This window comes from Erigeron canadensis, chromosome 6 (genome assembly GCF_010389155.1).
Source record: "Erigeron canadensis isolate Cc75 chromosome 6, C_canadensis_v1, whole genome shotgun sequence".
Classification (NCBI taxonomy): Eukaryota; Viridiplantae; Streptophyta; class Magnoliopsida; order Asterales; family Asteraceae; genus Erigeron; species Erigeron canadensis.
Genome location: NC_057766.1, coordinates 32,244,881 through 32,359,035, shown reverse-complemented (window position 1 = coordinate 32,359,035; position 114,155 = coordinate 32,244,881). Strand labels below are relative to the sequence as shown.

The 114,155-nt window shown below is 33.8% G+C and overlaps 14 protein-coding genes and 2 pseudogenes across 14 annotated transcripts; 9 read left to right on the top strand and 7 right to left on the bottom strand.

The window, feature by feature from the left end:
* The first annotated feature begins 3,951 nt into the window (after positions 1-3,951).
* LOC122604726 (extensin-like) lies at positions 3,952-5,481 on the top strand. Its single transcript, XM_043777596.1, has 2 exons — positions 3,952-4,102; positions 4,190-5,481. Exons 1-2 carry the CDS (start codon positions 3,952-3,954, stop codon positions 5,479-5,481), a joined length of 1,443 nt encoding a protein of 480 aa, XP_043633531.1.
* A 3,181-nt stretch (positions 5,482-8,662) lies between these two features.
* On the bottom strand, positions 8,663-10,668 carry LOC122605933 (annotated as a pseudogene).
* Positions 10,669-25,270: 14,602 nt separating this feature from the next.
* Positions 25,271-30,525, top strand: LOC122603390 (O-fucosyltransferase 27). The gene is made up of 10 exons (XM_043776075.1): positions 25,271-25,641; positions 25,945-26,029; positions 26,551-26,621; positions 26,703-26,791; positions 26,876-27,119; positions 27,221-27,333; positions 27,778-27,868; positions 27,991-28,119; positions 28,357-28,907; positions 29,821-30,525. The coding sequence occupies exons 1-10, from the start codon at positions 25,426-25,428 to the stop codon at positions 30,302-30,304; spliced, it is 2,073 nt and encodes a 690-aa protein (XP_043632010.1). The 5' UTR covers positions 25,271-25,425; the 3' UTR covers positions 30,305-30,525.
* Positions 30,526-34,352: 3,827 nt separating this feature from the next.
* LOC122604725 lies at positions 34,353-36,317 on the bottom strand (annotated as a pseudogene).
* Positions 36,318-36,422: 105 nt separating this feature from the next.
* On the bottom strand, positions 36,423-39,669 carry LOC122604724. The gene is made up of 9 exons (XM_043777595.1): positions 39,651-39,669; positions 39,504-39,568; positions 39,093-39,168; positions 38,560-38,998; positions 37,926-38,472; positions 37,532-37,859; positions 37,007-37,423; positions 36,854-36,914; positions 36,423-36,774 (listed from the first exon to the last, which is right to left on the bottom strand). The coding sequence occupies exons 1-9, from the start codon at positions 39,667-39,669 to the stop codon at positions 36,423-36,425; spliced, it is 2,304 nt and encodes a 767-aa protein (XP_043633530.1).
* Positions 39,670-43,440: 3,771 nt separating this feature from the next.
* LOC122604723 lies at positions 43,441-46,002 on the bottom strand. The gene is made up of 10 exons (XM_043777594.1): positions 45,982-46,002; positions 45,624-45,897; positions 45,427-45,523; positions 44,992-45,119; positions 44,827-44,911; positions 44,594-44,726; positions 44,306-44,523; positions 43,902-44,100; positions 43,720-43,794; positions 43,441-43,590 (listed from the first exon to the last, which is right to left on the bottom strand). Exons 1-10 carry the CDS (start codon positions 46,000-46,002, stop codon positions 43,441-43,443), a joined length of 1,380 nt encoding a protein of 459 aa, XP_043633529.1.
* Positions 46,003-46,758: 756 nt separating this feature from the next.
* LOC122606251 (F-box/kelch-repeat protein At3g06240-like) lies at positions 46,759-48,878 on the top strand. The gene is made up of 2 exons (XM_043779214.1): positions 46,759-47,831; positions 48,548-48,878. Exons 1-2 carry the CDS (start codon positions 46,803-46,805, stop codon positions 48,722-48,724), a joined length of 1,206 nt encoding a protein of 401 aa, XP_043635149.1. The 5' UTR covers positions 46,759-46,802; the 3' UTR covers positions 48,725-48,878.
* Positions 48,879-49,126: 248 nt separating this feature from the next.
* On the bottom strand, positions 49,127-50,852 carry LOC122605314 (F-box/kelch-repeat protein At5g15710-like). The gene has a single exon (XM_043778233.1). The coding sequence runs from the start codon at positions 50,669-50,671 to the stop codon at positions 49,580-49,582; it is 1,092 nt and encodes a 363-aa protein (XP_043634168.1). The 5' UTR covers positions 50,672-50,852; the 3' UTR covers positions 49,127-49,579.
* Positions 50,853-57,466: 6,614 nt separating this feature from the next.
* Positions 57,467-66,490, top strand: LOC122604722 (protein furry homolog-like). Its single transcript, XM_043777593.1, has 17 exons — positions 57,467-57,556; positions 58,331-58,449; positions 58,542-58,587; positions 58,957-59,029; positions 59,110-59,167; positions 59,241-59,336; positions 59,443-59,560; positions 59,657-59,923; positions 60,005-60,106; positions 60,176-60,533; positions 60,613-60,726; positions 60,796-61,406; positions 61,491-61,687; positions 61,770-61,989; positions 62,154-62,273; positions 62,352-63,113; positions 63,185-66,490. The coding sequence occupies exons 1-17, from the start codon at positions 57,467-57,469 to the stop codon at positions 66,128-66,130; spliced, it is 6,297 nt and encodes a 2,098-aa protein (XP_043633528.1). The 3' UTR covers positions 66,131-66,490.
* Positions 66,491-67,776: 1,286 nt separating this feature from the next.
* On the top strand, positions 67,777-73,639 carry LOC122604721 (WPP domain-interacting tail-anchored protein 2-like). The gene is made up of 5 exons (XM_043777591.1): positions 67,777-68,348; positions 68,473-69,089; positions 70,873-72,348; positions 72,481-72,621; positions 72,987-73,639. Exons 1-5 carry the CDS (start codon positions 67,787-67,789, stop codon positions 73,140-73,142), a joined length of 2,952 nt encoding a protein of 983 aa, XP_043633526.1. The 5' UTR covers positions 67,777-67,786; the 3' UTR covers positions 73,143-73,639.
* A 1,357-nt stretch (positions 73,640-74,996) lies between these two features.
* On the top strand, positions 74,997-77,313 carry LOC122605170 (probable galacturonosyltransferase 9). The gene is made up of 3 exons (XM_043778063.1): positions 74,997-75,293; positions 75,621-76,859; positions 76,989-77,313. The coding sequence occupies exons 1-3, from the start codon at positions 75,117-75,119 to the stop codon at positions 77,262-77,264; spliced, it is 1,692 nt and encodes a 563-aa protein (XP_043633998.1). The 5' UTR covers positions 74,997-75,116; the 3' UTR covers positions 77,265-77,313.
* Positions 77,314-78,717: 1,404 nt separating this feature from the next.
* Positions 78,718-81,479, top strand: LOC122603122 (6-phosphogluconate dehydrogenase, decarboxylating 2). Its single transcript, XM_043775742.1, has 2 exons — positions 78,718-78,773; positions 79,806-81,479. Exon 2 carries the CDS (start codon positions 79,813-79,815, stop codon positions 81,265-81,267), a length of 1,455 nt encoding a protein of 484 aa, XP_043631677.1. The 5' UTR covers positions 78,718-78,773; positions 79,806-79,812; the 3' UTR covers positions 81,268-81,479.
* Positions 81,480-82,972: 1,493 nt separating this feature from the next.
* On the bottom strand, positions 82,973-83,341 carry LOC122604720 (protein GLUTAMINE DUMPER 2-like). Its single transcript, XM_043777590.1, has one exon. The coding sequence runs from the start codon at positions 83,339-83,341 to the stop codon at positions 82,973-82,975; it is 369 nt and encodes a 122-aa protein (XP_043633525.1).
* Positions 83,342-87,606: 4,265 nt separating this feature from the next.
* LOC122604719 (serpin-Z1-like) lies at positions 87,607-87,936 on the top strand. Its single transcript, XM_043777589.1, has one exon. The coding sequence runs from the start codon at positions 87,607-87,609 to the stop codon at positions 87,934-87,936; it is 330 nt and encodes a 109-aa protein (XP_043633524.1).
* A 5,471-nt stretch (positions 87,937-93,407) lies between these two features.
* LOC122604717 (L-type lectin-domain containing receptor kinase IX.1-like) lies at positions 93,408-94,226 on the top strand. The gene has a single exon (XM_043777588.1). It carries the CDS (start codon positions 93,408-93,410, stop codon positions 94,224-94,226), a length of 819 nt encoding a protein of 272 aa, XP_043633523.1.
* Positions 94,227-94,466: 240 nt separating this feature from the next.
* On the bottom strand, positions 94,467-95,274 carry LOC122605562 (SKP1-like protein 1A). Its single transcript, XM_043778520.1, has one exon. It carries the CDS (start codon positions 95,077-95,079, stop codon positions 94,588-94,590), a length of 492 nt encoding a protein of 163 aa, XP_043634455.1. The 5' UTR covers positions 95,080-95,274; the 3' UTR covers positions 94,467-94,587.
* Positions 95,275-114,155: the final 18,881 nt, after the last annotated feature.

Genomic DNA, 114,155 nt, shown 5'->3' with positions numbered 1-114,155 from the left:
AAAAATAAAAGCAAATACTCCGTAACACAATAATAAATAATAACTCATCATCATCATTATATAAATTGGATATCCAGATCCATCCTTCAAACCCTTCTAAGCCCTTGTCCATCAAGTGTGATTATCGGAAGATCTGGGAGTTGCTGCAAAAAGTAAATTTAAAATAAAATTACAAATAAGTTTTTATAGAATAATAATAATAATTAATAAATAAATAAGAGAGAGAGAGAGAGAGAGATAGAAATCCTACCGGCCTGACTCTGACTATGAGAGATTTGCTACAAGAACCGACGCTCCATACCTGAACTGGCCACGCTCTTCATTCAGCTCTTCATCCAGCAGAGCCATTAGGCACGAAGCTTAGAGGCTTGTTCCTTCTTGTGACCATAACACTTCTTTTTATTCATTGCCTTAGCGACAGCAAGTGAAGCAGCTGCTTGAACTTGATTAGTCTTGGTCTTCTACTTATTCAGCTTATTCTTGAGACTCTGAACGACGCATCTATTACAACAAGGCAATTGAAAACTTAATAATGGAAAATTTAGATTAAAAAAAAACTTAATAATGTCCACTATAAGTTTTTATTAAAGATTGGTGTGGTGAACTTATATGATAATCTGATATATTTTTTGACCCATTTGATCAGAAGTTCGGCTTGCTCATAAACAATTTTTTGCTCTATTTTTAGTTTCTCTATAAATGATCAATGCATAAACTATGATTAGGAAACCAGTGGTGACATATTTAATAAAACAATATGAGGTTGTATGTAGTTAAACCATACATTTGGGAGACTTCCAAAAGCATTTAGACCATTTTGACATTTTCCTTTTACTTTCATTTGACCCATCTGACGTGTATCAAATAAAATACAACCCATGTTAACCCATTCATCGTAAACTGGTCGAAATTAGCTTTTTCTTAGTTTCCTAATCGTATTCCTCATCTATATTGTTTGTTTAATATGATTGACTTGGGTACTAAAGGTGAATACAAACTAATTGTATTAAAAATGTGTAGGTGTGTATGTGAGACCACATCAATACCATCAACAATCAGAGAGTGAACTTTCAAGTATTGTAAGCTTGTGAATTTTAGATTTCTGGTATGTGTCGAGACACGTAATTGTTGTTGCGGGTGGTGTTGGCGTGCACCACTTTTTGTCCAGAATCTATACTCTAAAAAATTAATTAGCGTGTCAAATATAATACAAATGCTACTTGGAGTGATTATATAGTACAATGGCAAAAGATTATGTTCTGTATGTATCCTTTACTCTTTTGCATCTAAAATGTATTTCTCTCCTCCCTCCAACCAATAGGATTCAAATGGGTGGCTGTGACGACTTGGGAGTACATTGCAGACTCTGTTGCAGACTTGGGTGGCTGGAACACAAAACAATTGAGTAAAGCCACACTTTGTATTCTAGATCTATATATGAGCTTGTTTAAACTTTTGTGATGACATTGGTAACGATTCTTATGCTTATTGTGCATTTCAGAAGCTGTTACAGCTTGGATGTTTTGTTATCTTGTGTAAGAAGCTGTAAAACTCTCGCTTGTTGCTACCAACCGATCTTACGAAAGGAAGGTGGTTCGAAGTCTCCCATAAATTTTTTTCAGAGACTATACTTGTGTTAGTTATTAATTTTAAAAAATGGACAGAAATGCATTTTGGGGTCAATCTGAACCGACTTGTTAAGATCCTTTAACAGATATGCCAATCTGTTCATTTAAGGGTTTTGTATATATGCATGCTTACACATGAAAATATATAAAAGTGATGTAATTAAAATTTGCTGATTGGGCATAGTCCTGAATTTAATTCAACATTGTCTACAGGATCTTCTGCGGTATTTAGGGTATCAGGTACTATGCTACTTGGCTTACTTAATCTGCTGCTTTCAGCAATGTGGTGACCCTCATGCTAGCACCTCCAATATGGTTTGGAAAAACAATGCAGCAGGTTGTTTTCTCATCACTGTTTTCCTATGAATTATATAATCATAAATCAATTTTGCTCGCCTTTACAATGGTTTTGATTGATGATATTTTATCATAACTTTATATACCCAATAATTAAATGACTCCTTTTTTATACCTGGTGCATTGTTAAAATTTATGCTACATGTAGTTCTACAATTTTTATAGGAATGACAGACATTTAACGAGTGAATAAGCTAGGCCGTGCATCGCACGGGCCTTCACTCTAGTTACTTTGTATTTTGTAATGACTTTGTGATGTGGTAGCTATTTGCTAGTACTTATATTTAATGAAATTTAGTCTTTTGAAAAAAAAAAAAAAAAACATTTGTAGGCGACTAGGTGTGACCATCATAGTTACCACATAGTTCATCACATCTTTAAAAACTAGTAAAATTTTATAAACCGAGTTAAATTATATTTTTAGTAGTATAAATAAATAATTTAGGTAACTTATAAAAGTAAATAAAAATTAAAAAAATATTGTGCGTCATTATGTATCTGGAACCACTTTAAACGGTTAAAATTGTGAAAAATGATGTGGTACTTAAGTGACGTTCTGAATGATTCTTTATACTTGAAAGTCCCTTTGCCACCGGATCAACGAGATTAAGTATCTAATGTATAAGTGCGGAAACTCTTATATACTAGCAATCAACACAAACATATGAATAAGAACACGAATGAATAAACTGGAACTGTATATTACTTCAGTAAATGCAATTACAAGTAATACACCAAATTCAAATATGAAATTATGCGAAACAAAACGACTGGAAGATTCACGAGTTGCAACCAATCTCTCTCTCTCTCTCTCTCTCTCTCTCTTTCGAAACCTAAACCTTACATCTATATATATAGGTTTAAACATGGACCGGACCGACGTTTGATCAGTCGACCTCGTGTAGGTCGAGCTCGACCAAGTCAACACAAGTTTGACCAATTCGAGCTCGTGTATGTCGAGCTCGACCAGTCAACACAAGTTGACCGGGTCAACACGAGTTTGACTGACACGAGTTCAACTTATTACATGTGAAAACTTAACGTTCATTACAAGTACATATTCAATAGACTCAAGACAAACTTCTATAATGATGTTGTCACCCAGAAATGCACCAATAATACTTGAACCAAACCAGATGCTTTTAGTGTTTTTTTTTGTAATATAAAATATTTTTGTTTTGTATATAAAAAAGGTAATGATAATTTTAATTGCACAAACCATCCTTGTGGTTTGTGCATTTTTGTGGTTTTCATCCATCGAAATCATTTTTAGTGAATTTCGTCATGCATTTTTACCTTTTTAAGCAATCTACATCTTTTGAGAGATGAAAATCACGAAAAGTGTGCAAACTTTTTTAACATATTATATCCCTCAAAGGAATGTAGTTCACTAAAAAAAGTTAAGATGAATGACGAAATCCATTTTAAATAACTTGGAGGGATGAAAACTATGAAAATGTGTAAAACTAGAAGGATGACTTGTGCAATTAACTCATGTTGTAACATGATGTTTCAAACATTTGGGTATTAGAAGAAAAAGAAAAGATGCACATTAAGATGGATTCATAACATCATGAATAAAATGTGCCCCCAAGCTACTCCCCTCATGTAAATTGTGGCTACCATCACAATCCTGTGAACCAACTAGGTCACAGCTGCCTTACGTTCTCAATTCCTTCATGTTGCATGATTCAGCAGCATTTGCATCTCTCTCGACACAAATGCTTACTAAAACACTCATACTCGTTTGAGTTTTCTTATAGCTTCATCTAAGTGTCTTTAAATCAGTACACTTGCGGTCGAGTAGCACCAAAATCAGTAAGAACTGTAGTTCATGAACTTATTATTCCCTTTTTCTATCATTGATAATAATAGAGCAAGGCGTTTCATGAGTTAATTTCCCCTCGAAAAACAACGTTTTGTTCTTCAATTCAATCTAAAGCATAGAGTGATGTTTATTTTAAGAATGAGGTCATGTGTTTGTTTAACTATAGCATTGATCATATGTTCGACATTATATCATGTATCCAATGCTAGTCAGGCCGCTCTCGTTGGTACTGTCTACTGTGACACTTGTTTCAATCGAGAGTTATCCGGGTCTATCCACTTCATTTCAGGTAGTACTGTGTACTCGTAAACTGATGTCAAAGTGCTGGTAGGATATGTTGTTTAATGGCGTCTTGGGCTTTTTTTTTCTTATCTAGGTGCATTGGTGGCGGTTGAATGTGGTGGTGATGGGAGTACGTCAAGTGTCTGGAACCCAAGATTCCGAGAGGAAGTGAAAACAAATGGAAAAGGCGAGTTCAAAGTTAAACTTCCGTTTTCACCTATCAAACATGTTAATGTAATCAAGGGGTGTTCTGTTAACTTGATAAGAAGCGGCGAGTCTGAATGTGCAATGGCTGTCACCAAAGCTTCAACACCTATTCGTCTCAAGATGAAAACCCCCGCATATCATGTTTTTTCGGCTGGATTCTTTACATTTCAGCCTCTTGTAAAGCCAAGACAATGTCATACAAGAACAAGAAACCAGAATTCCAATGATGAATTTAGCACTGTAACACCATCACCATCACCTGTTGATGGAATGCACATTCCTCCAATGGATCCTAGTCCCAGCACAATCCCAACTCCACCTGTTACAAACAGACAAATTACAACGGAATCATATCATTTAGAAAATGAAGACAATTTCGGATTCCCATACCTTCAACATCAGTTTCCGCCACAACTACAAGAGCCATCATTAAATTTCCAGTCACCACCGGGGTCCATGTCAAATCGTGGTTTCCAGCCACCACCAGATTCCATGTTCAATCTCGGTTTGCAGTCACCACCGGATTCCATGTTCAATCTCGGTTTGCAGCCACCACCAGATACCATGTTGAATCCCGGTTTCCTGCCACCACCAGGTTCCATGTCCAATACAGGTTTCCAACCACCACCAAATTCCATGTCCAATCTCGGTTGGCAGCCACCACCACATGCCATGTTGAATCCCGGTTTCTTGCCACCTCCAGATTCCATGTCCGGTACAGGTTTCCAGCCACCACGGAATTCCATGGCTAACCCTGTTTTCCAGCCACCAGCAGATTCCATGCTCAACCCAGGCTTCCAACCATCACCAGATTTCATGTCTAATCCCGGTCTACAGTCATCACCAGATTTGTCCATGTCCAATCCTGGTCTCCAACAGCCACCACCCGATTCCATCTTTAATCCGGATTTCCAGCCGCCACCGGATCCCATGTTAGATCCTACACTATTACAACCGCCACCAAATTCTACAATTGGCCCATTCCAAACATTATCACCGACATCGGCTCCTCAGGTGTCTACACCACCACCATCAGGGCCATTTTCACCACTAGATCCGCAACCTAATTCCACTCCATCAACCCCATTGGTATTCCTTCCACCATTCCCTTTTCTGCCAGGGTCAGGAAGGCCACCCGCAACCTTTTCCACTAATATAAAGAAAACATCTTCTCCTTGATTAAGCACGCAAGTGTATATCAACGTAATATCAAGTATTCTTGTTATCTTGTACAACTTTCAGGCAATAACTTTTAAGCTTAATCATTTTTCTAGCAAACATGTTCTCTTATCTTTCACTGTACCAAACTTACGAGGGACATGATTTTCCATATTACTAAGTAGGACTGTGACATATGATACAAACACATAGAACAATAGCATACATCACTGTGTGACCATCTATTTTCCACCCACACACAACTAAAGACATTCTCAATTAGACTCGCACGAACACCTCTTTTTTGAGTGCAAGTACTCGGAACTTGTATGGTCTCATGTGAAAGGCTTAGCAGATATGCACCATCTTTCTGCTAAATGGAATGATATTTACCCTTTCTAAGAAGAAATCGGTGCAAAGCATTGTTAGCAGATTATGTGTTGCAGCAACTACATACTTCTTATGGCAAGAAAGAAATAATAGGATGTTCTCAAATGATGGTCGGAATTACAATCAGTTGGGAGACATCATACTTAACACTGTTCGTTACAGGCTCGCTACCATCCGATTCAAGGACAATGTACGCGTAGCTAGGATGCTGGAGAAATGGAAGTGGCCTAAAGTTGGTTGGCTGATTGATTTGGGCGACTGTAGATGGATTGCATTACTCTACTTGTTAGATTTGTTGTTTATTGTAGTCTTGCTTTGCTATGATGTGAAGTGTGTCACAACCCTTATTTACTAGTTTAGCTTTGCTTCATATATATGGGTTGTCATATTGAATGTGACATGCAGTCACATTACTTGTACTTAAGTTTTTTTTCTTTATATTGGTATAAATCATCGGGGTATCCCATTACCAAAAAAGACATTCTCAAAAAAAACTCAAAAACCATCGGAAATAACTGAATTGCACATATGATAACACCTATAAATAACTAGAAACAGAAACAAAACCGAGAAATCCATCACTTACAAGGCTATTATATAAGAGTATTCTATGCTAGTCAGTGTGTATATATTAGGGTGTGGGGAGTGCAAAGGGAGGAAGGGAGGTACCACGCGGGAGGGAATGACAGCCATCCTCTCTCCTTTACCTACTTTCTCTGTTGTATTTATTTATATTTTATAAAAAAAAATGAAAAAAAGGGTATGAAATGGGAAGTGGGTGCGGGGAGGGGATTTGAGAAACAGGGATCTCCAAAAACGATAGTTATACTTTTATTATTTTAAATTAATATAATATGTCAGAAACAATAAACCAGTTAAATTGATACTCCTTAAAGATGCAATTACCCTACTGATGACAATGCAAATGGATGAGACCTTATTACTGATGTTAATGAACTTTTCTAGGCTTCCTTCCCCACCATTCCGGCCTACTATCGATAGGGATTGGCATCTGGCTTTGACCGCGACTTTGTTTGGTTTTCCTCTTTCCTTTGGCTACAAGAACTGATAACCAAATTCAAAATAGCAATGAAATTGAGCAAGAACCAAGAAACATAAATAAAATAAACAATAACTCAAAATACAAAACAGCCATGTGCAGATGATGAAAGCCATGTAAGTCGCAAAGGAAATACCCATATGCCTATATCAAGAAATCAATTCCAGTGGGTCGGTCGATGGGTATCCAATTGTGGTACCGGGGCTAGGTTCCCCCGTTACCCTTAAGAAATCAATTCCAGTTAAATTGACAAATTCTATGCACCCGACAAATCTCAAAGCACAAAACAGGTTATAACGGGTGTTGAAGTGTTGAACTAAATTCTTGAGGTCCTCATAAGGGAGGTGCCACTTGTCAAAGACCATGTCAGTGTTGAACTAGTTTATCAAAAAAAATTCATTTGCAAATGTCAAAAAACGGAAACAAGAAACAATCATCTGTTACCAAAATGAAAACTAAACTCAAAAGACCTAAACTAGTAGGCAAAATCCACAAAAGAACAAAGCTGCAACATGGGATGAATAGTATCACGCATACATCCAAGCAAGCAGCCACCAATGAGACATAGTAAACCTGACTGTAAGCTACAGTTTAAAGATCCATATCAAGAAATGTAGTCTCTTTTACATCAACGTCCTACTAACCTATTCATACACCCAATGAGCCTCAAAGAACAAAACAGGTTGAAATGGGAATTGAATAATGAAAAAAGGTTGATTTATTAATTATTATAACCCCTACTATCGTAATAGGATTAAGATCCTGATCAAGTGTACATAAACCCGAGTTGTATGTTAGATTTCCACTAGAACTGCTTCCCATCAACTCATTAAGTACACTTATTAAAAGTCAGCCATCTCCAACAAACAATGGTGTTCAGTTCCCAATGCCTTGTCACAAACCCATCGGATAGCTTCCACCGCGACATCATATGTTGCAGGGGATGGTATTCCGTGAAAGACGATATTAAAAGGAAATGACAAAGACTGCAGACTTGGCTGATATGTCACGGAAGATAAGGTGCATGAAACCACTGCCGTGGAAGTAAATGATGATCGGAGTTTTTGAGTTGATGGTGAGATGGGTTGAGTAGAATATCCATGGATTTGATACTGGTTTGCGGCAATGGAAATAATAAGGCGATGAAGGGGTGACAGGTCAAAGATCCATCAGAGTTTAGGGTGACATTTAGGATTTTGAAAGAATCTAATTGGATGGTTGAGGTTCAGAAGTCATTGTAGTTATGACATGGAAATGTGCACCACGGATACATGTATATACTGTATACACACATGTTCAGGATTCACCTGATGGGAAGTATATGCCAACTTTTCTAGTAGCAAGCAAATCAAATTGAATACAGATGTAATAATTTCTAATATACAGCTCATTGTTATATATCAATTCCTGAGAATTCAGCAAGAAGACGTGCAAAAGCATATTAGCCGGGCCGAATTCGTTATATACTACCCCACGATTTAGCCAATATTAATATAATCTTTATAAATATGTATGATGTTATGAAATATAAACATAAAATGATAAACACAAACAGATTTTGTAAAATATAGACATGTATTATGTGTGTCGTGTATAGACATGTGTAATGTATATCGGGTGTCTTTATATCTAAACACAGATATACAAGTCAACCCTAATTAACACGATATGAAAGGATTTTCAGGCAGTAAGCATGTTCAGATACCATCTAAGGTGTACTCAAAACATTTATTTGAGTAATTGTCGCAGTATACAGCAAATAAGAAACATGACCATAAACAAACGTTACCATGAAAACACAGAATATAATTGGCAAGTGTTTAGAAAGATAAACCTCTTTGCAAATTTGTGAAGCTTATTTTATTTATTGTTCTTATGATTCCTTCTTGATATCCTGGTATCTTAAAACTAGCATGAAGTTCCAAGCCTCTGCTTTTGCTTCAAACCTAAATTCTTCCACTTGCAGTAATAAAAAGCCGAGTGCAAGAGACCCTCAAAATGACCAAGGAAAACAGCCCACTCCTCTTCAGTCATATCTGAAACTCTTACAAAGCTCACACTTGTAGGCAGATGTCCCATCATATTCCTATTCCTAGATGGAGTGTAACTACCATTAACCGATCTCACATGATGCTTCCAGTTCTGTTCTTCGATGCCACAAGCTTTAAATGAATCTGATAGCTTCAAAACAGAATGCCCCAGCATCTTACCACCACCATGATCGTTTGGCTTTAAGTAGTCTTCTTCCTCTGTCACGATACTCTCCACAGAATCCGAAAGTATGTTTCCATAATCACTAGAAACTTCCTCATAGTCTATGTCAAACTGGAATATGTCCTTATTATTTGTTGTCTTCGATGAAGGGGACCACGTCTCACTTCCCTCCAATAACTTTCTTGCTTGGATGCATATCAACTCAAATTCACTTGGTTCCTCTTCATGACCACGAAAATCCCTAGTCATCATCTCACCAATCTCAGACAAACATAAACCAAAAGTAGCAGCTTCTTTAAGAAATAGTGTGCAAAGGACCAGGACACGAAGACAGGCCTCACGAATCATAGGAAGTTCCATGCGTAATAAGTCAGAGTCACGAACAGGGTCAAGATTGGAGATATATTTGAGTTCATCATCAGAGAAGGGAACCAATGCCTGTGGCCAGTGGATCCATTCAAAATAAGGGTCCTCCAAGCTCTCAGGAAGACATAAGCCATGGCCGATTGGGACAAGCTCTACTTGGCCAAATTTTCGTGAATCTTCAGGTTTCTTCACCAAAATATTTCCTGCATGTCTGTCAGTGTTCAAGATACGGATATCTAATATCCCAATCCTATGGACTGCGGACACAGGAAAGCTTGATGTCCCGTAATCACCAGCATCAACATCATGATGGACATACTGTTGCAGTGATGCAATCTTACAGACCTGCATCATATTTTGAAGCGTGTGTTCACACCCCTGATCATTGAGATTAAAAATTGAGTGTCTGATCTTCACAAGGGTGGTAGGTGGCACCTTAGCTGACTGGTCATGGTTAAGAAGGAAGGCAGCAACTTCTCAGAACCCCGTCTTGCCAACACGAACCGACGGTTTCAAACCTGGTTGCCCAAGCACTTTGCCGACAAACCCTTTTGGATTGTTAGGCGCAAACGGTTCCTCATCTGTTGGTTTTACAATAGCCACATTATTACCTTCACAATTTCTAAAATAGTAAGCACCCCCAAATCCACTTGAAATCGGGATGGGTTCCATGCCACTCTCTATTGCCTTTACGATATCTTGCACCAATTGTTGAGTTCTAGATTGTATTGATGACACTAGAATCTCCACAGGTTCACCATAATCATCACACTGAATGTCTTTACCGACTGGAGAGAGACATGGCGTAGATGAGCTTCTGTGAAGAAAATTTCTTGTAAGAAGCACAGGAGAGCCATTTCTCACGGTGCTGAGATCATTATTCAAGACGTTATCTCCATATACCAGCAACCACTCCTCTGTAGGTACATTAAGAGCAATCTGCAATCTCTTTTTTACCGTGTAGGCATCATCAGTCCGGTCCAACTCTATACCCAATGCACATCCAGTCTCGGTCTGCACAAAAATACGTCTTTTTCTAGAAGCATTACAATCAATCCTTTCTCCGTGGTTGTCCTTACAAACGGGTATTCTGTAAGGAGCAGCTGCCATCTGATTCCACATACTGGGTGAAGGTCAGGAATTGTGTAACAGCAGCGTCAACAGAGAGGATTTCTCTCAAGCAGACACCAAACTCAAACACCTGTACCAATTGAAAGAAAAAAAGCTTTTTTCCCCGAACAAACATATCAGACCCTGGAGACGTTCAGATTCTCTTTGTAGATCTCACATCATAATACATTGTCAGTAAATACAGCCGGCAAATAATATCACATTGTTACACCTGCAGGGACTGAAATCAGTACTCCTATACAACCATCATTTTAAAGAAAGAACGACAGTAGAAAAAGATCAGCGCGATCATTGATCAGCAGCGGGTTTGAGCATTTTATTAAGGAAGAAAATAAAGATGCCTACCCAACTTGGATTCTACCAAATCCTCCTTCATTCCATTTATACAATCAGATTTGACATTTTATTGCTAAACCTCCATTTCTTTCTTATCAAACACTCTGCTTTTTTATCTTCACTTATTATCATACACGGTAGTATAACAATTTCTACCATCAGAACTGAAACAAGATTCATAAGATTAAAATTAAAAAATCTATTTGGCCGTCGTGAATAAAAAAGGGGACACTAAATTGGGACAAAGAAGATTTTATCAGAAATTTAACAAGTCGAGAAAGGAACCAAATTTATGCCATCTATTTCCAGAAAATTGGCGATATGAAGGCAGACCATCTCAGCATCTCTCTCTCTCTCTCTTTAAACTGATGCCAAATTTTTAAAAATCATTATCTCCCACAAAAGAATCATTAAGCAGTAAAAGACTTTAAATGGCCTTGTTATAAGTTTCGGTTGTTCGAATTATCGATTTCTCATATAAACATTACAATTAATCTATACTTATGATTAAATATATTGGAAAAGTGAGTATGGGGTTGTCCCCCATCTAAGCTTAAATGGGGAACCCCTCACACACAAATACTTTAATAATATTCGTATTTTAAACAAATGATGGGCCCCCCATGATATTTATGGATTCAAAAACCAAATTGTGAGGGGTTCCCCATCTAAGCTTAGATGGGGGACAACCACATACTCATTTTTCCCTATATATATATATATATATATTAGAATTGAGATTAATTACCAAATGATCGATCGTAAAAGAAAGCCGGAGACGAATAGGATTGGAACCGACGGTCACCACCGCCTCCGGCAGATGAATATCAGTGAAATGATACTAGTACGGCGGATCTGATTGGCGGTTCTATTGATAGTGTGGCTGGGGGAATGTCTATTTCCTTTTCCCCCGCTTTTGCATAGAGGCGTTTTTTTAACTTCGGAATCTCATAAATTTATATGAGTTCTGACTTCTGAGTATGGTAAATCTGCTTTCTTAAACTTTTACCAAGCACGAGTTGAGTCAATTTACGGTTAAATGATTCGACTCGTTAAGTAACTCGTTTTTGTCCAATCCTTTTATGAATTGTTGTGTGAATTTGGACTGAGTCATGACTCATGAGTTATAAACTTATAATTATTATGGTTTGATAATATGATTATATATTGTACTTATTGTTACATTGTTTTGTGTTATCTATGTAGTTTTGATCCTTTTATTACGAAATGGAGACAAATTGCAAGATTATGACTCATGTCTACTCACATAATGAACTTATATTTTGTTTATCAAAATGTCACATATATATAACTATACTATATTATGTAATATTTAAATATGTTCAAGCTTTTACAACTCCTAAGAGTCTAATTACGGGTCAAAAAGTCATGTTTTCAATCGAGTCAAAACTTACGAGTCGATAACTATGCTTGCGACCATTTTATAGTCATTGATTACTGTATTTATATTTTTACTTTATGTAACTATTTAGTGACCAGTTAATTCGAGCTAAAATTTTTTGATTTGATCTTAAATTCATCTAGTTCAAAGTATTATATAATTATATTTGATTAATACTAATTATGTATTAATAAAATATATAAGTAACTATTACTTAGGCAAATAGTTGATGTTATACCCATATTAAAAGTGATGATATATTTGACAAGACATGATAAGAGGTTGATTTTGTTTAAACGCTTAATTTAGTAAAAAACTTCACACACTTATCATTTCAATTATCATAAAAATATTCTCATAATTTCAGACATATATATATATCAAGTCATCAATATATAGATAGAGTGGTACTCATTACCAATACAACTTGGACTCACATGTGAAGGTGATAAATTTCTTAAGGATGTCCAAATCATATGGTTATTAAGTGAATGTATTTTACCGACATCATAACTGTTATGGGTGAGATAATGAGAATCCAATGTTGATTTTCAGTTAAACGAACTTACGAACATCCCAATAGAGTTGCATTTAAATCTGCTTCCAAACTTCTTGAATTGTTGTTACCTCATCTGTCCATCGAAAGATAGAATATTTTTTTAACAAAAAGTTTTCAAGGAATACTAAGAAAAGAATATTTTTACTAGCCCGGTGCCCGCGCGTTGCGGCGGCTTTACGGTGATCACATACGAAACATTCAAGAAAAACAAAAAAAGGACACCGGTGGGGATCTGATTCCGACGCCGGAGGCATCAGAAGAAAAATAAAGAAAGACACCGGTGGATTTTTTGTTTGTGTGGATATGTATTTCTAGGAAGTGTGGGTTTTTTTTGTGGAAATGTAAGTTTGAAACTTTAGAAATAAAGTGGAGGTATTTTGTTGGGAACAAAAATTATGCTGAATTTATTAAACTCAATCATCTTTTAAAGGATTAGAGCATCAAATATGGTTCAAGGATACAGAACCGTTCAGAATGTCACTTCAACGCCACATCAGCTTACACCGTTTTATCAGTTTTAGGGCGTTATGGACGCAGAACCATGCAGAACGCATAACACTATTATCTTATTTTTATAAACAACACCAAATATTTTTTAAACTCCTTTTATTTTTAATCTACATATTTCTTAGTGTCCATTCATGCTCTGTTGTAACCCCTTTATATTTTTGTTTTATCTATATATATATTTTCAGTTTTAGCAGTCCTATATATCTGTTTCTTGATTTTTAGTAACAAGTTGAAGTTAACATAACATAAATATTTTAAAATATTTATACTCCTTTATAAAGATTATGCACCTCCCTCAAAATAGAAATAGTTACTCATATGTCACATACGAAATTACTAAATTGCCCCTTAATAAAAACCCACTATGGAAAGAGTTTTATAAATTATCAACTTTGCTCTTAATGAATTAATTTACACCATAAACCCTTTATTTTAATACTTAACACTTTAAGCCCTTATCTTCTAAAAATTTCCACCTACACCACTTGACACTACCACCACCACCAATAGTACCATCACCGACACCACTAAACCGTCTTTTCCACCACCACCGCCGCATTGCACGGGTATTATGCTCGTAGATAATTATACTTATAATAAATATGTCTTGTCATATCACCATCATCGTACTTTTAAAACCATCCACCCACAACTCAAAAGTAATAAACATAGTAAAAAAATTGATCTTTTTTTATTCATCATCATCATCGCCAGGGACGGATTTAGCATGGGGGCAATGGGGGCCCCAGTCCAATTTTGCTAAAATCTAATTATTATTTTTTTTAATTTTAAAGTATACTTGGATCTTATATCTAAAAAAGAATGAAAAAACTAAATAGGTGATAACGGAACCAGGCTTTATACGATTAAGAGCTTATTATTGTAGTAACAATGGATAAATCAATAGGTAAAGCATTTTGTGTTTTAATGGTGCTGTAACTTTGTTGTTGCAGAGACCAAGGGAGGAAGACAACATATATGCAAAAGTTACCTTGCTTTTTAGATTTTTTCCTTTTAAAACTCAAAACTTTATTGAGATTGTTATGTTAACCCTTTTACTTTAAAGAAAACCCTTTTAACCCTTATATTTTATATATAGGTTTTTAATTTATGGACAAATATTAAAGTAATAGAAATTTTCAAAACATTTAACCTTTCTGTTATTTTTAGAATAAACATAATCTTAAATTTGTTAAATGAAGCTAAACATTTATTTTTAAAGGATTTCTTAGTTAATATTAACATTTACTAGCCTCATTTTTTAAATATCAATTGTTTTTTTAAAAATACAAAGTTGAAGTGAGTTTCTACTTTTACATAATTTAGTAGATGTATTTGCGAGTGACTAGTTTAAGACATCAAAAAGCTTAAGATCCTAAGTATGACATACGACTTTTAAATTTACCCCCTCACAGTGAAAGTTCTGGCTCCGTTCCTGATCATCGCATAACCATTTCCTTCTCTGGCTGCAAAACCATGGAGACATGGAGTTCGAACGCCGATATATTTTGGATGAAGAAGATGACCTTTTTGCAAGAGTAGGGTGGTGCCGCCTAGTGGTTTTTTTTTTATGGTCATTGATCTTAGATGATGTTACTGCAATAATATTTGAAGCACGTCTAGAAGCAATAGAGTTCGATGGTTAGAAGAAACTCTTTCTTTTTTTAATTTATTATCAATCAACATATCATCTTGTGATCCTTTTCTGCTATAAACTTGGAAAGTTGAAAGAAATGGATGACATGAACAAAAGCAAGTCATGGCAAACCGTAAAAGATAAACTTTTGTTTTAATAGATAAAATAATGATTAAATAAAGAAAAGTAAAAACGCCGACCATCGGCAAGGACATCAAGAATCTTGATGAAATGTCCGGCTCCGAAATGGGAGGGAATGGGAACATGTTCGGTGCCGACTGTCAAGTAATCAATCGGGGTCGGGATATTTCTTCCATACCTGATGCTCTTATAGAAAAAGTAACATATGTTTTCTTGTATATTTCCTTAATTAATATTTTATGCCTATCTCCATCTCCAATATGACAATATGCTTTACATGTGTTTATAGCGAATTTTAGACACTTAATAATTTTCACACATTGATAAAGATCACAGCAAAATGAGATTAGTGTGAATGACAAAATCCAATTCATTTTTTGGAACGCAAGTTGCCTTCTAAACAATTTGAAGAATACGCGTTTTGGTAGAAATCACGTATATCAATATAACATGTCACCCAGCAATCCAGCATGCATCCTTTTAATATGCCTTAATGTGTAACTTTCTTTGTGTAGTTATAAATTTTATATGGATGGATTGTAAACAAGTTAACATAAAATTAACGTATTTACACGATTTGGATATCAGACCGACCAATTTGACTTGACCACACTAGCTAGAGGACTGATCCGTTTTTGTTAATGCTTTGAAAATTTGTTTGACCTTGAGAAATCCACCAGCCGGGTTCGAATCTCACTTCCTACATTTATAGTAGTGGATTATTATGGGGGTTTTCGAGAGTCTTGGTTTTCATCCCAGATTCCCAGCCAAGCGTAGTTCGAGCACCGCATACTGCCCAATTGAATGTTACTGTGGTGTTTCAAATGCTAACTACTAACTCATTGTTAAAAAAAATAAAAAATCTAGTACCCAAATGATCGGCCGGTTTACCCAAGTCTAGTTTAGTAAAAGGGTAAATTACAATAATCATACCTGAGGTTTATTCGAAACTACATTTGTCATACCTACAATTTAAAAATTACGTGAGACATACCTATCGTTGTCAAAAACTTACACTGATCATACCTATCGTTGACGGTCGTCTATTTGGTCGTTAAGTCAAGCCACATGCCGTCCATGTGAGGTATCAAAATTGTAATTTCGTGTATACTTCAGGTATCATTTGTGTAATTTACCATAATAAAAAAATATTAAGAATTTTAGAGATTTATTTACACTTCAATTATTAAGTTGGGTAGATATTAAAAAAAAAAAAGCTAAGATTTATTATGAAAAAATAATTTTTTTTAAGAGAAATGTATTGAGAAATATAATTGATACAAGAATACATATGCCATTATTATTTTTATATGTGTATAATATATATAACATGGATGAAAACCATGAAAACCACTAAAGTTTTCAATTATATCATTATTATTATTATTATTATTATTATTATTATTATTATTATTATTATTTACGTTTTGATGACATCTTTTTATAAATTTTTTATTTTTTAAATTTTAAATAGTTATATATGTGTGTGTGAATATCAATATAGAATATCTACCCACTTGAATAAATGAAATAATTATAAATATTATAATATTTTTATTAGGATACATTACAAAGATGATACCTGAAGTATACACGAAATTACGATTTTGATACCTCACATGCACCACACGTGACTTGACTTAACGGTCAAATAGACGACCGTCAATGATAGGTATGGTCAGTGTAAGTTTTTGACAACGATTGGTATGTCTCACGTAATTTTTAAATTGTAAATATGACCAGTGTAGTTTCAATAAACATCAGATATGATTTTTGTAATTTATCTTTAGTAAAATTAAACGCACAATTCAACATTCACAACAAAGCTGCCTTGTCTTTGTGTTTTGAACTATTTCTAGACTTCTAGTATCGGGTCTTTGGTTATTGGGGTTGGACTTCAGTTTCAAGTGTTATTTTTCTTTTACCATTTTTTGTGTTGCGTACTTGCGTGCGTAGGGAGGGAGTGGGCCTCTAGACAAATAACACTCGTGTCCATCTTTAAATATATATAAAAAAGAAACTTTAATTTATAATTAGAGAAGTATGTATTTTTAGATAAAGTTTAACTTTTAATCAAAGTTTTTAAATTAAATAATGATGTCATATATCTTATTTAACTTTTTTAAATTTAACTTTATTTTAATAAATTTAAACTATTATTATATCCTTATTTAAGTTTGTAGACATTAATAAATAATGTTTTTAATTATATAATTATGGAAACTAAGATTTTTATATTTTACATCATTTATTATCTTTAAAATTAATTTTTAATTTTTTTACAATAATTTTTTTTAATATGATACGTGTTTATTAAATTATATTTTTGTATAAGATTTTTATCAATAATGAGTATAATTTGGTTATAAGGATTTTGTATAGGATTTCTATTATATGACGTTTTTACTAAATCAATGTTTTGAAACCGTATGTCAAACCGACCTTCTTAATAAAAGAACTACAAAATAAATATAGAGTCTATAGTAAGTTATCACAATTATATATCAGAAAAATAATAGTATGAACATTGCAATGATATTAGGCATATTTTTAAATTAAATTAAGACAACATGCGATATATAGATTGATAATCAGTTGCTTAGTAATTGTAGTGTATAACTAAATAATTTGAGCAAACGTTAAAACACAAGTACAATGACAACGCGGATATATCTGGATGAATGAAAGACATGCAAAGAAACGAAAACCTTACTTAGCGATACCTCTAATAGATGATGTATCTATTTTTTTTAACCGTCCGGTCACTGTTAAACGAAATCTAAATGAATACTAATGTAAATTCATGTCTTTTAGTGGTATAATTCTTACTTGATAAAATATTTGTCAACTTATAATATTATAAAAATTTAACATGTCATTGATTATATATGTGTCCCACATATTACGCGGGTAATTATCTAGTTATACGTTATTAGAACTTCTACTCAATAATTTGTTAAATGTTAGACATGTGTGGTTCGAACTCTCATACATTTTAGTGGATGTCATTGTGTTGTTTTGAATGTTAACTACTAACTCGTTGTTAAAAACAAAAGTTTGGTTGGTAAATGGTAATTGTTATCTATTTTTTTAGATCCCCTAATGGACTTTTTTACAAGATTAACTCTCTCCAAATGCAAATAAAGTTACCAACATATATGAAGGTCTTTGTTAACGTCGTATCTTCTTTGATAGTTAATTTTTTTTTTTGAGTTTTCATTAGTAAAATACAACTATAATAATGGGTTCTGGTAGTTAATAACTCCGTATATATGTTGATTATACTTTTTAGACATTTGAACATTTTTTGGATGACACTATTGACATGAAAAATTTTCAAAGCATATTTTGGAAGTGTAATTTTTGGAGAAAACGGGAGAAAACATGAGATGTTTTTTTTTTTTAAAGGTAAATTTCGTGTCGTGATTTGACAGGGGAGGTTTAGCATGTGTTGTCTTAACCGGGTCCGTGATAGAAACCTCCCTCGAAATAAAAATGCCTATTTCAATTATCCGATGGGGACCCAAAGGCACGAGGATTAATAAGGGTAAACCTTGCCCCCTTAGACTTGCACGTGGGTATAACCAAACTAACCCTTGAAAAGGGACTTCCTATGCTCCCAAAGATTTGAACACAAAACATTATGAATAAAAGGATGATCATTCAATCATTGAGTTAATGCTCAAGTACAGATAACATGAGATGGGTTGTGTGGGGACATGTGATATTTCATCTAATAATAATTAATAATAATAATAATAAAATTTTTGAGATATAATATAATTTATTTGAGGAGTAAGTAAGAATATAGAAAAGTATAGTTAATAGTGATATTTTTTAAAATATAAAATGAAAAAGAGCTTGATATATTTATACAGTGAAAAAGATTTAGATTGGCTAAAGTAGTGAAAACCATACTATAATAGATGAAGAAAACATGAAAAATGGGATAAAAATTATGTAACAAAATGGGAAGTGGGTGGAGTAGTTTGTTATCTTGCACTTTAAAATGAAAAGTGAGAATTGGCTAATGGTAAATAACTAAAGGTCAGTTTTTTTAGCTATTAAATGTTGAGTGTATTAAGTGGATAAATGTATAAATAATGTTTGTATACATTAAATATAAAATATGTTATTAATGATTTTTTTATTTATTAAGTTAAAAAAAAATGAAATTTGACTTAATTATTAAGTTATTAACTATTAGATTTTTTAAGTTTGAATTAAACGGGGCCTAAATATGTTTGAAAGCAACGTCTTTTCGCAATAGCTAAAAACTCCACATCAACATGTGGCAAATCCCACTACATATATGCGAGAAAACATGAACCACCAAAACGAGTACATCACATCGCACGTAAATAAATAGCACATCAAGTGACCCCATCAAAAATAGCCCATCACATATTCACATGCTCAAAGGCTGCCATGATGATCGAGACACATACAACGATTTATATATTTTTAAATATCAATCAACTTGCATAATTCCATTCGAGTAAATAATGTACGACAGTACGAGCATATGATGATTAGCTAGATAGATCTAAAGTATAAATATAAAGATAAATTTTCAATCAGTTTTTTTTTGGCTGTAATGTGATTATTATACTTGCTAAAAATTTTTTTTAAAAAATCAGTGAATTACATTTTACATATATCTATGATATTAGAAAGTTTTATTAAAAGGATTTATCATTATTGATAAGTATATTTAAACTTTTGGTGTTAACAAATGCTTTCACTCATTTCATTTTTTTAATCTTAATTTTTGATCTATAAATTATAATTTTGATATTGTTATGTTTGTTTGTTTACGTCACAATTATCTATACTATATTGTTAAACAAATTCAACATGTTTAAATTTTAAGTTTCAATATTTATATTTTTAAAATGTCTCTCATCTATTCAATATTTATCTAAAATACTTATATTACCTTTTTTTTTTCTTCAAATCTCAACCAACCATTTTTTTTATCTCTCCTGCATAAATCATTTATTCCTCCAATTCATTCAAAATCTTTTATCTCAAAAACCGTACATCGATAAATTATAAAAATTATATGGGTGTTCTTAAAATTTCATGTTCTTTCATTAGAGACGTCATTCGATATACTTTCGACGAATATTTAAATCGAGGTCGGAGCCCGTATGGTTAAGACATTTGGCTATCACACTCTATGACCTATCACACTTTATGATTTATCACCCCCACCATCTCACCGCCGCAACGTACGGGTACTTGCTCTGGTATTACAATATACACATATTATAACAGTTTTGATGCCTAAAAGCTACCATCAACTAGTGACAAGTCTGTGGATTTTTTTCCCGAATCATCTGTAACGACTTACGGTCTACATCTTGTAGTCTAGAGTACGTGCAGGGCTTCACCATTAAACGGTGAGGTGTTCCCTGATGTCGAATACCGATTAAAACTTATAAACTAATATTGCAAGATGAGATCGACTAAACTGAACAAAAGTCAAACTAATACGTTTTTTTATTAATCTCTTCATGTTAATGGTGTCATATCACTTTCTAACATCTTTATCACTAATACATTTTTCAAGTTTTATTTATGTTTTTTCTACATTGTGTTTATAAGTTGTAAAAAAGTTGTTGCATCGAATAGTAAATACTTGTAAGTTATGACAACACCACGGACTTATATTTATTATGATATTTATTATATCTTTGAAGACAAAGGAGCCAAATAACTTTAATGTAGTTGGTTTATCTTGAATTAACATTACCTATAAGACTTTGTTTATAGTTATATTATTTCTCATATTTTTATTTTGACCGTGTTTTTTTTTTTTTTTAGAACAACATATGATTATATTACTATAAAGGGAGAACTAGCAAGACGCTAGTCGCCAAAAGTACAAAGAGAATTGTAATCTAGAAAATAAACTATTGACACTATTTCTAGACTCTTCCCAAGACATTAACTGCGAGGTTTATAAAATGAGTGAAAAAAACTCGTGCCATTTACCCAAAGGAGACACGAGAAAAACTCTCACCAGACGAGGGCCGAGCCACCGGTTTTCACCTCGTGGTGTTTTTGATGTAGACCCAACCATATCTCGGGGACTGTGTATTTACTTGTAGAAAATTACTCTATTCCCTTAAAGTTTATTTGCTATGTTCTCTCTTTGCTATCTCTTCTCCTCTAACGGTAACAAACTTTCAGATCCAATCTGAGTTTGGTTTTTGGAGACTGGGATCGAGCTTGAGATTGACAGTTTGAGATTGAGATTATTCTCGGTTAAGTTTTCCACTCCGGTGGATCTAACCCTATTTTTCCACCCCGGGCCAGAGGTCCCTTCCACCTCGGTGGATCTGGAAGCAGCCTCTCTACCTTTGAGTAGGGGTACAGTCTGTCTACATCATACCTCCCCCATACCTCGGCATAGCTGGGATTGGATACCGTTGTCGTTGTCGTTGTCGTCATTTACTTGTAGAAAATTGCTTCATCAAATCAAAAACATAAGTAAGGCCATGTTTCTTTTTTGCTAGTGTGTATTTACTTTGTAGAAAATTGCTTCATCAAATCAAAAACATAAGTAAGGCCATGTTTCTTTTTAGCTAGTTAAAAACTATATACATTTAGTTAAATTTTATGTTATTTTATTTAATAAATAAAAATAATTATCAATTATCTATTATTTATTTAATGGATACAAAATAGTCTTATACATTCATTCTTTTAATACACTTATCACTTAATGATTAAAACAACAAACAAACCCTAAGTTATGATAATATGTTTTTTAATTTTTTATAGTAGGGGGAAAAACTTCACCTATCTTTTTTTAAACCCACTACGATTGATCAAGAGTTTTTTAATAAACCATTTGGCTGGAAACACTTAATTCAAGACTTGAAGATATCTCATATCATATCTACAACTTTTGTTGCTTATTGTTAAATTTTCAGCTAGTGTGATCACTTGATGGCTTCGGTTTATCTTTTTGCTAGATGCAGTTTGGGGTTTATGTTAGAATATGATTACGTAAAGTGAATGTATGTCCGAAAAGTATTTAAGTTTACGGGGTCACACCTCAACATGAATGTAATTAAAATTAATTAATATATTAAATGTAGTATATTAATTAATTTGATCACGAAAAACTAACGATGGTCCGTTAAAAGAGTAAAAAATTAATGACACTTAATTAACGGACTTAACGAAGGAGAGTTGTAATTAGGAAACAATTAGGAAAACCCCTCTAGAATGTTCTAGGGGGGGTCGATCTCAAGGAAAAGGGGGGGTTTTGAAAACCCTAAACTTTGTAAACAAGTTACCTAATCCTATAAATAGAGACCTAAACATATTGTTTTCTACACACAAATCATAAGGTTTTCTAAAACCCTAAAAATCTCTTCTTTCTCCCTCTCTCTTGGCTTTGGCCGACTCCACCAACACCAAAGGGTTGGGGGTTTTTGTTTGGTTCGAGTAATAGGGGTAGTGACAAAGGGTTGTTTGGTTCGTGATCAAGTACTAGCATACATACATTCCAACGTTGTGTGTGCAATCGTAGAGAGGTTTAATTCAAACCTTCTAATAAAGGTTTCTTGCTTTATTCTCTCCAATTTAAGGTACACGTTTTCTATCTTGGTTAATTAATTAACTACATAGATTTTATATTCCGCTGCATGCTTTGTGATTTGATTTGATAATAGTTATATAATCCAATAGTTTATGGTTCATGAGTCATGTTTCGGGCATTATCACTCTAAACTCTAAAGCTATGGTCTTTGGGCGATTAATTAGTTGTTTTGTGGGTTTTTGTTTTGCCACAATAATGAGAATTGGCAAACCTCCAACGTTTGGTACCTCAAATTAATGAAATTATTATTCATACATCTTGCTTTGCCCATAATTTTGTAGACTTTTTGTAGTTGAGTTTCAATTTCACATATGTTTAAGGTTGAGTTTTTTTGTGGTCCAATATCTTTTTCCCCGTCTTCTCCATTAATGATGTGGTCCAATTACTTGCGATTTATATAGGTATACATTTGGTGAGTTTGACTATCGATTGGATCTTTTGAGTTTTAACTTTAATGGTGTTGTCATTCTATTGTCATCGCATTGTTCGCATTTATGCCTTCAAGTTTAAGCTCACTAATTCATGGATTGTGGTATTATTAACTCGTACGATTTTGAGTCGTGGTTAAAGGTTCCCGAGAATATGCCATTCGTTGGTTCATAATTTATGGCATTTTTTTTAACAATAGTATTACCTTTCAATAAATACGCCTAACTATTCTACATGACTAACATGGTACCTGCACGTTGTGACGAATACTATTGACATGACGTCTCATGTTGTGATTAATGGGAAATCATACGTATATGAGTGTTATTATATAATGTTGATGGCAATAATAATGTAGATATGTTGTTAGATACTGTATAACATATTGATAATATGTTAATATTTTGAAAATTCATCGATGGTAACTAAATGGATTGAATTTTGTTATAACCAACTTGGTTGGATTAGTAGTTTGAGCCCTTACTTTTGGAACAAAGGTTATGAGTTCGATCCTCATGCCCAGCAAGGTGGGAGGTTCTTTTTTTTATTTTTTATCTTTGGTCGAACCTGAAAGCAACCTCTGTACCTTTGGTAGGGATAAGACTGTCTACATATCAATCTCCCCATACACTGTCGAAGACGCTATTGGGACCCAAAACCCATGAAAGATGACATTGGGAGTTACTTTGAAATGAATTGAATTTTATCAAATTTGAGGAATTAAGTAAGTTGTTTGTTGGCAAAAAAACGTGTTGGTGGCAAAAAGGCTACCTAGACTTTTCGCATATCGCAATCCGTGTAACTTTCAACATAAAGATAATTGTTATAAAAGAGTAAAATATAGATAGTTCAATTGATATATTGATTGTTTGGAAAGCTCGAAATGATTTTCTCAACGATTATGTAGGGACATTAAAGTATTCGTGTTTAATTGGATTACAAGATGTACTTCCTAGTTATCTCAATTGGTTGAGCACCTGTCTTACAAGTAGGGGGTTTTAGGTTCAAGACTTGGGAAGTATATAGGAAGTCTTTCTATGAAGGCTTGACTTGGGTATACCCAGGTTCAACTCTGAGCAGACAGGGTTTACCCCTATTGATCATCGTGCCTTCGGGCGGATTAGTAGGGGTTTTTCTCCCATCGGGTATTTGAAATAGGCATTTATACTTCGAGGGGGCTCTCTAATGCGGACCCGGTTAAGACAACGTATGTTAGACCTCCAACTGTCGAATCGCGACAGGAAGTTCTCAAGCGAAATTCACCTTTAAAAAAAAAAAATTTGGATTACAAGAAAATTTAAGTTCAAAAGCATAGATTGGTTGCAATGAGGTAGTTTTGACGTTTGAACAGTTTTGTCTTTGTAATGTGGTTTTTCTAGTTGGTTGCTAGGTTGGTTAACCGAAAATAACTAACGTTATGTATGACCATTGATTGGGGATAACAAATTGTATTTCAGATAAGATAAGTTTTGTTAATTGTATAATTACTTAAGATAAAAATTGAAAGATCAAATGCTAATAGCTACCACCGAGTATAAAAATAAAGAATCATAAATATGTTAACACATTAAAAGTATATTATTATTAGTGGTATATTTGATTAAAAAAAGTTATAATTGGAATGACTTATCTTATTTACTACGGAGTACATAATTATTGCATTAGTTTTAATTTATTAAAAACTTTATTTCAATGATAAAACTTTTAGGAAAGATTCAAATTTTACTCAAAAGTTTGAGATTTTTCTAACTAATTGATTTAATATATGTCATTTAACCCAATTATATCAACAAAACTTTTTACGAGTATATGAGTTTTTCATCTACTATCATTAAAAATGTCTAAAAGTTAAATTAAAAATAAAAAACAGATAGGGGTTAATAATTAAAAAAAATCAACAAAAACATCTTACAACCAACACACGGTCAAGTAATTTGATCATCAAAACCAAACCAAATATCAAGATTCGCCATCACATTAATATAATCTTTAACTTATATCCCCTGTAATGAAAGTATGTCTCTCTGCCACCTTCCAACTCACTAATCTCAAATAAATATTATCTCTCTCCCCTCCACTCTCCCACACTTTTTACAGAGACCAAGTCTCAACTGTGTGTGTGAGAGAAACAAAGAAATAGATAATAAAAATAGTGTGTGTGTGTGTGATCTAAATGAAAGGGGATGTTGGGGGAAAGATGGTAATTAAGTCAAAACTGAAGTGGGTTGGCTTAGTAGGATTAGTACTATCTGCTTTATCTCTTTTTACTCACTTTCTTCTAGCTAGATATTCTTCTTATACAGATGTAGAAAGTGTTACTAGTACTGAATATCAAGCTATTACCATCTTTTCTTGGAGACCCATTTTTGAAGCAGATCTTTCCCCAAATGTACATTACCCATCTTCCAAGATCTCATCTTTTTGCCTCAATTTTGTGTTTTTTTGTATAAAGTTTGTATCTTTATGAATCTATTGCTTCATTCATATGTTTTTGTATTAAAGTTTGTATCTTGATGGTAAACATTAGGTTAGGGATTGTTTTACCTTTTTCTGTCTTTTTGTGCACTCAAAAGGGTAAAAAGGAGAAATTTTTTGGCTTTTTTTTTTTAAAGTCAAAATTTGCATTTTCATATGGGTTTTTTGATAATTAAGGATGTAATTTGGTTAAATTTTTGATTTAATTGTTGTGCAGAGTAAATTGTATAGAAGATTATGGGGGCCTGTTAGGCGTTTTGAATCTTTGCAGCCACATGCTAAACCTAGAGAACAATATGCAGGTTTGTTTATTTCTTGACCTTTTTTTTTTGTTCTGTTTTGTGTGTATATATATATACTTTTATCACAAGAATAGTGTTTCTTTGTAATTACTCTAAATTATGAAAGAAATCATGAATTTTGCACAATTCATGATGTAAAATATTTGTAGATTATTGGCTCATGTGAATAGAAAGGCATTTAGTATTGTTTGACCTTTTCTGTTGTGACAAATGATTTGAAGATTGAAGTTTGTAATTTTAAGTAGTGTTTTGGGATGCAGAATTTGATTATTATGATAAGGTCTTATAACCAACACGGTCAACGGTTTTATGGAGCATAGATATCTTAAAAAAAAGTCAAAACTGAATATGAAGCTAGTATAATAGTGTATATGTTGAACTACTGGAGTTTACTTTTGATATCAAACATTGGTGAATCACATGATTACAGGGGTACGACTATTCTGTAATGTTATGTAGGTCACTCATATATCCTCTAACTGCCAATGCAACCCTAATTTCAAATTCAATTCCTGTATCAGTTCCGGTTTCAGAGTCAGATAGATTTATTTTTGTACGGATACGTGGTGGATTTCATGAGATTAGGAGCTCGGTGAGTACATTTTTCAGAAACATCAAATTCAAGACATTATACGTGTATTTGGTTGTTCTGTAAGCGGCCCTGCTTTTGTAGATATGTGATGCTGTTGTTATTGCTCGGCTTCTCAATGCTACACTTGTTATTCCTGAAATCCAATCGACCACAAGCAGCAAAGGAATAAGGTTAATTGTATGCTTTAATAGATTAAATAGGTTCAAGAAATTGTATTCATGAATATTGAACATGGCTTTATATGTTACATGCAGTGCTCAATTTAAGAGTTTTGCTTACCTTTACAATGAGGATCAATTCATGGCTGCCTTAGCGAATGATATCCCTGTAGTAAAAACCCTCCCCAAAAGCCTTAAAGGAGCTAGAAGAAAGAAGGAAATCCCTTCGTTTAAAGTGTTTAACTCACAGTCTCCCTATTATTATTTACACCACGTTCTCCCAGTTTTGAAACGGCACTCTGTGGTGGAGCTTGTTGTTTCCGATGGTGGATGCTTGCAGGTAGCGAATCACAATGTTTTTGAGTTTTAAGCATATCTTACAATATTATTTTCAAGGAAAATTTGTATTCACTTTTTTTGTGACTGGTGCGTATTTCAAAGGCTATACTTCCTCCAGATCTTGAGGAATATCAACGGCTGAGATGTCGTGTTGTATTTCATGCTTTAAGCTTCCGACAAGAGGTCCAGGAATTGGCAACCAAGATTTTACATAGGTCAGTCATCAGCAAATGTTTCTAATTTTTCCTCAAGACTCGTTTTTGCAATGCCCTGGGTTCTCCTGTCAAACAGGAAACAAAGCCTTGTCCTAATTCTGCATAGTGGTGGAAAAGTGGGCATGTTGAGTTGGATAATAGTTTAAACAGGTTGGGCTAACGTGTAGACACTCATTCATCCATATCTTTGAATTCAGATCTAATTAACGTGCTAAATTTGTTAACAAATTCTATATTACTACAAAACATTCAAATGTTCTTCAACAACATAGTTTAGGAATTTTATGCATTTAGAGATGCCTTTCAACAATTCAACCTCCCAGATCTGTTGTGCTATACACCTTTTTGTAATTTCTACAAATTGCCACCTCTACAGTCTACTCTAGACTGTAGTACTGTATATCATCCATTATTTTATGATAATTATTAATATATGGTCTTCAGGTTAAGGGCACCCGGAAGGCCATTTATAGCGTATGATCCAGGGATGACAAGAGATGCTTTAGCATATTATGGTTGTGCTGAGCTCTTCCAGGTACTTGATTTGAATCATTCTAAATGTATAATTATAATATTGGCTTCTTTCTCCTAAACAATTCACACTCTGTGGAATTGTGTGATTTCTAAGGTTCTAATGCATTTTGTATGCATATGAAGGATGTACATACCGAACTTATTCAGCACAGACGATTGTGGATGTTGAAACGTGGAATTGTGAAGGGAAATCTTACTGTGGACTCGAATGCACGACGTCTAAATGGTTCTTGTCCCCTTATGCCAGAAGAGGTAAACTTTCTTGGGTGATTTCGTGTTTGGACTATCTTGTTAGACATATAATTACAATAATAGTTGATAAAAAAAACAGTTCTTGTATATTACATGGCAAGAAAAAACGTTTATTGTTAATGTAAATTGTTGCAATTAATGACTATTTGTGGACTATATTAGTTCCGAATCAGTTTGACATCAAACGCCGGTTTTTCTTTTCAAGGTCTGACATTTAAGTGACATTATATTATCTAGATTGGCATCATCCTTCGTGCATACGGATATTCTTGGGACACAATAATCTACATATCCGGAGGAGAAGTCTTCGGTGGGCAAAAGAAATTGATTCCATTTCATGCAATGTTTGAGAATGTGGTTGACAGAACATCTCTTACTACACCTTGGGAGTTAAACAAAATATATGGTCGCGAAGCCAACCTCGTTGACAAATATACAAAAACCCCACCTTCTGCAGAGAAGGAAATGAAATATGAATCATGGAAAACATCGGGTCAACGTCCACGTCCACTCCCGCCACCTCCTGCCAGGCCGAAGTCATATAACATTGAAGGATGGTGGGGTTGGGTGGCTGAGAGTGATAATGAGCCCGAGAGTACTGTGATTGAGTTGAGAACTAATGCTCATAAGCTGCTGTGGGAAGCAATTGATTACTTGGTGTGTGTTGAAGCTGATGTATTTGTTCCTGGTTTTGACCGTGATGGTAAAGGAAGGCCTAGTTTTGCTAGTTTGGTGATGGGGCACAGACTCTATCAATCTGCTACAGCTAAATCTTTCAGGCTAGACAGGTAATTATCTATTCAAGAACTTGTTGATCTTTATATGTTGGGGATCTGGTGTTCTTTGTAGTATTTTTGTGACTATTAGGAAAGTCTATGAATCAATTTTGTGAAAAAGTTGCAATGTTGGCTTGTAGTTTGATCAACTTATTTGACTATTAATTAAATGTCTATTTCCAATCTTTAATTAGAAAATCGAGTAATCTTGTGACAAAGATTATGGGTAAATAAGTGCAACAAGTAAATGATATGGTTCTGGTAATATTGACCAGTTTATCTGCTCCACTTGTATTGCCATGTTTGACTACAAGTGCTGTAAAATACCTGATGTCCTTTCCGATTAATGACATGATAGTATGCAGTTATGGTCTCTAAATAAATAGATATATGAATTGTTGCGTAAGGGGTCTGTGCTAATATTGACTATTCTTTTGTTAATTTAGAATGCAACATCTGCTGTTCATAAAAAAAAGCAACATTTGCATTTGCATGTAATTGCATAAAATGGATGCTCTTGATCAAATTCTCTAGTATTTTTTCATACAAGATAAATCAAGGTTTTTTTGCTTTTATAAATAGCACAGTACCCGCGCTATGCGGCGGTAGTCATGGCGGCGACAGTGTGATAGTTGGGCGACGATTGGTGATGGAGCGAGGTTGAGTTGTTTATATAATTGATGTAACAGGTTAAAGGACATATTTTAAAACATAAAGGATTGATAGTGTAATTTAATCATTAATGTTAAGAAGGTAGTGTATGTGAAAATATTTTAAGAGGTGCGAAGTGAAAATATTACATATTTTCAACATTACCAAAAATAAAAAGGGTTATTCTTTTTATAATATAGTATAGATAAGGTTGACCATCCATCAAATTCGACTTAGTTAGCTGCTTGCTTATATCTTGCTTTGCTTCAATCAGGAAAGAAGTCGCAAAGCATATGGAAGAAATCAGTGACCATTTATACGAAGTCAACCAGACGTGGATCAAATCGGTGAGAAGTCACTTGAAAAAAAGCTTGCTTGATGGATTAACTGAGGAATCAAAAGTATCAAAGTCTTTATCTTTTCTTTCTTTTCCGGTTCCTGAATGTTCTTGTTTGAGATCCGAGTCAAATGGAGCATCATCTTATGCTTCAGCTTCCCAACTACCAGCTGCGGTTAAAACTGCTCGGTCATGTCCTGCTTGGATGGGTAAAGATGCATCTTCACGTCCAGGGGAGAAGGAAAATGATGATGATCTAGATGAAGATGATTCTGGACCTTTTAGTTTGTTTTTCCGTCAAAGTGCAGGTTCTAGTAACAGAAATACTGCAAGTAGTGGTGTTAGAGGTGGTGGAGAGATGATGAGCAGCAAAGAAGAGACTCAGATGGAAGATCAAGAAGAAATGGAGGGCGGAGATTGATAGATTACTGAATCAGAAGGCCCCCTAATTGTAGTCTAACTTTAGTTATCTGTACAGTTGGAACACATCATGGTTAAACTGTTCTATTTTGTAAGTACAGTATAACTTTTGATGTCAAGGCTGTTGTATTTTAACTCCTATATTCATTAGTATTATTTGAACTTTAGAATATTCTTTGTCTACATTCATTTTCACAGATATAAAATGGAATTTTTTTTTAACATTGGTGTGTTATACTTGCAATTTGCATCAACGTTCATATCTGTTTGAGAATTGAGGCCTTAGAGTTGACCTCAAAAAGTCAAATTGCACATAAACTACCCAAAACGACATGATAAGAAGATATGAAGGACCAAAAAATATAAAAGGCAGTTTGTACAACGAGATTTGCATCTATAAACCAATTTCAAGAAGCTACAAACAGCTTTCAATGAAAAGAACATAAACATCGTGTCCTTGTAAAAGAATGTTTTCAAAACAGAGAAAGGTACATTTACGAATAATCAAAACGAGGGTAAATCTTAATCTTAATCTTAATATAAACTGTCTTATAAGACAGTTGAACTAATGACTTATTAATCAATCAAATCGCTTAATTTCATTAAATTGACATCATTTAGATTAACCTTAAATTAAAAATCCTAATAATAATTATCTATATATATTATTATATTAGTATATATATTAATTTGTTAAAAAAATCTCATTAATTTACATTTTTTTGTTTTCCATCAATAATTTACATTTTTTAACCCTAAATACTTAATTTATATTTATTTTTTGTCATCAACTTGAGAAGATTTTTTTGTTTTTAATTACAAAAAATATTTATATTTAATTTTTTAAAGTTACAATTGTCACTCAAATCAAGAGTTCTAATCGTTATCAAATAATATAAAAACAATCCTAATTGTTATCTAATTATCATAGAACAGTGATTGAAGATAAACATATTCATGTTATGGGTCGAATCATGATCAAACACATATTTGAATGGCAGTACAGGATCACAAGTATGATTATATTTTAATTCTTAATAATCATTCATAGTAATATCACATTATGAGTATAGTTGGTTTCAAAAAATTATATAATAGAGAAATTATTGTAACATGTGTCTTGTGGAATGAATACGACAAACAATTTCATCAATATGTTTCAACTAATAATGACAGTGACGAACCTGTGGTTATTGTACTATGACTTGCAAAGTAAACACTTAAAACTGGATATCTTCAAAATTATAAGCTTTTATAAATTAAATGTATGAAGATCTAATATTGATAATATCGTAAACCCCGTGTCCAGTATCGGAAACGGGTCTAAAATCTAGTTACTAAATTATAATAAGGGTAAATACTATATATAAGTGATAAATATAGTAAAGTAATAATAATAACTAGAGTTTTATCCCGCGGAAAACGCGGGTATGTTTTTAAAAATCGATTTTAGTAAGTTGATACCAAAATATAATTGAGAAAACAAAATAATTAGTTTAGAAGTTAAATATATTAAATAAAAACCAATTAATAAGACATACGAATAATACAAATGTATTTTAAGTTTTGTATTATTAAATAGCTCTTATATATTTATTTAGATAAAAAAAAATGATTTTTATTAAATATACTACCACTCCTTCATAAAGAGAATTGATATTCGTACCATGGATTTTGATTAAGTTATCGTACTGTCAAATTAGATGGTACTAATATCATTTCCCCTACATCAATCCTTTAACTACACATGGGGGTGTTTGGTACAACCAAACATGAGAAGTGTTTTTCATTCCATTTCCACTCTTTTTCATTCCACTGTATCAAACACCCCTAAAACTCCTATCCTTTAAATACACTAAAACTACTGTTGTTTAACTTTTTTTTTTAAAGAAAACGCCCACCCTCTCCCCCAATCCCCCTAAAACTCCTATCCATTCACATTTCGCCTAATTAATTTGTGATTGAAGATGTCAATTGAGGTAAGAATTTACTATTTTATTCTTCTTTTATTAGTATTTGTATTTGCACTAATTGATATCAATTGGAGCAGGAAAATCTGTAACCTTAATTTTAGTTACTTTTTAGATTCAGATTCATATGGATGTTCGTATTAGTTTGCTTTGATGATAAATAGTTTGTCTTCCTAATGATTCTGTATTTAAATACCAGCATTTGGATTTCCAATTTCTAATTTGGTTGGGTGATGATAAGAAGTTTGTTGAAGGTTTGGTAAGTAGATATTGTGATTATGATTGATTTTAATATTAAGAACATTGTATGATTCTTTAGTTGTTTATAATTTTTGATGTCTTTAATTATTTAATATAGATTTTACCTAAAGAGTTCACAAGGTTCATACCGTCAGACTGCAAGAAATTGAAATTGGTCGATTACCTTAAGCGTAGGTACTATGTTTCAGTTGAATACGTTGAAGATGAGTGTGTAAAGATTCATGGTGGTCAGTGGGCTTTCTTTTTGGAATCCCGACCATACCAAGATTTCTGTCGCTTATGTTTCACTTGGATACATAAGCAAACATTTCAATTGATACTTTCAGTCTAGAAGGTCGGGAATACTGGGAAATTCCTGATTCTTCTAGGATTCGAAGTTGTATTATTGAAGTTACTGATTCTACATATTTAAAGCAGGTATATTGAAATTAAGTCTATGTTTATGTTTGTGTTTTTATGTGATTGTATGGCGTATTTAGTTAACAATCCCTTTTTCCATCTAGGCATTTTATCCATTGTTGTTGTGGGATTTAAATGCAAGTGTTTCAAATTATGATGAAACCTTTACCAAGGTTATTGGCAAAAGGTTTGAAGATAATGTAAAAATATTTTTTCATGGTGTGGGTGAAGAAGAAAGAGTCGCAGGTGGTTTTGAAGGTTTTTCTTGGACAAACTTTTGTTGTAAAAACAATGTTAAAGTTGGTTACTTTATGAGGTTGACAAAGTTAAAAAATCTGAGTTTCAAGGTTGATGTATTCAATAATGATGGGATTGGTGTAGATGCGCTTGTTTTAAGTAAGTTTTCCATTTTCTTTATCATTTCTTACCCTTATCATAAACCGACTTATGAGTTATGTTATTTTACTTGATTTCTTAATGGAGGTACTGAAGAGGGTGCAGATGATCACCTGTCTTTGGTGTCTAAAGATCAATTTATTAAGGAAATAAGTAACCATCATTGTAGGGCTTATCATTTGAATCATGAAGACTGTAAGCCTTATTTTTTCCAAAAGCTTCAATATCATGGTGTGCAAATACCCATTCTGGTACAAACACTATATGCTTCTCCCTCATTTTTTGATAATTAAAGTGACTCCTGTTTGCATAGTTGTGATTGTCTCAAAAAAATTTCGGTGGTGGTGAATTAAATTATAAGGTTTCTTTTTGCAGGTTGTGCCCAAAAACTTTGTTAGGACACACAAGTTGTTCACTTAGCCACAGGTTATTCTGCATTATCGTGAAATGGTGTTCAGTGCGTCGTTGGAATTGTGTATTGATAGGCAGCTCTATGGTGATGAAAGCTACCTGTTTGTGGTGATGGATTGGCGTTCTTTTATAGAAAGAACCAAGTTAAAGTCATGTGAGTTGATGAGGTTTGCAGTCAATGTTGACAAATGTGTATCTGGAGAAGTTATAGTTCTTGATGTTTGTTAAACATGTATTGTAGAATGATGTTTTCTTAACTTTCAAGTGTTTATTAAGTCTAGGATGATGAATTGTTTAAGCTTTTGTTAGTATTCTGTAATGAGTTGATCTTTGTATTTTGAGTACTCTAATTATGTATTTTCGAGTTCATGTGAATTTGATAATCATTTCTTTACAAAACTAAATTGTCCTTCTCATTGTCTTTGAAATCACAATAACAACTATCAATAGTAACAGTGATTGAATAGGAATTAACAAAAGAAATCACTTACCATTACCAAGTTATACAGCCAAATCTACATTTATGTTGCCAAATGGTGTCATGCACGACTCTGCAATGACATGTTTACATCAATTAACAACCTACAATATTTCATATCCAAATTTTGATCTTCACAAACATTGAAGGACTTCTTTGTACACAACATTTATTGTTGTGTTCTTCACTTTTAAATCTTCATCTTATATTAGAATTTTCAATCCTTTTTTGCTTTTCACTCTTGACACTACAACATACAATTTACCATGACTAAAAACTGGTCGGGGCAGATACAAACCAACACGATCGAGTGATTGTCCTTGGCTCTTGTTTATTGTCATAGCAAAACACACTGAAATAGGAAATTGTTTTCGACAAATCTTAACTGGAATCCTTTTATCATATGGTGTCATCTTTAACCTTGGGGTTAAAGTGTGAGTACCTATGTTTGTTCCAGTTATGATTTTGGCTTCAATTACATGTTTTCCCAATCTGACCACTTGTAGACGTGTGCTATTACACAAACCATTTTGTTGATCGAGGTTCCGCAGTAACATAATTGGGACTTCAATTTTCAGCACCAACTTATGATTTGGTAATCCGGCTAATCTAAGTTGGTTCATGACTTCTGGTGAGAACAAAGCGGCATTAATTGCATTAGCATCTTCAGATTCACATAGGCTATCAGAACTTAAGTATGTCATCTCCTTACCTGGCATCAAATCTAATACCTTTTCATTTATGGTTCCAACAACATCATGAGTTGGTGCAAGAATAGCCCGTTGTTGAAAAAACATGGGATCCTGCAAATTGTTAAGCATATTTGGATATGTAAAATTAATCAGTGACTGAAGGGGATCATTTGAATCAGTGATTAATAAATCCTTAGGTATTTCAATTTCTGCTTCGCCATCATTGTTAGCACCAAGAACCCCATCTCCGACTTTTAAAATCCATTCAGCAAATTCTTGAACCTCTTGTAAGTCGGTTTTTTGTGTTCCAACTTTTAACCTAATATTCACTGTCAATTTAAGAACTTGACAGTGGTGCCATATATATGAGGAATTTAGACTTGCATTGACAATCATACTTCTGGTTCCTTTTGGTATAACTGGCAAGATTTGTCGAAAGTCACCGCCAAAAACTACTACTTTGCCTCCAAAAACTTGATCTTCGCTATTGGGTTGGGTTGATCTTAGAATATCCCTCATTGTTCTATTAAGGGCTTCAAAACAATGTTTATGTATCATAGGAGCTTCATCCCAAATGATCAATTTAGTGATCTTGATTAATGCTGCCAACTCACTGCCTGGATCTATGGAACAAATTGAGCTTTCAGTGATGTTAATTGGAATAACAAACCTTGAGTGTGCAGTTCGTCCACCAGTTAGTAATAGTGATGCTATTCCACTTGAAGCAACATTCAACACAATTTGACCTTTTGACCGTAAGGCAGCTGTCAAAGTCTTCCAAAGATAAGTTTTGCCCGTACCTCCATATCCATAAACAAAGTAAACTCCTTCTTCGTTTTTACTAACCGCATTAATAACTGTATCATAAAGGGTTTTTTGTTCAACAGTTAAGCATGATAATAACTTCTGATGTTCCATAGTCAGAGCCCTTTTATCATACAGCATCTCATTGGCAATTAAACGGTTATTGAGTGATGAAATATAATTAGTATTCGGGAAAGGTATATCTGGGAAGTTTCTGAGTGAACTGCCATTGTTAGTTAACAATTGTTCTATACATGAAAGGCACAAATTTAGAATAACTTCTTCTGGAAGCTCCAAACCTTTCATTTTGAAATGTGTATTAGAAATACATTTATTTATGCTTAATTAAATGGAAATGCATATATTGAAACACGTATGTAAAGAGTTAATGTAATTACCTGGGCAGTTTAAGATTCTCCTTTGCATGTGTAAAATATCTTCACTTAGAACTTTGCATGTTTTGTTCCATAAATCATCGGGCCGGGCTACAGAGGTTGAAAGTAGTAATTGGACAAAGAAAGTTCTAAGATACGATGCAGTTGCCCAATGAGATGCTTCCAAAATTGCATCAACATATTCTTTATCATTATCTAAAAGGCCCATCTCGAAACATGCTTCTTTGTAACTTTTACATTTACGTCCATTCACTGTAAGTAGTTGCTCAAAAGATTTGGGGCCAACAACATGATTCAGCAAGATTCTCAAATATTATACATCACCAAGGGACGGAGGGACATATGATATCCTCCCTATAGAACCATGTCCTTCCACAGTTCTTCGTTGCCATTTCCTAGTTTTACGTATCCAAACATAAAACTCAGGTATTTGCACATATTTCAATAAACTGGGAAAGCTATCCTCCGCATTTAATTTCATCCATTCCAGGAACATTGAACGTTTCACTGTTGGATTGAAAACCACATCACATAATTGTGCTTGATCATCATAAACTATGCTTTGTTCATTTTCTTTGTGAAATGGCAAGATTTCCACTGGAGGATGTCTATAATGAATATCAAAGGCGAATATTCGCCAACATGCTTCAAAAGCAGAAACGTACCTTAATTTACATTATGTGAAACTAATGTCAATTATGTAGAATTTGGTTAGGCAAACATAATAAAAATGATGAGAATTACCTGCAATCCAAGTAATTCTTAACCTCATCTTTGGGTTTGTTGTTATCAGTTGTTGTTCCATCTGTATTGGTTTGATACACAGTTGCTGTAACTCGATCAGGACCTTTGTTTATATATTTGAACAAATACTTAATTGATCCTGATTGGTTGCACCATTCGACATTAATGTGGCACTGGTATCTTCGCAGAAGTGTAGCATTATAAGGGACAACCATGCCATTATCAAGAAGGACCCCATTTTTTCAATGGTATTCCCAGTATTTCGACGTCTATATACAGGATACCCTTCTGAATCCACAAAAGTTTCATCGTTCCATTTATTTGGGAAATTCTTTGTACATTTTCCTCTAACCATACAGGGACAGTTGGGATTATCATCTCCGCAAGGTCCATGCATCATGAATTGTTTGACAAGTGCATACAATTCTGGGTCTTCTTTTTCGTTTGGTATTTCAACACTAATGTATTTATCTACATCGGTTGCACGTGGAAACTTGTTTGTGGCAGCTAAAAACAAACAAATATGAGCATGAGGAAGACCCCTTTTTTGAAATTCCACTGTGTAAATAACTGCAAATTTTGATAAATCCATTATTAAATATAAACTTTTATATTGGTAATTGGAAAAAATTAACTTTAAATTTAGAATACCAAACAATTATATATCTATATTAATACCTGCTTGTACTTCGCCAAAGAATTTCTCCTTCACAAAATCGTTTATGATTTCATCCAATTTTATCTTGAACATTCTAGCAATTATATCCGGCCTGTCTTCGGGAGTGAGATTTTTATCAACCAAACAACGGTAAATCTCTGGCCAATTGGGATTACAAGTAACAGTAATGAACAAATCTGGATAGCCCATTGACTTGCATATAGCCATTGCATCCAAGTACTTTTGCATCATGTACCTGCTCCCACCGGTAAAAGATGAAGGAAGTAATATACGTTTACCAGTTGATGAGGCATCTGTGGTTCCATTCTCGACATTTGTCGTCAAATTCTGGAAAGTATCAGTTCTGAGTTTTTTCTAGTTACCATTAACGTATGACAATTGATCAGCCTTTACCATTGTGTAACCGTCAACAGCAAACTGATGAAAAAGTTTCTGTGCATGAAGTAAAAGTGAATACTCCCCAGGTCTGTCTTGTATTGTGTAACAAAAGAATTCCCTCATAGTAAGTTTTGTTCTTGGTTTCTTTGAATCTTGTGCAATACCTCTGTGCTTGATTCCTAGTCGATAACCATCTTCTCCAAATGGAAAGATGAGTGGATATTGAAGAGCCAGATAAGAAGGATGTAATTCACTTATCCTTTGAAGACCACCAGACTGCTTTCTCAATATAATGTCCCGTGAATCAAGTACTGAATCTATGTCTCCAATTATTAATCCAGCTACTTCAGAAGTTGTTGGCAAGTTGTAAATTCGACCATCTTTATTTCTGTTGGCAATAAGTTTTAGACTTACATCTTGCCATTCATTTTCTTTAACACAATCTCTTACCATCCTGAAGGATTTCACAAGAGGGTTGCAACCATCTAACATTATCTTTAGTATGTTGATTGTATCACGTTTCAGTTCATTTTTGCCAGGTCTTGAACTTTTAGTACTAGAACTGTAAATAAATGAATATTTATTTTAACAAACTTAATGTGCAATAATTTATAAGTTAAAGGCATAAGAATGGTAAACGTGTTTTTACCTGACAACTCTTTCTCTATTAGCCTCTTCATTTTCAGAGTCAAATATATAAAGTTGTGAGAACTTGGGTTGATCACCTTGCGCAGGTAGCAGACTACCCATTCGGTGAAAATTTTGACCTTGTAATCTAAAGACATAAGGTCCTCTTCCGTTTAAAGAACCTTGATTTACTTTACCCCCCATAGATGTGAATGAAAACATCATGTTATATGCTCGTATATGTTTCATGAAATTATTGGCAATAGGATTTTTGCTCGTAAACAAATTGTACAACACAGGAGGAGGTTTGACAACTGGTGGTAGCTCCACATCACCACCTTTGCAACAGAAAGTATACACAGTGTTCTTGCCCTTCGGATTACCCCTTATCATTTTTGCTTCCCAAAGCAGTGCATGACACTTTGAGCATTCATATATTTGATCTCCATGATCTTTGTAAGCTGAAATAAATATTGACAAATTCCGATATTATTTAGAGGGAAATTAATTGGAATGAAAAAATTAATTTAATTGATATACTACAATGATACTTACCTAATGAAAGACCTTTCCTTTTGACATATGAATCATCCACCATATCATCATTAATCTCCAAATCTATTCTTGGAATCTGAATATTATTCAAAATTTGAGCTTTTTGTTTATGATTGTTGTCTACTTTTCTTACAACTCCCTGGGGTCGTTTATATGATTTGTGACAATTCTGCTTTCCGTTGTTATTACATGATTTAGGTACAACAGATTTGTTCTTTTTGATGTTGAAGTTCCTTTCATGTCAAATATATAATAAAAAATGTCAAGTAAATCACAAATAGCAATTCATGTGTACATATAATGAGGTAATGTTCCTATATTAACTTTACCTAGAGGATCAATTGTGGATTGCAAATTACTTCTGGAATAACACATTGATAATCCATTTTTACTTAATGATATGGGTTTTACGAAACGACTTGTTACGTTGCTATTGCTGGAACTACCAATGTCAAAAGTTGAAGTGATTCCTGAACCTATAAAATAGTTACAATTAAAATTCAAATACTGATGCATGACATTTTCAATGGACATTTAATTTGCAACAAAATAGCTTACCATTGTCGAGAGCTTTCATTGTATTTTCGAAGATTAAGTACTTATTCCTGGTAGATGCAATACATCTGCTTTGAACTGGTTAGATTCCCAAAAAAAAGTGGGGTTAAAAAGACATTCAAAAAATTCAAATACTAGAAGGTGTAACACATTTTAACAGACTGTGTAGAATTAAAACATACCATTGGTTATATTAGATAAAGGAGTTGTTGTAAGTGGATGGTTTTGTGTAGGAGAAGAACGCTTAACAACATTGTTTTTACGATCATCCAATAAATTCTTCCGTTTTTTTCGATTTATTGAAGCTTGAGATTCATACATCTCTAATTTCCAATTTTCAAAAATGTTGGTGTTGTTATTTTAGGAAAGTATATTGTTAAATGAGGGTATTATTTTCATACTTTCATATGTAAAAGCTTTAGTTTGGAAAATTTAGTTATATAAAAAGTGTTTGAAATTTTGAGAATTTTTAAAATTGCCGCCAGATTTAATTTGGTTTGTGAGTAGGTATGTATTCTACTTGAGTAGTTATGTACTTCTTTTGTTTTAATTGTTGACTAAAGATGCAAGTGGATGTCAAGTTAATTGCATGTCCCTATGAAGAAACTGAATCACTATTTAGTTCCTGCATGTATAAGTATGGTTACTATTTAGTTAGAGGAATTAAAAAATTAAATTATATATAAATCAGTTAATGTAAAAATATCTACACCCACTAAATTATTTACCACAACCACTTATACAAACATTCACCTCTCATTTTCTTATCTAATTTGTAACGTTTTCTACAACTGTCAAAAATGGCGAATCAAGTAAGATCTAATACATATATTCAATCAAAGATTTATTTTACTTTCATTCAGTTTGTGTACATTTATTTTTGTGGGTAATATAGACTACACTATATGTTACATCTTTGTCTTGATTTGTTTTTAGAGAAGATTTCTGTTTATGCATGTTACAGAAGATGTATATATATAGATATATATATATATATAGGTATATATATATATATAGGTATATATATATATATGTATACTATAAATTAGTTAATCAGTTAGGGTTTGTGATTTTGTTTATATTAAATTAGATCCGGTGAGCTCTTTGGTTAGGTTTTTTATATGTATATATACTGCACATGCATTAAGTTAAATTTAACTTTCTTGTAGGGTAGTTTTTATTGATTTCAGTTTCGAGATGAGTATATTGTTTGTTATGTGTTGATAGCTATATAATTTTTAGGTTTAGGACCACAAGTGGGGTTGGAATAAAATATATGAACTAATCTGTTTTTTGTTTATTGAAAGTAAGACTTGAAGAAATTCTGAACTAACATATTTTTGGTTTATTGAATGTGGGAACCCAACCAAACTCTTTGTCGATAGATAATTTTCCAAGTTCTAGTTGATGTTTCCAATAAGGATACCTTGTCAGAATTGTTGGTAAGTTTTATTAGAAAATATAGTGCACTTTTTACATATTAAACAATACTTTTTTTTGACATTCAATTTTGATCATCAGTTATATATAAGTACATGTATAAAAGCGTTAATTGTTAACTTAGGTCCTCCCAAAAGTTGTTAAGAACAAACTGCCACCTGGATGCAAGTCAGTTAGACTGGTGGATTGCAACAACCGTTCATACATAGTGCGTGTCGTTGTGTTTTCAAATAACAAAATAATACTGACTGGTGGTGCTTGGCGTGATTTCAATCATACCTGTATCCAACCAGACACCGAGAAAGTTTGTTTGAGATTAAGGAATAACCATACTTTTGATGTCATTGTATTTGATGCTGCTGGAAAGGAGATATTAAGGGATGGCAATGAAGATGAATATGTGAATAGATGTATCATTGAAGTCTCTGGTGAAACTACACATACAGAAGTAAGCAAATTAAATTTTGTAATTCTTTAAATCATTTGTGATTTTTGTATCAATAGGATTTATTTATATGTTTATGACTTGCAAATTGTGATCTGTCCAGTATCCACCATTGTTTTTTCTTGATAACCTGAATGTCCGCTTTCATCGGGATACTGACAAGACTGCTACAATCTTTGGATCAAACCAAATTGAAGACGTGGAGGTCATATATGAAGATGAAATTATTCATACCATCAATGGTATCCCTGTTGATATTGATCCTAATGTGAAGCTTGAAGAAGATGTAGTAGAGCAAAGAACTTGGCGTGCGGTAGGATTTACTGGTTCGAAGTGGATGAATCTTTTCTATGAGCATGACGTTAGCATGGATGGTCACATCATGTTAACCAATCTAGGTTCAGGGAGATATTTGTTTGATTACTTTAATGAGCTTGGCGTTGGATCAGCTGCAGATACTACAGTATGTAAGTAATTTGAAGTGTACATTACTTATTGTCTTTTGGTACTTATCAAAGTTTAAGGTTTACATGTTTAGAGAATTTGATTAATACAGCCAGGGTCGCACCACAGAGTGTTCAACCAACTTTGTCAGCAGATTATATGACTGAGAGCGACGGCGAAGATGTCGAAAGTAAACGTCACCACTCCCAGATTGTTGGGCACCAACACAGGGAGGACAGGCCATGCTTCTTCAAGAATCTGGCTGAGCACTCTTTTACTACTAACCTGCTGGTAAAATATAAGATTTTCATTTATTGATATTATATATATGTCCCAAACTTTGTTGGTATATATATGTGTGTCTCATTAAGATATACAATGTGGTTTGTAGACGGTGCCTAATCATTTTGTTCGTCGACATCAACTGGATAGCTATACAAAGACAACTGTTTATGTGGGAAGCTTGAAGTTCAAAGCTAGGTTGGATATCATGTATGATTGTCGCAAGGATGGAGATCAAAGTCATGTTGTTCTAATCACAGACTGGTCCAAGGTTTCCAAGAAAACTGGGTATGTAGGGGGTAATGAACTTCGATTTGAATTAAATGTGGTGCATGAACCTGATGGGCCCAGTGTGGAATTCCATGTGTGTTGAAGCCGTTGATAAGGGAGTTTATGTATCATCCAAGTCGTTAGTGTCCTAGGGGGGACTTTCTTTTGGTTACTACCAAACTTCGTATGAATCCATGCTGATTTTGGTACTGTATAATATATATATAGCATGTGTACACCAGGGAGTGGTATTTCATAGTCTGCAACAGTTTAATTAGGTTGTATGTGGATGTAATGAATGGTATGTGATGAATCGACTAAGTTAAATCCTTGTATATGTAGTACTTGGTATGTGTAGATAATGATCCAACATCCAAATTAGAATTTAGTTTTTTTCTTCTCAGTTAATAAGTAATTCAAATGGTGGTCCAGAAAATCATTTGGATGAGGTATTTTATAAGTATATCTTTTTGATAAACTTTTAACATATATATGTTTTGGTGAACACAAATATAGAGAAGAAAAAACTAAATTTTAATTTGGATTTAACACTTTTAGATTTAACACTGCCAAACAACAACCAAACACAAATGTTTATGTTCTTTTAGATTTAACACTTAGCATTTCTGTTAAAGGTTAAACAGATACATGTTTGAAGTTAAGTGCAAAACAATATAAGACAAATCATGACTTGACATAACATAAGTTTAACACATGACATAAGTTTAACACATTACATAATTTAACCAACACAACTTCACAATCCGACATTTGGAATAAAAAACCAACAAATTGATATAGTAGTAGATTCTTCTTTCAAAAGACAATTAACTGCATTCACACTTTCAAAAGACTTTCAACCTTGTTTGTTCAAAAGACAATTACCTGCATCCAAATCATTCTTCTTTGTTCCTAGTAAATTTTGGGTCTGCGCATCCTTTTCCCAACTTTGTTTGTTGATTCAACACCGGGAGTTTCATTAGCTCTTTTCTGCAACGGACTGGTCTCACTATCTTTCTCAATCTCGGTGGCCAAAGAATCGCCAGTAACCGAGAATGCATCCTGCAAACACACCACATAAGAACTATGCATCCTGCAAACACACCACATAAGAACTATCCACATATTAGCCTATTATATTCAAAATATGGAAACAAACCACCCAACCAAATGAACTATACATCAAATTACCTTTGAATCCGGTGCACCTTGCGACTCACCAAGTTTAACAGTTGCTAGTTGAAGCATTGAAGGCTCTCCCTGGACCTAAACATGAAAAAGGTATGTTAGTATATACTGATACTAATAAGATGATACTAGTGAAATTTAGGTCTATATATGTGACTTGTATTACGATATTATATATTGAGTACGTCACTGTTGTTTTCTGGTTCTGCTGGTTCTTCTAATTCAGCAATGATATCAGGATCATCACACATCTTGATAACAGTATAAGCACTGCCCTTGTGTTTCAGATTGTATTTGTCAATCTTGATCTTACATGCCACTTTCACATTTAAGAGGCCTTCAAGTTCATGAGGGTAAGACTCATCATCATTGTTGTTCAATTGCCTTTAACGAATATCATTTGCACTTAACCCAAGCAATTTTTGGACATCTCTATCCCACATGACAAAGGATGCACTACCGGTGCTGTCTTGGACTCTCATGGTAACTCTGAACCTAAAGTTGGTATAATTCACATATAAACTCCATGTCAGATTGTTAATAAATATTTGACAAAATTATGACAATCTCAGTGTTTGAGCAGTATTACTTAGGTACAACTTCTGTTGCAATTGCTTTTTCTTTTCGACACCATAGACTGTCAGCTGGAGCACTAATCAGCTCATCAGTGAGTTCATTTTCATCTACAACTTCCAAGTACTCCATCTTGGTAATCACTTTCTTACCATCTTTGCGGCAACCAATAAAAAACCATCCAAACTCTTGCTCAAGCATAGCGATTGTGGCCACCACCACAAAGTCTCTAGTCTGTGAAGTAAAGTATTATCTATACAATAATATGGAATATGGTTATATGTTATTACCAACTGTTTCTTACCTCTTCAGAATCTCTCACTTCATCCAACTGTTTCTTATCGGTATTTAGGATAAACTCTAAGCGATTTGGGTAAACAGTCTGTGAAGCTAAAGTTGTATGGGAAACTTCATTAACTCCTTCCTTAAGTATCAACCTATGCATGTTTGAAGAAAAAAAATAACAAAATTATCAAATGTATTTTAACTCCTTCCTTAAACATCTATACGAATATTTATGCAAGAACATTGTCATACCTCCTCCTAAAGTCATTAGCCTCTTGGATATCTTCATTTATAAAAATTCTTGTACCAAATTTATCAGTTTGAACTGTCAAGTTTTCTGAATGACCAACACCATCAAAATTAATGACTTTCCATTCATGTAATTAGAAACAATATACTTAGATAATTTCAGCTTACCCTTCCATTCATTAATGAGAGCATGTTGCATGATGGCAATGACATGCTCTTCAGATTTGTTCTGCTCCAAAAACGCATTAAACTGAATTGCATAATCATTCCACAAAGTGCAACGCTGGGTTCTACCACTGTAAAAATATTAACTAAATTAAGTAATTCATTAAATATTATCAATGATAGTATATAAATGTATATGACAGGTACAGGGACATTCACTAACACCCTATGTTGCATTATAATAAAGTTATGATTTTTTCATCATTTATAACAACTGACACATTGAATAACAGATGTATATGCATCTAAAACACATGTAGTACTAATCTTGTACTGAACTTTATCAGCTGACAAATAACTCCAAATCTAACATAAACAGTTCCATAAAAAGAATTCTACTATAAGGTAGAGAATCCCTCCAGATTGAACTAAACTTACTCCAAATCTTTCAACTCCATGTTGAACCTCTTGCTTGTTTGAGTTGCAGACTTGAACACCTCAAGATTTCCACACCAACTTACACAACCAATGACATCTATGGAAATCGAATAAAAAAACTTTCAGTAAATTGTTCACACTACTATATTTGTATGCTTTCAGTTATAAATATATATTACAAAATTATGGTTACTAACCAATGTTGAGGACATCTTTATCTCTAGCCTTAGTCACAGTAATCTCATTGAAAGGCAAGAATGAGAAACCATAGCCACTGTATGTAAAAGGCACACCATGTTGCACTTCAGTAGTTTTGTAAAAGTTACACTTTAGCTTATGTTGGACGACAGGGAAGGGGTCATCGTTTTTTCCAACACCAAATCTCTTGATAATCACAGCAGCATCTTCCTTGATCAGTTCATCAAACATAGGAACCAAGTCCTTCTTGACAGTACATTGAATCTTTGCACCCTAACCAGAGAGACAACAAAATACGACTTAGATATACATGTAAATCTTTGCACCCTAACAAAAAACATAAAAAATATAACTTACCTTTTCATCAACCAACACCATCTCAAGCCTTTGAATTTGATTAATCCATCAGCGGATTATCTTAACTTTCATGTTTATGAAATCCTTTGATGCATCTAGTTGCTCCACAAGAGTTACTTTGTTGGTGGCTATCGACAGTGATATTTAAAACTAGAGAGAAAAATATATATGGATTATGTTTTTGTGTATGGAAATTGCTTTGGTGGTCAAGTTTATGGTTTTCTCTTTCTTGATTAGGTCAATTGTAGATCTCAAGATTATGAACAGTGGTGTCAAATCCCTCTTCAGATTAACGATGCTCTGTATGTGCTCTGTATGTCCTTTTCGTATACACATATATACATATATATACATATATATTATATATATATACATGTGTGTCTATATGAAGATGTAAGCATATATAGATACATTTAATGCTTGAGAGACAACCACCATAATCAGAAAACCGTACCTCCATCCAATTTCTTTTTAATTTTTAATTAATTAACTAAATTAACTTTATATTTGATTCAAACACAAACAAATGACACACTCACATAAAATTTAAATTTCGCGCCTACATTAGTTAGTGGCCTGCATGTACCCACCCTCTGCAAACTCTACAACCCGCCTCCCGCCCAGTTATATATATACATACATATACATATATACATACACATACATACACATATATACAGACACTTAAGTTATATATATACATATACACACACTTAAGTTATATATATCCATTATATATTAATAGCAAAATCCTCGGGACATATGTTTCCTTAATTCCTTTTATCAGATCGACTAGGGTGGGTTTTCGTTCCGTGAAACCAATGGCGGAAATTGCTTTCGATGCGATGGAGCGGATCCTGATACGATCGGATGCGGAAGATCTGGTGAGATGGAAGGCCGTGTGTAAGTCTTGGTATTCTCTCATCCCCACTCCTTATTTTACTGATTCCCATCTAAAACATAATAATAATTATAAAAATGATAAAAGGTTGATTGGGATACGTGATATCGATTATCTTATGGATAATTATTTATTTATCATTGGTTGTGCCAATGGCCTTGTATGCGTCGCTCCCCAAGGCTTTGAATTTTCAGTTATCAATCCATATACTAAACAGACCATGAAAATACTTGAACCCCCACCCGAACCTCTTCCTGAGAGTGACCGAAGGTGGAATCTGGTTTGGGGGTTTGGTTATGATCCATCCAACAATGACTACAAGATTGTAGTTGGCCTTGTGACGGAAAGACAAACCACACATTTTTATGTTCTTTCACTGAAAACATTCCTATGGAAGTTTATTGAAGAAATCAGCTATGCAATTTTGGACTATAATATTTGTGGCATCTTATGCGATGGGGCTCTTCACTGGCTTATGTCGTGTTGGAAAACTGGAGAGGTAGTCATTATCTCTTTTAATTTATCTCGAGAGGAATTTACAAAGACTCAACCACCACCCGGCGTCGATGATAACGACTTCAAGAAACTTACTTGCATGGGGGCCATAGAAGAATCTCCGTGCCTTATACAATCTCATTGGGAACTACCCACCAAGATATGGGTATTGAGAAGCAATAGTAGTGGAAAACAATCTTGGGATCTGTTGCCGGATAATTATGTAATAAATTGTGATGCTGTATGCTTCATGAGCGATGAAGATCACTCTATCTATTATACACCATCACCTGGTCTTGAAATCAACACTCTTGACTATATTGCTGCCCCTATATATGTGCGGAGTCTTGTATCTCCCCATGTTAAATTGGATTCTACTTCTAAATCCGGCTCTAACGACACAACTATTTCAATGGAAGAGGAGAGAGCTTGCAAAGAGGAATGCTCTAATAAGGTTAGCTCTAATCGTTTTGTTATGTCAAAGGGAAGTGATATAGGTACCATTTACTTTAATACTATTACCACAATCTAGCATTACTGACTTGTAGTATATAAATTTTACGTGATGGTAAATGTATCAAAAAGGTGGTACTGATATGACTTCCCTTTCTTTAATTACACAGTGTTTGATTACAGAGATTTAACTTATGCATATTTAATGTATACCAATGCATCACCTTTATATTGAATAATGATCTTAGTTGAGCTGCTGGGTTTTTTTCTTCTTCTCTATTATAGTATAAGTAGCTTGTTTCTGGCTGTAGAATGGCCCACTAATATCAAAACTTCAAAATTTGAAACTAATTACACTTGTATTACATGACAAATATTTGATTGAAAGCTAAGTCTTACTTTTTTTTATATTATAATTTTAAAACTAACATTTTTAATTGATGTAAAAGATACATTAATCTGAATATTTTTATATTATAATCTTCTTTCAATATGAGATAATGTATCATCCATTAACAAACACTTGTTTGTAACAATATATAAGTATCCCATATTATGAGAATCCATGAGCAAACATTTGGTTTTACGATACGCAATTATACCGTATTGAAAGTACTCTCCATCAATGAAATACATCAAAGTCTTTGACTTTACTTGCATTTCTACCTCCTTACAATTTAACACTTACAAATCAATTTTTGCTTTCTTGTATTATAGGCAGATGATCTTGATGAAGATGATTCTGGACTTTTTAGTTTGTTTTTTGGTCAAAGTGCTGGTTCTGTTAACAGAAATGCTGCAAGTAGTGGTGTTAGAGGTGGTGGAGAGATGATGAGCAGCAAAAAAGGGACTCAGATGGAAGATCAAGAAGAAATGGAAGGCGGAGATCGATAGATTACTGAGTTAGAATAGAAGACCCCCTAATTGTAGTTTAACTTTAGTTATTTGCACAGTTGGAAGACATCATGGTTAGACTGTTCTATTTTGTACATCATGGTTAGACTGTTCTATTTTGTACAGTATGACTTTTGATGTCAAAGCTGTTATATTTCAACTTCTATATTCATTAGTATTATTTCAACTTTAGAATATTCAGCTTCTACATTCAATTCCAAAAGATATAGAATGGAAACAAAAAAACATTTGTGTGTTATATTTGCATTAACGTTCACATATCAGATTGAGACTTGAGGTCCTAGAGTTGACTTCAAAAAGTCAAATTGCATATAAATGAAGTACCCAAAACGACATGATATGAAGGACCCAAAATATGAACAGCAGTTTGAACAACGAAACTTGCATCTATAAACCAATTTCAAGAAGTATACTAACAGGTTTTAATGTAAAAAAATATAAACATTGTGTCCTCAGACTACCTTGTATAAAGTATGAACACTGATCTCAGACAGAGAAAGTTACATCTAGGAACAATTATAACAGATTCTTACAAACAGGTGTGGCCCCATATGATATAACTTATTTTTTCTCACTTCTTCTTCTCTTTTTGTTAATGGGATCAGTTCACCTTTATAAACATTTTTTCATAAATTATTTTTTAAGTCTAACATTTCTTGTCAAAATTGGGTGTATAGCCACTTCCCCAGAAGATTGAAATATTGTTTGAAGACACTTCTTTTGGCACGGATAAATGCTGGCAGACGGACCAGGTGGATGATCATGGACCCAATCGCCATGACCATATTGGAGCTACAGAGTTCCTTCAGGTTACCAACTGGCCAAATTTCCAGTTCAGTAGATTGAAGCGTCAAACCGTGGCTCATAGAAACAGACCTGACTGTTATATGACTGCAGAGCACAGCCAGCTATCCAAGACCACACCTTTTTATCGACATCAAAGAGCAGACCTTTACCTTGATTCCAAGATGTAAAACAGATCAAGTTATCCTGTCCAAAGCACTCAAATCTCTCCGCTGACAACCTCAAGAGAGCTCTAAAGTACCTCGGAGGCATTCTACTTATCTCAATCCAAATCACTTTCACATGATCCAATTCCCAAACTCTCATACTCTGAAGAGTACTATAAAGACCGATTCTTCCAACTAGAAACAACCGCTTTTTAGCACCAGCAACCAAATACCCATCTAATAAAGACTGTGGGAACTTTGCAGGTATATGTTCCCAATATCCTGCATCCAGTTGATACATCATCAATCCAATAGGCGAAATTGTTTCCAAGTATAACCTTGAGTCACAAAATGCCATCTTTGACGAGCAAAGATTAACCGCTGGCATTGTCTGGTGAAGTGACCAACTGTCATGTATCGAATCATATACCTCAGTAGGAAGTGATTTGTCCCCATATATGTCACTAGCAGCAATAACCTTATAAGACTGTTTCTTTCTATCAACAACCATAATCAACTGTCTTTGCTGATTATAATGCATACTAGGTAAAGTTCTCCAACTCTGTGTCAGCGGATTACAAATCAACGTTTTAAAAGTCAAACCATCATGACCCGAAAAGCAAACAAGTCCACCCGAAGCACTAACCAACCAAAACGCCCAATAAGGCAAAAACGTAAAAGGAATCTTATACCATTGTTTCAATGGCAAGCTAAAAACAGAACACTGAGGTGTCTGCAAATTCTTCCAAAACGTAAGAAGACAAGGCCCGTGTGATGGAACTTGTGAATGAAACTTAAGAAACCCGTTATCCTGCAATATCGAATTCCATCTCTTACAAACACAACGCAAACGAAATATCATAAAAGGCGGAACCCTAGCTAATATTTCATGCAACAAATCCTCAGGTAACAATGCCCATATATTATCTTCCATATGAACATCAGGGTGTATAGCCTTAGAAAATGTAGCTACCATTTCCTCATCTAAACCTCTCGGTTTCGTCTTAATCACTTTCTGCTTAGATGGGCTAGTGTTCCTAAACCCTAATCCTCGGGCAATCGGGCTTGTATTTCTCAAACAACTAGGTTCACTAGGTAAATCTCTAGACCTAGATTCTAAACCATCCCTAATTCCTATAAATCCAACTTTATAATCAATAATTTAACATTTAAAATCAACACTAAACTATAGAGGAAAACCCACAATAAAGATTTAACTTATATGAATCTTGATCTATAAAGTTGATTCCTTTTCATCTAATTAGTGGAATCTAGAAATGTAATATGATAAACCCATGATTCTTAGCTGCAAAAAATGGGTTTTTGTTTTTCTGGATGTAGTGATTGATTGTAAGCTGGCTGGTTAATAAACTTTAATGGTGAGATGGATTCAGGGTTTTGGAGTTGGAAGGGTCATTGGAGTAAGAGGAGAGCACCATTCTCTATTTTCTGTGGTTTTTGAGACAACTGTGAATTTCTGTAGCTGATTTTTGTCTCTTGTGGTGTGGACCAGTGGTTTTTGTATTATACACAGGGATATGCTTCGTTCTTCCTTAGCAAAATATTTCTAAAATACACCACCCAAATGCAAGAATAATAAACTAAAGGGGTGTTTGGTATAAAAAAAGATTTTATGTTTTTATACGAGTATTTGATAATGTTTTTGGAAAATATGTATATCATTTCTTTTATATAAATAAAATAATATTTCCATGATATCATTATTTTTTAAATAATGCTTACTTGTCATTATTACATTTATTTATATCAACTTTATCTTTTTTACGTTTTTAATTTATGACATCATCATATTTAAAGTTTAAAATATTTTTTATTTGATTTATGATTTATGTCTTTTTTTTAACATAAACCAAATTAATGTAAATTAATATGTAATTATCTAATTTAATTTTTCCTTTTTTTTTATTTATTTTACTCATGATACTAAACTTTCCTTCTTTAAATTTATTTCATTTTTATTATTTATGATATCCTTTTCTATAGAAAAAAAAACATTAGTTCTAATTTTCTTTTGAAAACTCTAACAGTTTATACAAGATCTTTTAAATTTTCATCATTTAAATAATTTAACCATGATAGATTTTTAAAGTATTCACATATTATGCGGGTTAATAAGCTAATTATATCTAAACTCCTTTATAAAAATTATTTCATCTTCTAAAATTTTTTTACTATCACGATTAAATCAACCTACACCACTTGAAACCGCCACCAACACCAATAGTACTATTACCGACACCACTAGACCGTCTTTCCCACCACTGTCGCTGCATTGCTCAGGTACCATACTCGTATATTCAATATATAATGTGTACTATTTCGAGATTTTGTGTATGGTTGAACTATCTCATAGTTCTTAGATATCGAGGTAACTTAATATCACAAAACTTTTATTAATAAGCCCGGGTTGAACCGGGTTATTAGCTAGTATCTTTTTATATCTACATTTTTATAACAAAAAATCATTTTTTATTAAATATTTTTGTGTTTTACAAAGGTAATAATCAATCCAAAATACTCTTAAAATACCAACATATGTAGCTGGACCAATTAGGTTTTATTTTTTTATAAAATCTTTTATGCTTTTATCACCATCTACTATAATATAAGTGACACATAATATTTATTTGTTTTTTTATTCTAACACTTCTTTATTTTGTGTTCTATATTTTATATTTTAATTTAATCATAAAAATTAAATAAGAAAACTATTTTAATTTTTTAAAAGGAGTTTCTTCAAGACGAAGCCCAAAAGGACCCCATCAATGATGTCACGCCAAAAAGACCCACGGAGAAACTATTGTCACCGTTAACCATGTTTAGAATTCAATCTTACATTTACTTAAACTTTAATATATTTTCTCACATCATCATTCATATTATTTCAAATTCAGGAAAAAAAATACACGTTGTCAATAATAAAATGTTTAATCAAATAAAAAAGCACACACACAGCCAGGTCCAGCATACAAGCAGTCAGGGTAAAAAGCCCAGAGCATCCATCTGATGAGGGACAGGTTATTTTTTAGTTCTGTCAAATATGTGTATATGTAATGTGTATTTTAATAAGAGCATAAAGCATGGTGTCTTGATGCCGATCAAGAATGGTGACTTGGCAGTTGGCACCATCCACTTTTCCATAACTTTTCATTCGGCGCCGAATTCTTGATCGGGGTTCTTCAAGTATACGTCGATGTTTGGCGTTCAACTTTCTTTTTGGACTTTTGTGAAACCCAATCTCAGTGCACATGGGTTATTTGTTTATTTATTTTATATCTTATATAAGATGATGTTTATTTATTATAAAATGATGATGGATTGATGGGTATTTATTCAATAGTAGATAGTGCAAGAGTTTTTTTGGGGTAGAGATATAGATTACATTGAAAAGAATATAGAAGATGGAGATGAAGATCACATATAAATATGGTGTTAATTTTTAAGTCATTTTGCTGGTATTCCAAAATTTATGACATGTTTAAAGTATAACTGTATTTTATATTATTCTTTAATTATTTTTGTGTACATGAAAACTTCTAGGTGCATAACTTATAAATATTAAGGAAATGTGCATAAAAACTTATCTAGGTGGCATTTTATATACTTTTGCATATACATTGTTATTCTTATTATTATTACTCGTATTATTTATACATGATTCTGCATTTATAACTGCTTAAACTATATGAAATGGATAAAGCTGATATAGTGTTGACATTTTGCATAGTTCTGCATTTGAGAAAGTCATGAAATTTGAGAAAGGAAAAAATTAAACTAATAGAAAATACACCCTACTTTATTTCCTTCCACCCTTTAAAGTACACATAGTTTTAATTTGACCCCTTTCTATTTTTGAGTTGATCAAATTAACCCTATTAATATTTAATTATGAAAATTGAATCTTCATATAATGTAATGAAATATCATGAAGACCAACCAATATAACAAACTAATTGTTAAACTATCCATAAATGACTATGAATAACCAGTCAATTCTTTAGCAAAATATTGCAAAACCAATAAAATATACTTACGATATTAAAATACATAAAAATACAGTTAAATAACGCAATTTAAAAAAAATTGTTTTAGACCTTTAAAAATAAGTTTGTTGTTTGTTTATAACCTTAGGAGCATTTTTAAACTGTATCGGTCTGAGCATCAAAAAAGTCAGGCCCAGCTCTGCGCGCGCGTATACACACACACACACATCTATATAATTATTAAAACAGTAGAAAATCGAACGATTTTAAGCCTCTTCTAATTTAAAACCTAGCTCATAACATTGACACATAAGACTTAATCTTAGGTGGCATTTTCTTAAATAATTTGAATTATTAAATCCAAAAGGACTTTAAAACACGCGGACCTAACCCCGCTCCAAAACCAGATCATATTTTTCCCCTCGATTATTTCCTGCTTTTGTGTTAAACCAAATCCTAATCTCCTTTTTGTTTTTTTTTGTTCTGGCGCCATACACAAATACACAATAAGGTATCTGAATCTTTTTTTAACACTTATTTCTCTTAATCTCCCTGTTAAAATTCTTTCAATTCAATTATTAGTGTTCTCATTCTCATGGCAAAAAGTTTTCAATCATAATTTTTCTTCGATTGTATAATAACCACAATTATTCAATTATAATTTGTAGGATTTCCGCATTAGTTGTTTTTTAGGTTTTTTTTTTCCTGCTGAATTTTTGGATGTATTTTTTTCTTTATTGATGATACATAGACATTTCATGGTTGCTATTTATTTCCTTTTTCTGCTTTCAATTCTTAATATTTTCAGTTCAATTATTCAGAGAGTTCAGATTGGCATTATGAAAGAAAATTGTGATACTGAATAGTCATAACTCTTGGTAGCGTGGAATGTGGATGAAATTATGATTCTTCATATTTTGAATGGATGGGTTGATCTATTGATGAGTATTTTGATGTGTGTGTTTTTTTCAGTTGCTTCTCTTTTCTCTTTGGTAATGAAAAAATATCTGAAATATTGATGTACATAACTAATTGCTTATTGCAAATCAGGAGTGAAGGTTGAAGATTTTGGTCTTGCAAGGGAAGAAACTGTTACAGAGATGAGATGGCACAACTCCTTCTTCTTTCTCTGTGCAGAATCCGCATAAAGGCTTGCTTCTTTTCCGGGCTAGTTCGCAAAACCGTCACTCCCGTGGCTCACTTGGAAAACGTTCGTACGAAGATCGTTGGATGGCACCTCAGGTATGTTGTTAGCATGGCGAATTCATCTCTTGCTCTCTAATTCCGTTGTTAACTATCTGTATGCTTTTCTTAGCATCGAGTAATTTGTTTATAAAACGACTAAATATAATCATCATCCTTTTAGATCGAGGTTGCAAAATAGGCTGGTAGGGTCGAGTTGGAAATGGGTTTGAGTTAAAGAACACCATTCAAAAAAACAAATCAGGTCGAGTTGAAACAAATTTGTTTTATTTTATTTATAAATTTCAACCGAAACAAAAAATTGAAGGCAAAAAAGTTGTGTTGATTTCCATGAAGTTCAGGCGTAACTTATGTACATTTTAACTAAATATCAACCATTCTTATAATAAGTATTGAAAACTAATAACAAACCTTTGAGATGTGATTCATGTTTGTTTGTAATCTTTCTTGATTGGAAGTACAAAAACCTTTCGGTTTTCTTGCTTAGTTATGTTGAAGTTTTGGTTATTTTTCATTAGCATAGCATGTGTACATATATATGATTTTTGGTTCAGTTTTCTTATTAGTTATCTCGAGGTTTTGTTTATTTTCCATTAATCATTAGCATATGGATTTACGTAACACATTGTTTGTTTAATAGTATTATTAATTAAGAACTTACTTTCTTTCTACATGGTGGCATTTGTTGCTTAGTGGTGTTGTTATTTTTGGGTGTAGTTGTGAGACAAGAGCAAAGATCGCAGCTGCAATGCGAAAAACATAGGATAGACAGCGTTTCACCCATAGGATCATAATACGTTTTCATCGTGACTGGCTCGATTTAATTCCATAAGCATTGAATCACGAAAGAAAAGGCCCAACCAGGGGTACGAGCCCTTAGGAGCCTTGAACAAAGCAAGAAAATCTTAGAAGCCATTGCAGTCAAATGGTTTTGACGCTGTAAGTTCCTTATAACAGAATTTGGGGCCTTTTTTATTGTGATATTATGATTTTATGGAATAACAATTGTATCTTTTTGTTCATATGTGTATCACATCAATATTGAAATGGCTGAGATAGTCAAAACAGATTTGAGCAAGTAAATACAACTGACCTTATATGAGTGTATGAAGTTGTGCCTTTTGCATTTTTTTTTCAAAAGTTTAAATCAATATAGATATTGCTATTTGCTTAATTTCATTGTTAATTTAAGAATTATTACTTAACTATTTAGAATTAATGATGGGTGTTTATCAAATTGTAATCCTGTGGGTACTTCATGAACTTTGTTTTCAGGTGTTTTAAAATTTGATATTTGTTGATCTTTTTACCTTGTGTTAACCTGTTTGGTGCAGAAGTGCACATGCTCATAAGTTATGGGTTAAGATTACCACATTTAACATGAGTTGTTAATGTTTTTTACCCTCATTTACATAGAGCTGGACGAAGATGTTTCTACAAAATTACATCATTATATATAAATTTTAAAACGACCGTGCATCGCGCGGGTTAAATACCCTAGTATATATATATATATATATAAAAGACATAGATTAAGTAAACTAAACATCATATTAATCGCCAAAAATGATGATGACTTTTATTTATAAATATTGATGACTTCATTTTTTTTCCATTCAAATGTCAATAGTATTACTTTTTATGTCTCCTTGATCATGAAGCATAAAACATCAAGGTTTTTATAGCTAACTATCAATGATTACGTTGTCTAGTGATTATTCACTTAAGATTAATTTTTATTTTTAAATGTTCATCCTCTTTCATTCCGGAAAACACGTTACAATACAATAACAAGTAGCCGAGCCACAAATTTTTATTTATTTATTATTAATTTTTTTTGTCAAATACTTTATTTTCCCAAATATTCAACAGATATCCTTCGCTTAATTCAACAGTATACAAATTATTCCTTTCAATATTAATATTTTGAGAAATGCTAAATACAACTCTAAAGGCTGTATTTAAAGTGCATAAAAAAACTTACCTTCCATATTAAAAGCTCGCCCCGTGATTTTCATAGTAAATATACAAATAATTTATGCACCTTAAACACAACCCTTAGGATTGTATTTAGCAAACCCCTAATATTTTATATCTACTTTTGATTCCGGACTAGCGACGAGGCCCACACAAATTTTGGCGAATACGACCCAACTAATAAAGAGGCCCAAAAGACTCACATAAAGGCCTTATTAGCCATCGAACAATAACGAGCATCATTACAATAAAAAGGGGCATTTTGGGGATTTCTGCTGGTATTCATTCGCCATTTTTTGCAAAATAAAAAACGAATTGCACGGCCTACTCTGCTAATTTCGTGACAAATGGCGGACAAGCTCTTCCTCAATTCCAGATTATTCCTTAATTTCTGAATTATTAGGTAATAATTAGGGTTTGTCCCGCTTACTTAAGTTACGTTTTCTGAGATTATAGAATAGAATGCATGTATCAATATTTCTATATTTTTATATCTAAATAATGTGTGTGTGTATATATATATATATATATATATGATAATGGAGCGAAACGCTAAGTAGGATTTGGTGTAGGTTTACATAGTTATGATGGAGAGTGCTGCCAAACTTATCGTAGATGCATTGCTACAACGATTCGTTCCACTTGCTCGACGTCGAATCGAAACTACTCAATTACTTGTAAGAATCCTTTTACTCCATTATTTATCCCCTTTAGTTAATGATTTGGATCAACTATTATTGTTACTATTATATTATTTACATGAGAAAAGTGAGTATGAGGCTGTATGCACCTAACTTGGGTGAAAAACCCCTCACATACCAATATTTTAATATTTTGAATAAATGTTTGGCCCTCCATGATTTTTATGGTTTAAAAAAGGTATGTGAGCACCCAACTTAGATGCCTAACAGCCTCATATTCCCTTCCCCCTATTTATATATATTTAATTGTAGATTTGTGTTTGAGGTTCTAGTAGAAAGATGTATCACATGTTATTCAAGTCATTTTAGTTCACATGTGAAAGTTACGAAAATTTAAGCTATAACGAAAGAATAGTCGAAAACCGAAGTTAGGTTTTTATTTACACGTGATTGAGTTTGTTTGCGAGTCAGTCCGGTATGTTTTATGACATTTTTTTCACTCTCATTTGAACCTCTGTCACTTTTTACATGTGAATGAACTTAATCACGCATTCACGCGTGTGATATAGCAAAATTTTAAAGTTCTTTCTGTTTTTTGGAATCTCATGAACTCTGCCAGATTTAACTTTTCACTATACATATGATTGCAACGTGCAAACATTGATGCCGACGTGTCTACTTTCTTTAACAATGACTTTGAATTTCAACATGCATGGTGTTGTTTATACTAAAAATAAGAATACTTACAATTTTTTGATGGTTTTCTCATGAATGTTTTATCTCTTGAATTGATGCGTGGGAAAACTACAGGATGGGAAATACATTCGGCCATCAGATCCGGCATATGACCAAGTGTTGGCCTCCTTAGCTTTGGTGGCTCGGCACATGCCTGTACCGCTTTTTGAGGCACTTCTTCGCTGGAGAGACAGGTGGTTTTTTTTCCTTCTGCATATCACGGTTCATCTGTCCACTGTATATTTATGAAAAATCTGATTTTATTATTTTTTTTTCTGCTTTGCAGTGAATCCCCCAAAGGCGCAAATGATACATCTACCTTCCAAAAAAAGGTTTGCTTGATTTACTATTTTTGGGTGGTATTCTTCTTTAAGAAACTTGACAATGCAACACTGTCACTCAGTAGGATTCTTTCTTAGCTCAACATCTAAATTTTTTCCGTATAAGAGTATTATAGTATTCATATTAGAAACCATTCTTGGTATCTTAATGATCTGCACCTTTAGGTGAGATATCGGATGATGTAGTATATTAGGCTGCTTCGACATTGGATATTAGAAACCTGCAGATTATAACGTATGAATGGCTTTTTATTTATGGTCATACTATCTATGGTTTAAGTGACTACCTTGTCTGGTGCTACCTGTATGGAAGTTATTTCTTGTGAATACGATTTCCAGTGACACCTTTTTTAATCTCAGCTTGCAGTGGAATGCATTTTTTGCTCGGCATGTATTCGCTTTGTGCGGTGCTGTCCACCTGAAGGGCTCACAGGTTTGGAAGTTTTATTGTAATCAATCCCTGTAAGTTAAGTTATCATGCTCACACCCACGATATGCTTACTGTAATTGCAGAAAAACTCTGGATTGGGCTTGAACATTTTATATTTGATTGGTTAATCAATGCTGACAGGTAATGTCCATGGTGGCTTCAGAACTTTCCACACATCCTTTACATAGTCCTAGCTAAAAATTCTCAATTGCAGGGTTGTAAGTCAGGTTGAATATCCCTCGTTGACTAATAGGCGCATGCTCCTTTTAGATCTAGTAGCAGAGCTTGTGGGTGCTTTATCACGAATCAGGTTAATGGTACTCTAAAGTTAGTCTTGAAATTGACAGTGATGCATTGCATATGCTTTTCTAGATTGTGTTTTAGTAGTTTGAGAATGTTTTGTATCTCCTCATTAGGTTTACTTCAGTAACTGGAAGGTTTTTTATGGAGCTCAATACACGTCGGATTGATACCAGTGGTGCTCGAATTGAAACCCTTAGTATCATTAACGGGATGCGCCATCTAAGGCTTGGTGTATGTGCCACACACTATTATGCCTTTGAACTATTTTCTCGACAAGAACATACTAAATAATGTATATATATACGTACGTTTGTTGACACATGCCAGGTCAAAACTGAGGGTGGTCTGAATGTGTCTGCATCCTTTGTTTCAAAAGCGAATCCTCTTAGTCATGCTCCCACCAAACGAAAAAGGGAACTTCACCATGCACTTTGCAATATGCTGTCAAATATTTTGGCACAAATCGCAGATGGTGAAAAAGTTCAATGGCCTCCTCCTGGTGTACAACGTGCACTTACTGCTTGGTATGAAGCTATTGGACGGGTACGAATGCAGATCGTTCACTGGGCAGACAAACAGAGCAAACATATACCTGTAAGTAATATGCTTTTTATGTTTTCTCTTGCTTTGATTTATAACTGACCCGCTTCTCATGTCCTTTATTCTTTGTGTTAGGCTGCATGCCCTTTAGTAACTTTGCTTCTCTGTCTTGGCGATCCTCTTGTTTTTCTGGGAAACTTTATTCCTCACACAGAGCAACTGTACAAACATCTCAAGGTAGCTTTACATGCACAAGACTTTCATATCTTCATATTCTTATTGAAGTTGAAATTATTTGTTTTTCAGGACAAGAATAACCGGTTGATGGCTCTGGATTGTCTTCACCGCATTTTAAAATTTTATTTGAGTGTTCATGCGCACTCCCAACCATCAAACCGAGTATGGGACTATCTCGATAGTGTGACAACACAACTTCTTACAATTCTGAGGAAAGGGATGCTTACACAGGATGTCCATCATGATAAACTTGTTCAGTTGTGTGTAACTATAGGAGAACATAACCTTGATTTTTGTATAAACCATTTGATATTGGAAATGCTTAAGCAAGATAGTCCAAGTGAGGTGAAGATTATAGGTCTTCGTGCTTTACTGGGAATTTCAATGTCTCCCACAAGTGAGCATGTTGGCTTGGAAATCTTTCACGGTAATTGATTCTTTTGCCCTATAAAATCTGATTTTGATTTGAGAATTTATTTTGACCTTGCCACGCTCTATTTTGGCAGCTCAGGACTTAGGACACTATGTCCCGAAAGTGAAGATTGCAATCGAGTCTACATTAAGGTCGTGCCATAGAGCTTACAATCTGGCTCTTCTCACTTCTTCAAAAACGATTATAGGTAATTCTTTATGAAAACCAAGATTTCTGCATAAACTTTTTCACTTCTAATGTAGCCAATTTCTTCCAGATGCTATTACCAAAGAAAAATCTCAAGGGTGTCTCTTCCAGTCAGTTTTGAAGTGCATACCTTGCTTGATTAAAGATGTTGGTCGAAATGATAGAATTACCGAGATAATACCTCAGCATGGGATAAGCATCGATCATGGTGTACGTGAGGAAGCGATAAACGTGCTGAATCGTATTATGAAATACCTACCTGATCGTCGGTTTGCAGTCGTGAGAGGTATGGTGAACTTCATTCTACGGCTGCCGGATGAGTACCCACTTCTTATCCAAACATCTTTGGGACACCTTTTAGATCTCATACGTTTATGGAGATCTTGCCTTTCTGGTGAAAATTTTGAACAGGATACTTCAGATTTAAAGCACGTGCAGATGAAACAAAGATTAGGAAAAAATCAATTCAGTTACAAAGAAGCAGTTGAGTTCCATGCTTCAGAGATTGATGCAGTTGGTCTTATCTTTCTTAGTTCTGCTGATTCTCAGATTAGGTTTACTGCCTTGGAATTACTACGATGTGTACGTGCCATTCGCAATGATATACGAAACTTTCAATTGGGTGATACTAAAGATGAAGCTGACCCAATACTTATGGCCGACGTGTTTGAAGAGCATGGAGTGTGTTCTCTTTATAATCTACTATATCTTGCTTTAACCTTTTTTCATGTGAATGCTCAATATTAAAAACCTCGGTATTGACAGGATGACATTGTTCAAAGCTGCTATTGGGATTCCAACCGTCCGTTTGATCTCAGACGGGAATCTGATGTAATACCTCCTGATGCAACACTTGAGACTATGCTTTTCGAATGCCATGATAAGAACAGATGGCCTCAGTGTCTTAGTGAGCTTGTCAAGTATGGTGCACTGCTCTGCCCACATTCTGTTCAAGAAGCAAAGTAATCAAATTTTTCTATGCTGTCTTTATTAATTAAGTTCACTAGTTTGTGTTAATCAAAATTCAGATATTTATCTTCTCAGGCTAGAGATTAGTAAGCGTCTTGCACTCGTGACACCTGTTGAATTGGGGGGAAAGGCGAGTCAAATTCAGGATGCAGACAATAAACTCGATCAGTGGCTCATGTATGCTATGTTTGCTTGTTCTTGTCCATCTGGGAGGGAAGGAGCTGGTGCAGCAGCAACAAGACAACTATTTCAACTTATTATTCCGTCACTAAAATCTGGTTCTGAAACACATGTTGTGAGTTTTACCACAAACTTTATTTTGATGAGAGCTACATATATGATGAAGTGAAAATAATTACAGATTTTCACGGATTATACAACTTAGTAGCTCAAATTCTGTAGAAACGATAGGATTTTTGCGCATCCCCCGTGCTAATAATACTTCTTATTGGATTTCAGCTTGCTGCTACTATGGCTCTTGGGCGCTCGCATCCAGAAGTGTGTGAAATAATGTTCAGTGAGCTGGCATCTTTTATGGATGAAATTTCTTTGGAGACAGAAGGAAAACCGAAATGGAAGGTACAGTTCAGTTTTTCATCGAATCTCACTATCTTTAAAATAAGCGAATACTTAAATATCTTATATGTATTGACACAGATTCATAAATCTCGCCGTGAGGAACTTCGTGTTCATATTGCAAATGTATACAGAACCGTTGCAGAGAACATCTGGCCTGGTATGCTGGCTCGTAAGCCAGTTTTCCGCCTTCATTATTTGAAATATATTGATGAAACAAGTAGATTGATCTCGACAGGATCTTTTGAGAATTTTCAAGAGATGCAAACTCTTCGCTATACACTTGCGTGTATACTAAGATCACTGGCACCTGAGTTTGTTGATGCAAATGCAGAAAAATTTGATCCCAAAACCAGAAAGAGGTTGTTCGATCTTTTTCTCTCTTTTTGTGACGATTCAAGTAATACATTGTCTCAGGATGGCCTAAGTGATTATTGGCGTGAAGTTGAACGCTACAAGTCTAGTCAGCGCAGTCGATCAAAAGAATCCATAGACAAAATTTCCTTTGACAAAGAAGTGTCTGAACAAGTTGAGGCAGTACAATGGGCTTCCATGAATTGTATGGCAGCCTTGTTATATGGTCCATGTTTTGACTTTGATAATGCAAGAAAAATGAGTGGGCGGATTATATATTGGATTAACAGTCTTCTCATCGAGTCTGCACCCCGGGCTCCTTTTGGCTATTCTCCAACCGATCAGAGAGGTCCATTTTGCGTTAAACACATTGGAGCTACTGGACGTGATAAGAGCAGAATTGTTCACCTTCGTGTTTCACTTGCTAAAATAGCTTTAAAGAATCTTATTCTTACCAATCTAGACTTGTTCCCTGCTTGCATTGATCAGGTAAGACATATATTTATTGTATTGGTGTAACTGGTTATGGTTTTGAGTAAAATTTTCCCTTTTCTTGTCAGTGCTACGCTTCTGATGCTGGTGTAGCAGATGGATACTTCAGTGTTTTGGCCGAAGTGTACATGCGTCAAGAGATACCTAAATGTGAAATCCAACGACTCTTGAGTCTGATTCTGTACAAGGTGGTGGACCCGTCCAGACAGGTTCGTGATGATGCTCTACAGATGCTTGAGACACTCTCTATTCGTGAATGGGCTGAAGATAAGATGGATGGGTCAGGAAGTTATCAGACTGCAGTAGTTGGAAACCTTCCTGACTCATACCAACAGTTTCAGTACAAATTATCTTGCAAACTTGCCAAGGATCATCCTGAGCTGAGTCAGCTTCTTTGTGAGGAAATCATGCAGCGGCAGCTGGATGCAGTTGATATAATTGCACAGCATCAAGTTTTAACTTGTATGACTCCATGGATTGAAAATCTCGATTTCTGGAAACTTCAAAACTCAGGGTGGAAGGAAAGATTACTGAAAAGCCTTTACTATGTGACGTGGAGGCATGGTGATCAGTTTCCTGATGAAATTGAGAAGCTTTGGAGAACTATTGCTAGTAAGCCACGTAATATCCGTCCGGTTCTTGATTTCTTGATTACCAAAGGAATTGAAGACTGTGATTCAAATGCATCAGCAGAAATAAGTGGTGCATTTGCTACATATTTCTCGGTTGCTAAACGCGTAAGCTTATATCTAGCTCGAATTTGTCCACAAGGCACGGTTGACCATTTGGTTTACCAATTGGCCCAACGAATGCTTGATGAGAGCCTGGAACCGGTCAGGCCAACACGGAACAAGACTGATCTCACTGGAAATTTTATTTTGGAGTTTTCTCAGGGCCCAACAGCAGCCCGACTTGCATCTGTCTTAGATAAACAGCCTCACATGTCACCCCTTTTGGTTCGTGGATCTGTTGATGGTCTACTTAGAAATACAAGTGGAACCTTAACCTTGAGAACAATCCCGTTAAGAGGCCGGACAACGTCAAGCCCATTAATTCCGGTACCTTCTGAGATAATAACTGGAAGGTCTAGCCGGATCCAAAGTTCAGCAGGAAATTCAAGAAGTCGGCATGTTTCTCAAGACAGTGGGGATTACATCGACACTCCAAGTTCAGTCGAAAGTCAGCATACTGGTAGTGGAACTTTTGGCATCAGTGATAGAGAACTTCACACAGCCTTACATGGGCATCAGCAACAACAGCATTCATTGACCCATGCTGATATAGCATTGATTCTACTTGCAGAAATTGCTTATGAAAATGATGAAGATTTCAGGGAACACTTGCCTTTACTTTTTCATGTCACATTTGTTTCAATGGATAGCTCAGAAGACATCGTATTAGAACACTGCGAATGCTTGCTTGTTAATCTGTTGTATTCTCTTGGTGGGCGTCATCTTGAGCTTTATAATGTTGAAAGCAGTAGTGGAGAAAACCGGCAACAGGTTGTGAGCCTAATTAAGTACGTTCAGTCGAAGCGTGGGAGTATGATGTGGGAAAACGAGGACCCCACTGTCACGGAAATCGAGCTCCAAAGTGCAGCATTACTATCTGCACTGGTTCAGAGCATGGTGGATGCCATCTTTTTCCAAGGTGATCTTCGAGAGACTTGGGGAGCAGAGGCACTCAAATGGGCCTTTGAATGCACATCCAGACACCTGTCATGCCGGTCACATCAGATCTATCGGGCCCTTCGACCCCAAGTCAACCATGATGCATGTGTGTCACTTCTCCAATGCCTTCATAGATGCTTATCAAACCCAGTACCAGCAGTTTTAGGCTTTGTTATGGAGATTCTTTTGACATTGCAAGTGATGGTGGAAAATGTCGCACCTGAGAAGGTGATTCTTTATCCCCATCTTTTCTGGGGATGTGTGGCAATGATGCACACGGACTTTGTTCATGTTTATTGCCAGGTACTTGAACTATTTGCTCGTGTTATCGACCGCTTAACTTTTTCGGAAAGAACCACAGAACACATTCTCCTTTCAAGTATGCCAAGAGACGAGCTCGATCACAGTGCCGTTGACCATGACTTCCAACGGATGGACTCACATTGTTCTGATGACTGCTCACCATCTGGTAGGAAGGTTCCAGTTTTTGAAGGTGTGCAGCCTCTAGTACTTAAGGGACTCATGTCAACTGTGAGCCATGATATCTCCATTGAGGTTCTCTCAAGGCTTACCATACCCTCCTGTGATTTGATCTTTGGGGAACATGAGACACGAATCTTAATGCACATCACGGGTTTGCTTCCCTGGCTCTGTTTGCAATTAGAACCGGAGGTACTTGTGGGCGTAGGCTCCACTTCAACCCTATTACATCAATACCAAAAGGCTTGTTCAGTTACAGCTAATTTAGCAATATGGTGTCAGGAAAAATCGTTAGATGAACTAGCTGCCGTTTTCATGGCCTACTCGCAAGGTAAAATTAAAAGTATTGACAATTTACTTGCTTGTGTGTCACCACTATTATGTAACAAGTGGTTACCAAAGCACTCAATGGTGGCTTTCGGGCATTTGCTTTGCCTTCTAGAAATAGGACCCATGGAGTATCAGCGTGTGATTCTTTTAATACTGAAGCAATTGCTTCAACACATTCCAGTGGATGCTGTTCAGAGTCGACATATGTGTGCATTAATATCCCAGTTGGTCGAAAGCAGTTTGTGTGCGGAGGCATTAAGTGTATTAGAAGCTCTTCTCAATAACTATGGATCTATGGTTGTATCACCTAAATATAAGCCAGCAAACAAAGAAAGCAGCCTTGATGGGATTGACGAGTCATCATCATTCATGGCTTATGGTGGACCATCAACTGAGTCTGGTACTTTGGCCAAGGAAGTGGCTTTGCAGAATACTCGTTTGATCCTTGGGCGTGTGCTTGATAATTGTGTAGTTGGGCGAAGACGGGACTACAAGAGACTGGTACCGTTTGTGAATACCATCGGTAACTCTTAACCTTCACATTATTACTTTCCATAAATCAGTATATAAAGATGGATGAGGACCGAAAACGAAACTACTTGGATGAAAAATTGATTGCATAATTAGTGAGTAGAGATGCATCATCATGCATCTGAACAATTAACTGCTGAAATTGAAAAAGCTGGGAGCTGGATATGCATATAAATGAAGTTAGAAATTTAGAATAGTTCATTTTTGGGTATATAACAGGCCAATTTTGGTTATACTATATGGGGTTTAGAGTCTTTACATTGTCTAGCACAAAAATGTGTTTAATAGTAGCAGGCTAAGCCTGAAATGTGTTTATATGATCCATTCCAAATTGTTGAAATAATGAAATGAAATATAGCAAGAGAAAAGCAATTTTTTTTTTTTTTACACATATATATATATATATATTGAGTTTTGTAATTTTGTCAAATATCCATTTTTTTCTTCTTAGAAAAAGATGATACCGAAGAGAACATATAACATTAATTCGTTTCCTAAATATTTCTCTTAAATTATTATTATTTTTTTTTAAATTCTTCAGTTAAATGCGCTTTTTTAATTTTTCAAGAACAATCTCAGAGCATTATATAAGTTAAACAAACATCTTTAACAAAAGTAATATTTGCCGATACAAGTACAAACATTTTTTTCTATAACAAAAGTATGGATCTAATGATAACTCATGGTAACTTACACGAAAACACAACCGTAACTGTAAAACTGTGAATTCCCAAAATCCAAACTAAAATCTACAACATACTTTTCCTAACTTGTATGTTCTTATTTGGGTAAACAAGTTACTACATCACACATCCCCACAACGTACGACTCTAACTACATTATGAGTGCCGTTGACTCGACGAGATGCCAACTAGCTGGACGTTGGTCATATGTGTTTTCGACAATTGTGGAATTGTACATTATGTTCATTCAATGTTCAAATCTTGTGTGGTGATTACTTAACAATATTGTTTGCATAACTTTTTGGAAACATAGATTAAAGTCACTTAAGCAAAATCTAAAGGTCATTCATGTAAATATAGCTAAAGAAATGGTTCCTCGTCAACAATATGGGTATGAATGAATGATGCCAACAAATTATGTAAATGCGTGAAATGAAATCTTGTAATTACCAAATACCAATTTCCTTAAATTCCATGAATTTCTGATTCATTATTCATTAGGTATGTCGATTCTATATTAGTTTCATTCATGTTTTGTTATTCATTTTCTTCCTAACTTGATGTGTTCCATCTGTATATATATACATAAAACCAAATTGACGACGTTATTTTATCGATCATTTATATCGAACACAAAAAATGTACTGTAATTTATATAATAACGCTATATATCTTTTTTTGAAAGGCAGCTAGCTAGAAAGAATAATTTTGATCTTGGTTTTTATAATGCTTATGCATGTTTTATGTTGTGATTGCATTATATATAGCATAACATGACATTAATAATATGCTCATCTTCTCAATTGAAAATAAGATATAACATTAAAAAGAATACACATCTAATTGGAAATTTGATATGCTACATACAATTGTAATATGAGAAAAATTTGATAAGTGCGTGCTTGACATGTCAACTCTTGCCCTATTCTTCTTTTCTTATTTCAGGGTTAAATTAATTTGTTAATAAGGGCTAAAAATGGATATGCATTTTGGTTATGAGCCATCTTCGGCGGCTGCATCGGTCTACTCTTGTAGGCCAGAATCCGAGTTCAAAACCATGTCCAGAAGGTCTTCATCTGTTGCAGACACATTTCAGGAATTAGAAAGTGTTGGAGAAGTAGTTACACGATTTGAGCTCGATATGGCGTGTGTTTGTGAGAAGCTGGCCAACTTAAACTTACTCTTGATGCATATGGAAACCATAGAGAGTGAATTTGAGTCCCTTGTATCTGATATGAATCCAAAGATGAGTAGTGACCTTGAGTTCAAGGCATTGGAATTCGACTTTTTATCTGGCTTTCTGAATTCCGAGGTCAGTGTATTAGAAACCGAAATATCTAATGTTCAGAATGATGAAAGTAATATGCAGGAGTTTATATCTTCAAGCAAATACTTGGGAGATACTTCCATGGAACAAGAAGATATGTTGCGTGATTCAGAAAAATCATTGAAGCAATCAATGGATCAGCTCTTAGAATTAAAAATGCGTGCAGCCATGTTTGAGAAGAATGTTTCAAGATTTTCTGGAGGAGAAACTCGTACGTAATATTAATCAGTGGCGGATCTTGACCCATTTATTAAATTTAGCAGCTTTTTATATTGATCACTGTATTCAGAACAATGATATGTGTACTCATTTTCCATAATATGTTAATTTTTCAGGTACAACAGACAAGGATGATTCAGTAAGGTCATGCAACAATGATCTTCCTGAACTAAAAGACAAAATGAATGTGCAGACAGTGGAACATCAAAGACATATTTTGAGAATGCTCGAGAAATCGTTAGAAAGAGAAATAGAGTTTGAGAAGAGGGTATCAGAATCAACTCAAATCGAGGAAGCTTTAACGATGAGGTTGCATTCTTCGGAACAAGAAGTTCTTTTAGCCGAAGAAGAAACTATACTCACTTTGGAAAAGCTTTATGAGGCTGATCACACATCCGAGACCCTAATGGGAATCTCCAAAGAATTGTTAAGCACGATCAATACGTTGCAAGTTGATCAGCACAAACATTCAGATTCTAAACATCGAGAAGAAACAGTTGCATTGAAAGAGCGTATTGTTAAGGCAGAGCGACGGGCTGAGAATGCTGAAACGAAATGCAAGTTTTTAACAAATGCTAGTAATGAGATCAAGAGTTCATCTGAACAGAAAGTGGGCATGCTTGAGAAAAAGCTGATGGATACTAAACATAAGCTAAAGCTTAGCAAAAGTCGTAGAAATAGTTTGGAGGATATTGATTCGATGGTGGTGATGATGGTGGAAGTGGGTGGATCAGTTATTGCTGATGATTATTATGCAATTCCTAGATTTCACTAAAATGTATATTTACTCTATAGATATGATGGTGTGGTGCATATATATGCATCTCTATATTAATAGCTTGTGTTACTTCATTGAAAGTTTATTTACTTTGTTCTTTCTTTTGACAACTAGAATACTACAATTAGTTGTGACTACTGACTACAATCCCATATGATTACAACCAATTAGTACTAGGTTATGGGATCATCTAGTCTCATGTCTTTAAGAAAAGGAGTAACCATCTCCAAATCTCCAATGTAGCTTCGCTTCTGAAAGTTTTAGAAAAGTTCCGGGTTCGAACCTCAAGAAGTACATAAAGAATGGTTTTAGGCCATGTATATATATATAGCCGAAGTCTTAACTTTCGCTTTGTAGCTTCAACAAATTACATATTTCTCCATTTAGCCTCTTTGACTAGGGAGGTGATATGAGTATCATTTGACTTATTTACCACAAGTATACATTGTATAATTTGATGTAAAAGTTGTACATATATTATTACCCATTTGACTAAAGAGTCTTAATTTGACTCGAGTTTTTAAAGTCAGTTTAGTTATTCCATACGGATTTAAAAAATCTCCAAGTTACTAGTAAGCGGATACTATAAATTATAAAAAAGTAAGCCTAAGTGATAATATGTCAAAACTTTTATTTCAAACAGACAAGTCTAAGTAAAAATCAATAATACTCGTAATTCATAAAAAGAATTTTTTTCCACAATCAAACCCTTTTTTCCTAGTATCTTTATTTCGAGGACCATTATGTAGAAATAGAAAGGCTAAAGGTAGAAAGTATAAATAATGTGAAGAAACAAATGAAGAGATGACTCATCACACTGTGAAAGTGAAACTAGAATCATCAGATTCAATTTGTAACTGCAGCCAAAACCGACAAAGTTTCTTCCATCAGGTTTCTGATTTAATTCCTCTCTCCCTTGATCTTCTTATAGTTTTGTTATATTTGTGTTTAGTATATTTTTAAACTTAGTAGGAGTTGCAAAGTTAGTACATATAGGGTTTTTCCCATTAATTAATTACCATTATTGATACATACAGTATATTTTTATTATAATTGAGTATAATAGTTATTAATACTTAATGTGGAGTTAGGAAACATAAATAAATTTCCCAGTAACACAATAATGTCAAATATTGTTATATTGTATCTATATGTTATGTGACATGGAATCGGTTATGATGATGGTTAGGAATTAGCAAGTTTTGAATGTTTAATATATACAAAAGGACTTCTGTGTCAAATATATATATATATATATATATGACTGTTCATTCTGCTGTAGCTTGCCCAAATACAAAATCTGGTTTCTGTGGGCGATACATCGAGAGTGAGAAATCGGTCATTGCAGTTCATCGTTTCTTTATTACGGAATTTTTTTTCTTTTTTGTTATGGATTGTTGAGATGAAACAAATTAAAGAGTAGAGTAGGATAAGTGATATAAACTCGTTGCAGGTGACTAGATGTATGCTGTAGAACGTAGATAGTAGCTCGTGATTTTTGAACATTATGTTAGCATACTATCGTTATTCTATATTGGATATGAACTTTTAAAAAAACTAGTGAATAGGTAAAGTTGTCATTTAATTAAAAAGTCGACTGCATTGATTGCATTTTTATTAAACTGTGTGTGTTAGTCCGGTGAACAATTAATTTGGTACGGAGGGAGTATGGTATATATTCGTGTAAGAGTTCTTATGCCACTTACCCCTCTTCTTATCTTTCAGGTTTTGAATTTGAGTTTATAGTTGGACCCTTAAGATGGATGCTGCCACTAATCGTGAAGCATCTTCTCCTCCGTTATCTCTTTATTCTGGTGGGCGAGGGTCAGAACTCAATAAGAGCAGCGTATCCTTACAGACTTCTTCTCGCGGTGATACAATTCTAGACTCGGAAAGTTCTGGAGAGATTGTAGCGAGATATGAACTGGATACAACATGTATTTGTGAGAAGCTGACAAACTTAAACATGCTATCGTTTCAGGTGGAAAGTATGGAAAGTGACTTTGAGGCCTTTCCTTCTGACGTGGAACCTGAGATGGCTATCAAGGCACTAGAATATAACCTTTTATCTGGGTTTTTGGATTCGGAATTGAGTGTGCTAGAGACATGCATATCTGATCTTCAGAGAGAAGAAGTGATTGTAAAGGAGTTTCTATCTTCACGAAAACAGTTAGGGGAGCTCATGGGGATGGAAGACACGTTACATGATTCCGAAAAGTCTTTGGAGCAGTCTCTGGAGCAGGTTTCAGAGCTAAAATCACGATCTGCCAAATTTGACAAAAACTTGTTAAGATTTGCTGGAGATGAAGCCTACACAGAGTCCTCAAACGACAGTGATAATCTAGAACTGAAGGAGAATTTGAAAATGCAGAATGCGGAACATCAGCGACACGTTTTGATGATGCTAGATAAAGCTTTGAAAAGAGAAATAAATTTGGAGCAGAGGGTGACTGAGTTGGGTCAAGTGGAGGAAACTTTGACAATGAGAGTGCGCGTGTTAGAACAAGAAGTTCTCGATGCTGAAGAGCAAGCCGAAACGGCCTTGAAGAAATTTTATGTAGCAGACCACACTTCTGATCTCTTTATGGAGACATCCAGAGAATTAATTAGTAAAATCGAGATGTTACATATTAATCTAATAGGTTCAACTCAACGAGAAGCGGAACTTGAAAAACGTGTTGCAGAATGTGAGAGTCAGCTGGTCAATGAGAAAGCATCTGCAGAACAGATTGTGGTAATGGAAAACTCGATTATAGATCTAAGAGAACAAATAATTGAAGCAGAGAGCAGGCTTGTGAACTCTTCCAAGGATACATATGAAAAAGTGGTTGAACTTGAGACAGAATTGAGTGATGCCAGAGCTAAGCTACAACATGCAGAGGCATTAAATGAAGCTAGCCAAGAGGAAAACCTCATGTTAAAGTCCACTATCAAAGATATGGGTGATGTGATTGAAGACATGAAGAAAAAAACCACACAAGCTGAAATTGATAATGAGAGTATGGAGGACAGATGTATTTTCTTGTCAGAGTCTAATGAAGACTTAAAAAAGGAACTTAGTCTTGCTAAGAGTAGGGTTAAATGCTTACAGGCATCCTTGCATCAAATGGAGGTGACGAAGAAGGAATCTGCTGAAGACATAAGTTTTCGTTCCAAGCTGTTAATGGATATGGCGATGCAGATGGCAATTGAAAGAGAACGCCTCCAAAAACAGGTTTCTGATTTTAATAATTATTTAACATTTCTCCCATGGTTGCGTTGAATAAGTATAATGCAATAGATATAGTCTTGAAAAATATAAGTCCGTTTTATCTTTGTGTTTCAATGAATTTTTGTATGCCCGCAGATATCTTCATTGAAACAGCAGAACAAAATCTTTAAGCATTTAAAGAAAAAAGACGTAAGTCCTGCTGTAAATGCGAGCCATGGTGATAAAGCTAACAACTTCACTACCGAAAGCAAAGAAGCCTTGTCAACCAGTTTTGAGGTAGCTTATTTATTGCTTTCTTGTTGCACCTTTTTTGGTGACCTTTAGCTCAAATTTAATATATACACATCTTATACTATGTTGTGGTTTCAAGACTGCTACTCAAAGGTGTTTGTATTAACAATTCGACTAAAAAAAGCAAATAAGCTTATCTATTGAATGTGTAAGTGGCTTGACTTGGTGTACATTGGGTTACCTGCAAGGCTACAATGCCTGCCTTCGATTAATTGACTGATATTTTTTTGTTTTTGTTCAATATGGGTGCATCTAATCTATGCTACTCATTAATGGTCATTGTTGGCTTTTGGTCAATAATGTGATATGCATAGCATTCATTACTTATACACAGTATTTCAATTTTTCAGCTAGAGAAGGCACATGACGAGACTGTAATGGACTCCCCTGAGGCTGTAAGAAACATTGATGTTAGGGAGATTAGTCGAAAAGTCCTTCTGAAAGTACTTCTCATTCTAATCGTCCCACTACTTGGTATGCTTCTTTATGGAACTCAGGTTCCTTAAGTACAACCAGCACATGGCTTTCAGCATCAGGTTCATCCAAAGTCCCTGGTCAAGAATGTTTCATAGTCTGAGATAAAAGGAAAATGCTTATGTTACATACTATCGAGTCTTGTTGGAAACTTTTGCTGCATTTTTGCAAATTAGCCAGGATCGGGTTCTATTTCATCCAAAAAGCTGAAGCTCCATCACAAGGGCCTGTCTTTTCCATAGTTGAATTCAGATGCAAATTGAAAATCTAATTGCATGAACCATGAAGTGCAAGTAATCATAGCATACTGCTACTAGTTTGTTTGTATAGGTAGGCAGATAAATAGTTCGCTGGGAGAATGTTGTTTTTGAAAACTTTACGGTTTAAACTTGGTTTATGTTAATGTGAGTCCATGTTTTGTATAAACAGGTTTTAAGTTTGTAGTTCTCATTTTAAGGCTTATACCATGTATAAACTTGATTTTGTTCAAAATCAAGTTTGTTAGGCTATTGAATTTTGGTTTGGAAAATGACCGTGTAACATTTGGCGCAACACTTAAAATACTTGTTTTCTATATCTATACTATCTTATAAAGCATTTTGCTCTTTTTTAAAATCTCAAAAGATAATTTGAATTACTTAATTTACCTTATTCTTTATTTACTAATTTAAACATCTCTACCTAATATACCTATAATACTTTTAAATCCTAACCACTCATTTTTTTTTTCTCTCTTCAAATCTGAACCACTCATTTTTTTTTTCTTCTATAAATCATTTTATTTCTCTAATTCATTCAAAAAATTTTATCTCAAAAACTGTATATCGATAAATTCGAGGGCGGAGTTTGTACGGCTAAGACATTTGATTATCACACTATGACTTATCACCTCCTATGACCTATGACCTCCACCATTTCACAGCCGCAACACGGGTGTACTATCTTCTCGTATTTAATAATGGATCAAAGCGGGATTTCTATATTTAATGTAAATGTTCATTTCGATTATTATATTTTTGTTTTGAAAGTTTATTCTTGTGAAGCTTATTAACCGCACCACAAATAACTGAACCACTTTGGTGTTAGATCAAGTGGTTAATTGGGACCCTTTTTAAGGGAACTAGTAGAAAGGATGTTGATTTTGAGATCTAAGATCATTCCTCATAGTTTTGGGCATTTTACTTTTTAGTGTATGAGTATACGTGTTATCACTTCTGTTCTGTAGGGGTGTGCGAGTTCTAACTTTCAGCATACTTTTCACTTTAAATGTCACTATTTGGATATGAATCATTTACATCTAACAAAAATGAAAAGCAATTTTTTATTGAGAAGTGAAACATAGTGTTTTTATCAAGAACTTTTATTAAAATCTATGATTTACATATTTTTTAAGAAAACAAAAATTAAAAGCAATGAGTGCTTTCTCCTAACTAAATGCCTCTTTATAGTTCCAATTTTTGTTTTTCACTTTTTTTTTCTTTTAAATAACGCCCCAATATATTATGCTAAATATATAATGGAATTTGTATATGTGTTTTAAGTAAAATAAAACAAGTATTAAAGTAAAATAAATAAAATAATAGATTTCTGTTCATTATAAATCATCGTGCATCATAAAGATCATCGTGCATCAATTGCTTCGTGAATTTTCGTGCATCAATTTAACCATGATATAAAGGTCAAGATCTTGTCTTATTTGTTATACATTAATATTTTTTTATAATACCTAACCCTTTTGTATATGATAGAAGTATGCAAATTGGTAGCCCAATAAGTCCCCGCCCAATACTTACAAAACAAATCAATCGGAACCCAAAAGGCTGACATTCCCACTTTTTTTGTTTCTATTGTTTCACCAAATGGACCCCACCACGCCACACCAGAAAATCAACTACCTGCCCGCCAGTCCGTCCGGCACCCGATCACCGTCGTCCGTCGCCATTGATACATTCTCAACAATTTAGTTAATTATACTTTCAAAAGGTGTGCTTAGTGATCCATTTGCCATGGCGGTTGTTGTTCGGAGCGGCAGAGGTGGATCTACGTCATCTTCCGCCATTCGAAACTTGTTTTCTTACCGGATTCTCATCTCCGCCATGTTTACACTCCTTTTCTTCGCCACCGCCTCCGTACTTTTCTCTTCTCATCCCCCCGCACATTCCTCCTTCTCCTCTCACACCTCTGTACGTCTCTCTCTTCCTCTCACTCGCACACACAGTAATAATATACATATACATATATAACCTACCTATATATATAAATAAATGTATATGTAAGTATGTATGTATGCAATGTGTATATGCATGTAAATAAAATATTACAAGTATCATGCAGCATTTAATTAATTTGATTGATACATTTTGGTGGAATTTTCTCTATCATGTATGTTTAGGGAAAAGTGTCACTTTTAATTAATTGATAGAGTTACTTTTGTATTTCTTAAGATATAGGAAGAAATTAAAGGAATTGGTTAGCTAGCTAGTGAAGTTAGTTTGACTTTTTTGACTCAGAAAGTGCAAACCACTGGGAGAGCATATATGCATAGGACTTTTCTGGCATTGAAGTCGGACCAGTTAAAGACTAGGTTAGATTTGATACATAAGCAGGCGAGCGATCATATTCTGCTTGTGAATGCGTATGGTGCATATGCTAGGAAGCTTAAGCTCGAGATTTCTAAGCAGCTTAGGATGTTTGAGGAAATGGCACACAACTTTTCTGACTTGAGTATGAAACCGACATATCATGATTCGTTGTTTGAGACTGATGGACCGTTGGATGAGGAAGTGTTGAGGCAGTTTGAGAAAGAGGTTAAGGATAGAGTTAAGGTTGCTAGGTTGATGATTGCTGAGACGAAAGAATCCTATGATAATCAGCTGAAAATTCAGAAGTTAAAAGACACGATTTTTGCAGTTCAAGACTTGTTGATTAAAGCTAAGAAGAATGGTGCATTTGCTAGCTTAATTGCTGCAAAGTCGACCCCGAAGAGTTTGCATTGTCTTGCTATGCGCCTCATGGGAGAACGGATTGAAAATCCTAAAAATTATACTGAAGAGGAGCCAAAACCAGAGTTTGAGGACTCCTCATTTTACCATTATGCGATATTTTCGGATAATGTGATTGCAGTTGCTGTTGTGGTTAACTCAACTGCAATGAATGCTGAAGAGCCCTGGAAACATGTATTCCACATTGTCACGGATAAGATGAATCTGGCTGCTATGAAGGTTTGGTTTAAAATGAACCCCTTAAAAGGGGGTGCTTTTGTGGAGGTCAAAGCAGTTGATGAATTTACTTTTTTGAACCCCACATATGTCCCGGTTCTCAGGCAGTTGGAGTCTGCATCTTTGCAGAAATTCTACTTTGAGAACGAAGCAGAAAATGAAACAAAAGATGCAAATGACATAAACTTTAGGAACCCAAAGTATATGTCAATGTTGAATCACCTAAGGTTTTATTTGCCAGAGATATTCCCAAAGCTGCACCGAATATTGTTTTTAGATGATGACGTAGTAGTTCAAAAAGATTTGACTGCACTGTGGAATATAGACATGGATGGAAAGGTGAATGGGGCGGTTAAGACCTGTTTTGGACCGTTTCATCGTTATGCTCAATATCTGAATTTTTCTCATCCGCTGATTAGAGATAAGTTCAATCCAAAGGCCTGTGCCTGGGCTTTTGGCATGAATATATTCGATCTTGATGCTTGGAGGCGTGAAAGATTAACCGATCAGTACCATTATTGGCAGGATCTAGTATGTTCCCTCCTCCTGATTAGAAATCAAAATATATATGCTTTTAGTATTCTTGTCTATAAAGATAAAAGAGAGTTTTATATGTTCAAAAATGGTTCCTGAAATAAATTTTTACTAATCCATTGTCAGAACGAAGACCGGACTTTATGGCAATTGGGCACTCTCCCACCTGGACTAATCACCTTCTACTCAAGAACAAAATCATTGGACAAGAAATGGCATGTTCTTGGTCTTGGGTACAACCCGAGTATAAGCATGGATGATATCAGTAACGGGGCAGTCATTCATTTCAACGGGAACATGAAACCTTGGCTCGACATTGCCATGAACCAGTATAAGCATCTATGGACCAAATATGTGAATAGATATAATGAGTATGTGCAGATGTGCAACTTTGGTTTATAGACAACGATTAAACAAAGGTATGAACCAAAGCCTCTGTTCATTTTTGGGCACTCTTGTTAAAAGTTCTTTATTCTTTTCACTCTTATGCTCTCAAGTTGATCCAACATGCATGGGTGACATAAAGTTGTTTATATGATTCTTTTGCAGGATTTCTGTAACCCCATGAAATAAATTTCATTATAATTTCTAGATACGTGCAATCGTAAAGTAATGTGGTTTAGTTTTGAACTTTTGCTGTCTTTGACTTGGTATATCATTCAACATTTTTTCCAGTGGCGTTTCACACTTTTTGCATATTCAACGTGTGTACATGCAAAAGAAGATCTAGAAGTTAGCAAAGTCAAAGTTTATTTATCAATACGAACCGTGTAATGTCTTCAATGAAAAAATATGTCAAAGTGACGTACGGCATGTCGACATGAATGTGGACCTTAAAAGTGACCTTATGAAGTCTTTTTCATTTGGTGCAAAACAAAAATCCTAATCGAGTTCCATGCTTTCTAGTCTAGTTTATAAATTAACACTAGTGCTTTGAAACGCTTTTTCTTTGTTAAGTGGACAAATTAAGTAAATGGTAAATTAGTGTAAATAAAAATGAGGTCAAACGTCTCTGTTGTCACACATGTTTTATTTAATATTTGATCCAGACATTTTTATTTTTTTTCCCCAGAGGACAAGCCAAAAAAGTGAGTATCATTATACAAATTCGCCCCTTTAATTGTTTATGCTGTCACTATTTCCCATAATCTTTAATACAATTACTCTTTCAGTTTCACTAAATTTTACCTACTTCTTGTTGTAACTTGGAAGAGAATGTCTCCTTTTGTTACAAAATGGAAATGCATTATTCACAATACACAAACTAATGCTAGTCACTAATTTTTTTTAGCTATAATACACAAAAACTTCAAAAGCTACCAATTGTCTTTTTGAACATTTAAATATTATTTATGTATATTAGATTGTTTACCAATGTATTCTTGTGGTGATTTTCGAACTTTGACTTGATCTTTTGCGTAGATATTACAATGTCTAATTACCAAGTAATCTTAAATCCACATTAATTAAAAATTGTTATAAATATGTGACGAAAACATGCACATGTACATACACACATAATTTACTCCCACTCAAGGGCCTTTGCAAGCAATACGATTAGGAATATGATTACTTATAATACCTCACCTCAGACCTCAGTCATGGAAATGGGTAGTGTTAAATGCAATTAGAAAACAGAGAGTTAGAGGGGCTTAATTTGAAAGAAAGCAAAATAAAAGGATGTAAAAGTTTTTTTTAGAAGGATAGCTAAACGAAACCCACCAACCACACAGCACCACCAAAATTGACTCGCTTTTGAAGCCGACCCACTCCCTCCCTTTAAATACTTCCCCATAATAATTCACATATCACAATCATATATTATCGTCCTAATAATAATATTAATTAATTTCATTTTGTTCGGTTTACAGATCTTTTCATTTTCATCATCATCAGATTTATTGAAAAAAGGTATCAAATTTCCTTTCTTTCATTCATTGATCTATACATTGATTGATTGATTGATTGATGATCTGTGTGCGATATATATTTAGATCCTTAGAATGTTCATTTTATTCGATTCATTATAATTATTCATATATAATATAATTAGCTTATTTGTATGTATGATATGCTTATTATTATTATTATCATTTATTATAAACTTTGGTTATTGGAAATGTTTTGTGATAGATATAATAAATAAATAATAGCTATCTAGAAACACTTTTTGTGCTGCAAATTGGAGAGTATTTATGATCATATAAATATAATTCTAGCTGGTTTTTGTCTTTTTGACCTTTATATCCTTCGGGTTTAGAGTTTTAATCTGTAGATTATTAAGTGACTTTAACTCGATGATTATCGGTCAACTACGCAGCTTGTTTTGATTTGCATTGCAATTTTTAGAATAAGTATAATGAAAACAGTATTTTGTATCAGTTTATTAATGAAAGGTAATTAGATCACGGGTTATTTGATTGGCCTTCTACGGGTAATTTAGGGAATAGCCTCTAAAGTATATGTTAAAAATGCAAATAAATGTAATATGAACAAATCCGATGGTACTTTCGTATGATTTCTGAGCATCAACTTTCTCTGATGAATATTACTGTCAATAACTTGTGTGATGTATTCTTGCATTTGAGTATCTATATATACAAGTGTGGGTGTCACTTTATATTACCCTGTAAAAGAGGTCAGATGACCCTGTGCACTTGTTTGATATGTGGGGAATCTTTTCGGTACTGAGAACTACTGAATTGGTACCCTTATGAGTTTCATAAATGAAATGGAAGCATTGGCAACTTGCATGATTATTACACAATTAATTCTTAATGGTTTGCTGTATCAATATATACATTTGTGGGATTACTTTGTTTACCTTTTCGTAACATTTGTAGAGGTAAATAGCACAGCCCATTTCGATTAAAAGTAATTTGTTCTAGTAAACTATGTGTGACAAAGGGTAAAAAAGTTTCTGACTCTCGGTTTTGCTTACAGAAAAAATATGGCTGAGCTAACTAGAATAGGCCTTGCCGGGCTTGCTGTTATGGGTCAAAATCTGGCCCTCAACATTGCTGAGAAAGGGTTTCCGATTTCTGTTTACAATCGTAGTACTGTCAAGGTTGATGAGACTGTTGAGAGGGCTAAAAAGGAAGGGAATCTTCCTGTTTATGGCTTCCATGATCCTGAATCATTTGTTAAATCAATCCAAAAACCTCGGATGATTATCATGCTTGTCAAGGCTGGGGCACCTGTTGACCAAACAATCAAAACGTTGTCTCAATATATGGAGAAAGGTGATTGCATCATAGATGGTGGCAATGAGTGGTATGAGAACACCGAGAGAAGAGAGAAAGCCATGGCTGAAATAGGCCTCCTCTACCTTGGAATGGGTGTTTCCGGTGGTGAAGAGGGTGCAAGAAACGGACCATCTATGATGCCCGGAGGATCCATTGAGGCTTACAAGTACATTGAGGACATTGTTCTCAAGGTAGCCGCTCAAGTACCCGACAGTGGTCCATGTGTGACATATATTGGTGAAGGTGGTTCAGGCAACTTTGTCAAGATGGTTCACAACGGAATCGAGTATGGTGACATGCAGCTGATTTCAGAGGCTTACGATGTGCTAAAGTCTGTTGGAAAGCTCTCGAATGAGGAACTACGTGAAGTATTCTCAGAATGGAACAAAGGAGAGCTTCAAAGCTTTTTAATTGAGATCACTGCTGACATATTTGGCATCAAGGATGATAAGGCAGACGGTTATTTAGTCGACAAAGTGTTGGATAAAACTGGCATGAAGGGTACAGGCAAGTGGACAGTTCAACAAGCTGCTGATCTATCAATTGCTGCTCCAACAATTGCAGCATCCTTAGATTCACGTTTCCTTAGTGGTTTGAAGGACGAACGTGTAGAAGCTGCAAAACTCTTTAAATCTAGTGGGTTTGGTGACATCTTAGCAGATCAATCAGTTGATAAGGAACAATTAATTACTGATGTTAGGCAAGCTCTATATGCCGCAAAAATTTGTAGTTATGCACAGGGGATGAACTTGATACGTGCCAAGAGCGTTGAAAAAGGATGGGGTCTGAAGTTAGGTGAGTTGGCTAGAATTTGGAAGGGTGGGTGTATCATTAGAGCCATATTCTTGGACCGCATCAAGCAGGCTTATGACAGGAACCCAGACTTGGCCAATCTCTTGGTGGACCCTGAGTTTGCCAAAGAAATGGTGGAACGTCAGTCTGCTTGGAGAAGAGTTGTATGTTTGGCTATTAATTCAGGCATCAGTACTCCCGGTATGTCAACTAGTCTTGCCTATTTTGACACTTACCGGAGAGAGAGGTTGCCTGCTAATTTGGTCCAAGCTCAAAGAGATTACTTTGGCGCCCATACATACGAAAGGACTGATATGCCTGGTTCCTTCCACACTGAATGGTTTAAACTTGCTAAGCAGGCAAACTAAGTTTCCCCAGGTGATATCTATCTTGTGCTTTTAATATTGAAACTACAATAATTGTATTGTTTAATATTCATCCAATAATTTGCTTGTTTATTGTGTTGGGTGAAGTTTATTTGTAATTTTCTATTTTTATGTTGTCTTTTGTCTCTTGAGTAGATTTTGTACTTTCTCCAGAATATGAATAATATCAATGATCATATCATGAATCATGTATATTTCTTGCTTTTTCGAATGTACTTGCCATATTATTAATAATGTTGTGTCTTAATAGTTGACTTGTATTGAATCAAACTGCACAGGTATCATTGTGATTTACTTCTAGTTTTTAAATGAGACTTGTATCTATAACTTGTACTGCTCAAACCATATCATGTGTCACTTTAACCATAGTGATACACAATTTTATGTCTTCCATGTTAGACCTAAGATCCTTTTGGTTACTTTTTTTTTAATGTTAATTTGTTGGATTTAGAAATTTGAACTGATGCAATGACATATTGACAGATAGCAAAAAGTTTGATTCAGTATCCAACGCTCCTTCAAAGACTACTTATCTACTTGCTTTGTACTGTAAAATATTTAAGATGTTTTGTTTACAAGTACATAGATGGAGAGGGTTCCTCCCCAGGCTATCTAGGAACAGTTATAGCTCTGATTTTCATGGCATGACTGGTATTCTCTGCTTACTATATATTTTCCGTGGTCATCCCAAGATGTTTTACCTAGTGAGGTTATGGCTTGGGTCTATTCTGAGATGGTTTTTGTTGAAGTAGATAAAAAATAAAAAAACTACCTATGAATGAGCAATCTCAAACATTTCCAAGAACAATACAAGTTTCAAGTAACCTAGCTGAAACGTGTACACATTTCATTATTTCAGTTAACAAATCTGCCAACTAAAAGAATAGTTTTTGTAAACTTCAAAACTGAAAGTCTGAAACCTCTTGTATCATATGTGATGAAGTGCCAAGTGTAAGAGATGAGAAATAAAATTAAAGATGACTTCTCTTTCCCTTATCCATAACAGGAACAATTCATTATTGTTGCTGAACAATGCCAATTCTCACCGACATTAATACCACTTTACACCTGCATATGTTGCTTTCTATATTTCATCAGGCTCAACTGCGAGATTTTGGACTCAATCCCTGTTTCAACGTGTTCTATTATTCTAGGGGAGTTGCCAAAAACTATTCTTTGTGGGGCGGACAATAGTTGGTGCCAAAAAAACACCCGTCTAGGGGAGTTATTTTAATCGATTCTTTGTGGGATGAACAATGGTTGGTGCCAAAAATGCACCTGGAGTTGAGGATGACCTTGCCAACCTCATGACCTTGTAATGGAATGCATTATCCGCATGTTTTTCGGTGTGTGTAGTGAGAATTTATGGCTATTTATTCAATTGAAGTGTCAAGGACTCATTTTCATACAAAACTACAAAAGAGAACCCATTTTTAAATTTTATGATCAATCTTGTACAAGCAGGGCCTTTATAATTTTCAATTAATTTCTTTTCCAGAAGTAAATCATGTTTTCTGTTATCCAAACTGAATAATGAGAATATATAAACACATTATTACACATTCAGTATTCATTTCCTAGAAAAATGAATCTGAATTGGTATAAACGACAACCGTAATTGAGTTATTAATCTCATTTGTTACATAATACATATAAGTTCTAATTAAGAAAAATTTTTTTATCTCACTTAGAGTGCCTGGTTGGGAATTTGGCGGTTTCTGCTACTGGTGACATGAGCAGGTGCAGCTAAGTACGTCGGAATTTCTTCTCCAGCCATTATAACGACAATCTTGGGGCTGGCGTTGGCTTCATCACTGTCTTTGCACACATGCTTAACAGCTTTTCGGTCACTAGTGTCCTCATATCTGTGCCTTAGATAAGAACATGTCAACATTAACAGAGCTAACGCTATGAGAAGCAGCATTGCACCTATGCCACCAAACATATATGTTGATGGTGAACCCCATTGCCATAGTGACGATGATGATGCTGGTGACTCCATTGATGATGATGATGCTGATGACTCCATTGATGATGACAATTCTGTCGACTCCATTGAAATTTTGTGTTGTGACTGGTGTCTCTTTCTTTTAGATGATAGTTGTATTAGAGAAAGGAGAATCATATATGGACAAATGTATACAAATGTACAACATGCGTTATGCAAGTTTTGAAAGTGTAAGGTTTATTACGATTGTACCAAAGAATTGTCCTTTTTTAACGGCAAGGATTCTACTATTATTCTTTAATTACATCTGTGATGAAATCAATAATCCATTTGTAAAATGTAGAAAGTGGTACTCGAATCATATTGAAATATCCAAAAATCAAAGATATTATCAATTGGTCACCAACCCGATTGATTAACTATATAACATGAACCTCAAGGGGCCACTAAACCATTGGTTAGAAGTCTCAAATTCCCTCACGTGCACGACACATAAAGGAATTAACGATAAGTAATGACGGTCGTTATCTTAAAGAATCAAACATGAACCTTATGTTCCTATAAAGGATTATTATTGAGGTTTTACACAACAAAAGATGAACTTTCTTTTTTGGATAACCACAAGGACGATCTGATTGAGTCTAATAACTCTAAAACTAAATGTTAGTCGTACCCATTAAAGCTTTCAACAAAATTCTTTGACCATATATTGGTTATTAATGTTTATATGATAATATTACAAGTATATAATGACAATATGGTCTTGTGAAATTCAATTGAAGAATAAATTAATTATATATTTATTATAAAATTTAATTGTCCAGAAACAAAAAGAAAAGACATGTAATTAAGAAAAATTCATATGTGATATGTTAGATTCAAACGCATGTGCTTAAGCTGGGGAAAAAAATATATAACATTTTGTAATATATCTATCTGTTTATTCATATACTAGCACGTTATCCGCACAATGCGGCAGTGATCGTAGCGGCGACGATGTGGTGCGTGCGACGGTTGGTGACAGATGAGACATCGATTGGTGTAGATTATTGATATAAAGGGTTAATGGAGATATTTTAAAAGATTAAGGATTGATAGTGTAACTTAATTATTAATGTTAAGAGGTAGTGTAACTGAAAATATCTTAGTGCTAAGTGAAAATATTATATATTTTAAGGGTAGTAGATTAAAATATTAAATGGAAGGACATTTTAGATATTTTCCCCCATGTAACTTTCAACATCGGGGTATTTTCTTTAATAAGTAGTATAGATATATACGGTTGAACTAGCTAAATGTTAGGCCTCTGTAAAATATTGCTCATTTGCATTAGGCCCAAATCCGGCCCTTACAATATCTTTGGAAGGTTACAAATACTCCAATTGATATTGTCGTAAATTTTTAAAATTTGGTTAAAGAGGCCAAGAATTAGTACCACTCTTTAGCAAATCAAAAAGCATGGCCTCTTTTAAACGTGCAATTTGACAATGTAATAAACACACTTTGAAAATCCATGCATTTGAAAAGAATCAAATTAGTTATATGGTCACAGACAGTAGTTTAATTCCTTAATCTTTGAACTTGGAAGATCACTCAACTGAATCCAAAACCTGGAAAATAGAATCGATCTATCTCAAGTTCTTGCTAATTTTCCAATAGAGTAAGAGAGTAGTAATAATGCAGACCAAAAAATCTACCTGGGCTTTTGCATCTATGGCATACATAGCGTTGATGTGGTAAGAAAAACACAAATTTTAATATCTATCATATTATCATATGGCATTCCATGTCATAAACCAACAACAAAAGCCAAGCTAAAACCGGTCCTGCAAGTACATCATTTATACTTGAAAATCAGACTTAATAATCACAAATTTGACATTGTACTGCCTTCCAACAGAAAACTATTATCAATTGTCATCTTAATAAATTTCCAGCCCTCCAAGGCTCCAACCTAGCTGGTCCACTTAAATGTATGCTCATATGGTAAATTACTCCATTGCTAGCATTGGTCTTGGAGGATAAATGCTAACATTGGTATTGCAATACAATTTCATATCAATTCAATACTAAAAAGAGGCAAGTAAGAAAAATCACTTGCCAATTAGCCCCGCTGGCGGCAGCAACCTTAAGAGCCATGGGTTGTGGTTCATAATGACATCCTTCGATGGCAACACCATAAACAGCCACAGCTTTCACTTTACCAACATCATTAACACCCACTATTTCCTTGTCAATTTTACAACCCTTGACATAATCTTCCTCAGTCACACGACCCAAATGACAGTCATCATTTATGTAACACAATAGGACACACCAAATTCCATAACAAAAGGACAGAGCCAAAAATGCGTCACGTTTGATGGGTAGTTTTTAAACATATCATGTGACATAAACCGGAGCATCGCCATTTACCAGCAGGTCGTAGAATTCAGATAAAACTTAAGGCTGTCCATGTATCTGCCTTAGAAAAAACTTATTAGCTTCAGTTATTTCGTCATTAGGTGTATAGATAAATATGCTAACAAATGCCTTTAACACCCCAAAATAACAGAACCCAGAAGTGCAAAATGCCCAAACACTTATGCAAATGATGATCACTGATGTAACAGAATGCTCAACAAACCAAACATGGAGGTTTTCACCAATCATAATATACTACTTAAAAGCTTTAAATATATATCACTTATTAATAAACCTTTTTCACTAAGACATTAACACAAACACTTACCGAGCAAAAAAAAAATTGAATTTTTCTATATAGATAGATATAGATATTAAAATTAATTATTAATTAATAAAATATGTCCATAACTTAACATTACCATATATTAAATCTAAGATTATCTTTACAAATATGCGTATGCGTAGCCATCAAGTTTATATGTTACCATATTTATAGAATTTAGAATAGTATATATAGAACTCGTAATTAGAATAAATCTTTATTTACGAATCAATCGATTGATCGACGCCGCTCACATTAAATTAATTACATTCGATCGATCATCATTCATCAGTAATAAAGTTAAGTTTAAGGTATCGATTGATCTCCTCCACCATACATACATGGCGTCTTCCAAAGATATCCGCTCTATGAAGATCCCTGAAGAACGCAGCAGCGGCCGTAAGAAACTAAACCCGATCAAGTTTCGTGATTCGAGCATCACAAGCCCGAATAAGAGGTTTAGCTACAAAAGCACCTTATCAGCCAAAACTAACACTATCGTACGTAATTAAATTCTGCAGTATTATTTATTGCCTTTTTTATCATTCTTGTCTACGTATAGTAGGGCCGGGTCTTATGATGAATTTTATAAACTGCAGGTTGCCACAAAAATTTTACTTGATGATGCCAACAATGGTTTCAAGAATGGAAATTTCGTATGTTCGCCGTTTTCACTTGCGACCGTGTTGGGAATGGCTGCTGCAGGAGCCCAAGGCAAAACTTTGGACCAGTTGTTGGAATTCCTTGGACAAGAAAATCTTGACCAGCTTCTTTCCGAGTCACCAATGGCTATACTTTCCAACCCAGGCTTCAGTGCCGGACGAGGCTTTAGCGAATGGTATTTGGGTAGACAAGAAACTGAATCGTGTTCAACCTTGTTACAAAGACATTCTGAATAGTGTTTTCAATACAAACACCAGATTTGTGGACTTTGAAAACATTAAGGTACATACTACATGTTTTCATAATTAGTTCATGTATATATAGCTTTAACTTTTTTCTTTCTACATAGTATAAACCTAGCAAGTTAGTCCAGCATAATACTCCCCGTCCCAATTTAAATGTCCAAAAAATTTAACTTGGTAGTCTTTTTCTCTTACTTTAACAATAAGTATTTTTATTTGTATAATACAATATTTACTGAATGAAAAATATATTTAAAACTTGGAGTATTCAATAAACTTCTTTTAGTTATTATTATATATGAGTATTCATTAAGCTTTTATATATGCATGTGTGAAGACTGATGATGATGAATTAGCCCGACAAATAAATTCGTGGGGAAACAAGAATTAACTATAGGTTTCATCCCCACAACTATTGAGGGGGGAGATTCTGAATACGATGTGGTGGTTGCCCTTACGAACGCCATGTATTTTAAAGGCTTATGGCATTGTCCATTTGATAAAAGTTATACAAAGAAGAAAGACTTTCATCTCATGAATGGGGTGACTGTTCAAGTCCCCTTTATGACTAGCTTTGATAAATTCGGCTATTATGGTTCTCTTCCAGGTTACGAGATCCTCAAAATTCCATATGAAAGAGATAACCAATCGGACGTATCCTTCTCCGTGTATATCTTTCTCCCCGACAGGAAAGATGGATTGCAAGACCTCCTACAAAAATTCCATTCTGATCCTACATTATGGAACAAATGGGATTGACATTGCCTTTCGAACCTATGAATATGGAGCTTAACAGGATACTAGAGTCTACAAATCGCGATAGTAGTGATATGCCTTTTTATATCTCGAAAATACTCCAGAAATCGTTTATTGAAATTGAGGAAAAGGGAACAGAAGCCGTTGCTTGTAATATACCAACGATGAAACTCGGGAGTGTCAAGACACCTCCACGGCCACCTTCACGTTCAGAAGCAAGGTTTGTGGTGGACCATCCATTCATGTTCATGATAAGAGAAGACTATTCGCGGACTGTTTTCTATATTGGAGTAGTACTCAATCCCTATGCTTAGAATTCATTATTTATATATGAATGTTTACACTTTATTTCTGATTTTTTTGGATATCTTATGTTTTTACTGATCGTCATTGAGACAATTTCTTGAACAATAGTATTCCTGGTACATATTGTGATGTGCTGATCATGTGTACCTTTTCAAATTGATCCTTTGTTATCTCCTATTGAAATCTAATTAGGTAAGTCATGAGGAGTTTTATTTTATTATTATACTATTGCGGTTTGATAGTTTCTTGAACAACTAATAGTATTTCATTAGTGGATACCTGTGAATCGGGAGATTTAGGAAAATCCACGGACATAGTAATTGGAAAAGGGTATCCGCACCCTTACTCGCGGGTATCATCAATAAATAAAAATCTTATAGGTAGCTATGACCATTGGCTAGAGATAAAAAAATTAAACTTTTTCTTATGAAACTTTATAAAAATCTTTACAAAGTAAATACACTAATAAATGAATGAAAAAAAAAAACTAACAAAATATGAACATGATGCAAAAACAAGAAAATGAAAGTAAAAAATAAAATGAAATGAAAACTTAGATACATTTATGTGATAACCTGTCAGCTCATAATGATTAAAAAAGCGAAACTTAGTACACTAAAAAATTAATGAGAAAAACAAACACAACATGAATGTGAGGTAAAAGCATGACATAAAAAGCTAAAAAAGAATGATAATAAAAAATAGAAGCTTAGATTCATGTATGCGGTAACCTATCAAGATAATTAGAAGACAAAAAAATTAAAAATAAATAGGCATGCAGGCTGCTGAGTCAGCAGCTTATCTACTGTACCTAAGCGTACTTCTATTGTTATATATATATATATATATATATATATAACAATCGGTTAAAAGATATTGACGAGTGCAAGCGGCCAAGCCCAAAGAATGGTCCTTTGCATGTTGAAATGTTGTAGCAATGTACCTAGTTTCTAACTTATTGAGTATTTTAGCTCAAACTTGTTGCGTGTTGGACATAAAGAGTTTGTGATGGTACCATCTTGGCTTAAACTAACTGAGAAAATCGCATTAAAAGAAAGTTTTCTAGAGTTCATTATTTAAAAGTCAAATTTGAATGAAGATCTCGAAGACAATAAGTCAATAAGGGTGGAGGGAGTCATCACTCCCATCTCCCTCCCATTATCCAATCAAAATACTTCACCTCATTTTAACCTTTCAACCTTTTTTTCAACATTTTTTAGTGGCAACCATCATTCCCAACTTTACATAATTAACCTTCTTAATTATAACTCAAAAAATATATAAAGAAAAACACATACATTTCATTAACGATTAAATATTTAAAGATACATACCATAAAATAAAATAAAAACACATACACTTTATTAGGAACAAAATAAAAACGACATAAATAAATCGGCAATCGGTGTTGGTTGAGTCGCCGGGTCATCGAGATGAGCTAAATTTTGTCTCCCAACGTGCTTTGTAAGATCATATCCAAGACGATGATGGACTTCTTCATCTTCTATCTCATCCACTACATCGTGGTTATAAACCACTTGAATTCTAGTATCCACAATACGAACCGGTGATATTGCCCTTCCATCATCTTTTAAAATCATGTTGTGCAATATAATAAATGCGAGCACGATGTTAGTAATCTTGTCGACCGTCATCGCTCGCATTGGCCGACTCAAAATCCCCCATTTTTCTTTAAGAACACCAAAAGCTCGCTCTACATCCTTTCTTGCCGATTCTTGAACTTTCTTGAACTTCTTGTCATTTGTTTCAGTCGGATATGGCATTGTCTTGACATGAGTCGCCCACCTAGAATAGTTTCCATCGGTAAGATATTATCCCTGTTTGTAATGACGGACGTTTACGGTAAAAGACGAGTCAGGAGCCGTCGAATTTCGCTCCCTCATATATAATGTCGTTTGATTCAAAACGTTGATATCGGTGAGCGACCATGGAGGGCCAAAAAGAGCATGCAAAATCCAAAAGTCTTGTGATGCAACCGCTTCAAAGCGTAACCGTGGGTTTATGGATGATCACCTCTCTTGTATTGTCCCTTCAACGCTTTAGGACAATTTCTCCAAACAAAATGCGTACAATCAAGACATCCTAGCATTCCCGAAATCTTGTGTCTCCGTTCATGCGCTTCGTACAAGCGTGCAACGTCATGACTAGTTGGCTTACGTAAGTACTCTTCATGATATAACTCGATGACCGCGGTGCAAAAATGTTGAAGGCTTTCGCGAGAAGTTCTCGCTGCCATGCACAAGTAGTTATCAAAGCTATTTGGAGGGTTGTTCCGAGTTGTTCCACCGCGGATGTGCATTTTTGTATGGCAGTAAAACTTTTTTTCCCCGACCGATCTACACGCTCTTGAAAGTAAACGTAACGTTGCTCAATATCACTAACAATCTTTAAAAACAACCTTTGACTCATTCGAAATCTTTCACGAAACCAAACCAGGCCCAACTTTGGGTTTTCAACAAAGTAGTCACGCATAAGCGTTTCGTGAGCTCGTACACGAAATTGCTCGATGTAGGCTTGGGTTTCGGTTGAGCTTGCCTTGTGGTCTTCAACCACGTTAAGAACACTTTGCAAAAAAGGTAGGATACTACTCGTGGATAAATTTGGAAACGACAAAGGAATTGAAAATTCCGAAGCCAAAGAAATCTCTTTAGACGACGATGATGATGAAGATGATGAGGATAATGGATCTATATGATGAAAATATGTTAACAGTTGTGTTTGAAGTGAGAAATTTAGGATAAAAATGAGGTTTGGTTGTGTTTTTGGTAGTACACATCCGGCCATATATATAGATATTCAAAAAACAAAAAACTTTGTCAGGCTTGTCACTTTTAGTCCCTGGAGCGTCTACATTTTCACCCTCAGTCCCCAATGGTCACATGACCGTTTGAAATAGTTACACTTTCGGTCCCTGTCTCCTTGAACCTTCAGCGAGATAAGTACTCGCCCACCCCAGCTCGCCCGAAGCTCGCTTCCATGGCACCGGAAGCTCGCCCTTTCTCACGCAACCCTCTCCATCTCGCCTTTCATTCCGTCCCCCTTAAGAAAGCTTTGAAGATCATATCAACAATTTAAAGAAATTCTTGAAGTTCAAATTCAAATGTCATTTCCAATGTTTAAATATTTCAAAAACTTTTAAGACTTGCAATAATCACTAAAAAGAAAGAAAATGTTAAAAATATAAATATTAGTGATTGTATTTAATTAGAAATTTCATGTTATATCTAGCTAGTTACTCGTATATAAATACCTTCCAATTACTCTTGTAATAGGGTATATGTTCATTCGAATAATGCTAACTTTGTGATAGGGTGCAAGTTCATTTCAATATATACCCCTCTGAAAATGAGTGAAAATGCAACGTTTCATCTTTATATTGTAAGATACTCTTTGATTTTGACTATTGATTACCATCTAAAAATTAACTTTCTTTTACTAATAGCAAAATATTCATACAACATACACTCTCTATCTCTCCTAAGGCCTCTTCTAGGCTCGTCAGCGGGTGACATCGTTGTTATCAAGATGTCAGCGGCTTGTCACGGAGAAACTCGTCATTCGGGAGAAGAGATTGAAGGAGACGAATGGTGTGGGGTTTGGGGTGAGGACCAAATTACATGATCGTTTCATGCAAAAAAAAAAAGAAGTTTTTTTTTTCTTTAAAACTTAAAATACATACATGCTAATGTATGCTACAATTGTATATAAACACTTTTTATTGTCTTTAAAACTTAAAATACATACGTGATAATGTATGCTACAATTTTATATAGACAAAGGATACATATGTGTTAATGTGAGCCTAAAGTAGAATCTTTATATTCCCCACATTATTTATTTTTGTTTCATTTAAGTTTTTTATTTATTTTAACTTTTCCTTTTTCTTCTACTTTTATAACAAAAAAATTTCATTCTTACGAGTATTATTATTTTAACAGATTATGGTTATTAATATTATTACTCCATCCGTTCCATCAAAAGTGTCTACTTTTGAAATTTCAAAGTCTTTGTCTCGCAACTATGACCTTAAATATTTTTATTTATAATGTATAATATTTGATGAAAGTTATATAAGTTGACAGAGATTTCGATATGCTTTCATTGAGTATAACTTTCATCAAATATTATATAATGCAATAAAAATTATTTTTGGTCAAAGATACAAAAGAAAGACTTTGATAAAATAAAAGTGGACACTTTTAATGAGACTGAGGGAGTATTATTATTATTATTTGTGTTTTTTGTTTTTTGTGTTTTACTAAAGGGATAATGGCATATTAATGTAACTATGTATGTCAAAATGGTTATGTAATGTTGTGATTTATTCAGGTGACTATGTAATGTAAGATCCTTTATTTTTCGGGTTATGTGATGTATCGTGTTACTTGTTGTAAAGGTTATCGGTTACTAGACTACATAACATAACCATTTTATCATATGTGATATCCGTATATAAGGAAGAAATGATAAAGAAATAAAAAAGATATGTTGTTAACAAGAGTGTCAGTAGATGAGGAAATGAAAAAGAGGGGCCTAACTTAACTGCCATTTCACACTCTCCACACTTGACACTTTTCACACACTAGACAAATTCCTCAATTGATCACCTCTATCTTAGCTTTTAATTAACAAATAATCAATCCTAGTATAGTGAGCCAAAACAACGGTCCTTTTATTGTAGCCTGTCTAGCTACCCCCAGATGACTCAAATTATCGTTACACAGTTACCAGTTAAAAGCAAGGGAAAAACCAAGTCGTACTCGAATAAGACATATTCGCTGACTTAAGACTTTTGCGATGGGAACGGACAAATTTACTAAACCCCGTTTCAAATATAGTTGAAAAAAATGCATGGATCCAATAAATAATGTTCTTATTTATAAAATGATATGCAACTAGGTTTTTAATTTCATGCAAAAATAGTAATTCTCAGGAATCATAATGTATATGGCGGCTATCTTAACATTCTTCCTTTTTATCATCATATATAATTCCTTATGCATTATCATTTAGCTTCAATCTCACAAGTCTTAGTCTATCTTCAAATGAAATCTTATTAGATGGCGGAGCTTCTATCTCCGACGGCCAAATCCACGTGACACGTCAAAGTTATAGTAACAACAGTTTTGCAGGCAGGGCGACATACGCTCATCGACTTCATCTTTGGAGCAAGAACACCACAGCTTTTCAACAAGTTTCTCTTTTGTGATTGATTCAAATGGCAATCCATACTACTCTGATGGCCTCACATTCTTCCTTGCTGAACCTAATGATGTTATATCTGCGGGTAGAGATTTGGCCATTTGGGTCTTCCAATCAATAATTCATCCAAAGTCCCTACACATTTTGTTGCTGTCGAGTTTGATACTTAAGTTGGGAATGATAGTTACGACGTTGCTTCGGTAGGTGAGCATGTAGGTATTGATATCCAGAATCTTACTTCGGTTAGCTCTATGAAATGGTTGACAGACATACTAAATGGGAGAGAGAGTGTGAAGCTTGGATCAATTATGATCCCTTTTCGAAAAATCTTAGTGTGTCCTTCACAAATGTCCTAAACAATACACTTGTAAAACAAGATGGACTATCTTATATAGTCGATCTAAGGCATGAATTGCCCGAATGGGTTATTTTTGGGTTTTCAGCAGCAACCGGCGGTTGGTGTGAAAAACACAGTGTAACATCTTGGAGATTTAATAGTTCTGATATACTACTTGATACAAACAATAGTTTACGACCAACGGCCAAGGGGGATAACAAGACCAGATATGTGGTGGGATTAATTGTGGTGGTAGTTGTTGTTTTTTTGGCTATACTTGCATTTGGTTTATGGAAGAAGAAAAATAACTACGAAGGTGAAGTGGAAGAACTTCGATTTGCTGTGGAGATGAGCAGTGAATTTGAGATTGGTGCCGCTGGTCCTAGAAGATTCTCTTACCTTGAATTAGCCCGGTCAACTGCCAATTTTGCAGAAAGTGAAAAGCTTGGAGAGGGAGGTTTTGGTGCGGTTTACAAAGGTTTTCTGAAAGATTCAAGAACATATGTGGCTGTCAAAAGAGTGTCAGAGACTTCGACACAGGGGTTCAAGGAGTATGCATCGGAAGTAAGGATCATTAGTCGTGCGAGGCACAGAAATTTGGTGCAACTCATCGGTTGGTGCCACCAGAAAAGGAAACTCTTACTTGTTTACGAGTTTATGGAAAATGGAAGCCTAGATTTACATCTCTTTAAGAGAAAGAGCTTGCTGACATGGAGCTTTGCTATATCTGCACGTTGAATGCACGCAATGTGTTTTGCATAGAGATATTAAAGCAAGTAATGTAATGCTAGACTCAGTAATGTAATTAGACACCCATGGTTACTAAATAGTCTCCAGTGATCATGAGTAAATTAATTGGATCAAGTACTTAACCAAACTAATAATAGTACAATAATAAACACAATATATAAAAGATATGGAAATACTAATACTAATAGATTAATATATATAGTCAATTCACCAAAATAGAGGCATGAATACTAAAAAAAAACAACTTTATGATATCCGAATAATAGTTCGAAAATACAAAGGAATAAACTGCTTGTGTCTACTGAATTATTCAAAGAAACAAAACAAAAAAGAAGAGAGATTAATATATTTATAATTGCTCAAAGGCCCAAGCATTCTCAGCACGGACCGCCGCCTCCTCATCAGGGGTGAAATCATTCTTGATGTTAAACATCTTGCGGATTTCCTCAGGTTGCTTGTTTTTCATCATGTCAGCAACAGTTTGGCAGGTCAGGTCCAACAAGCCCTTGATATTGAGATAGTTAGCAGCCAGAATAAGATCGAAAAGAGTCCCCTGATCAACTTTAATAAATTCTTCATCAAACGCCTTCAGATCCTTCTCGGAAACATCAGCATTATCGCCGGCGTCCTTCACATGTTTCTTGCAGTACTCGATAACCTTCGAGAGGATGTTGCTTGTTACATTAGGGAGAGGGATGCCGGAGTCAACGCAGTCGTCTTCGATCATATGTTTGATCGTTTCCGACTGCATTGCCACCACCTCTTCAACTTCAAACGTCTCGCCGTCTGAGCTCTTTAGCACGACGAGTTTCTTAGATGATGATGATGACGATGATGCCATTATTTATATCGAATTTTTGAACGAAGATTTATTAGAATGAATTATTAGTAAAGAAAAAAAAAATAACCCTAATCGCAAAACGTAATAGAAAATCGTATGACTTTTTTGATTGTGGGGGCTTCGTATTTAAAGAGGAAGGTCAAGGCTAATAGCCTATGACGGTGTTCGTATTTGTATATTAATATTAAAAGTAATTAAAGTTACCTTATTAAATAATAATAATAATAATAATACGAAAAAAAAATAATAATAAAAAAGTTACCTTATCTATACTATATTAATAAACAAACTACTCTCTCTTATTTTTAACTCTCTATCTTTAAAATACTTAAAATTTCCTTAATTTTCAACACATTTCGAACACATATTAAATCTATCAAATACATTCCTAAATTATTTTACACTCATATTTATCCAAAATATCTATCTTCTTTATTAATTAATTTAAATACTTATACCTAAAATCTCTATAATATTCTTAATAAAGTCATTTACAAAAGATACATTTGTTAAACATAAAATAACTAAGCTACCGTTTACGTAAATTAATTTTATATTAATAAACACATCGTTACCACCGCCACTAGCACCACCCATTGCTGTCACCGCCGCCGCATTGTGCGGATACCCATCTCGCTTAAGTTAAATGTAGGGGTGTTCATTCGGTCGGGTTTTGGGGGAATAGAGTTGTTCGGTTTGGATTAATCGGTATTTTAAGAATTAGTAAACCACCCAATACCCAATCCATATATGTGACCACGCAATCCAGACCACCCAATTAAAGTTCGATTTATTTGGTCGGATTTTGGATTATCCAAATAAAAGTCGCTTGGCAAATTTTAATTTATTATATATGAATGATCATGCAATCTGAATGTCAATCTACACTGATTTATTTATTCATTTGAGGTTATTCAATTAACTACATACATTTAGACTTTTAGGATTAACGTATTTAAATAACTAGAGTTGTATTTATGTCATTTAGATTAGGTTATTATAGTTTTTATTAAACACTAAATGCTTAATTGGGTTTCGGTTGGGCCCCAATTGAAAATTTTCTAAACCAAAACCGAACTACTTAACGACTTCCTTATTCGGTTTCACCCAAACACCAAACCAAATCTGATTAACCCAATCCAAATAGTACATATGTCAAATGGATTGGGCGGGTTATTTGGTTAATCGGAATAATGAACACCCCTAGTTAAATGTATGCTCATGTTAATTTGAACATAGTTGTAGACTTGTAGTTGTTTATTACTCCCTTTATCGCAATTTAAATGTTATAGCTTAACATTTCCGGTCTTTAATGTTCAACTTTGACTGTTTAAATTTTATTTGTGTTATGTAATATTTAATGTAAAATAATACATTGATATGACTTTCATTAAATATTATAAAACACAAACAATCAAATTTATGGTCAAAATTTAAAAAAAAAATAAAAAATCAAACTTGAAGATTTAAATTTGAAGATAAAGAGTATTATATACGAGTATATATATATATATATATATATATATGAATATGATAGAGATTAAATGAAAATGCACCTTAAGGATAGAAAGGAGAAAAGATTTGTTTTTTTAATATTTTTTTTTAGCTTTTTTTTTTAACATTTTTTTTTCCCATTTTTTACTTTTTTCATTTTCTCTTTAATTAACCAATTTTATATAAAAATTTTTAAAAAAATTTTAAAATATTTTATTTTCAAAGGGCGTAGCTCGTAAGTTATAGGTGAAACCTCTCAGACTATGGCGGAACCATGATAGTTAAGGGCGAAGCCCGTAAGGTAGATCACCCCATCACCGATCACCCCCTATGACTTATCACTCTCAATGACCTAAACTCCCACCAGCTACCCTTTATTAATACTCTTTAGGGCGAAACCCGTATCGTACCCTTACATGTATAACTCACTAACTCGGGTTAGAATTATTTTTTTTTTTCTAAATTTTTAAAAAATTTTTTTATGGATTGAGTTAATTAAAAAAAATGAAAAAAATATAAAAAAAAAAACAAACTAAAAAAAACGGACTTTCTCTCCCTTCTCCTCTTAAGAACCTTATCTCTGGATCTCTACTCTCTATATATATATATATAATTATTAAAATAGTATGAATCTGAACGATTCTAGAGCCTCTAAAAATTCAAACTATCTTATGATATTGCCACATAAGCTTTAATCATATGTGGCATTTTTATAAATTTTTGCCAATAATTTAATTATGTTCTTCTTATAGATATAGATATATAAAGAAAACATTTTAAATAAAATTAAAAACTCAAGATATTAATTAACATGGGATATTCTTTTTCTTTGGCAAATATTTTGTTTACATGCTTATCGGATTATATCAATATAAATATTAATATGAATCATATAAAATAGATATAGATATATTCATATATACATCCCATATATTCATTTACCCAAAAAGTCACATGAATGTTCATTCTCTTCATTTACAATGCATTATAATTAAATCCGTAAGTTTTTATGAATTGCTTTTTGATGCAAATATTTATTGAGTATTATTCATACTTTTTTTTAGCTTTGACGAGATGGGAAATACGGGCATACAAAATTTATCCTTAATTTTACTATGAATGATGTCGATGTCACTTTGTCAAATTTTTATCATCAATCTATTTAAATGTGCACTTCTTTTTATCTGCATAAACTTGATAAATCATCGGATCAACCTTTAGCAATATTTCGTCATTCTTTTTGACTTTTAGTTTGAATTTTCTCATACTTTTTAGCTAACGTATTTAATTTTATGTTCTACCACTCACATATGGACGCAATGTTAAATAAACTAAATGATGAATATTCACAGTAATAATATATATTTTTTTCATTACTTCATTTTGTTCAAAATTAGGATCGGTTAACTTTCTGTTTGGGTTTCATCAATTTCAAATGGATACAATGTTAAATAATAAAATGAATGACAGATCTTTATGGTAATAATTGTTATTTTTTTTTTTACTTCATCATATATTTTGTTTTTCAAAATTAATATATGTTTAACTTTTTGTTACTTTAGATCTTGGGCTTTATCAATTACAAATGGATATAATGCTAACAAAATAAATGTCAAATATTTATGGTAATAATTTGTATTATTTTTGTTTTCTTACTTCATTGTATATTATGTTTTTGCAAAATTAAGATCGGATTACATGCAATTTGTTTCTTTTGATCTTGGGTTATCCGCTTATGTTTTCTACATTTTTTATTAGTTCAAGTTGTTAATTTTTACAAAATTGGCAAATCTTCTTATATTTTTACAAAAAATTTTTCGGTTACTTAATTTGTTACAAGGATTTATTTATATTTACATGTGTTTGTATTGAGTAACTATGGCAAAATTTGATTATTAGAACTTCAAATATGTTTAATTAAGTTTATATATGTTGCTCATTATAATTTTAATCAATATTAATGGCACTCTAGGTTTTAAAGATTGAAACAATTGCGATTTATTAATAATTATTGACGTCTATAATGTAAACTTTACCAACATTTAATTTAATTATATTTTTAAATAACCGCACATCGTGGGGGTAAAAGACCTAGTGTGTATATATATATATTAATATTAATTAACATGAAGTAAGCTTGTATTGATATCTGCTGATCGTAAAAATAAGTAAAGAGTATTTGATAGACTTTATTTTTGGTTTTGAGGAGAATTTTAATGAAATGGTAAAAAAAAATTAGTTACGTGAAAAAAGGGATAAATCTGTTTTCGATATTTATTGTAAAAAAAAAAAAAGTTTATATTAATAGTTTCACAAATTTACAAGTAACGTGTAATTATTAATGAAACTTTTATTAGGAAATAAGACAGATTCTTTAATTATTTATACAATATTATAAAGCAAATTTATTTTTCTAACTTTCAACATTCAATTTCAACAATATACACATATTAATGCATGATGTACCATACATTTTTTCTCTCCTCCATAAATCATTTTATTCCTCTAATTCTTTCAAAAAATTTTATCTCACAAATCGTACATCGATAAATTATAAAAATTATATGGGTGCTCTTAAAATTTTATGTTTTATTAGAGATGTCATTCGATATACTTTTGACGAATTTTTAAATCCGATGGTGGATCCCGTACGACTAAGGCATTTGGCTATGACACTATATGACATGTAACCTCCTATGACCTATCACACTTTATGACTTATCACCCTCATCATTTTACCACCGCAACACGCAATTACTTGCTCTCGTTTAATTGAAAAGTTGATTATGTTAGTTGAAAAAAATGTATAAATTCAATTAATAAAAACCTTATTTATTAAAAAAAAAACCTAACATGTGATCCAAGTTTTGAACTCCAAAGCTTCCTTGCCCAATGCCCATACTCCCTTCAAAAATGCCGGTTGCATCTTTACTTGCTAATTAGCTTCGTGTCTACTGAGTTACCTTTAATTGGTGGCTCTAATGTGAATTTGTCTAACCAAAAGAAATCGTTTAGGACTTCATCTTGATCATCTTAGCTTTAAATATGTGTTTTTGTAATTATAGACAAGAGTTTAATTACTATTTGCTATGACAGTTTATGGTAATTCGATGTATTTTTTTGTAGTATATATCTATACGATCTATATAAACAAACTATCCCCTCAAAACTTAACACTCTACCTTTAAAATCTCTAATTTACCCTTTTAATATATACTACCATCAAACACTTTATCCCTGAAACTCCAAAAATACCATTAAAAAAACATTATGCGTATCCCTTCTATCTTTCCTCAAGTTGCTCACATAGTATGTAACAATCGTGGTTCCTGACCTTTTGACCATATGTACAATTTAACTAACTATCGAGTTGGTTAATATAGTTCAAGTGCAATTTGAAGTTCATTAAGTGCAATGTATACATATAGATCAATTTGTTGTGCAATTTGGGACGTATGCGTTAGTCGAGGTCATTAAGTTAAGTTATGTTGTAGGTTCGTTTTGGCATTTGAAGGATTGACGATTTGCTATTCGTCAAATTTGGCGGAGCGGGAGCCTACCCTTTTTGGAACTTAGGACGGCCTCCCCCCTTCCATTTCCTCCTCCACCCATTTCATTTCTTATCATTTCTCTCTTTCTTTTCTCTTGCAAGAAAAACACACACAAACAAACACATATATCTCTCTCTAAAATTCTTGCATCCAAACATTGTTATTAGTGAAAGTGTTAGTAGATTCAAGGGTTATTATCATCATCATCATCATCTAGCAAAGATTTGGGTTATCAAAGTGCAAGAAACTTCTCCTTTAGCTCAAAATTCGGATTTATCACTTAGTGAAAGTTTTGGTAAGTTAAACTTGACTCAAAATCATCATTTTATGTTTATTAACTTGTTCTAGTTGATTTCAAGTAAATTCGGGTCACAAATCGGGTCAAAACGAATTAGGGTTCAATTAGGGTTTTGACATGGGTCAAAATGGATTTAAGCAAGGATTTGATGTTATGAATCAAAATTATGATATGGGTTATGTTCAATGATGTTAAAATATGGTGATTTATGCATAAAAATATGTTTTGAAGCTAGCTTAGTCGATCTTGAAGTCAAAAACCTGCCCAGTTGGAGCACGGTCGCTCAGACAGACGCTCTGTGCTTGTGGCCGTGCTATTATTAAGAACATGCCCAGTTACTGCAGACGCTCGTACGGCCGACCGTGCAAGCGGCTGCAGTATTTCTGTTCCTTCCCCAACTTTTTCGTTCGGTTATCGGTCGACTTTTAATGATCCAAAACTTGTTTATTGGTCTTATATTAACATACTAAGGTTAACAAAATTGGTTAAACACAATTCTAAACACTTTGATTTTCAAGTGGAATTTTGGTGCTAAGTCATTGAACCGTGTCTAACCAAAACTCTTCATTTGTCATTTAAACGTTCTCGAATGACTTATAAAACATCTTTAAGGGAAATTGTGGTATAGTATAACTAGTATTTACCATGTCTTGTATTGTGACATATATTGTTAGGTTGTGGACTTTTTGACGACCATTGGGCATTCGTAGCTTGATATTAGCTTGCTATTGCCGATCAAGGTGAGTTCGTAGCTCCCTACTCGTTTGAGATTCGGGCTGAAAAGTGTACAGCCTTTGTGTGTTAACTTGTTGTTTGTGCAATTATGTGTTGCCTTGATTGATGACATAGTTCAATTGAGCATACGTTTGATTTCCTTGATGATGACATGAATTGATTGTGCATATGTTGAGTGTCTTAAGTGATGACATTGTTTGATTGATGGAATTGTTAACGTGTAAACACGTGGTTGTTATATGATTATTGTATGTGCGTGTTTGGTTGACTTTTAGGTTAGTTGTGTATATATGGAAGACGATAATACCTTCGAAAGGTTGGAGATGTGGTGGGAAGGCTGCGGGTGACCCTATATATAAGTATCAAAGGCCTTTCAAAAGTAGTATCGTACGAAGTATATACACATAGTGTTTGTTTCTGGGTGGACATTGATGGTCATGGTGCAATTGAGTACAATGAAGTACATTACGCGCAATTGAGTACAATGAGGTACATTACGTGTAATTGAGGGACATTGATAGACATGTTGGGCATTATAGAACTTGTTAGATACTTCTTGATATCATTATTACTTGTTCTTGTTTACTATGCGTATTCTAAATACCTTGTGTAGTTCATTATGTGAGTACATATGTGAGGGTCATTGATGGACATTGATTGATTATGTATTGTTTGAGTATGATTGATTTATTTATGATTAGGGTAGTTGTACATACATGGAAGACGATGATACATTTAATGAGTTGGAGATGTGGTGGGAAGGCTGCGGGTGACCCTGTATACAAACATCTAAGATTCCTTAAATGTAAAGTCGTATGAAATGTATGTGCATTGTGCATGGTTGAGTTGATGGACATGATGACATTAAACGGGTACTTATGTACTTGATGACAATATCGATGACAATAGAGGGACAATGTGTGCATGTACAAATAAACGGGTACTTACGTACTTGATGACATTAAACGGGTACTTATGTACTTGATGACATTAAACGGGTACTTATGTACTTGATGACAATATCGATGACAATAGAGGGACAATGTGTGCATGTGCAATAAACGGGTGCTATACGTACTTGATGACAATTGGATGACATGAGAACAATTGAGGGACATTGATGGACATGTCTGACATTTTAGAACTTGATGGATATTTGTTGATGTCGACATTCTGTGTTCTTGTGCATTATGTGTGTTCTAGTTATGGTATGATTGTGCAATGGATACATGTGGGTCCAGGTTGCGCTACGAGCCAACCTATATTGAGTACTTGCGCCTTTTAAGGACTTATTGTAAGTGTGTTCCTTGTTCATTAGCTTAGTTCCTATTGTGAATGGCTTTGGTATTTGATCCTCGTCATTTGCCCCTACGAACTCACCAACCTAGTGTTGACCTTGTGTAGTACACTTTTCAGGTAACCTTGTGAATCCAAGACGTGATGCTTGATGGATGCTTGCGCTAGAGTTTGGGCTTGGTCTTACATGGATCAAGGATTCATTTGCCTCTATCTGCATTATGCTTTATGTACTTGTTTGTGGATGATGGATTCACCGAATCCCTTTAATTTTCATATAGTTCACGTTCTACGATAATCTCATGCATACGCTATATCTTTTCGGTAGTATTTCGAGCCTAGCTCGGGGTGTTACATAGTATACCAAAAAAACACACATGCGTTACTGAATTTAATAATAAATCAACATAAATAATGTTCACTCTAAAACAACAACGGTGGTTTGCACTTTCAGTCGGACTAAGAAACACTTGAGTTGTATCATACATTCATGTAATAACACGGTACCACTATGTAACCAACGGTTTTTTCCTATGCTCCGCCGCAGCGCGCGGGTACAAGCCTAGTCAATTAAGGAATATATTCCCTACAACTTCATGTATTAAATTGCCTACATTAACTTTTCTTAAAACGAGCATGGTGTCCGCACAATGTCGCGATGGTAGTGGTTATTAAATTGCCTACATTAACTTATCTTAAAGTTATAATATTATCCTTTAACATAAATTTTGGGTTTTGCTAAACAAAACCCTAAGGGTTTTCTTTAAAGTGCATTAATTGTACACTTACCATAAAAATCAAAGGTCCGACATTTAAAATGGAAATATACAACCTTTTTATACACGTTAAGTGAAGCCTCAAAGTCTTCCGTGAGCATTTTCCATAAATTTTTAATGCTTTCCTTAAATTCGGTAATATATGTTTGACTTTTTTCTCATTTTTCTTTTCATATGTTATTATATGTTTTGATTTAGTTTTCTTATTCTAATTGAATTACCATGTGTACACATAATTTTCTCGGTTGAGATCCTCTAAAGTTGAAAGTAACTTTATAGGTAAAGTTAAGGGATTGTTGACCTTTAGATTAAATTCAAAGGTCAAGATTTAAAAGTAACCTTTAAATCTTAACCATTGATTTAAATTCAAGGGTCAAGATCATCAACTTCACCTATAAAGTTGACTTTATAGGATCTCAATCCAAATCCAAATTTTCTATAGCTAATTATTTTAGCCACAAAAATACCATCAGTTTTTAAAAGAAAAACAAAGATCCGTCTTTTACAATAAAAAGGCATAACATTATTGCATAAAACAAAACAAGCATAAGTAGACACTAATGCATATTTACCATGAACCAAGATATCTATGTAAAAAAATTGTCAATATATCTTCGTTTATTGAATCATTCACCAAAAAATTAACGTAACTTCTTGGTATTGCATCTCCATTGATTAAATCTGTCATATGTTATAACTCTGTCATATCTTACTTAAAAACGCTATTGAAAAAAATAAAATAATTAATAGCTAAAATAAGAAAAAAATAATTAAAAAAAAATTGCTAACCTCATCATGATGTCAACATGGTATAGTACTGTAGCCAAACTTATTCCTATTATATAATATATATATATATATATATATATGAAAAGTTAATATAAGGCTGTGTGGCACCTAAACTTAGGTGTGGAACCTCTTACGTACAAATTTTTTAATATTTTTTGATTAACGAATAATTGTTTGGCCGGGCACCCATGAATTTTATTGATTAAAAAAACAATATGTGAGTGTTTCACATCTAAGCTTAGGTACCTAACAGCCTTATATTCTCATCCCATATATATGTAAGTTTTAGGTAAAATAAAACAAATATTAAAGTAAATTAAATAAAACAATAAATTTTTTTTCACTGAAAATCACCGTGCATCATGAAAATCATCGTGCATGAATTGCTTTGTGAATATTCGTGCATTAATTTAACAATGATATATTATGTGTTTACTTTAATATTTGTTTTACAATACTCAAGCCTTATATATATATATATATTATATTATATATATATCAATTGGATGAGCTACGGATACACAAGTTCAAGATTTCCAATAACTTTGAACCTATAAAAGCTATGAAACAAATGGGATTGACATTGCCTTTCGAACCTATGAATATGGAGCTTAACAGGATACTAGAGTCAACAAATCGCGGTAGTAGTGATATGCCTTTTTATGTCTCGAGAATACTTTAGAAGTCTTTTATTGAAATTGAGGAAAAAGGAAACGAAGCCGCCGCTTTTAGTTTACCAACGACGAAACTAAGGTGTGGCAGCTGCAAGACACCTCCACAACCACTTCTACTACGTCCAAAACCAAGGTTTGTGGTGGACCATCCATTCATGTTCATGATAAGAGAAGAAACTTCTCGGGCTGTTTTATACATCGGAGTAGTACTCAATCCTAATGCTTAGCTAGGCTACATTACGTATAAATGTTTAGACTTTATTTCTAACTTTTTGGATATCTTATGTTTTTTGTTGATCACCATATACTGATACAATTTCTCGAACAACAGTGTTTCGTTTTCGTATTGACGTATTGTGATGTGTATTTTTCAAATTGATCCTTTGTTATCTCCTTCTGAAATCTAATTAATAAGATAAGTAATAGGCTAATAACTTGAGGAGTTGTCTAGCTAGGATGCTATTGCGGTTTGTCATAAATTCTACGTAATTTTTATGATCTCGTTGAAATAGGAAAGTTCATCAATCATAATAAGATAAGTGTTTGTAGTATGTTATGTATCGGGATGATTTAGGTATCCTTACGTTAATCTTTACTTCTTTAGTCATCTGAGTTAGACAGGCTATTGTCTACATGAACATGTCGATAGGCAAAGCTGAAAGATCCATTATTTGGGCTTGGGCTTGGGCTTATCTATAAAATTGATCAATAAGTTTAAAAATAAAATGAACCTTATATTTTAAACCCGTATACTGCATAGGCCCAAATATGTAGTGCACATAAGTACGTAGTTAAGGTCTTCCTTGGACACAAAACTATCGACAAACTTCTTTCACCAACTGCTAAACATTCCAACTATGGTCTTGCCGGAGGAGGTCGTGATGATATCGGTGTAGCGAATGGTAGTATTTGGTTGGATAAGAAACTGAATCGTGTTCAATCTTGTTACAAAGAGATTTTGCATAGTGTTTACAGCACAAAACCCAGATTTGTGGATTTTGAAAACATCAAGGTACGTGCTACTACTACTACTACATGCTTTATTAATTTCTTTTTTCCGAAAAGTCGTGATACTACATGCTTTATTAATTAGTTCATCAATAGCTTTAGTTTTTTTTTTCCTATAAAAACTTAGCTAGCTACCATATACGAAGTATTATTTAGTTATTATATATATAGTTGGTTATTTATAAAACAAGTATTAAAGTAAAACAAATAAGACAGGATTTTGTTCTTTAGATCATTATAAAATTGATACACGAAACACAAGTATATATATTGATGCACGATAACTTTCATGGTACACCGTGATTTTCAGTGAAAAAAAACTAATTATTTGTTTAATTTGTTTTATGTTATCTAGAACCTATACATATATTCGTTAAACTTCTTTTATTTATGCATGTGTACGTGAAGACTGGTGATGAATTAGCCAGAAAGATAGATTCGTGGGTAAACAAGAAATTAACTAGAGGTTTGATCCCCACCATTGTTGAGGGGGGAGATTCGAAAGCCGGGGTGTGGTGATTGCCCTTACGAACGCCTTGTATTTTAAAGGCTTATGGTTATATCCATTTGATAAAAATTATACAAAGAAGAAACACTTTCATCTCATGAATGGGGTGACTGTTCAAGTCCCCTTTATGACTAGCTTTGATCAATTGGGCTATTATGGTTCTCTTCCAGGTTACGATATCCTCCAAATTCCATATGAAAGAGATGGCCAATCGGGCGTATCCTTCTCCATGTATATCTTTCTCCCCAATAAGAAATTAAGATGGATTAATTGCAAGACCTCCTACAAAAATTCCATTCTGATCCTAAATTATTTCATTTTCATCCACTAAACCTTGATTGCTGGACTCGATTGGATGAGTTACGGATACCCAAGTTCAATATTTCCATTAGCTAGCTTTGAACCTATAAAAGCTATGAAACAAATGGGATTAACATTGCCTTTCGAACCTATGAATGTGGAGCTTAACAGGATAGTAGAGTCTACAAGTCGCGATAGTAGTGATATGCCTTTTTATATCTCGAAAATACTTCAGAAGTCTTGTATCGAAATTGAGGAAAAAGGAACAGAAGCCGCCGCTTTTAGTTTACCGACGATGAAACTCGGGTGTAGCAGGCGCAAGACACCTCCACAGCCAATTATACGTCCAAAACCAAGGTTTGTGGCGGACCATCCATTCATGTTCATGATAAGAGAAGAAACTTCTCGATCGGGTTGTTTTATACATCGGAGTAGTACTCGATCCTAATGCTTAGCTAGGCTACATTATATATGGATGTTTAGACTTTATTTCTTACTTTTTGGATATCTTATGTTTTTGTTGATCGCCATACACTGAAACAATTTCTCGAACAATTGTATTTCGTTTACATTTTGTGACGTGTACCTTTTCAAATTGATCCTTTATTATCTCCTCTTGAAATCTAATTAGATGACTATTTTAATTTTGAACAATAGTATATTATTGCGGTTTGACATATATTTTAATTTTGATTTGCTGATATCGAGGTGTAAAGTGGAAAGTTCATCAATCATAACTAGTTAAACTCGAATATATTTTGAGAAAAACTAACATTCATCCATAATTAACAAGGGTATGTAGTATGTTGTGTACCACAATGATTTAGGTGTTAATCTTTACTTCTTTAGTCATCTGAGTTAGACAGTCTATTGGCAACATAAACATGTCGACAGGCAAAGCTGAACGATCCATTCTTTGGGCTTGGGCTTGTCAATATTTTCAAAATTGATCAATAAATTTAAAAATAGGATCAACCTTAGATTTTAAACCCATACACTGCATAGGCCCAATTAAATGTGTAGTACACATTACACTATTACAGTACATAAAAAGAAAGTATTAGTCATTTAGTTGTAAAGCTTTCAACAAAGTCGATTGACCAAACAATAATGGTCGTTGTACCCATTTAAAGCTTTCAACAAAGTCGATTGACCAAACATTGGTTATAACAGTACTACGACATATCCATATGATGCGGGTGGATGAGGCAGCGACGGCGGTGAGGTGGTAGCTGTGACTAGTGGTGATGTGACGATAACGAGTGGAGTAGGTTATCGATGTAAATGTTATTGATGTAAAAAAGGCTATTATGTTTGTTTTAGAAGTGTTATTGATGTAAAGTCACGAGTAGTAAATTAATTTCATCAATGATATTATAGGTATATTAAATTATTATATTCAAAATTAGGAAGAGGGGATTTAATGTTTAATTTAGAAGCATAAATAAGTAATCTTTGTGTTACTTTATTATTTTTTATTACTATTTTATAATGCATCTCACTTCCTATTTTTCAGGTCAACTAAAACAAAAGACTTACGGGGTGTTTGGTTCGCAGAATATTTTTGAAAGAATTGAAATTTATAGAAGGAATTAGAATTTGAAGGAATTGGAATCTGAAAGTTTTAAAATATGTTATGTGTTTGGTTGACGGAATTCAACGGAATTTAATTAAATGAATTAGGATTTAAGATTTAACAAATGACAAAATTACCCTTTTATATGTTAACTATTTCTATTTTGTTAGTAACATAGCAGTATGATTATGGATCTTTTATACAATAATGAAAATAATATTAATTTAATTTTAATAATAATATACTAGTAATATTGTTAACAATATATAGATGGTAAGATAGATTGATACATCACGTGATGTCAAAAAGTCAAGTTTATTCATCTTCCCCAAAAGGTTTTACCTGCAACTTCCATTTCTTTAATCAATTTTTCGCATTGCTTTTACTTCAATCAATCTATACCAAGAAGATCTCATATTTCCAATTCAACAAGGATTAATAACAAACATACTATTGATTAACATATAAAACCCGACGAGTTCGAATGTGGCGGTGACCGGAAATCACGAGCAGCGGCGGCGGAGGATGGAAATCATATGCAACGGTGACAGGGAGGTTGTTGATCACCGGGTTTGATGGCGGTGGGTGGCAGTGATTGGCGGCACAACAGCAACGTCGGCAGAAATTCAAGAAAAATGAAAAAGGTTTGTATACTTTGTGGGTTTTTTTTTTGTCAAATTGCTTCAATTCCATTGGAATTGAATACTTTCCATTGGTTTTGTGAAGGAATTCTGAATTCCTTATTTTAAAGAATTTGAAGGAAAATTTTGAATTCCAATTCCATAATTTTCCCAACCAAACAACCCAAAGAATGGAATTCAAATTTCAATTCCATTGAATTCCTATGAATTCCATGAACCAAACACCCCCTAAAATATCTCTGACTTATTACAACTCCACCTTTCTCCTTAAATAATATATCAAAAATACCCTTTAATAAAATCATTTCAAAATATTTCTCAACTCTCAAGATAATACATATTTGAATTACTTTTAATTTAATAGCCTACATTACTCGTTACCGTCATCGCCACCGTCACCGTTAATCGTTGCCACCACTCGTCGTTTCCACCACCACCACCACATCACCGTCGTTTTGTCTAGGTTTCCTTCTATTAAGATCACTAGTGTTTCAATATTCAAAATTTTTTAAAACTCTCCTAAATTAAAAACTTTGACCTTGTTAATTAATTCATAAATGTCATGAGTTGTTGTAATAAAAGGTAAATTGATGGAAACCTCTTAATCTCGTGTACCGATTTCGTATCCACATAATCCACAACAAAGAAAATATCAAGGTAATTGAACAAATTCAATTCAAGTCTACCTTTGATAGGAATCGAATCCGTATTGCTCTTAAAGATAAAGAGTTGCTTCATGATGAGTTATTGTAATAGAATATGGCATTTCCATAATCTTGTTGCAATATATTCTCGAATTATTCTCTATACTAAAATACGTTTAAAAATGATATTGTTATAACTTTCTTGTAAGAGATTCTCCAAGAGTTATATAACGAAATTGTCGGTAAGCAACCGCAAATCCGCAATAATCACCCTGCATAAGCTAATCAATACTATATTATAAAAAAAGAAACGGCTCTTCTGCTAAAAGTTACATGAGAATTGTTTAAAATGTCTTTAATGATTAAATTAAACTACCAATCTTTTATTTTTAAAATATCTTCATTAATATTTTACATCAATTACTTTTACATCAACACCGTCACGCCAACGGTCACCAACACCATTATACTGTCACCTCCATGATCACCGCCACATTATGCGAGTAAAATGCAAGTTAAAGTTCATAAACTTATATATACAAAAACTTAAATGTTTCAACCATAAACCACCTCGCGTTGCCGTATTATTACTATTATTATTACCAAATACCAACAACCAACTATCAATCAATTGATTGGTATTTGGGAGAACTTAAGACTCGATTGGTGATATGAATTTTTTCATAATGGAATTCTTTTAAAATCAAAGTTGTGTATATACAGAGGTAATATTGTTGAGTCAAACTTGAATCTCTACAATATATATATATATATATATATATGGGGAAGGGAATATGAGGCTGTTAGGCACTTAAGTTGGGTGAAAAATCACTCATATATCTTTTTTTAAACCATAAAAATCATGGGGGGCCAAACATTTATTCAAAATATTAAAATATTGATATGCGAGGGTTTTTCACCCAAATTTGGTGCATAACAATCTCATATTCACTTTTCTCTCTCTCTCTCTCTATATATATATATATATATATATATATATGATAAAAAATCTAAAAAACAAGCTAAAAAAAAATAAAAAACGAATCTTCTCTTCATTCTTTCCTTAAAAATTTTCTCTCTGAATCTTTACTATATATATATATATATATATATATATTATTACAATTAATATATGCAATACGTAATAACATAACAATAACAATATATAATAAATGTGAGCATGCAAGTTCCAACTAACTATCTGCTTATATATAGACATGATAGATTAAAATAAGATGTATGAACCTGAGCATAGATAGACATCACAATCACAATGCGTAGGCTCTTTGTCATTGTATTTTATTTTCATTTCATAACATTAATGATAACCACTTCAGTGCGTGGTTCTTCTATAAATGAATCCTGTTTTCCGGGTGGAAAATGGCATATATTGATAACCAATAACATCCCAAGTGAAACCGACGTAATATTTCACTTGAGTTCAAGAGATGATGATATGGGAAATCATACACTTTCTTTCAATTGGAATTACGATTGGACGTTTTGTGTTGGAAGGAAAACCAAATTTACTGGCGAGTTTTGGTGGGGTGGGAAAAATACGTTTGTTACTTTGTTTGATGCACATATAAGTGAAGTTTGTGGGACCCCGAGTCTTGGTACTCAACATTGTTATTGGTCAATAAGACCTGAAGGATTTTATTATGTTAAAGATAATTCATATCCGAGTGAAGATTGGCATTTTGATAAGTCATGGGATTATTAAATCTCCTCGGGTTTTTTTATGTATATTATAATAATAATAATGTAACATGAAATTGATAACTGATTATACATTTTCTTTCATATAATTGATAACTGATTAATGCACTTTTTTATTATTTTCATTTTCCGTTACATTTTCATTTGTTTTTTAATTCTTTCTTAGCAAACACCCATTTGGTTCCTAGTTATAACTTTATTAAGAAAATATATAGGAAACCTGTTAACAAAACAACATAAAATCAAAGCCAATTTAATTATTGGATTTTCCTGTCGTGAAACGCAGAAAAGATCTATCGTTCTTTACTTCTTTTCAATTTTCTTTGATATAACATGAAAAGGAAATACACGTAAACAATACTACAATAAGTTAAAGATATTGGCAAACCCGAGCTAGCCCAAAAAATGTTCCTAGGTTGTCTAACTCACAAGACTAAAGATTAAAGTACCATCAATATCATGGTACTGGACCTACTGGTATTGTCAAACCCAAGCCCAAATAATCTATTTATAAGATATTAGCAAACCCAAGCCCAAATAATCTGTTTATAAGATATTGTCACCTCGCCGTTATCGTCTCCGTTATCACCCGTCGCCCTCCACCACCACCCATCGCCGCTACCGCTAGTGTTGTCGCATCGCGCGGACATACGTCTTGTAACTATAATAAGAGAATATATAGGAAATCTGTTGCAAACAACCTAAAATCATAGCCAATTTGATTATTGGATGTTTCCCGTCGTGTAACGTAGGAAAAAAATATATCGTTCTTTTTAGTTTTCTTTGATATAGCGTGAAAAGGAAATCACGTAAACAATAGGTTAAAGATATTGACAAGCCCAAAGCCCATAAGTTGTTCTTTGACTGTCTATAACTCATCGGACTAAAGATTAAAGTACCCTATAGTTATCGACTCGATCGGTATTTTTGACTCGACTCGAAATCTGATTTTTCGACTCATGAATCAAAACACAACTCGAATCGTAAGAGTCAAGATATTTGATAATATATAATTTTATAATTATATATAAGTTTATATTGTAGAAATATAGTATTGTATTGATATATTATGTTAAAAATAGTAAACATTATTAAAATCAAATCAAATTTGAAAGCATATAATAGAGTTTTGTTTTAGTTAATGGGTTACTCCTGTAAATTACATATAAAAGAGTTATGTTTAAAAAACTAAAAATAAAAAAATTATTCTTGTGACTCGTGACTCGGAGTACGACTCGTACCGACTCGCAATACAAAACACGAGTCATGCTACGAGTTTGGAGTAAAACGAGTCATCCATCGAGTCGCCTCGTTTTAACTTGATTTTGACTCGACTCGTACGAGTTGAGTCGTGACTCATACGAGTTTGACAACTATGCCCTCAAGGCCTCAAACATTGTGGTACTGGTACATACTTGTAGTACATACACGTTCCCGCGAAACTCATCGGGCAAGGATTGTTTCACTTGACCCGTAATTGTACTAATATTGTTGGTCGATGATATGTTAGAAAAAGAATATGGTTTCTTGTAAGAGCATGTTAAAGTCAACAATGCACATGCTATTACACATAGAACCAAAGTTAGACCAATGAAAATGTAAGGTATGGGAGAATTAAACCGGAATACGGTTGTGGTGTCAACAATGGTAGTGTTATGTGTAGGTGTCATTAAACCGGAGTCCAATCATTACCGTTGTTCAAAAAAAACTCGATAGGTTTCTATTAACTGAAAATCACCGTGCATCATGAAAATCATCGGGCATCGAGTGCTTTGTAAATTTTTGCGCATTAATTTAATCATGATCTAAGGGTCAAAATCTTGTCTTGTTTGTATTACTTTAATACTTGTTTTACAATACCCAACCCCTATATATATATATATATATATATATTACTAGATTACACCCCGTGCGTTGCACGTTTATATCTTATTTCACACTAAATTATCGTAAATTATATGTCTTAAAAATAGTCGTAGAAGTTAAGGTCAATGATTACAAATGCAAAAACCTAGTTAAGGTCATTAAAATGGTAAATGTCCATGAACCCCTTAGTCATGTAGAGGAACTTTTCCTATCAAGTTAGCGACCATGCAACGCTGTCTGGCGGTAAGACCCCATAAACCTTGGTTGTTTAAATATATTTTTACACGGATTTGAACCTGGGTGGTGTTCCCTCCAAGTCGCTTTTTGTTGGGGGTGGGGGGGGGGGGAGATGGCCACTAAGCCATAACCCAAATGGTTTTTGAGTATGTCGATATTGATCGAGGTTTTTTCATTACAATTACTAAATATTTAGTAATAATTAAAGATGATGTGATCCCAAACGTAAAACTAAAAGTTTCATCGAAAAGCTAAAGCTCCCGAAACGCTACTTTAAGAAGTGTTTCATTTTGAAGCTTTTTCTTTCAAATAAAAGCTAAAGCTAGTTGCATCCAAACAAAGCTTTTAACACAATGGAAACTTTTTGTTCAAAATTAAAAGTTAAAGCTTCTTAGAAGCTCTTGAAAAGCTCTTGCCAAACATAGCCATAACATGCATAAGTGTCTGCTTATGTATCAACCTTTGATATACTAACAACGTATGAATGCCTCGTATGAAAAAGATGATGTGGCAAGCAAAGAGATATGTCACATATGCGCTTTGAAATTCAGAATTATATATATATATATACTAGGTCTTTTACCCGCATGATGTGTGGCTATTTAAAAATGTTGTTTTAGTTATATGAATATTTATAACAACTTTTAACAACTATACATTATTTAAGCATGTACATATAAATCTATATTATTATTAAATAGAAATTTTTACATTTATTGAAATAGATAAATTCAAAATATAACTCTTATTATTTATGAAAATCTTTGCATTTATATAAAAACATACATTATCAAATATTCATATTAACTATCATATATTACACTTCATGCAATACTAATGAACATAAAATGAAGTTAAAATATAAATGTAATATAAAATCATAACGATCTCTTATTTTTTTGCAAAGTGATATATGACTTATTAGAATTCAATCACACTCTTTCAAAAAAAGTAGTTTCATGAA

What these genes read in the sequence shown, in the direction of transcription:
- LOC122605314 (XM_043778233.1), bottom strand. Translation starts at nt 50,671, where the DNA reads ATGGTAGCTACATTTTCTAAGGCTATACACCCTGATGTTCATATGGAA.
- LOC122603390 (XM_043776075.1), top strand. Translation starts at nt 25,426, where the DNA reads ATGAAAGGGGATGTTGGGGGAAAGATGGTAATTAAGTCAAAACTGAAG. An exon ending in AAGCAGATCTTTCCCCAAAT is followed by an intron (nt 25,642 to 25,944) that starts GTACATTACCCA and finishes ATTGTTGTGCAG; the next exon opens with AGTAAATTGTATAGAAGATT. An exon ending in CCGATGGTGGATGCTTGCAG is followed by an intron (nt 27,120 to 27,220) that starts GTAGCGAATCAC and finishes CGTATTTCAAAG; the next exon opens with GCTATACTTCCTCCAGATCT.
- LOC122605170 (XM_043778063.1), top strand. Translation starts at nt 75,117, where the DNA reads ATGGCGGTTGTTGTTCGGAGCGGCAGAGGTGGATCTACGTCATCTTCC. An exon ending in CCTTCTCCTCTCACACCTCT is followed by an intron (nt 75,294 to 75,620) that starts GTACGTCTCTCT and finishes TTTTTGACTCAG; the next exon opens with AAAGTGCAAACCACTGGGAG. An exon ending in ACCATTATTGGCAGGATCTA is followed by an intron (nt 76,860 to 76,988) that starts GTATGTTCCCTC and finishes ATCCATTGTCAG; the next exon opens with AACGAAGACCGGACTTTATG.
- LOC122604720 (XM_043777590.1), bottom strand. Translation starts at nt 83,341, where the DNA reads ATGGAGTCGACAGAATTGTCATCATCAATGGAGTCATCAGCATCATCA.
- LOC122604726 (XM_043777596.1), top strand. Translation starts at nt 3,952, where the DNA reads ATGAGGTCATGTGTTTGTTTAACTATAGCATTGATCATATGTTCGACA. An exon ending in GTCTATCCACTTCATTTCAG is followed by an intron (nt 4,103 to 4,189) that starts GTAGTACTGTGT and finishes TTTCTTATCTAG; the next exon opens with GTGCATTGGTGGCGGTTGAA.
- LOC122603122 (XM_043775742.1), top strand. Translation starts at nt 79,813, where the DNA reads ATGGCTGAGCTAACTAGAATAGGCCTTGCCGGGCTTGCTGTTATGGGT.
- LOC122604723 (XM_043777594.1), bottom strand. Translation starts at nt 46,002, where the DNA reads ATGGTGTTGGTTGATGAAAAG. An exon ending in TAAAGATGTCCTCAACATTG is followed by an intron (nt 45,524 to 45,623) that starts GTTAGTAACCAT and finishes CGATTTCCATAG; the next exon opens with ATGTCATTGGTTGTGTAAGT. An exon ending in GCAACAGAAGTTGTACCTAA is followed by an intron (nt 44,101 to 44,305) that starts GTAATACTGCTC and finishes TATTCGTTAAAG; the next exon opens with GCAATTGAACAACAATGATG.
- LOC122604724 (XM_043777595.1), bottom strand. An exon ending in GCAACGTAACAAGTCGTTTC is followed by an intron (nt 39,169 to 39,503) that starts GTAAAACCCATA and finishes AATAATATTCAG; the next exon opens with ATTCCAAGAATAGATTTGGA. An exon ending in TGCCACATTAATGTCGAATG is followed by an intron (nt 36,915 to 37,006) that starts GTGCAACCAATC and finishes AAACCAATACAG; the next exon opens with ATGGAACAACAACTGATAAC.
- LOC122604722 (XM_043777593.1), top strand. Translation starts at nt 57,467, where the DNA reads ATGGAGAGTGCTGCCAAACTTATCGTAGATGCATTGCTACAACGATTC. An exon ending in TGGTTAATCAATGCTGACAG is followed by an intron (nt 59,168 to 59,240) that starts GTAATGTCCATG and finishes TCTCAATTGCAG; the next exon opens with GGTTGTAAGTCAGGTTGAAT. An exon ending in AACTGTACAAACATCTCAAG is followed by an intron (nt 60,107 to 60,175) that starts GTAGCTTTACAT and finishes TTTGTTTTTCAG; the next exon opens with GACAAGAATAACCGGTTGAT.
- LOC122604721 (XM_043777591.1), top strand. Translation starts at nt 67,787, where the DNA reads ATGGATATGCATTTTGGTTATGAGCCATCTTCGGCGGCTGCATCGGTC. An exon ending in GAGAACGCCTCCAAAAACAG is followed by an intron (nt 72,349 to 72,480) that starts GTTTCTGATTTT and finishes GTATGCCCGCAG; the next exon opens with ATATCTTCATTGAAACAGCA. An exon ending in CCTTGTCAACCAGTTTTGAG is followed by an intron (nt 72,622 to 72,986) that starts GTAGCTTATTTA and finishes TCAATTTTTCAG; the next exon opens with CTAGAGAAGGCACATGACGA.
- LOC122604717 (XM_043777588.1), top strand. Translation starts at nt 93,408, where the DNA reads ATGGTTGACAGACATACTAAATGGGAGAGAGAGTGTGAAGCTTGGATC.
- LOC122606251 (XM_043779214.1), top strand. Translation starts at nt 46,803, where the DNA reads ATGGCGGAAATTGCTTTCGATGCGATGGAGCGGATCCTGATACGATCG. An exon ending in AAGAGGAATGCTCTAATAAG is followed by an intron (nt 47,832 to 48,547) that starts GTTAGCTCTAAT and finishes CTTGTATTATAG; the next exon opens with GCAGATGATCTTGATGAAGA.
- LOC122605562 (XM_043778520.1), bottom strand. Translation starts at nt 95,079, where the DNA reads ATGGCATCATCGTCATCATCATCATCTAAGAAACTCGTCGTGCTAAAG.
- LOC122604719 (XM_043777589.1), top strand. Translation starts at nt 87,607, where the DNA reads ATGGAACAAATGGGATTGACATTGCCTTTCGAACCTATGAATATGGAG.